Source organism: Myripristis murdjan, chromosome 10, assembly GCF_902150065.1.
Source record: "Myripristis murdjan chromosome 10, fMyrMur1.1, whole genome shotgun sequence".
Lineage (NCBI taxonomy): Eukaryota > Metazoa > Chordata > Actinopteri > Holocentriformes > Holocentridae > Myripristis > Myripristis murdjan.
The window spans coordinates 31,145,782-31,289,960 of record NC_043989.1 but is presented as its reverse complement, the minus strand read 5'-3'; the positions used below and the strand labels follow the sequence as shown (position 1 = coordinate 31,289,960).

Below are 144,179 nucleotides of genomic sequence, written 5' to 3'. Positions count from 1 at the left end.
TAACGGAACCTCCCCAGAAGTGCTACGCCCTGATTCACAGTGTGTTTAACCCGTCTTGTGCAGTACTAAAGTGGCATTATGGTCAGAGTTGCTTTGGAAAGTGAGAAACCTTCTTCTCTCAGCAAGGTTTGGTTGGGATTGCTAGTCCCTCACATGGCAGCCCATTCTCATTCCCAGGGCACCAAATAGTGCAACTTGGTCACGGCCTTCAATATCTGATACCGACACAAAAGAGACCTATTAGAAGTCAAAGGCACCCTTTGGTGTCAGTATGGGACACAGGGGATAGTGACATAGTATAAAGGGCAAGAAAGTCCACAAAGGGAGGTGGATGGAAGGCATGTAAGTCACGGACCTTCACACATGAGACCCAAGATGAATTCCTGTTTCAAGCAAGACCCTTCGTGTGTGGGTTTGTGGGTTTTACGCCTGACCCTAACCTTTCCCTAACCTTAACCAAGTGTTTTTGTTACCTAAACCTAACCATGTGACACTGACTCATGACAAAAGCAAGAAAGCCTGATGCGTCTCACCCTGACGCTGAAGGGCGCCTTTGGCGTCAGACACGGGGGTGTGACCAAGCTGTGGTATCTGATGACCTGGGAATGGGAATGTGTTGCATGTGGACAAAGAGCTAAGTTGTCTTAGCGTTTGAAATCACTTCTTTAAAACAACTAGGTGTAAAAACTCCCCCAAATCTCCCTTGATATGTCATCAAACCCTGAGCTGCTTGTCTCCCTGTCCTCCTTTGCACCCACCTTTCTCTCCTTCACTGCGGCTTTCAAAATGCTGTCCCTTCTGCGACTTTATGCTTCTCCTGATTTAAGCAAATCTGATAGAAAGCTGGAAAAGCTCTAGAAGTCTCCTTATCTCTGTCCTGCCATCTCCTCTCCAACCCCCTTTTGAAAGGCGTACCAAAGCCGATCTGAAGGGCCTCAAATTGATACTTAACTCTCCCTAAATCATAAAAGGCTCAGAATGATGAATTTTTAATCTCCACCACCCGCAGGCCAGAGCTGGTCCCAGCATAGGACGCACAACAAACATCTCTTTCTCGCTCATTCTCTGTCTCCCTCAAGGTCTCTCTGTCTCTCTCTCTCTGTCTCTCTCTCTCTCTCTCTCTCTCTCTCTCTCTCTCTCTCTCTCTCTCTCCCTCTCTCCTCCAGCTAATCTTTTCTCTGTCTTTGTGGGTCTTCCTTGTCTTAATCTACCATCCACTCCTCTCAGCAAGCATTTCAAGGAAAGTGATGTGCAGGAGGAGACGAAGATCAGTGCACAGTTAATGCAAACAAGAACAAAGCTTGCACACTATGAAAAGATTCATATTAAAACAGCTTTGGAAATGGTTTTGGGTTGATATAAGATGATATTCAAGTCCCGATCTCACAAAATGATGCAGAAAATCAGTGATGGACGACTGTGGACATTGTCACAACTCTTGGTTGCAGGATTTCATTGTTGGTACAGGTCGTCATATCAGCATCAGTTCAACTTCAGTTCAGTTTCACTCTTCTCACTTCCTATCCACATCAGTTTCATTCAATCTCTCTCTCCATCCTTCTCTAATCCCTCCATTGCTCTCCCTGTGTGTAATGACATCCAATCCCATGGCGTGCCTCCATGTGCTTGTGCTCTAATTGGTCTGTAGCATCTGTGCTGACACACACACACACACACACACACACACACACACACGCACACACACAAATACACACAGGTTTAATGGAGCGTCTCTGTTAGACAAAACAAGGGGGAGAACACACAACAGCTTGCCAGCAGGCCAGTGTTGTGATGTAATGTGTGTAATGTGCATAATATGTATAGTGCATGTGTGTGTGTGTGTGTGTGTGTGTGTATGTGTGGCAGGAAGGTGCCCTGTATGACACAGTGCCACGCCACAGCATCTGTGTGCAGCAGCAGCCTTTCCACTCGATGGTGCTTTACATTAGAAAAACATAGTAATGCAGGGTAACAAAACACGTCACACTCAGTCCCACAGCACAACACAACACACTGAACAATGACCACAGAGCACACGGGCCACAACCGCCTCGCTGACACACACCTGACAAAACACAACTGTTGATACTAAAGGGAGGGGCTGGAAAGAGGAACAGCACTGTGCATTTGTCACTTAATAGTCAGATTAGGTGGAAATAGATTAGATTAGATTAGATTAGATTAGATTAGATTAGATTAGAGTACTGTAGAATAGAGTACTGTAGAATAGAGTACTGTAGAGTAGAGTACTGTAGAGTAGACTACATTAGAGTAGATTAAAGTACAATAGATTAGGGTAGAGTAGAGTAAAATAGAGTACATTAGGTGAAGTTATAGATTAAACTGGGTTAGGTTTGGTTAGGTTAGGTTAGGTTAGGTTGGATTGAGTTAGATTACACTGGATTACATTGGATTAGATTGGGTTAGAGTACATTAGATTAGGTTAGAGTAGAGAGTTCAGTACAGTAGAGTAAAGTAGAGTAGACTAGGGTGCACTGGATTAGATTAGATTGGTTCAGATGATATTAGTTTAGATTGGGTTAGATTAGGTTTGGTTAGATTGGATTAGAATACACCTGATTAGAATTGATTACAGTAGAGTCCATTCGATTAGAATCCTTAGATTAGATTACATTAGATTAGATTAGAGTATGATAGATTAGAGTACAGTAGAGTACAATAGAGAGGATTATTAGATTAGATTAGATTAGATTAGATTAGATGAGAAAATGCATTAAAGGTAGCATGTTTAAACAGCAGTATGACATTGTCAGCATGGATGTAAGACCCAAATCCTGTGGGTCCGATGATTAATAGATCAGATTCAATTTCTTTAGATTAGATCAGATTAGATAATACAAGTTGAAACATCAGCGTAACATTGTCAGCACTATAGGTCTTAGTACTGTGGGCAAGGTAATTAATAGCTGATTAATAGATCAGATCAAATAAGATTAGACTAGATAATACATTCAATGTAATATATTCAATCAACCTAACAGTGTCAGCATTGTTATTCTTAAATCTGAGCACTACAGGCGAGATGATTAATAGCCTTTATTTCACACCTGTGGTATTTATAGTGCCAGCGTTTTTCAAAATTAAGACTCTATTTCCCATAAACCCTGTTGCTCTCTGCAGCCCTACCCATCTCTGAGGAGGATTAACATCTTGGAAGTGATTTGCATGGAAATACTGGGCCGCCGGAGCAGCAAATAGTCATAGGATACATCAAAGAAAAATAGGATATAAATAAGAATCGAGCAAATGGGGCTTGTGTAAGAACACACACGGATGACAGTTCTAGCACTCAAGAGGAATGGATGATGGAAAATGTGTAATAAAGTCCGGAATAATAACAGCAGTATTGATAGCAGCAAAAACAAGTTTGGAATTCTAAAATTAAAATAGAAAACAGCAATGCATTTGCAAGAAATACAGAGAGAGGAAGGGAAAGGCAATATGTGGAAGATTGCAGCACACACAGTATGGTGTGCAGATGTCAAGTACAGATGCTACAAGGCACTAATATTGCCCACACACTGAATGTTTGTTAATCATGGTGCAACTTCTTGCAACATCTTGGACCCGGATGACATTAGCTGTGATTGGTTTGAGTTCTGCAAGAACCCTGCACCTCATACCGGGTTTGTTAAACGGTGCAGCATCTTCACAACTGCAAATTGCATCTCCAGGGTGGAATGTATGCACAGCATTTTGTTTTGCGCATGGGTATTAAAAAGCATATGTGCTTGCGCTAGCTTTTACATCGACTATAAAAAGATCCTTTCTTGACTTCCCAGGGCCGCCGGCAAATTGACTTGTTCGCAAAGGATCAAGCACGGGAGAGAGACGAGGAGTTTGCATCATTCCTTTAATCTGAGTTTTAAGAGGGGGTTGGAGAGAGGGCGAGAGGAGGAGAGGAGCGCGGGAGAGGCAGAGAACGAGTGAACAAGAGCGAGCAACAAAGAGAGAAAATGACAGAGGAAAGGAAAAGGGGAGATAAAACAAGAAAATAGCGAAGGGGAAAAAGTACTCAACAGTTCAGCACTTCAGTGTGGAGAAGCACTCGCACAGAGCACCGAGTAAGAACAGCATCCTCTGTAAAACCTCCCTCAGACACACACACACACACACACACACACACACACAATAAACACACTAATGCTAGACACTACTCACTACCTCCATCTACTCAGCTAAAAAGAAATGTAATTTGCCCCCCTAGATATTGACTTGCAGTTGTTTATTTCTTTATTAGGCAGATGAAAGGACTCTGTGATTTGCTTGTGTGTTAATGTTTCTCTTTATGCAAATACTAAGGGGAAAAAAATGCATTCTCATATATTGTACACCACTATATTTTTAATAAAATAACATTATCCCTCAAAGAATACCACAACTGCCTCCTCCTTTTCTTTCCTTTCTCCATTCACCCACCCTTCGCTCCCTCTCCCTCCCCCCCCTCTGCCACCCAGACGTCACCACCCGGCCGTCTGACGGAGCCAGCCTTCACCCCAAGCAACGGCGTATTGATTTTTTCGTGAACTCCTAAGTTAAGAAACAGATGGGTCTCAAAGAGGACACTGACAGGCGTCACTGGTGATGACGATCAAGCCAGCGGCGTGACAGGGGCGACATCCGGCAGCATCCAGTGCTGCCCCAGCCGTAAACAAGAGGCCTCTTTAGTCTCGTATGTCTGTTCACACACCAGCAACAGCCACATGTCGTGAGGCATGGTGATGCACTATTCTGCAGGGCTGGAGAAAGGCCACACTAAAGTTTGGATGTTGAGGGAATGCTGCATTGTGGTCACAGAAGATAGACCTTATACCACTTATTTTCACTCATGGGACGATGCCAGTGACTTTTAATCTTTAGCGTTATATCTACAGAATGTCTACAATATGAGGATGAACTTTCAGAGACTTCAAATTTTCTTCACATCAGTATTCCATCATAATGAAGTCGTCCACATTAGTTTTCCTCAAAGCAGCAGCACTGTTGTGTTTTGATGGTTTGAAATTGGGCAGAGTGGAATGGTCTCTTAAATCAAAAATAGTCCCTAGGGAAACATTTGTTTCCCTAGGGACTAGGGACTAGGGACAAATTCCCTCTGTGCAATAATCCATATTCAGTACCATACTTATGTGCAATAACCTGTGCAATAATCCATATTCAATACCATACTTATGTGCAATAACATATAGTGCAATAACTCCGGTCCATGTTTGCACTTGTACATATATTTTTTCTTTCTTTTTATTCTATATATATTTATATTTATATTTATATTCCTTTCTTTATTTTTCTTGACTATTTGCTCTTTTTACTTTACACTTTGAGTGGGAGTTGTTATTGTAACAAAAAGTAATTTCCCCCTGGGGATCAATAAAGGATTCTGATTCTGATTCTGATTCTGATTTGCTTTATACAATTAAGAACATTACAAGGTCAAATTCAAATTCAAATTTAAAAACTGAAGAATTTGCTAAATGGTTTGTTGCAATGTAAAATGTGGCTAAATTGTGCTAAAATCACCGGTATGCTCCTTTAAGAGGATAACTGAAAAATGTTCACTCTTCATTTCATGAGAATTTACATGTAACATTGCTCTTAAAGGCAACAGAAAATCTGAATCCTATCCTATTACCAAAAAACTGCAGATTTTTGACAGGTGACCCAGGGAATATGATTTTTTTCTGCCTTGGAAAGATGAAGAAACTACTTATCCCTATGATTCCAGACTTTTCAGACACCCTGTGGAGACACACCGAATTAGACACACACTCCGAACTCTGTATGCCACTCTCTAAGCCTCTTGCGATTTGTCCAGTCAGTCAATCAGTCAATCAGCCTGTTTGACTGTCAGCCTGTCATGGCTCCGATCGTCGGCGGCTCGGTGAAGCAGAGCAGATAAAACCGAGTCCCTGCGGACGAGCAGAAAAACACTGCTGTCACTGCAATCATTCCAGCAGTGTGAACTTCACCGACCACAGCCTGGCCACGGGGGCACCCACCAGAGAGCGTGGGGAGGGGTTATAGGGGGGCATGGGAGGGGGGTCCTTGCTTTGAGAGGAAGTGCGTTATGCCCTGGGAGATGCCATTCTGGGAGCAGCTGGTGCCCTGGCAGGATTAGATACAGAGGAGAAGCCACGCTGACAGAGAAAGATGGAGGGCATCAAACACCCACACAGTCATCCCTCCACCTCCCCCCCCTCTCTCCCTCTCTCGATCTGTCTCTGTCTCCCTCTCTCAGGGTAAACAAGTCAATAAAAACTGTGCCAGAGATACCAGCAATGCCCGCTATGATGCCAAGCCGAAGGCCCTCCAACCATCTGATATTGACAAAACACCAAGCTAAAACTGAGGAGGAGATTTCATGGGGATGCTCAGCAGTTGGCTCTGTGTAAATGCACACCAAAGGGGAACATTTGTAGTGAGAGGAGTTGCATCAGTTTGAGAGAGGGCACATGCCATGTTTTTGTCTGTTTTTCGAGGCATTGTGATGTTTTTTTTTTTGTTTGTTTGTTTTTTTTTTCATTTTTCAGATGGAACGCTGTCTCGCAAACTTTCGAGAAATGAGACTTAACTCTTGAATACAGATCATACATTTGAGAACACAAATTAGCATCAGTTTTAAAGGACCATACCAATGCTTTTGAATATTAATTATTTATTACAATTCCCTACATTTTTAGCAAATCATGTAGGGGTACTAAAGAGTATATTATAGAATAGAATAGAATAGAATAGAATAGAATAGAATAGAATAGAATAGAATAGAGTATATTATCAAAATCCTTTGATTTTTAATATGAAATTTTTGGTTCAAACACCCACCCTATATTGTTCTGCTTCTGTGACTGACAAAGTTGTCACCATTCATAAACCACAGGACTGATAATTGGCTGTGTGAAGCAAACATTTCCTGAGGACTATTTTCCTTGGCAGAGAGACAGTTTCACTCTGCCCAGTTTCAACTCATCAGAACACAGCACTGCTGCTGCTGTTAGGAAAACTAATGTGGACGACTTTATTACAGTGATGGGATACTGGAGTGAAGAAAGTCTGAAGTCTCTGAAAGTTCATTTTCATATCGTAGTGGAATGAATGGAAACCAGTGGCTGGATAAAAGGGAGGAAAATGATACGGCAGTTGTAAAATATGACTGCCTGCTCCGGGAAAAGATTAAGTGAAACATGAAGTGTATACTCTTTGCAGACATTATGCAAAACAGGCAGAATCACTGGGCTGATCCTTTAACTTCGGTGATACCTGTTGGTGGTGCTTACCTGTTCCTCAGACAAATAGGTCCCTTTCCCTCAGAAAGAATAGCAATGCTGCAGCGACTGAAATGCCTCTAGATGCTGTCCTTTTTGTTGATTACCACAATTTCACAGTTCATGTGAAAGTCATCTAAAAACCAATTAAAACAGGTTCACGCTACATTCCTCCTCATTTCCACAGATCACAGGGAACTACTAGCAGAATTAAAAGGTAAGATCTGGTAATTACCTCCAAACCGGCCAAAATTTCAGATCTATTATGTGATTTCTCCACTGGGCTTATCGCAGCCTTATCAGACTGGAGGGTGATTATGGAGCAAAACCCTATGATGAAAAATGATGAAGAAATACCAAGTTGGAGCGTAAAATAACAGAAAATAACGGTGTTCTGTCCCCAGTAGTGAGACCGGAGTGATTGTGGATTCTGGATAACAACTCCCCAGGCGCCCTCCTCATGGCAGCAACAGACGGATAGAAAGATGAAAGGAAGGATGGATGTGTGGCGAAATGAAAGGGAGGGAGGCTAGATGAAAGAGACGAGGTCAAGTGTGAGAGACAGAGCGACAGGGTTTCATCATATCTTTTTTTTTTTCTCTTACAGGGGGATTAATGGCCCATCACTTAACCATCCTGATTAGCCTGCTTTACTTTGCTCATCTACAATGGGAGATAGCACTTCATGGGTGAGTCGGTACACATCTGGTGGCTGCGAGATGATGAAGGGATGGAAGAAAGCAAAAGAAGAGATGGGGGGATGAGATCACCGGCCCGCTGACAAAAGTGAGGGGAAGCTGTGTTCACTTCAAAAGAGTTGCCTTTGCTTTTTATGTTGTTACGGGTGGAAGGAGCCTAATGGTTTGAGAAGTGAAGTGGGACTGTAAGGTGATAAACTGATGATTGATTCGATGATTCATGCACTCTTGGTGTCCAGCCTAACCTGCTCAGACAAGGAGACAAAGGGTGCGTTGACATCAAGTATGTCCGGAGTGGCTTAGTTGACCTTTGAAGGGTTTAAGCCCCCTGTTTGATTCATTTGGCAAAGTGAAAATAATGCCATTTGAACTCAGTGACCAGTGACTATTTTATTTGGTCGATGCGATAACACACCAAGACACCTCACCCAGTGATTTGTTTTCAAAATATGTTTTTCGAGTAGATTTCTGACAATTTATGCTTGATTTTTCCTCCTCATAAAAACTGCAACATCAAATGTGGACTAGCTTGGGGCTCCCATTTGGAGAATGCCACACCTTGCCATAACCAATTAATGGCCACGTCAGGTGTCACACAACCAAAGTGCATTGCTGTTCTTTTCCCCCCCAGGCTTCATAATCATCTAACCAAAATAAATGAGCGTGAGCAGAAGTCATTTTGCTGTAAAGCACATGTCTCAGCTCATTATCTAAATGACAATAAAACATCAAATTTATTCCAGCTTCTCCCACATTATCACAGAGCAGACAGATTCTGTCCCCCTCTGGTACACGGCTGAACTTTCCAGTTTCCACAGCTAATGGTAATGTACCTGACCTTAAAGTGACACCTCACCCGTACTGCATGATATTTTTATCACCGTGTGCTGCCTTGAATCCCTGACAAAGAAAGTTTTACTCGCAAGCCTTCATGGTAAAATTATATTCCAAAAAGCATCTTTGCTCCAATGGAAAACAGACTCCATGCTTTCACAAAAGAAAAAGTAATTTCAAAAGTTCTGTGCTCATTACTTTCCAAAACACATGCATTTTCACATAAGTATTGTACACAGTCGAATGTGGTTACAATGTCCACTGCTCTCAGCGTATCCCTGGTAGCAGGGCATTATGCCAAGGACAATGCATGATAGAAACCTCATACCTTCACTACTTGTTGCTGCTATAGAGTAGATGATGTCATTTGATTTCAGAGATTCTTGCTGGATAAATGTGTATTTATGAGGGAAAAAGAACTTGAGCTAGTATAACTCTTCAACACTGTGTTCAACACCAGCCAGTATCCAGCTCTCAATGACAATAAGAGGAGGATAGCACCACTACTGTCCTATACAACAGCTAGGGGGAGTGAAATAATATCATATTTATCAAAATGGATGAACTATCCCTTTAATGCTGGCCAGGTGTTGCATGAAGACAAGTATAATTACATAGAACTATCCACTAATTAATGAATGAATTTACTTAATTAATAGCCTAATTTCCATCACTGGTTTGGTTTAATATATCATAATGATTATGGCGGGACATTAGGCAGCTCAAGCGCCTCTTGTTTTTGTTTAAGCATCATACGTTTATGTAAATGAGCTGTGAAATGAAAAGAGAAAGCCCAAGATGAAATGCAGGTATGGAGACAAAGAAGTCCCACGGTTCCTGCAATAACTCAGTAACTGTATTAGCAGCACATGAAAACCGTGCCACCAGCAGTCAAGTCCATGTTTTACAGGAGGTGCCAACGAGATTTTTTACAGCGCACGAGGCAGACGGCTGAGGGGACTTCCAAAAACTTCTCAAAGTCAGAGCAGACAGATTTAAAAAGATGCTTATGGGAAGTAATGAGGTTCCAATTTGTTGAGAAATGGCTTCTCTGATAAGAAAAAAAAAAAAAAGAATCATAACAATGACAGAGAGAGGAAGAGGAGATTAAGCGGCAAGAAAGGCACGGAGACAGAGGGAGAGATTTGGAGGCAGAATATTCAGAGCATCTGTTGTTGAAGCTGATGATAATGCCTCATTATTGTCGTCATTAGGGAAGTAGGGAATGACAGAGACAGACAGAGCGTGTATGAGAAACAGGGAATAAAGTGAGAAAAGAGAGCGCGAGTAAGAGATATAGGCTCAGGGATGCAGTGTGGAGTAAAGCACTTTACCTCAGTTTATGCTTAGGAAAAAAAGAGTTTACCACCTTTTGAGATAAAATGAAGTTATATTGATCCCTTAGGGGAAATTAGGTTGTTCCGTCGGCAAAAGTAATAAGATGCAGCAGCAAAAAAGAAGAATTTTAATATGAGCATGTAGTAGAATAAAAAGGGAGCAATAAAAAAAACAAACAGCTGAAACAATAAAAGCTGTAAAAACGCTAAAACAATAAAAACAGAAACGCAAAGATACATAATTCAGATAAGTGAGGGGTTATGCGAATGCACGATGCTGACAATTTCAACACTTGGGTCGATAGAGAATGTGCCGAAATATGTCCCGAGGGGCGTAAAAATAGACTTGAATTGAATTTGTGCAGAGTATTTAGGTGTTGTAAACATGATCAAATATGTAGGAATAGTAAATATAGATAGGTATATCACTCTTAACTGGCCTGGGTGTTATTTTCTGTTTTTCTTGTGTTTCTCGTAGTGTGATTTTTTTTGTTTTTTTTTTTCCTCCTGCTGCATGTAGCTCACGTCTCTCTGTAGCCCTGCCCTGCTTGTTTTCACCTGCACACCTGCACCTGCATTGTCTTGTTAGCCCTCCCCTCGTGTTGCAGCCAATCAGCTCCCTCCCTGCTCCCCAGTCTTGTCACCTGTGCCTTGTTTGCTTGTTAGTCAGTTTGTATTTAAGTCCTGTTCCAGTTCAGTCTTTGTGGGCTCATTGTGTTTGCCAGCCTGCCTCGTTTCCTCGCTTCCTGAGTTTGTGAGTTCCGTGCCTCGTGTTACCTCCTGCTGTCAGTCATTATTAAATATTCTGCACTTCAAGCAGCTTGCCTTCTGTCTCCTGCATTTTGGGTCCACCAGCCATGCTCACATGTGACAAATAGGCCTACATAAATCACTATTCACAGTAAAGTTCACAGTAATGATGTATAAATGCGAGGGTAGGGGGGAAAACTACATTAGATTTTTTGTTTATGTTGGTGGTGGTGTCTCTCTAAATTGAGGTCATAGTTTACCCTCTGTTTCATTCCCCATCATATCACTGTATAAATTAGCTGTGCGAGATAGCTAGATGGATTTATTCCCTCCCGTATGTGAGCTGGCAAAAGGCAAGTTTCTCCTATTGCACCAGTGTTTCACGGGGTCTTGAGGCGAGGAATTACATGGAAAACAAGCAATAAAAAATACATGTTGTCTTTGTCAACAGGAGTAGAAGTTGGTGCCTGTGTCTGTCTACCTGCCTCGATCTCCCTCTCATCTGTTTGCATCTCGGTTTCCATGCAACTGTCAGGTGAAATTTTGGGGAAACCTGTGAGCTTGTGGCTCCATTAGCCGGTTGAAGTGAAGGAATAGGTAATAGGTTTCAAGGCAAGATGGTAGTCACCACAATCCAATGGGACAAACATTGTCAGCCTCTCAAAAATCAGTACAAATGTCCTTTAACAGTAAGTCAAATGCATTTTAAAATTGTCACACAAGAAAAAAATGGCTGCAGGCTATACTTTTTAACAGGTTTTATTTATCATATATTATAAGATATCATTATAGCTCAGTTAAGTTTTTTTTTTTTTTTTCTTTCTTTCATTTAGGCAATTGTCCTGTTGAACTATGTTTAAGGCTAACAAGAAGCACAGCAAAGTGAGTTTGACCTCAGGAAAGCTAGCTGTGAGGTTGTGCTATGAGCAGGTAGCCTAGAAATGATGGGAATCAACAGAGGAGCATTTCTTTCTCCGTGTGGTTTCATGGTTTAAGCTGGTTCTCCATTATTGATCCAGTTTAGCCTATAATTTGTTCAGTTTGAATGCTGTGCACCCCAGCAAAACACTTCATTTGTGGATGGGCCGCTGCACTTTGACCATGTGTGGTATGTATTCTTCAGTCCAACTTGAAAACTTGCAATAAAACCTTTCCAATTGACCTGAAGGTGATAAATTGCACCATTTTCTATGCATTTTTTTTTTCTGGAAATGCGTTTTTTTCTATTTCTACATCATTATTAGTTTAAACTCCAATGGCTGGGGACTTTTTGATTTAAAAAATAAAAGCGCAGGGTATAAAGTGAGTTGTGGAAGCCAGAGCTCTCAGCACCTGGCCAGATTATTGTTGAGTCATTGGTACTGATCTACAGCACTATCGCCCCCCCCCTCCCTCCCCAGATATATCTTAGTCATTTCTGAGTCTGTGTTTTTATTGCACCTTCAAGCTGCAGAGTCGAGTGTTGAGTCGGGAGACGGAATGACTGGCAGCGAGCTGTGGAGTGAAAAACAGCCGTGCAGTCTGGGCGATAAGACGACCTGTGCCAGCCTGTCTCCACAACCATGCAACCTGATGGGGAAAGAGGAGAAAAAAACTCAGAAATCAATATGTCAGCTCTCTGCCCCTCACCATAATGGCTCCCAGAGGGCCGATAAGGAGCTTAGTGTTTCACAATGAGGGAGGAGGGTGTGGGAGAAAGGAGGGGGACAGTAGACAGTACTATGTGTGCATGTTTGTGTGTGTGTGTGTGTGTGTGTGTGTGTGTGTGTGTGTGTGTGTATGCCAGGTCCATCAATTCCCAGACATCAGTCCACCTGCACAGGACTGGGCAGAGACTGTGGAAGTCCAAATTCAGACTGGGAGCAAGCCGGGTGAGGCTCATCATTAGGGTTCCACCTATAGGAATTTTTGAAAGCCAATATCAGGAACGTTCAATATTTTTTAATGTGATTATTTTAATGACAAAAAAAATCCTTAAAATGCCAAGTAATAAGCGTTTTCCCCATTATTTTATTCTTGTTAGGGTTAAAGAGCCTTTGAACCATCCTTTGGACCATGGCACACAGTAAAACTCCAGTGTCGAGTAAAATGTCAATTGCAGGCAATTGAGGAATTCTACAATAAGTAAGTAACCAATCAAACTGCATTGCACTCATTACATCAGACATGAATGACAATTATTGGACCAGATCTGATCATTCATAAAAATCTCATATCAGTGCAATGTACACTTATGCTACTCTATATACTCTATATACAATTAAAGGCCCCATGGCATGAAAAATGCAGTTTTGGTTGTTTTTGCGTGATAGCGAAGGTCTCGGGGGCCACATAAATACTGTCCCATGCATTACACCTGTGATAAACAGAGAAATGCACACAGCCCATTTTTTGAAACTCCCCCTGCGTTCCAATACTCATACTATCATACTATTTAGTAGGGGAAAAAAAGATTTAGTATGTCCCAATACATAGTATGTCAGATGCAGTATGCCAAGAGTACCAGGATGTTCTACTACATCCGGTCAGATTTCGCAGTATGGATTTCAGCATGCTGCTCTGGCCACAATCCTTTGTGCAGCGGACATTACGTCGCACTGACTGAGTTGCGTGTACAAGCCACGCCCACATACGGACGACAACAAAATGCACATATCGCACAAAACTCGCTCAGTGACAGCAGAAGTGACAGGAAGACAGAAGATAAGAAATATGACAGAGGACAGTGCAGTATGAAACAGCAGTGGCATTTTGACAACAACATTCAAATTTGCCGCTACGGACGGCGGCGGAAGTGAGCGAGAGGGCCGGACTTCAGGGACGATGTATGTAGTGTGTCCCAATAGTATGCATATGCATGCATATTTCATACTAAACTACATACTTTGTAAGGGCAGCTGCAGTACGTACTAAAAGTAAAAAGTAGAAGTATGCGATTTGGAACGCAGGGCGCTTTTAAGACAAGCGGACAGTGCTTCCTCCTTTCTGTGATGTCACGCATAAGGAGACTCCACCCACTTAAACTAGCCAGCCCGCCTCTGCTTCCCAGGCAACAAGCTAACAAGTTAACCACATGTCCAAGAGACGTTGTTGCACCATAGACGGATGCAAGGAGACTCATGTTTGATTGCACACTCTTCCAAAAGAAACACACAGGACAGACCAGTAGCTGATGTTCATTTTTTCCCAGGTCCTGCAGGATTTTAGTCCAAATTTGCTTGTCTGTTTGGCTCATTTCAGCGCTGACTGTTTTATCAACCTGACACAACACACAACGCCGAAACTGTTGGTAAAGCACACTGCTGTCCCCACATCGTCTGGACCAACGTCAACTCCACAACTGGTAAGTGATGTTTTTTCTCTGCCTCATCAAGACGGTAACATTTTCGGAAATTGTAAAGTTTTTCATTAGTACCGTTGATAACGTTATAGCTGTTAACCTGCCCGTGATTGGCCCAACTATATGCCACTCAGAAAACAGTCAGCCAATCAGTGGAGAGTTGCTGATTCTCTCTTCTGATTGGCTAATCGAACCGTGCTGCCAGAGCTCCTGGAGAAAGGCAAGAGAGAGGAGCTGTGAAACTATATTTAGCAGACCACAGGTACTCAAAACCACAAATACATCTTGCTGGGGATATCAACAGTTAAAATAAAACCCTGGAAAAGTGGACAGCATGGGGCCTTTAAGGTGAAATAAATGCTGCAGCAGGCTGGAGACTGAGGAACGTACAGTCAGTGCTGTGTTATTGTTTGTTTGGTACGTTCAGTAAAGGGCAGAAGCTTATCTGGACCAAACAGTTTCTCCATTCTTAAGCACTGGCTTGAAAACAAGAGGGAATCCCAAAATGCTTCTGTAGCCTATATTCCTCAGCAAGTATTCACACTATCTGCATTTGCATAAACATTCAGATTGATTGCGGTAATATAATGCTGCAAAAAGTCAAGCAAATTCAGGCGTGTTTCCACAAGTGGGAGACTCCTGTGGGTGCCGACTGATGACATGTCTTACCACAGCTCTGTCAGAGGTCAAAGAGCAGGTCATGTAACAAAATCCTACTAGTGGGACGGCATAGCTAAACTATCGTTCATTTTGTGATAAAAGCACCAAATTTGGTACACTCATAGCTGAATATATGTTGAATGAATCTGGATATTGGGCCACTGCAAATTTTTATTCTGACAACTGTGGCAGCTATTTTCAATACTGGCCGCCAGTGGTTACTGGCATGGAATGCTTTGCCTACCCTACAGCTACTGTTTCATGTTTTCAGCACCACAAATATAATTTAGAGACATTTTAAAGTGGGAAAAAGCTTTATTATAATGTAACAAAACAGAATATAGCTACATACAACATAGCTACAGCTTTGCTACATACTTGCTATATTCCAAGCTAGCTACATGTTCCAAGCTAACTACCTAGCTTAACTACCTAGTTTTGCTAGCTTGAAAATTTACCTCTCCACTGTCTCCCACAATAATTCTTTTTCTCTTTAGCCTTTATCTATGATGTTCAAAATGTATACATCCAAAAACTAACATATTTTATTCATAATTATTACAGTTGAAATAAAATGTTTAGGCCTACCTTGATGGACTGTCCACTGCACTGCTTGTCGCAGGAAGCATATTATATGCTAGCTAGCTCGTTGGCTAGCTGGCTTGCAGTGGTGGCTGTGGTGGTGGGGGCAGAAAATGTTTGAGAAATTGAGTGTTTATAACTGTATTTTTTCTTAATTCTGAGTATTTACATTTTTAAAATATTTTAATGAACCATTTTAATATTTTCATTTATTTTAACAACTCAAATGCCTGCTACGGCCACTAGGAGGCGTTTTTGTGATGGCCCAATATCCAGATTTGTTTGAAATATATCCACCAACACATCTACCAAATTTTATGCTTTTATCACATAATGAACGATTGTTGTGATATATTGAGCTAAGCCGCCCCACTATACCTGCTTGTCCTGAGTATGATTTTTTTTTTTTTTTTGGCATCTTTAGGATTTCTTTCAACATTTGATGCTTCCATGAAGAGTTTTTTATACGATTCGGCAAAATGTACATTTAAAAGGTTGGTAAACTCTTTCATGGCTCTCTCTATTCTGACCAGAAATAGGGCAGCTCAGTGTGTCATCAAAGTGTGTAACAGCTATGTGCGTCCAGCAGAGGGAGCAGTGTCAGTGTCACATGTCGCCTCAGTCAACAGGATTTACTCTCAGGAATCCCGAGTTCAAGTCTGGGTCGAAGTAGCACTGGTGCCTAAAGCTAACCGCTGCTTCTTTGTTTCCTGTGTAAAGCCAACATTAGCTTGCTAACTTCAATAATGAGCTAGCTCGTTAGCTAACATTACCACACATGTGTTAACATAGCTAGCTAATGTAGTGTGACGTGGACCAGACCAATAGAAAAGTATAGGCCAAAAAAATGTAGGCCTGTCACAATATTACAGCTGTTGTTGTGAAATGAATATGTTTTGGGACTTTGATTCCTGTAGTTCAAATACCGACTGTAGAAAACTGGGAAGCTTTAACATCTGTAGTCAACTTTTTGCAGGCAGAAATATTCTTCATAGAACAAAATCACATCGGCCAACTGTTCTTGCTCACCCAGGTTGTTGTCAGTCCCAGATTTGCTATATAGGAGGTGAATGTACTTCCAGTGACTTGGTGTAACAAATAACACTATTCAAATGTTTCCATAATTCAGTGCTAATTTTCATTTCTGAAAGTTCAGGCATCTCAGCGTCTGGTTCATGTATGCTGTCTGATTGATGAGTTAATTGATGCATGTGGTGCTATTTATTTCATTAGTATAAGCAGTGGAATCTGTGGGCAGGGAGCCAATGCCCTCCAACTGGATTCTTGATTTAACTTGCTCTAATTGTGCAGGACATTTTTCTTGCCTAGAAAAATACTCTGATGCACACAAAATGATGTGTTTTTTTTTTTATCATTTTAGTTGGAATGAAAAGAATCAGGACTGAGCATGAGCAGCGATAGCCACCATGGCTGAAGAGACAGAGAAAGCAGCACCACCATCACAAACGTTTGATTGACAGGTGAACTCGGGAACGTGTGGTGCCAAAGCACCACAGCAACGAGGGCTTAGCACCAAAGTTTGAGACAAAATTTTGAAATATTAGGAACTCAAGGATTACCACTTTAAATCCTTTTCATGTAGAAAGTATGGCCAAGCTTGTCACAAAAGCATTCATATTCTCAAAAATTATGCTGGTTCTGGTAGGCTGAAGTGCAGATCACTTTGTTGCTGGGGTATAGTGTGCTTTTTGGTCTATTTTAGTGCAATATCAAATAACCTTTGAAGCACAATATTAGGTACATATAGAAGCATCAGTTCACATAATAACAATCCGCACTGTACAGTGAGCTTGTACAATGTGGTTATTTTTACAGCCATTTATTCTCAATGACACAGCTGCTGCAGAACCTCTGCAAAGCCATTTAGCTCTTTTTGAAACCACTCGTGGTTCTTCAAATAGCTGTGAAGAGCCATTTGGAGTGTACTCTTTGTTGAAAAATAATAATAATAATAACACCAATAATAGCCTCTAGTTTCTGCGGATATGTTCATACCTTAGATTTCATGTGTTACGCCACATATGAATTGGAGAGCATCTATTCTCTAACCCAGGAATGGCTGACCATGTACCACCGAGAACAAAGTGTTTACAGCTTTTCATTCAAAAAGGAAACAGAAAAGGAAACCTACAAAAAGAAATTTCCTGATTACTTTCTCCTTGCTAGTTCAACATGTTTTCTGGACTGAAAACCTGCAAACGCCTTGGCACATGGTTGCTCATTACTGTTTCAACTTCAGTGCTGTGCAAACTCTTCCATTGTAGGCATGTAGCTGCTGCCTGTGTCTTAAGTAGAGCAAACAAAGTTGCTGAAACCCTCACTAATTTAAGAGCTCAGAGTGAACTAATCAGGTATTGAGGCCATCTCTCATGCACATAATTTGAGGGTTGACAGCCAGGATCAGTTCTGCCTATTGCGAACACAAACAAATCCTCCACTCTTAAACCAAAGGGTTCTACATAGAAAATGAATCTTTGGGTTTGTACTATAGCAGAGCCATTTCCAGTGCTGTTAAGAATCACAAATGGTATGAATGTATTAAAAATCTCAAACCATCAGCACTCAAAGAACTTCACGAGAACCAGTCTTACATGTTTCCCACCGTAACAGTTCTTGAATTGGTTTTGTTCAGGATTCTTGAAACCAGGTGCTAACTAGCAAACTGACCAGAGCTTGTGCCACTGTGGAGTTGAACCATGGTCACAGAGGTGGCTGGGTCACCGGCCACTCACTCCAGCATTGCTGTGTCTGAATTCAGCCCCGTCTGCTGGTTTGCTGCTCTGTGACCCAGCACTCAATCGAGGAGTTCAAAGCACATATTACCTCGTCCAGCACCACTGTTCACTAGATCCTTTTAGGAGTCTCTGTACCTCCTTCTACCGTATTTTTTAACTTGTTGATAATTTGGTCCTGGGTCCTAATGAACTCAGCTTTCATCAAAACAAAAAAAATTTTGATTTACTTGACGATTTACTTATGCCAGTCCTCCCCTACACCTGTTCCTGACATTCAGGAGATGTCCCAGTTGAAAGCAACAACTTTTCTTTAGCAGACTACTGCACATGCTTCGATTTCTCTGTCGTCCCCATCTTTCCCTGTCAAATTAGACATGCCCAGTCTTGGTGTTCCCCATGCTTTCCCACTTCAGGTCCCACTATTTTTTGGGTCCAGGTAGGAACCAAATTTTCGGGTTCCAAATCAATTTTTTTTTTTTTTTTTGTCGAAATGCTTCAGATGGTTCAGAATTCAAAATTAGATTTGCAAACTAGAAGGCAACCTTTGCTTTGTCGATTGAAAAGATGTGATTGTTTATCATGATTTGTCAGTTTCAGATTCCAGATTGCATTGAGTCTTTATGGTTCCTTCTAAAATCCCTACCCAGACCCCTAAAGAATCCTAGTTGTCTGTGTGTAGCACAAACAAGACAAAGCATGTATGAAAAATGACATGCCAAACTTATAGCCATGTTGAGATACAGAATGCAAAGGTTCAGTATTTCAATATTATCCCCTTTCACTTAGATTATTTCATAAGCAAACATCTCAAGAAAGATAATTGCTTATATCTCATTTTGAAACAAAGTCTTTAAATAATGATGATCATGTAACTGGGTAATGGAAGCTGGATTACCTGTGATTCTCCTGTATGCTGAGCAGACATGGAGAAGCTCAGAGGTAATAATATGATCAATGCACTGAGTAACTGCTGTAATTGACTTTTTGCATAAAGTCTAGCTCACAGCAGAAGACCTTATACAGTGCATTTTTGTATAAAAGCTCTTAACTGTGACCAGGATTTTCATGTTCCACTTGCACAAGGTATTGCTTGACTAATTCTCAACAGACGCTGAGATGCTACTTTTTATTTTTTCAAGAAAATGAGGATATTTTGTTGAAATTAAGGTCAGTTTTAAGGAGGCTCTTCCAAATCCATGTAAAATGTCTGCACTTTTTTTCCTTTTTTTTTGTGGTGCTAACATTTCCTTTCTTTCTAGTTGAAATCTGAACTCCCTGTGAAAAAAAAAAATCACCAGAAATAAACAGTATAACTTGTTTGTGAATAGATTTCTCCATATTCCTTGAATCAGACACAGCCCTCGGGTTGAAACTGACTGTCCTAAATCTCTGCCTGTTTTTTGCTGAGGAAGGTGTTCGCAGCGATGTGAAGAAACGTCGGAAGAAATGTAAGGACTTGAGAGGAGTAGATGCTGTTCGGGCGCACAAACACACACAGGCTACACATACATGCACACAAACTCACCGTAATATTGAGATTCAGTACACCCAGAAAAACAAATCAGAGGTGCTTATGCTGGAGATGACAGGATTTACCATTTTCTTTTTCTTCTCTGATACATTAGGTGGATTCAGATTCCATTTCCAGAGCAATAAATAAATAAATAAGCAAAAATAATGATCATGAGATGCCAGAGCTACCTGTTCAATGAAGCACAGCCACCCAGACCTGGATTCCTTTACCCAAACCTTTTCATGGGCTCACATTTTTGTCCACTATCTCTCCTTCCCTCTGCACACAGCTTGTTTCCCAGCCAGTGTTTTCATAGTGTGTGCAAGTACTAATTAAGGTTTAACTGTAACCTGCTGTTAATGGGAATGGGTTTTCCTCAAGGTTTTGAATGTGTGTGGTTCTGACTGTGCTTTCCCCCGTGTTCATCATTAACGTAATAGACTTTTACAGCGGCAGCACAGAGCACAGTCTACAGAAGGGGCTTACCACAGATAGAGTTTGTTACCCCGTGGCCATTAGCTATTAAGGTCCCTCACACACACACGCACACACACGCACAACGAACATAGCCAAAGACATCAGGCAACAATAGAGACTTATCAGATAATTAGCTGAACACAAATAATGGTTAAAAACATAAAAGCCGGTCTAAAAAAAGAAGGAGGAGGAGAAGAAGAAGAAGAAGGCTGGAAGAATTTCAAATTCAAATTTCATCCCACCCACAAGTACTATTCTTATTCTTATCATTAATATTATTACATGCATGTAGAGCTGGCCAGCATGGACAAGGGACAAGCTCCTTGTGCAAAGTCTATGCAGACTTGCAGAGTTGCCAGGTTTGTGTGTTTTCTGCAAAAGCGTGTGATTTTTTTTAAAGACAGATGAAGAAGGAAACAGAACACATGGGGAATACCTGATACCTGAATACCTGATGTGATGTGATTACCTGGCAGCCCTCAGTCTGTACTCCAACTGCTGGCTACAGGTTAATGTTTGAAGGGTTGAAAACATTACCATTTTATGATTGAAGCATCACAGCATTAAAAAATAATGTTGCATTGGGCAGAACTAACATCAGTCACTTTTATATTAAAATGTAAGATGTTTACTAACTTACTAACTAGCTAAGTTGAGAATGTTTGAGAATGGGAATATTTTTATTGCAAAAGTCATTGTGTATCAACATGAACTTCCAAGCATTCGTATTTTTTTTTACATTTGTAGTGACATTTTCATAGCGGCATGTGATAAACAAACACAAACACAGAACTCAAAAAACAAAAACAAATAAGTAGTTGGCGGATATGAAATAAACATTACAGTGCTGTTAAAGAAAAAATAGTCTTGTTAGGGAGGGAAAAAAAAAAAAAAACAGAAACAAAGCTCAGATGAATATTCAGTAGAAATAAATCAACCCATACAAAACAGGAATGACTTTGTGACTCAATCACAGACCATCACTATTCCCTTTCAGACCTTCTATGTATACTGAATTCTGAGTGATGAGCCTAGAAAAGCCAAAGACCTTTTTCACAGCGGAGATTTAAATGAAATAGCAGGTAAACACAGGTGTTACTGTAAGAGCTCATTTTGACAAGTTAGTTACAGTAGTTAGGTCATACTGATAAGGTATTTAGCTTTAGTTGCTGTACTTTAATTACTAGTTGGATGGTATAGCCTAATTCATGTAATACAGCGGTCCCTCGTTTATCGCGGGAGTTACGTTCTAAAAATAACCCGCAGTAGGCGAAATCTGCGAAGTGGTCAGCTTTATTTTTTACAATTATTCTAGATGTTTTAAGGCTGTAAAACCCCTCACTACACACTTTATACACTTTTCTCAGACAGGCATTAACATTTTCTCACTTTTCTCTCTTGTTTAAACACTCTCAAAGTTCAAACCTTCGTAGAAAAAAAAAAAGCATGCAAAATTGCACTAAAAAAATCCGCGAAACTGCGAGGCCGCGAAAGGTGAACCGCGTTATAGCGAGGGACAACTGTATACAGTACTCATTGTGAGTACAGTATTTACTTTTGTTGAATGTCCAGTGATCAGTTTTATTGGTAAATTCTGTCCAGAGTAGCTACAGCCTCCAGGTGAAGAGGCAGACAGGAAGAGAGGCAGGAGAGTCAGACGGGATAGGGGCTGTTGTGCTGCCTGGTGCTTCATGCTGCTCACTGAACTTAGGAGAGGAGCTCAAGTGTTTGCCTGTTCATTCACATACAACTTTACACCCACAACACTCACATCACTAATGACATTAATTAAGCCTGCCTCTGTTCCATTTAAGTGTAGCAGAGTCTTTCCAGTAAAGCAGCATGAGCAACACCAGGACCCTGGATGTGTTAGACAAAAATGGAACAGAACCTTAATTAATGGAATGAGCAACGCAGCATTTACCCTGCTATTTCATCAAAATGGCTGCCGGGAAAAAGATCTCTAAGCTGCTCTCAGTTATTGACCTCAAGTAGGTCAGGTGATGTAACACACCGTGTTACATCTCCTGAACTCTTAACCTCAACTGGCAGGTAGGGCCCTGCCTCTGATTTAAAAAAAAAAAAAAAAAAAAACACACACATAATGTCAAAAGTATCTGTACTTATTCTTATTCTGTTTCTTCTCCTTGCACTTTTGTACCTGCCTTTAAATGATCCATGGTTGCAGGAGGCGAAGGCCCTGACCTTTGCGCTTCCTTACTTTTGGTTGCTTGTGATTTTGAGGATGTAGGAGCTGAAGCTTATTATCCTGCAGCATCCGTTGCCAACTCACTCCAGATAGGTGCATCAGCTGAATGTCTACAATGTAAAATTTTAAATGTAACCTCAAATCACATATTCTTTTACTCTGTGTCACTATGCTCTTCTTCATGTTCTTTATCATCACCCAAGATGTCAGCCACCCCGCCTTCCCTCCCCCTCCCGTTCTGGTAAAACAACAGAGACCCAGTCGATGGCGGTGACAGGTGACGCTTTGGATGAAAGTCCCCGACTCCAGCGGCTGTCACAGTGCTCAGCAGAGAACTGAGGGAACGAAAGAAAGAGGGGTTTTAGTTGGAGGGGAACGGAGGGAGGCGAGGAAGGAGTGGAGGTGGAGATGTGAACTGAAGTCGTGGAGTGTCGCCCCCGGGGCTCTGAGCCTCTAATTGACTGCAGTGGGTTGACGGAGGCTCTTTGTGACTGTCACTTCCAACACACACGCAGACACACACACACACACACACACACAACACATACACACACAGGTTTGTTTTTCTATACTTGTGAGGACCTTGTACAGACTGCATTCATGCCCTAAGCCGCTCATGTTGACCTCACAGATACATGCCTAACCTTAACCCTTATCCTCACCTACACCTACTCTCAACCTTAAAGGACCACACCAGTCATTTTGATTTTTGATTTTGATGTCCACAAACCATTTTGCAAATCATGCAGGTGTACTAAGATTTCACAACATGTAGTCAGAATCCCTCCGTTTCCAATTTGAATTTTTGGTTGAAATGTCCATTTCATAATCGTCTGCATCTGCAGCTAACAGAGTTGCCAAGCCACAGAACTGATGATTGGCTGTAAAAGAAAGGACTAAAGACTGTTCCGGGACTATTTTCTATTTTCTAGAGACCTTTTCACTGCGCCAAAAACATGCCAAACCAAACAGTGTCTCTGCTTGCAGGAAAGCTAATGTGGACGACTTTATTACCGTGATGGAGCGCTGGAGTCTGAAGTGTCTAAAAGCTCTAAAATACTGCTAAACATGCAAAATCACTGGTTATGATCCTTTAACGCATAAATTCCCAACTTTAAACTTAAACCTAAAGCTTAACAGATATTTAAATCAAGATGACCTGCATCAGTGAATCAGGCATGTTCAGTGTTGGGACCCATTACTCACAAAACTAATAAGTTACAATTACTTCTGTAAAAAAGTACTTTTGATTACTACTGCAGAAGAGTAATTCATTTACTGGGGAAAGTAATTTTTATGATTACTTTTTTTAAATCCTCTTATTAATGCACATATTTTTGCATTGCTGTTGCAGTGTGGACATTGCTGTCAAATTTCATCTATCATTGTTAGTGTTGGGCACGTTACTTTGAAAGTAAGTCATCATCATCATAGTTCAAAGTAGTGATGCAAGCTTGTCCAGGTGGGGAATTGAACCCCCGGTCTTCTGTATGGCAGGCAGAGATACTATCCGCTCTGCCGTCGGGGAACAAATATACTTCCTGTAATTTGTGCTCATTCTCCATGCATGTTGATAAGTTACGAAAAACTGCAAAGTCCGACCCGTTTGAAAATTGACACACCGCTTTTTCTCCACAAGAGGCACATTTTTTTGAATAGGATAATGAAATAATAATAATTATTAGTAGTAAGTAATGGCTAGTAACGGCGCATTTTATTGTCAGTAACGGTAACGGCGTTGTAACGGGGGAAACAGTAATTTCTTTGATTACTCGTTACTGATAAAAGTAATGCCGTTAGTAACGCCGTTTCTTTGTAACGCCGTTACTCCTATCAGTGGGCATGTTTGATGGTGAAACACCTTTCCTTTGACACAGATAACAACGTCCCTTCTTCACAATGAGCAGGCTGGCTGATTAGAGCACACATCCAATGGAAGTGTCTAGTGAACAGGAAATGTGTCACCTAGCAAAATACTGGAGTAATTACACTGCTGTGGCTTAGAGGAACATTTTGCACATTTTCAGCCCAAACTCTGTCATTCTGTTGTGGGGTGTAAACATGCAATTAAAAAACAAGGTTGGAAGCAGTTGCATACAAACAAACATTTAAGACAATGACAAAGACAATAACTTTATTTATATAGCACTTATGAAGAACAGGGTTTATAAAGTGCTTCACATCCATAGGACATGACAAGGCAAGAGCAACAGTCAGGGATTGAAAGAGTCAAACAACCAGAAATACTGTAAAATTCAAAAATACAAATACAATAATAACATATAACACGACAAGGTGAAATGTTAAGCGAATAAAAAGACCAAAAGGCTTGTAAACAATATACATGCAAATTAAGCAAAGCGTTCTGAGCTGTGCACTCTTCCTCAGGCAGCACTGACTGTCACAGAAACTCTTTGTATGCTTGGTAAATTATTGCTATGTGATATTTGTATGTCGTTTTCTATTTCTACCTTTTTTTCTTGGGAACTGTGCTTGCCGCGGGTCATTTTATCCCGATGAATATAAAAGATACACTACTATATATTGTTTTTCATGTCTGGTGATGCTGATGGTGTGGATGACTTGTTGTCTCCATCTACAGTGATTATATTAGAGTGTGTGTCCTGTTGAGGTATCCTGATGAAAATCTCTATGTAAGTATGTATGTATGTATGTACTGTGTATGCAAACAAGGAGGTATGGCCTATGTGAACATATAAATGGAAGTCATTAAGTCCTAAAGTATGGCATAATGATATAATGTCTGTAAGCACACAAGGAGGGTAAGTGCAATAATCATGTAAATAACTCAAGGACAATACTCATATAAATGAATGTCCATGAGACTAAAATTATTGTTGTGTGTCGAGAGCACATGGAAGCATGTTCCATAAGGAACAGAAGGCCACAGTGTAATTTGCACACAAAAAAGTGTGTTCCTCATTCAGTCCGCTGGGGGATAAGCCAGCTCAAAAATCCATTTGGCCTCTGATTGGAGTAGTGCCTGGCTGAAATCACCACCCCTGGTGTATACGTGTAAAACACACAAAAGATTTATCAATACCCTCAAGAGCTGTGAAAACAGGATTACGTCTGCCACAGGATGAAGAAAATCACATCGCAGAGGAGCTGCAGCACCTTGTGCAGGTCAATGCATCAGCCGAGAGAGGGCTGATGATGCCAAAGATGATGCCATCTTTGTTTCGCTCACAAGCGCTGGAAGGAAATGAGTCTGAAGACCAGTTGAGCACATCGATACCATGGAGCACATGGAAAAGAATAACTTTTTGAGTCACATTGTTAGCTCCCGATTCTTTTGTTGAAAGCCCAAGAACAGACCGGAGTCAGTCTTCAATTTTCTGATGCAATATTTATTATGGTCATATATAAAGCAAGGCAGCGCTGGTCTCAGTGTGACAGAGCTCCTGCAGGATCTCAGTCAGAAAGAGCCCTGATATCAGGAAATGATACACATTTATGTTCTTGAGCTTGGGCCTGCCCCGTACATAGGTTGGACTTAAACGCAACCGAGAATAATTGGCCAGTTACCCGGACATGGACAGGCCAACCACTGTCCATGCCTTGTCTCTAGAATATGTGATGCTATGTGTGTGGATGTTGACTGGGCGAGTATCTAATGCAACAGACCTAACTAACAAGATAGAGAAAGTACATCTGGCTCCTGCTGTGTCTGTCCTCTGCTTAGCAGCCAAGCTGCCCTGAACTATGTAATACATTGGATAATGCAAGAAACATTGAACTATACGGCCAATTGTAACAACATATTGTGGAGTCTCATATTTGTGGCTTGGGGCAGCATGGTGGGGCAGCATGGTGGTACAGCTCTAAGAGCCGTCCTGGGTTTGTTTCCCAGCCGGCCAACCAGGGTCCTCTCTATGTGGAGTTTGCGTGTACTCTCCATGTCTGTGTGGGTGTCCACTGGGAGCTCTGGTGTCCTCCCACAGTCCAAAGACATGTAAGTCAGGTCAGCTGGAGATGCTTAATTGTCCCAAGGTGTGAATGTGTCTGTCCTGTGATAGACTTGTGACCTGTCCTGCCTTCTACCCAATAAGCACTGGGATAGGCTCCAGCAACCCGTGAACCTAATTAGGACAAGTGGCTTGGAAAATGAATGAATGAATGAACTATTTGTGGCTGCTTATTTGAGCCCAAATACAGAACAGAGGCACAGCAGCCCACTGATGCCTGCTGGTGTAACTTCACACAGGCAGCAGCTTTGTCACTGTCAGGGCCCACTGGTCCACCTTTTTTACAGCAGCCATTTTGCTATGAGTTAGCAAGTAACAATGGTGTTACCAGGGTCCTGGCTCTGTTAAATCTCAACGGATCAACACCTTAATAAATGTTGATAGCAGCACCTGTGCTCACCTGCTATTTCATGTCAAAATGGCTCCATTGTGTCATAATTGATTCATAGATATAGCAACACTAATCCCAACTGTTTACCCTGACATCTCTCTCAGTTCGTGTTTTTTGGCCTCCTTTTTGTCTTGATTTTGACCTCAATATGCCCTAGTAATCAGTGAAGGCATTTTCCTGTTTTCATGCTTTGTGCGAGTGTGCCTCAAGTGCACCTACAGGCTCATTACTTTGTTGCAGGGTGGGAGTTGTTTGCCAGCAGACACACAGGAGCAATCACTTACGTCTCGAATGTGTATTTTTTTTTTTTTTTTTTTATCATCTACCAATGACTTCAAACATTCATGATGGCCCAAAATGAAATGACTGCATTTCACTCGATTGCAGTTGTGAGTCACAGAGGAAGGTGGTGTGCAATGCGCGCTGGGAGTTGTAGTGTTTTCTGCAGGTGCTGGTAGCTCACCTAGGAGAGCGCACAAATTCAAGGCTGAGTCCTGAGTGCAGCGGTCCAGGCCCTCTGCTGCATGTCATGTGTCCTGTCTCTCTCTACTGGGACAATCCAATAAAAACAGCAGAAATGACAAAAAATAATCTTTAAAAAAAAAGAGTCTGTTAAGCCTTCTTAGCTGATATGTGATGCTCATCAACAACAATGTCAGAACACAGCAGATATGGTGATTTGGTGCTATGGGACAGTAAACCATTGGTTGTTACAGTTTTAATTGCAAAGTTACATTTGAATCCTAAACTAGCACCTTTGTTGTGACGATGTCTCTTCCTCTTCTTTCCATTTTTCATCCTCATAAGAGCAGAACTCACACACACAGATGCCTGCACACTGATAGAGGTGCCTACAAAAACACGTCCATAGAAAATGTGTGGTTCCACAGGCATGCCCCCATGCACGCATACACAAACACAGACATACACACACACACACACGCACATTGCCATATCTATGCCAGCTTCCATGGTGGCTGTGTCTGGGATCTATTCCTAACGAAACACAGACTCTATCTTTCCTTCTTCCTGTCTCTCTGCCTCTCTCTCCCCCACCCACCCCCCGACCACCCCCATACACACACACACACACACACACACACACACACACACACACACACACACACACTCATCCACGCACACACACACAGCTACTGTAACTCTAGAAAAAGGGTGACAGATGTACCCACTAAGGTTTTCGAAGCCTTTTATCATGCCAAAGTTCCACTGGGGCTCATTCAGATGGACTGCTCTGACAAAAACATGTCGATAATGGCCGCACTGCTTATAGCTGGGACCGAGGGCCAGAGGGGACCGGGGGATATTCGGATGAATGGATGGATGAATAGATGGCTTGATGGAAAAATAGATGGGTGTATAAGTGGTGAGGGAGGACAGGAGGTGGTCATTGCAAAGATCCCCAGAGGTGTGGTCAGGACCAGATGGCATTCGTCCATGGATCTGTGACTGCACTGTGACAGCAGGAACACACACACACAAACACACACACACGTGCACATTTTTGGAGTTGGTCAGATTTAGTGAAACCCTGCCAGTTTAGGGCTGGACAAATCAGTTGGTGTGATTTTACAACCCACAACTGTGAGAGATCATAAATTCAAGAGTAATGCTTTATATTTATGTAGTTGTTGACTTGTGAATAAAGGTTGCTGGTTTGAAACCCTGGACGAGCTGGGAAAATGAGGGTGGGGGAAGTTGAAGACAAACATTTGCCCCTCCTATAAAGGAAAAATTCACCCAAACATGATATATTTTGCATCATTTATATCATGTTCCAACTCTGGCTTAGAGCTTAGCACCTTCATGCTGAATGTGTGTCAGTGCAGCCAAAACAGAAAAATGAGTCCACTGTCCACTGACAGCAAATGATTTGCTAACAAGAGTCAAAGAAAGTAATGCCAGCCGCTAACCTCCTGTCATCGCATTAAAAGAATAAACTGCTGGAAATCTTTAACATCATAAAATAAAGACTACAGAGAACACGAGACTGAAGTTGGACCTGTTTTCAAAAAAAAATCTGTGTTGGCTCGGGAATTTTGGGAATTTTCGTTTTTTTTTTTGTTTTTTTTTCTTGTCCTCAATTTGAATGAGGTTTTTTAAAAAGTTTCAATGGAAATTTAAGCTTTTAAGAAATTAAGAAATTTTATTTTTGTTGTTGTTAACTTAAGGTGAATGGGGCAAAAATAAACAATCATGTCACCACCACATGTCACCACCAGGGGAGCTGTGCTCCCCTTTGCTCCCCCTTATTTTGCACACAGGTTATGCCAATATTCATGACAGTTTGACTCCCGAAAATTCCCGAAAATTCCCTGGAAATTCATTATAATGTAACATGTTTGTATGCATATCTGCTTATAACAAACCAAAATGCTTATTATGTATATATGTATATGACCGGGTAAATGCCAGTGAATATAAATTCCCGAAAATTCCCGTTAATTCCCGTTAATTTCCAAAAATTCCCATGGAAATTTTCCAACTTTGAAAATTTTGCAACACTAGTTGTCTGCCATTTTGTTTTGACATCACATATGGGTATTTGGCAAATCAGAGCTTTCACATTTCCAAAAGTCCAAGTTGGAGTTCCGACTAAATGAAGAGCTCCATAACTATCACGTTAAAGCTGGCTGGTGTACTGCCTGGCTGAAATAAACGCTAGCAGTATGCTCTATAATGTTAGGTTCCAGGTGGAATGTAGGACAGCGTCTCAATATGTGGGACATGGGACAGAGGATCAAAATGGTGTCCAGTGCAACATAAAGCGCCTGGTCAGGCTATATGTTTGGTGTGTTCATTTATCCATGGGAATTAGAAAAAGACACCCACAGCTCAGCAAAGCCCACCCGAGGAATGCCAGGTACATCACCAATTGCCGTGTTTTAACAGTGTTAAAATGTTTTAGGGTCGATTTTTTTTTCCCTTAAGTGCTCCTCCTCTGCTCCACAGTGCCTCAGACACTTTCATTAAATATTCCTGATAAATAAATTACTGCACACCCTCACATAACCACATGTGCACACACATACACACACACACATACATACACTCAGAGAAACATGCACACACACTGTCAACATGCTGATTCCATTGCCCTCTGCACTGATTTCAGTCTCATCCATAATGCATCAGCTAAATGCTTAAGTTGAATTATTAGGATGTTTTATTCAGGAGGGGGCTGTGGCTGTCTCCTCTCTCCCCGCTAAGGACGGCTGGTCGGGGGGGCAAGGCGCCTAAGCAGTTGAGCACTGTGGAACATGATTTAGATTAATTAGTAATCGCGAATGTAAGGTGGTGCAGATGTAAGATTAATGCGGACAGGCTTAGGACAACTGCGCTTACAGGTGCCTCTTCTGATCTGGGTGAGCAGGGAAGATGCCAGGGACACCGTCCACTCCCAACAATACTGTCCTCAGAGGCTTTCATCCACTGGGACGTGAAATGAGGCTGGCATCAGGGTTAGACTGATATGTAGGGTGAATATTATTTTATTACAAGTCCACCTCTGATATGAGGGATATGACACAGTTTGATTTATCACACTTTTTTTTTTCTTACCATTGTTGTTGTTGTTGTTGTTGTTGTTGTTTTTGTGTTCCATGGTCTATTCCACTCTGAAAAATTTCAATTTGGGGGAAACATTGGATTTTTTTTTTTTTTTTTTTTTTTTTTTTTTGGAAAGGTTACAAAAACATCCAAAGGTATAGATATTGAATATACAACTTATTTATCTTCAATCAAAATTGGTACAGACCATCAGAACCAATATTGGTGAAACCCTACTGCTGTATTCATGTCTTTTATTTGAACAAAGTACAGATATACATGGGGAAAAGTCATTTTTGCACACGAAACTGATGATGTAATTAATTTTTGTTCAACATATTTTTGTCCTGAAAATTAAGCAAATGAGGCAGTATCTGAAGAAAGTGTGCTAATGTTTCCACATTGGGAGGCATTTTTCCTTTTAATATGCTGAATAATTCAATAACCAGCGCATTTCCATTTGTAGGCACGGTAAAATAAACATATTAAATCAAAATCACTAAATTGCCATCAGGCAGTTGCCCCCCTTGAAGATTTCTCAATTGTTGTGGAAAAAAAGACCAAAAATGTACATAACTGTCATAAAATAGAATAAAAAATAAGTACTGCTGAATGTCCTTGAGGTCACATTAGTAATCTAAAAAAACGCAATACTAAATGCAACAAAAAAAAAAAAAAAAAAAAAAAAAAAACACTAAAATGCATTGTAGAGCAAGTGCACTATAACACCCAGCTACTGAGGTGATTTAAATTAGCCCACTCTCCACCAACAAGGCAGATCACAAGATGGTATGTACATTGATTATCATCTATCAGGGAACCAGCAACAAATAAAGAAACATGCTTGTTTTGTCACACAGTAAAAGGAAATACATTATTTGAGGCCTGGTGCCAAACAGTACAAGCCAGATCTGGTGGTTCCCATGGACACCCAAGGAAAATATTTTTATACTATAATATTGATTTCATCCATACAATAGGCATGTACACAATTAATAGATCTCACTGTTGTCTCAGTGGAGCAGCTCATTGGCCAGCAGTGGCAAGCTGTGATTCCACTGGACAGCTGCCAAGAGTGAATACATGGAAGTGAATGAGTGTCATGCGGCGCAGTGCTGTTGGGGAGCTGCTCAGTAAAACAGTTCTGTGGATTTTTTTTTTTTTTTTTTTTAAATGAGTCTTCTTTTGGATGCAGCTTTTTAAAGTAAACCAGCACAACACCACCCAACCCCTACAGAGGAGCCCAGCCTGGGATCATTTATAGCTGCAATAGTGGGCAATCCTAGACATTCACAGCTCCAAATGACTCTCAGTAAACTGGAGCCAGCACACCTGTGCTTTACCATACCAATGGTATATAGACAAAAGAGCTCATGTTGCTGGGTGCAGCTTGCTTTGGACAGAGTGCTGTTCACGGACAATTACCTACCAGTGTCCATACCCACTACCACAGTTTAATCAAGAGGTCAAGAAATCCAGTCCAAATGACCACACAGGTTGTTTGTTCTAACCCTCTAATACAACCCAGAGGACTATCTCTAATATGTCCCAAAGGACTGTTTCCCGAGCGAGCTAGCCAGCAAGCTAACATACACTAAAATGAAACGAACACTGCTCTAGCTTGGATCTGAACTCGGGTCAGCTGAGTGAAGGCTGTGTTAATTGACCGCAACACCAGCCTCCTTACATGGACTTTTTCACTCCCTTAATACGACACCACAGCGTCATTATTTAGTTGTTTTACACCACCTATCTGCGACTTAGAACACTTGACACCTGTTTATACTTCATTCCATGTGACTTTGACAACTGTCACATGACCAGCAGATGGACTCACACGTGACCTGAACACCCCTCATGTGATATCAAGGTGTGAACGCCCTCAAAGTTTTCAATTCCTGGGACTCCCCACCAAGCCCACACCAGATTTGTTAGTTTGTTCAGTCATTAAAGTGATGGTGAAACATCTTCAAGATAAACTAGTCCAGTTGGATAAATGAGATGAATCTCCTCTGGCTCACATACTGGAAATGGGCCATGCTTCTCTGTTGCAGCCCTACACTTGATTAATTTCCTGCATAGAAATGCTGCCTTGTACGCCTTTAAAGCAACATACCTCCTTTGACTTCTACACTGTTGACTCATCTTTGTCTGCCTGGTGAATGCTTGAATTCCCATTTATACAGACACTGGTCTTCAAATGATAGAATATTCTAAGGTCATGCGTCAGTATGTTTGGGTTCAGCAGCAAAAAAAAAAAAAAAAAAAAAAAAAGCCAGCATAATACTAAATTATTGTCTTTGTGAACAGGCATGCTAACTTTCCATTGTGAACTCTGTGGGTTTTCAAACACGGGTATGAATACGTTAGAACTTTTTACAGGAGTGCAAGACATGTCCTTGGGGATCGGATTGTATTGAGATAGAGCCACCAGTCATGAAATTCAGGTAAACGCACACAAGAAGCATTTAAAACCCAGTCACTCAAACCACTGGTGGATCGAGTCACATTTGGCCACACTTACAATGAAAGACCTTGAAAGACTTTGCATGGTATTATGTGGGAACCTTGCGTCATCAGACCCCAGATTTTCATGAAATGCATTTGTAGATTTGTAGATTTTGTAGATTTATTTATTTTTTAAAAGAAATGGGACAGTACATGTTAATGCACATATAAATGTAAACACATGAGATTGTAGCCGTGCGGCTAATTTCCATCCCTAGTCCCATTGGCAGGTTGGTGTTGTACATAATGCTCATACACAACAGAATAAAAAGAAACAAAACAAAACAAAACATAGGATAATGAAGTCTACTGGAAATCACAGGTCTCCTGGATAAAATTCTGTGAGGTCAAGCGTTTAATAATAATTTGTCACTTTGCACAAACAGTGTATTTTGTGAACATTCCTCTGTTGTCTCAACGTTCTGATCCCCCATCTATTCTCATGTATTTTTTTAAAATCCTGAGCAAAACCTATAAAGCTTTCATATGATATTTTGGCATGTATAAGTAATACAACATATCATGTTTACTTTAAAGACAGTTGCCATTCCGCATATAAATATGCAATTCATTCCATTCATTTTCCTATTTTTTCAGTACATTACACTTACTGTTTATACTTAATATTTATACTGTATATAGGAGTGTTTATATTCTTTTTATCTTCTCTTTATTTTTAAATTATTTTTGTCTTTATTTTTATCTTTATTTCTATCTTTAAATTTATCTTATTTTATTGCACAGTGCTGAGTAGTTTCCACCACATTTCACTGCTGCTGTACACGTACATTCATGCATGTGACAAATAAAAATCTTGAATCTTGAACGTTGTTTAGATTATGCACAACTTGTAATTTAACAACATGATTAATAGATTAAAATGTGCTTTACACCTCCTCCTTGCCTCCTGGCTGCCCATGCCTGCTGAAAAAAGGGTGTATGATGTGGAACACTGTGATTTCCTTATAGACATCCAATCAAAAAACTTTGTGCATTTAGGGGGAGTCAGATGACAGTGATCACAGATCTAGACCTCCTAGAAATGTTATGGTCAATTGAAATGGATGGGTGATCTGAATGGGCTATAATAGGGGTGTCAACCATGTGCCATGGAGAGCCAAGAGGCTGAGGGTTTTCATTCCAACCAAAAACTCCACCAGGTGATTTCACTGATCAGCCTCTTGGCCCTCCATGGTACATGTTTGACACATGTGGGCAATAAGATCAAGACTTTTCAATTCAAAACCTTTCGATCCAAAACCTTCCTGTAAGGATTCTTCTGCTGTCTCAACCTGTCATGACAGAAGGAAGTTACAAATTGTGCCTCTAGAAGCAGAAGAAGAAGGACTTGCTTGCCAAAAAACAAATTAGAGCTGAAATTACAGAGTTTTATTCACACCGGATTTGTATTGTCAGAGGACCTCTGTCTTCTCCAATATACAGGTGGTAATTGGCACTTTTGTTTTTTCTTTACAAATTACCGTTATGGCACATTCACACAAGATTGCACAGTGTCAATCTTCTATCGCCTTAAAAATTTTCCTGTGAATAATGAGGTAATTTGGTATTGTTTCATGGGTTTTATGGGCACAATTACTGGGTTAATTTTTATTTTAAGCTACTTTAAATGTGTTTTTTTTTGCATGGTTTACAGGATTTGTAAGAGAAAAAAGTTTTCCCAAACATCATTACACTTTGATATGTACCTTTGACACAGTTCATGGGTTAATTGATGGATATACTTAAATCTTTCATATTTTATTTAGATTAAGGAGATAGGTATGTTTTCAGGGGTAGATTAATGTATAATTAATGCTATTTATGGGGATTCTGGTTTCATAGTGTCATATCAGTCCCATGCGAATAGTGCTAAAGAGCAAATTAAGAATATTTCCAATCCACATATAGAAACTACAGCAGTGCAAAAAGCAGGAATACACTGTCATTTCTGTGAAAGTAAGACATACTTTAAATATCCATTACATTAATTGCTCGATCCTTTGCCTGTAGTTTGGAATGACTCTGAGTTTGGAGGGTCTGAATTAGTAAGCTGCTTTGAAGGTTACTGCAGTATCATCATTTCTGCCAGTGTATGACAATACATCGATGCAGCCTATGATGTCATTACTTCACTCAAAGGGCCGTTGATGGCTCACAAAGTGGTTCATTTTCATATCCATAATGATTCCCTAATCACTTCTTTATATGCCCCAATGGACATATTTCCCAGCATATAATGATGATTTTATTATCCATTGTCATCATGTCACCAAAATATGGTCATCTCTGCTGTGTAATGGCCCATCTTCAGATAAGTGTGTATGCATGCACGCGCGCGCGTGTGTGTGTGTGTGTGTGCTTGTATGTGTGTGTGTCAGTGACAGAGTGAAATCCCTAAGGGGTCAGTATGTTAGGCTGCACTCATTTCCCATTGCACAATCTGGTACAATTAGCAAATTAGCATGGGGTCTGACCACACCTGAACACACACACAATCTGTTGCACCTATGATAACCTGGGAACACTCTCGTATGTGTGTGTGTGTGTGTGTGTGTGTGTGTGTGTAGAGCAGTCCAAGGTCCAACAGATGGTCAGATCAGCATTGCATATGTTCTGCCCCCGGTCTTCCAATAGGGACAATTAAAACACATGACTCTATTTACAACTTATTTACACCACACTCCATAGTGGCTACCTGGGGCATCGTATTTCCTCTTTAGCACATGTAATAGTCTGCTTGGTTTAGCATTTTTTAACAGCCATAATAATAACCTCTTCCATGGGTTATTGTCGCAAGAAATTGCATATTAAAGCAATATTGCACAAAAATTGAATAAATTATTGTACGTGTCAGGACCCATTCAGCCGTTTAGCTGTTCTTGCCTTGTTTGACTCTGTGCCAGGGCTACCATTTGTTCTGGGAAAGCAACACTTGCAGTACTGAGAACAAAGATTTATTAGGAAAACAGGGGCTTTTGGCATGTGGCCTTCCTCCAAAACACATACAAAGATAATAAAAAGTGATCCGGTCATAAATGTAAATTGCAAAGGTATAAATAGTACAAATTTGATAAACTGTAAAACAAAAGTGTCACCGGCAGTGTGCTTGATTTGCTGCTCAAAGCTCATAAGTCATTATACACACGCAACATGAGCACATTACAAATTGCTGCATTTGAAAAATATCATAAAACACCCTAATGCATCATGAATCTGGCATGAGCAGGTTATGGGCCTGCAATTAGTTACCACAGGGGCCTGCATATTTATTACAACACATCATAAACACATTGTAGCTACATCATAATGGCATCAGAAAATTACCCTTGCAATATTTCAGTGTTAAACGTCTACCTAGTTCTAGTTATGGCTCAAAATGTATTTTGCTCAATTGTTTTGCACAGAGGACATATTTATGCTCATCTTCTGAAACTACAGCCTGTCTTTCTTTATAGGTTGTGTATGTGTCAATAACCTATTTGTTGATGATGACATTGTCTCATATAGATTGATTTTACTTTTTTTTCACCCATATATGTATATATATTTTTTACATTTTGTGCGAAATGTTCTAAATTGTGAGCATGTAATAATAAATTAAAATCCATCACAAAATACTATGTGTGCATAATTTACTTTTTTTGCTCTCAATTTGTTATCTCAAGCTCTGTAATCAATGAGCATGTTTACATGCACACCATATTCCTGTATTATTCAGAATATCCGCAATATGCCGGTTGTGCACGAGTCATGTAAACACGCACCAAACCCGATTAAGGTCATATTCCGGTTGGAGAAAATTCCAAATAAGACCCCTGGCATATGCCTGTTTTAACTAGAATATTGTACCATGTAAACACCTTAATCGGAAAATGCCCCGTACCAGAATATTCAGTTACATCTGCGCATCTTTGTTGCTATGGTTACTGCAAGCGGGGAGAACGACAATGCAAACAGCAGCAAGAGCCAGGAGACGGCAGTCTGCCTTCAGCTAATGAAAGACTTAAATATCATGGAGGATATCGATGGGAGAAAACACAGAAAAAACGACAGCTTCTTCTTCTTCTTCTTCTGTATTTCCGGGCAGACCAGACACCTATAGGCATACTGCTGCCCCCCGCAGGTTGAGTGTTACATTAAATAAGAGCGTGGAATAGGTTGAAACACAGGAAGTAACATGTAAACGGAATATTCCAGTTGCTGCAGTGCATATAAACACCTTATTCGGAAAATTACCTTAACTAGAATATTGACCTGAATCGGAATATGGTGTGCATGTAAACGTAGTCAATGATATTGCACCCATGTCTCCATAATTTGTGCTCTTGTCTAAAGGCAACATGCTCACAATGCCAGAGACTGGAGTCCTACTGTTGCATGTGTGCCCTGGAAGGTTACTGCATCCAGGTTGCCCACAAATTGATAAGAAATTATGTTATTTAATATTAATTTTAATAATTACGATTTATAATACATTCAGAGTTTACTCCTATAAACTCTGTGGATCCATCCATAGACATGCAATCTGCCACTGCCTGTCAAATGGTTTACATTACATGGTTTACAAATCAGTCATTGTTATTCCCAAGGCATCAAAGAGTGACGTATATATAAAAGCGAGAAAGCCTGATCCACCTCCCCTTCAAGCAGAGAGGAGGGACTAATCAGTGAAACCACCTGGTGGAGGTTTTGGTTGGAATAAAAACATAACATAACATATCCCCATGTCCAAGTCCACGTTAATCAAAAAACCTTTATCCAGAACTTCACTGATGGCTGCTGTCAGCTTATCCATTTAATCTTGGGCACGTTTTCTTCAGATGTGGCTACAATCTAACCAAAATGAGAAAGAGCGCAGTCAGTAAAGGTAAATTCTGCACACAAATTAGGATTTTGTGATTTCAATTTAGTATTTCATGGGCACTATTTTGGCTTTAGTGGGCATGTTAAAAAAAAAAAAAAAAAAAAAAAAAAAATCCATTGACGGTCCAGAGCTCTGTTTTTTTGTATTTTCAGCTAAAAGAAAATACATTTTAGACAGTTGAAACAGTGAACCACCAACTAAGTTTTTATGTTTTTTTCTTGGCATGGTAAATATAGCATGGTAGAGATACAAACATCCCATACAACCACATGGTGTCTTGTTAATATGTATGCAAGATCTGTTTGGATGTGTTTACTATATAAATAAAGTTATTTGTAAAAATAACTAATGTGAGTGTTTTGATTCTCTTCCCTCTTGTGTCTCCACTCACGGAATAGATAGCAGCAGAGTTCAGTGCTAAAGCATACAAAACAACAGCTCTCAGACTGGATTTTGGGGACACAGGCTGTTCAGCATGGTGTGTGTGCTGTGCATCTAATTTGAGATGGGAAAGTTTGGGACACCCGTGGGCTCGAGAATAGCTGACTGCTCAACTAGCCCCGTTTCTTGTTCTTCTTTTTCTTTTATCTCTTCTAAACACAGCTCACCTTCCCACAGGCCCAGATCACTTCTGACTGCTGATGGAAATTAAATAAATGAATAACATTAATAAATACATGAGGACGCGAATAAAACTTCTGACCTCACACGTTTTAACACCCTGTGATGCCGATGCTTGACAGCAAAGGGTGACAGGAGATGAAACGGAAACATGGCTGCATAATCAACACGCCGCCGATCGCAAATTGTGCGTTCGTCTGTGTGCTGTTTCGTTTCCGCGTGTGTTTCTATGCGTGCGGGAACTTGTATATCTTCTGATAGAATCCTTTTGAATTCCCCCCCTATATGAATCATTTATCACAACATCACAACGTTGGTAATAAGCTTGCCTTGTTTTTGTCACTACCACCAGAAAAAAAAAAAAAAAAAAAGGCTTAGTTTGATTGCCGGGCCATAAAGTTTCAGCTTCCAAATTACTTCAGCTTCGTTCACTTTGCTTTTTTTTTTTTTTTTTTCTGTGCCAGGGCAAGAAGGAGGAATAAATGAATACGAAGAACACACTGTACACAATGCAAGGGTAGAGCTAATGGATTACTTCTGTTCTCCTTTCTGTGACTGAGTAGCTTTCTGTCTATTTTCTATGTTTTGAATATTTTTATTGTCCTTTTCAAGGGTGTATTAAGGACTGTTCACACCAAATCTGAATTTTTGGCATGAAAAAACACAAACTGTAAACTCCAAAATAACAAAATATGAAGTCCAAAATATCATGCAGCAAAGATCTGTAGCCGTAGTGTGTGCGGGGTGTGCTCGCTGACAGTTTTTAGGCCGGTCCCAGCTGTGCTGATATTCAGTCTGACTGCACTCCCTCTTGTGTGATATTGCTTAAATGACTCTAGCCTGCATGTTCTGGCTTCAAACAATTACACTGTACGGACGTAAAACACCACCCACACCCACATTTTTGGGTGAACTGCTCCCTAAAGTAACATACCAGTAAACTAGCACTAGACGACTCTGACTTGAATGCAATATTCTGGCACTGTCTGCCTCTTTCCATCCCCAGACGAGCAGTTGTTGACTGGATCCGGGCTCTGCTCCACTGGGGTAATGGAGGTGCTTTTGGAGGTAAAATGGGTTATGGACTGGGTGTGTGTGTGTGTGTGTGTGTGTGTGTGTGTTAACGGTCTGACCCATTAAGACAGGGGTCAGACAGTTTACATTCCTCTGCCTTTAGCACCAAACCTTCACTGACATCAGTACATGCTTAACATGTGACCTAGAGTTAGATAAACACACACGCACACACGCACACACACACACACACACGCAAATCCACAACAAACCCATACGTTGACATTTTTCTGATGTTTGCATACTTTCACATTTTTCACACTCGTTCACTCTCTCTTTGAATTGCATTGCGATTCTCACAACTTGGCTTGTATTTTGTGTGTGTGTGTGTGTGTGTGTGTGTGTGTGTGCTAATACAGTATGTCTTTGCATATATATGTGTGTGTCTCCCATGCAGCAGGCATTTATTTTAGGCTTGCCTGTTAATTCCAGCATTTTTCAAATGTGGAGAATTTTTCTTCCCTCCATGTTCCTTGGAGCTTTGGATTGAGCTCTTGGGAGGAGGGAGCAGTCATCCCCCTTTCTCTCTCTCTCTGTCTCTGTCTGTCTCTCTCTCTCTGTCTCTCTCTCTCTCTGTCTCTCTCTCGCTCTCTCACTCGCTCAGGCCCTTACGGGTTTGCTTTTGGTTTGTTGTGTCCCTCTGGTTGAAACCGAAAGCTGCGGGGTGACGGGTGGGTGGGTTGGTGTTTGGCTGGGTGGCTTTGGGGGGTGGGGGATATGTGTGTGAGTGGGTTGGGGGGGGACATGTTGAAATGATGCCTGCTCTGTCCTAGTTTTCAAATCGCTCCAAAAAACATGTTGATTCACACAACTTTTCTCCTTTTTCATGCGCAGCTTTTTCTCCCCTCGCTCACTCTTTCTTTCTCTTCTTCCCTAAGTCCCTTCCTGCCGTCTTCCCTTACCACCCCCCTCTCTCTCTCTCTCTCTCAACACCCCCAATAAACAGTGTCTCTTTCATGTGGGGTAAAATGGCGTGCCATACCGGGGTTTGACAGATTCCAGTCGTCACCACTGCTGCGATTCGAGCTTTGGCTTTTTTGAAGTCACTCAGAGATAAACACATTTTTGGCTGCAGGAGGGAGAGGAGGAGGAGGAGGTTGAGGAGGTGAAGGGAGAGAGAGATAGAGAGAAAAAAGAGAGGGAAATGGAAGGACAGAGAGAGAGAGAGAGAGAGCGTGGGAGGAAGAAAAGGACGGGAGGAATGAATGAAAGAGGGCGGCTGTGAAAATGAGGGAACAAAATAGACACCGTCATGTTCTGAAGTTTGTGCAAAGGGCTCCTCTGATCTGCTGCTTTTTCCATCTTAGAGAGACAGAGAGACAAAAAGAGAGACATTTTTGTCAACTGTATCACACCTGTTAACCTCTACGGAAAGCCCCACAAAGGAAAGCAGATGCATATCAGGTCATTTGTGAATGCGGCTGTGAATTCCCATGTCAACATGGATATTTTCTACAGTTTAAACAGATTTCTAAAGAGGCGTTTCCCCTAGAACTGTATTCTTATCATCATGGAAACCCCAGAAAGAGCATTTAGTCAATGGAGACTTTAAAAAGTCTCCACTGAAACCCAAGTTGAAAACGTTTTCAGAACCTGATTAAAAAGTCTCATGATAATCAGTTCAGGTTAAAGGGATAGTTGACAGATTTTGATATCATTTCATTTCCCCCCAGCTGTTACGTAGCGCAGTAGTGGTGCTATCTTCCCCTCATTGTTACTGCCATTACTCCTGCCATTGAGCTGGACTTCCCCCCAGCTAACACTCTGAAAAATAACCCCCTTAATCCACTCAAAGCAGGCTTAACGTCACTTTACAGGTGTAGCTCTCTGAAACTAAAAACAGTATGACTATTGGGTGTTTAAAACTGTACCTTTCCTGCTGTCAACATCTGGAAAGATCTGGTAACTTCTGTCCCGCATCACTCCTCATCAGAGCAGCAGCAGCCAGAGCCACCACAGAGAGAGAAGTAGATTGCGTGAGTTTGCTATTGTTTGTCTTCATTGGACACATGTGTGCATGTTGGAGGACAAAAATGACATTCATTCTCTGGAGTATTACAACATAGCTGTAATGTTGTGGCAAGCGTCTTCTTTTCCTCCGCTCCCCTCTATCACTTTTTTAAAGCAGTCATTCTTAATGCCATTTAGAGTTTTAGAAATTCTGCTACACATCATTAAACTCAAACTTTTTTTTTTTTTTTTTTTTTTTTGACAATTTGAGAGGATTAACGTGGTTATTTTTAGAATGCTGTCGGAGGGGAAGTCCACCTCAGTGGCAGGAGGCTAACAGATCTGGAGCATCCAGCCAGTATCCAGCACACACACACCACTTCTGTCCTACATAACAGCTAGGGGAGAGCGAAATAATATCAAATCTTTCAAAATGGGTGACCAATCCCTTTAATGGCTTCCCATAAACAACCAGTGGGTGAACAACACTATAGTAAATAATCAAATAAACTGTCTTCTATTGTATTTAATAAAACAACATCAATGGCATATATCAGTCCAGCTGGAATGTGCTCCCTGCTTTTCTTACTCAACAGCAGTAGTAGAAAAAAAGACCATTTTTGTAATTAGATTACAGTAATCCAATTCCATGTAATCAGTTCCTCGCATCCCTTGGCACAGCATTAGATGCTTACCACTGTGGCCTGTCAGAGTCACGACGCGTTTTAAGTTCAAGCCAGTGGGAGACAGAGGCTGCTGTTGTTTGGTCATAGTGTTGTTGATGGGCGAGAGACGGAGGGGAAAGGGCACAGAGACCCCAGGAGAGAGCGATAAAGAAAGGTTGGAAGATGAAAAAACATCATGCGATGGAAACAGAGAGAGAGAGGGAGGTAATGGAGACCTTTGAACAGCAGCACTCTGGGCCCTTGAAAGGTTTTTGGTGTCTCCAGAGTCCTCGGTGACACTCCACTCACAGACACACGCACACACATGCGCGCACACACACGCACACACACACACACCCAGGCGCACAGTTGTTCGCTTACTCATCCACACATATACACTATTACACACCAGCGAACAAACAGGCTTATTCCCATGCACACACATCATATCACAAAGAAACAGACCATCAGAGAAAGTATTTAGAGTGGAATCAGTTTAAACACTGAACCAAAAAAAGAAATATTCTAAACATTCTTTAAGCTTTTCAGTGGCAGACATTCACCTATATAAAAGCACACATTTTGTATTTTATGCCTTAGTTTTTTGATTTATCATTTCCCCATAAAGAGTCCATTTACACATGCATTGTGTGCGATGTGCACATTGGTAACAACCTCTTGTCTTATTATTCTAAAAATGTCATGCTTTTGCTTTTGAGTACAGACAAGTAAAAAGAGGTTCATTCAACAAGCTTTAACATTTAACTTGACTAGTTTGAAAACCTAGGTTACATTAGGCAGCATAACAGAGTATTGGGACACAAAAGGGAGTGAACTTAGCTGGAAAAGTGTGTATTGCTGACAGATCCAGCCTGAATAGCTTGTGTCAGTGTTCATGGAGATGTTTCCAGACTTCCCATGTGCCTGCAACTGGTCAGCTGCCCAGAAGAGGAGCGACAGCTGCACAAATACTGGCTCAAGAGTGGACATGCAACACAAAGAAACCCACCAGTGCAAGTTCAAGGCCCTTGCATTAAGTTCTTCTCAAAAAATGAATTTCATAATCTAACTTCTAAAGTTAAAAAAAAAAAAAAAGGAAAACAGGATAAAACTATAAAGTGAATAGTAAGGGAAGATATATGCTTAAAGGACCATACCAGTGATTCTGAATGCTGGATCCATTTACTATAAAATTTCCCCATATGTTTCATATTGCAACAAACCATTTTGCAAATCATGCAAAATGATTTGTTTCAACATATAATCAATGTCCTTTGATTTTCAAATTACAATTTGTGTTTGAAATACTTAAATAATACTTAACTTAAACTGTTGCTTTGGTAAAAGATTAGCAGGGACATGAAGTTATTGAGTGAAGTACATGAAGTACATTTTGTAGTTATTATGCTGAACATGCAAAATCAGTGGTATGGTCCTTTAACTATGTTCCAGAAGAGTGCACACATTCCCAGCAATTAGCGTGATTCATATCAAATCTAAAGCACAAACATCTTTGAAGTTGGGATTGCAGTCACAACCCTATCTCAAATCTTCTCTTGGTTTTGTCCTCTCATTTCTTCAAACGTCACCATGAAAAATATATATCTGCTTGCTTTGGGATAAGATTAGCAGAAATATGAAGTATGTACATTCTGTGGATATTACACTAAACATGCTGAATCACCGGTATGGTCTTTTTAATAGTGCCATACCCAGAGGCATATCAGTCTTTCGCTGTAAATCCACAAGGCAGATTTTTTTTTTTTTTTTTTTTAAAGGGTGGAGCCCATTACTCCGCGGAGCCCAAGTCCTGCTTGGTCCAGAAAGTGTCAGGGTGGCTATAAAACCATAGTTTTATAGTCAGTGGCAATGTACCAGTAGTTACGTAGCCAGTGGTGCAGGCTGCAGCCCTCACAGCCTCCCCCCTGTGCTGGGAGGGCGGTAGGCTGGAAGAGCTTCCCCAAGATCTCACTTATACAGGCAACAGGTTCAAAATCATGCTGCAGCTGCCTGGACTGTCTTCATATGATGTCATTTGTTCCAATATGGACAACTGCTGTTTGAGCTGAGGTGTGTGAGTCAGTAACAGTAGGGATGTATTCAGTGATGTCTGCCAATTTAAGAACTGACGAGCAGTAGGTAATGCAGTTAGAGATATCCATAAACCTGATTATGGAGTCGCCAAGCAGTAACAACTCTGTTTGTAATCCAGTGAGCCCCAAATCAGAGATGGTGAGATTCAGTAGCTACATGATGTCTTGCAGGCCAGGACAGTTGGGCCCGAGGTCTTGGAGAAGCAGCAGGGCCATCAGCTGGCTCAACTAATGGTGAAGAGCAGTTGGCCAATGAGAGTATATATTATCCTCCTCATTTTGGCTGAAAAGTGGAAGGGAGAGCGTTTTGCCTGTTCACCACAGTAGACCAGTGGACGGGCATGGCTGGGAAGTCTCCACATGCAGTCTGGAGAATGCTCAAGTTTTAGTCCAGTGGTTTTAAAAGTGGGGACTGGGAACCCCCAGGGGTTCTTGAAGAGCTTCCAGGTTGTCGTCACCAAAATGTGGAATAATAAACATGGCAAATTGGCCCAGGGTTGATTTAAGTGAAGACACCAAACTAAATCCAATCAAATGCAAAAAGCCCTGGCTGTTTGGATTTGATTGTTAAGTATTCCAATGGCTACATTTACATGAACACCATATTCCGATTCAGGTCAATATTCTGGTTAAGGTAATTTCCTGAATAAGGTGTTTATATGCGCTGCAGTAACTGGAATATTCCGTTTACATGTTACTTGGCATGTCCCCGTGTTTCGGCATATTCCACGCTCTTATTTAATGCAACACTCAACCTGCGGGGGCAGTAAGTCGATAGGCATCTGGTCTGCCGGAAATACAGAAGAAGAATTGGAAGCTGTCGCTAGTTCTGTTTTCTCCCATCGATATCCTCCAAGATATTTAAGTCTTTCATTAGCTGAAGGCAGTCTGCAGTCTCCTGGCTCTTGCTGCTGTTCGCCATGTCGTTCTCCCCGTTTGCAGTAACCATAGCAACAAAGATGCCCCAGGATGCATTGTGAATCAAGCATGCACAGACGTAACTGAATATTCCGATACAGGGCATTTTCCGATTAAGGTGTTTACATGGTACAATATTCTGGTTAAAACAGGCATATGCCAGGGGTCTTATTTGGAAAATTCTCCAACCGGAATATGACCTTAATCTGGTTCAGTACATGTTTACAAGACTTGTGCACAACCAGATATTCCGAATAATACAGGAATATGGTGTGTATGTAAATGTGGTCATGGTCATTGTCAGCCCCCCACCCCACCAAAAAAAAAAAAAAAAAAAAAAAAAAAAATTGTGTTAGCCGCAATGAATATGGCATGTCAAAGTTCACCAAGGCTGACCTTTTGTTCAGACCAAGGACACAAAATTATCAAATAATTACTTATCCGCAAACAGATACAAAACTTTTTTTCCCACCCTCGCAGGCATTTAAATTGTTATCAGTGGAAAACAAAAGACAAGAGTGACTGCCCCTTTAATGTTCAAAAACATTTTTTGACAACTGCCAACATAGAATGTTCCCTGCTGATGTAAAATGTTTGATTGGTGTGCCATGGGCTGTACACTGAAAAACTGGGGACTTTTTGTTATTTGATTAAAGGGTCTCGCTTAAATCAAGCCTTGGCAATACTGAATTGTACGTATGCGGTTATTTTAACATTATGTTTTAGTCTTACCACTTTGAGTGTAATTGTCACTGTTCTAATTTCTCAAACCAAATAACCGTTACATATCAGGGTCCTCAGCGCAAAGTCATTTCACATGTTTGGTCCCACGGTTTAATGAAAGTTAACTTGGACGTCCATAATATCAAAGCAGGGCAGGGCGACGGAGTCACACCGCCAACCTGAAGAGTAAAACACAGACATCACCCACTCCCACAGACAGAGAACAGGTTAACAACACAGAAAACAACACCGTCAACACTGAAAGTAGACAAGAAGGTGAGTGAGAGAGAAGCTAAAGTAAACTAAAGTTCTCTTTTCACAAAATTTCAAGAGCTAAGAATATCAGAATCTCAACAGCTGAACTTGCCATGAACTTAACAAGAGCTTTTGATTTGCGGTTCAGAACGTGTAAAAGCAGACGTCGTCATCAGTTTGGTCTGTTCTTACAGGAGAGTGTTGTACAAGTGGCTCATGGAGGGGAGCGGGTGATGCTGTTTGGGCCTTCAGGGGCCATGTTGTGTCTGTGTAGGTCTGTTTTATGTCTTCCTCCCTCCATCTCTCTCCCTCCCCACCGGCTCCTGGTCTCTCCTGGTATTTCTCTCTGATTTCCGTCTTTGCATCATCTGACATTGCAAACCCCTCTCAGACACTGGGATCGGTTTGGTCCTCCGCTTCACAGGGAGTGTTGGCAAGCACACACACATTTATAGACACACACACACACACACATACGCACACACACTGAGCCACCCCCAGGGCTTCAGTGCAAGTTGCCGCACTGCGAACAATTGCCAAGTTGCAAAGTTAGCAACTGAACTCCCATGAGCCACAATAAACCCCTGTGATCGCACCATTCTCTCTCTCTCCCTCTCGCTCTCACAGACACACACACACTGTACAGTTTTGACACTTCAGATGCCCTAAAGACAAGACAGACAAGGTGGTTAGTGGCCCTTGCATACCCCACCCAAGGGTACAGTCCACAATGTTTGTGGACGTATTTATGGCCAGTTGTTAACATACAGCTAGCTGTTGGAGCAGAGCGCCGACATGAAAGAACCACAAGGAGGAGGGTCTGGAGGGAAAAAAAGCAAAATGAAGTAACATTTCACCTTCGCTACTCAGTGGAAATTTCTGTCCCATTTCTTTCTCTCCCTGTGAGCGATTCTTTCTCCTGCTTTGTCTAAAATAGCTGGAGGAGCAGCCTTTACAGAGCCGCTGGTCTGCTCACTAGTATTCACTGCAATAACACTACCAGCCAGCAAAACATGTTTGTCTAGCTACCAGGAGAGTCATTCCAAGTCCCCAAGTTTGGTAAGAACTCAAGCTGTCACATCACATTCATTGATTGAATGTTTGTTGAATTTCACCGTTACAAGTGGACTTATAGGACTATAATTCTTTGTTTAGCATGTGACAATATTAATATGACATATACACTACTCACAAAAAGTTAGGGATATTCGGCTTTCAGGTGAAATTTCAGGATGAAGCTAAAATGCATTATAACCTTTACAGGTGAACTTAATGTGACCTTCTGTAAACTTTTGAATGCACATGTCCAACTGTTCAATGTTTCAGTACTTTTTGCACAAGTTGCTGTTCTCTAACAAGGAGTTTAACGGCAAAATTCACATCAGGTGTTTGATGCTCCAGCTCATCGAGGTCGTATCATTAGGGAACGGCTGCTGGAGACTGGGGTACCTCAGATGGAGTGGCCTGCACTTTCTCAGACCTGCATCCCATAGAAAACCTATGGGATCAGCTGAGTCACCGTGTAGAGGCTCGGAGCTCTGTACCCCAGAACCTCAATGTCCTGAGGGCCGCCCTTCAAGAAGAGTGGGATGCCATGCCTCAGCAGACAATAAGTCGACTTGTGAACAGCATGAGACGTCGTTGTCAAGCTGTAATTGATGCTCAAGGGCACATGACAAGTTATTGACACTGACATTTTTTGTTGTGGTATATCCACCACTGTTGTTGGCTTTTGTTTCAAGAAATTGTTTGAGATGAGGAAATCACCAGTGCGTGCTTCTACTTAAATGCCCTACTTTCATGATATAATATCACTGTAGCGTGAACTTTTTATATTGTCCATAAATTTCACCCAAAAGCCAAATATCCCTAACTTTTTGTGAGTAGTGTATATAGCCTATAACAGAGAGGCAGGTAGCTCGGAGAGGCTCTCACCTGCTGCTTTCCTGCAGCGGTCGGAGCCAGAGAGTTTGAGCCCAGCGTTTCTGTGGTGAGGCACATTCATTTGGAACAAACAGGTAAGGTGATGCGGTCACAGCTTGACAACGCTCTGTTATTCTAAAATATCAGACTGCAGAATGCCTTAATTGACCAATAAGAATCAAGTACTCATCATGGCCATGTCTATGTAAGCAGTGGGTTGAGCTGTAGTAGTCAGCTGAGGTCTGAAGAGCATGTAGAGCTAACTAGCGCTATGCTAGATTTTCAGCTGTTTGGCTGTTATCTGCTTCCGCAGTAACAGAATTTCTGCTCCAAAACAAGATGAAAGAGTCCAAAATATCTGGCTGTCCCACACAGCTCTGCTATGAGCGAGAGAGTAAGAGAGAGAGAGAGAGAGAGAGAGAAAGAGAGAGCGAGATTATCATCCTCTTCTGGGTGGAAAAGGGAAGGAGGAGAGGCTCCCCTACTCCTCTTCTCTATTGTCCTCCAGGCTACTGTGTCAATCCCTCTCTAATGAGGACTCTGAGTGTGTGTGTGTGTGTGTGTGTGTGTGTGTGTGTGTAGGAAAGGTCATGTCTCCCTCGAGGCCTCTGCAGTAATCAGGCTGTTTTCAACTGATGAAAAAAAAAAAAACAAAAAAACAGCAGTGTGAACCCCCCCCCCCCCCCCCCCCAAAAAAAAAGAAAAAAGAAAGAAAAGACAAGGAAGAAGTCCAGATTGTCTACCTTGAGGGACACATTTCGAGAATGGACTGTGACCCCAGGCCTCACCCCTGACTGACACCTGCTCAGCTCCCACCCAGCATTTAAAACCAACAGTGGCTCCCTGCTGCGGGCCCCAGGTAGGACGTGGAAAACAACTCCAGCATGTTCCTCTGGATCTGGTGAAAACAGTGTCCATTACAGTTCACCTCCATGGGTCAAGAGGTGTCTGACTTTCTGCCAGTCAGACGTAAAGAGTAAGACGTTAATTGCAATTAAAACCAATGAAAGTATTGATTTTTATCCCGTAAGTTATTATGCAACGACAACCCCTGAAAAAAAGTTTTTAAAAAGTTGATCAGGAGAAACCAAAGTCTCAAAACTTAATTTATGGCATCTTGGTCACTTCCAAACAAGTTCAGATGTACCATGGTGTCAAATGTCTGTAATTCAGTTTGATGAATATTAGGCCTCAGAAGTCATCATTCATCTTAAATTTGAATTTCCTAAAGACCTAAAGAAAACTGTTTAATAGCAGGGCATAAAATCACTAGGTACCAACCATATTCCTACCTAAAACTGATGCCGGCACTGGAAAAAATATATAGCACCAACCTTTATACTCACCTGCTTATTTGAATAAGGAAAAGGTATTAAAAAGCATTACATTCAACTCTCTCATAACCATAGACACCTTGTGTATGTTGCTCCATCCTCTGCTAAATCTTTGTTTTGAACCTCAAGACAGTCCAGCAGTCATTCCCACAGGAACAGCCAGAGCAACATGGTTTCAGTCGCTGTCAAGGGACCAGCATACCGGGCATTCCTCAACTCCACATGGCACGGAAACTCCACAGGAAGTGAAAGCAAATGATTCCCCCGAAGTCTCTCTGTACCTCAGATCTACAGAGCCATTCTCCTCTTTACCGAAAACTCTTTGTAGTTATGGCAACCAGCAGCCTGTCCCCTGTCTCCACTCTGAACTGTTGAGGTGTTTTCATTCTGCGCTGTGATTGAGTGTGTTGAACCAAAAGTGAACTTTGGTAGTGTTGGGTTGTACAGTTACCTGGGTGGTTTCACATGGTGGTGAAAAATCCAGATTCGTTGCTCTGTGCTCCCCTGGGCTGCTGTTCCACAATACAGGATTTCTATCTCTCCATTCACCTCAGTGACCCATGACCCAATGGACCATAGCCCCAAAAAATGTGTCTTTGGCCAACAAATATTCCACGTTAGAGGCCTGCTGTCGCCACTAAGTTTTATTCCCACACTGTGAGCCTTCACCGACGCAACGTTACATTCCCACAAACCAGTCCTGATTCCTATGTGCCTTTAGTTCAACATTCTACCAAAAAAGCAAGCAGTTCTCAGTACTCAGTGGCTAGCTACTGATATGCCGTTACGTCGTGGCTGTGTTTTCCCTCACCTGGTCAGGTGTAAAAGTGCGTGGAAAAGTCCCAGCATTTCAACAACCTTCTTCAGCCTTTCTTCCTGGCACAAGGTTACTGTGCATGTTTCCTGCAGACGCTACCTGCTGGATCTACTTTCCTATTCAAATGGGGAAACATTGAGAAAAGACTTTAATTTGCTCCAAAAAATGGGTACTGGTTGTTGTTTTGGCATGTGTGGATAAGCAGGACATGGGAGCATGAAGCAGCAAAGAAGATATTTCATCACTCATAACATCCAGTTAATTATATAACCCAACAAAGTTCAATTTTGCTTTAACGTGGGAAAACACACCTTAATTTAATTTATCCATCTTTTTAGAATTCATTATTGGCATGGCATTAAGTAGTCTGAAACTGTTTCAAATGCATTTTAATCTTGTGTGATATTTTTTTTAGTATTTTTTATCAAAACATCTACAGCACAAAGCACCATTGTCAGTACAAAGAGAAATCAAAGGCATGAAGCCTGTGAAAAACAGCTAGTGTTACAGCCAGCGTTACATTTATCATTGTAAAGAGAATGCAGTTTATCCTGTTGACCTGTAGGGGGAGGAAAATCACCAGTGCAGCTTTAATTGTGCCTGAAATTTTGGCATAGAAGCAGAACATGAGCACTATGACGGGAATTTCAAAGTTTGTTAAATTGGGATGTCAAACCTAGCATCTGAATATTTCTTTTATGTGGAAGTGTGTGTGTGTGTGTGTGTGTGTGTGTGTGTGGTGAGTGTGTATATTTGTGGATTTGTTCGTATGCATCAGAATATGCTTGCCTGAGTGTGGATATGTGTGTTGACATATTCCTACCATATATGCCTATTTGCACATGCACAGATGTGTGTCTCTACAGTGTGTGTGTGTGTGTGTGTGTGTGTGTGAGGTGGAGATGTGTGACGCTCTCAGATCTTGAATGTGTCAGCGGCAGAGGAAGGCACAAATCTTGATTGTGTGACAGGCTGTCAAAAACAACAAGTCATGTCTAAAATCCAGCAGATCAAATATCTCCTCTTCTAAAGTTGCAGTATACAGTATATATATTTATATGTCGCACTACTCCATCCACAACTTCCACCTAAGTGCTCAAAATGACAAAATATATACCACTATATGAAATGAGTGATCCCTGAGAAATATCTTAAATGCACACATATTTAGAGCACAATGTGTTGTAACCAAAACAACAAAATGTAACTATGTTGTATTTTCTTGATGGTTGCTTTCATGCTTACATCTCATTCACCTCATGTTGCATTTCCTACATGGCCAACAAATCAAATTAAAAGGTCAATATATATATATATATATATATATATATATATATATATATATATATATATGTATAATCAGGTCTATGCCCAAAAATGACAAACTTTCAGTGTTTGCAAGGGTGGAAAAGACCTTGAAGGAACAATAAAGCCTGAGATAATGAAATTATATTACAGGTTTTAAAAGGGGAGGACTGTCTGGAGGTCATGGTAGTGGAGTTGCTACTGGAAGGTTGGTGGTTCAAATCCCCAGGCCCAGAGAAGTAAACACTCTTTTCTCCCTCAACAACCAGTGTTGAAGTGCCACTGAGCCAGATGCTGAATCCCCAGCCTCTGCAGTCAAGCTGCTTGCTGGCAGAGGGCTGTGGCTGGACCAGGCAGCTCCCAGTGGGACTGTGGAGCTGTATGAAGCAGCACACTGCTGGGCGTGGAAAGCTCTGTTGACTTTTCAGCCTTCACTTCAAAGGCTGAAGACAGGTTATCTCAAGGTTCCTGTGCATCATGGAATATCTTGAAAACCTGTGAATTTATAGAGTAGTTTTCCAGTTCCAATGTTTTCCTCAGCTCACTTTTTTGCTTCCAATGCCCCATTTCAGCTCCATTCATACCCAGCTGTTGTGTTTTGGTGTTGCACGTATGGTAAGCCAAACAGGTCAAAAACATGTTAAAGTGATGCTGTGACCAACAGCTAGAGGCTGACAGGTCCTGATGGGTCCCAGGCTGGGTTCAGACAAAAATCTAGAAATTATATTGGGGGTTCGAGTTGGGTTCAGTCACGTCTGTGTTATTTTAGTGACAAACTAGTGTGAAAAAAATAAATATGATGGAGCTAACGTCTGTTCCGGGCAACTTCCTGTATAGTGCTGCAGTTTACACGATGATGCTGAGGGCAACATGTAGGCTATTTCAGGTGGTAAAAGTAAACTAGTGATGGAGGACATGGGTCAGGTTTGGATACAAAAAAGGAATACATGTCAGGTTTGGGTCAGCTTCAGACAAAAATATATATGGCCCGATCCACACTCCAGCACGAACACGTGTTGATGTGCAATTTAAGTTGTTAGTTTCACACGATGTTGAGCTCTTTATCCATTTTGAATCATTCCAAGGTGACCTTCTGTGTGTAACAGCTAGCATGCTCATAAATCATTGAACATGTCCTTGAAAAATCCTGGAAGATCAGTTTAGACGGGAAAGATTTTCAATACAATATAATTGCTTTTTGTACATAATTTGTATTTGCCAGATTTATTGTTTGCTGTGAATTAAATTGTATATTATATATATTGTATATGACAAGGCCTTGTGCCATCCAAACACACACTCACACACACACACAAACACACAGGAGGGTGACCCTCTCAGCATGTGAGGGTGACTAAGCAGGGTTGTGCCTGCAGGCTGAGTATCAGACAGCCCTGCCAGAGGCTGCATGTTGGCCTCATCCACCACAGCTTCTAACAGGCAAATATTGAAGAGAAACGTAATGACTCATCTCCAGAGATGACTTGTTTTCATGCACGGATGATCCTACTTTTATGGTTTAGAGTTTAGGGTTGACACCCTTGAAACCTGCGCAAACTGGCTTCTTTCAACAGCATGGGGGAAAAGGCGATTAGCAAGTTAGAAAAAAATCACCAGAACGTTATTTTTAAAAAGTGCAAAAAATAAATAAAATGAAATAAAACAAATCATTAAAAAATACCAGAAAATTAGCACAAAAAGTAACAGTAGCAGAAAATCAAAAAAAAAAAAAAAAAAACATATATTTATATTTTTTAAATTACAAGAGAACTGCTTTGATAATTAGTAAATGTATCTATTTAAATGCCAGATGAGTGGTGCTGCATTGATGTCAGATTCCTTGTGTTTAAATACTTGTGAAAGATCATAAGAATTTCACAGATGTCTCTCACAAGCTTTAACCCGTAGAAACGTGAGCAAATTCACATGGGGAAAAAAGGTGGGTTAAAATTCAGATTATCAAGAAATGAACTGAAAATAAGCAAGCCAATAGTAAGGAGTTACAAGATCAGAAAAGCAGCAAAAAAAAGAAGAAAATTACCAGAAAATCTGAATTTAAAAAATGGAAAAATGAAACTACAAGAACCCTATTTATAATTACAGTTGAACCTCGATTAGTTGAACCCCCTGGGGAACAAAGGCATTTCAGATAGCTGACATTTTGGATATTTGAAACTTGCTTTTTGGTGTTAATTTTTTGGGGGGTGAGGTTATATAATGAAATATGTTATTAACAAGTTTCCAAACACTTTTGTGGCACAAATAGCCTTCAATCACATAACAAATAGGCAGTTTGTAGTGAGAGTGGGGGTGTGCTTTTGTCTGGTTATTCTCTATAATCAGGGATTGGATAATTGAGGTATATATTTAAAAGGCATGAAAATTGGCCCAAAATTCCATCCCAAAATTAAAAATAAATAGAAAAGTGACTTTAGTGAGGAAGGTTTAAAAAAAAAGAAGAAAAAAAAGCCCACCTATTAGGCTCCTGGGTCTTAGAAAGTGAGGACGCCTGTCTCACCTCCATATCAAATTGGCTCCTATGACCTAGAATCATGTCACTGTTGGTTTTGACTATCTGTCAAACTCACCTGCACAGCATTATGGGTACATGTTGATGTCGACAAAACACATGGCGGCAGGCATTTCTTACCCTATGACAATAACTCTTGGCATCATCATTTCTTTCCAGTGTATTAGCAGTAAGCTGCTGCTGCTCAGTCAAAGGGAGAGGGGGATATTCTGTTAACTGGTTTATTCATGGTAACAGTGAGACTCAATCACAGGGTATTAAAAGTTTATGTAAACAGATTAACCTGAATAAGACTTTAACCAGAGTTGCTGTGTGCACGGAACTGTAGCCGCTCTCTGCACAGCCCTGCTCGGTTCCTAGATGTCATTTGTATTTGTTTTGCAAAACAAATGTTCAGTCTATCCCCACTGTGCCGCATGCATTCGCGGCACGAATTCATCCTCATTTCAACAGGACGGAGCCGGAACAACAAGGCGTTAAACAATAGTGGAAATTATTATGCACACTTTACCACCTAAAAGCAGTACAGGAGAAACTCATCAAATCATTTGATATTTCTCTTCTCATGAAAGTAAATTTGTGTAGCCATGGCAACTGCAGGAGGAAACTGAGACAATCATTTCAGAGACCGGGAGGGAATAAAACCTGCTTTGCTTTCAGCATATTGCGTGGGGAATTTGCTGTGTTACAATGAACAATGTGCAGATGTTTTTTCAACCTATATCAGTTTCATTGTGTGTGGGCTGCTGCTTGTAGAACAAGTGTGCTGCTCTGTGGCAATCTGACTTGAAAGCCCCACGAAAAACACCAGGCTCATTTTGTTTGGGCTGATTGGATTCCCCCAAAGACTCAAAGCACAGGCGCCGCCGCCGCCACCGCCGCGTTTGCCTCCTCACATCAGACAAGTTTGATCAAGTTTTCATGTGATCCGCAGATTTCAATATTTGCCCAATGACTGCTGCCGCCGCTGCCGCCCCCCCCCCTCCCGCGAGCCGCACTGCGCCGGCACAAAGCTCACTCTTGTCGAAATTTAATTGGTTCAAAAATCAAAGGAGGCACACAGAGAATGGGAAGAGTTGAAAGTTGGAAGAAGAAGAAGAAGAAAAAAAAGAAAAGCTTCGAGGACTTCTCCCGCCTGTGATCCTAGGCTTGTAATTGTTTTAGACTCGCAGCTGAGAAATCGGAGGAGGCGTCCTTCCTTCAATTATGTTTGTCGGAGAAATCAGTGAGGGTGGCAGATACAATTCCTTGGCACCTCTCTCTTACTTTATTTTCGTCTCCCACTCACACACACACGCACACACACACATCACACACTTTGTCTTTGTTAATGCATTCCGGCTCCTCAGGCTGTTGCTGAGCCTCCTTGTTTTAAGACTTTTAACGCCTCTCCACCCACTGTTCATTAGGCCTACTGGTGTACAGTGTCACTAATCTGCATTTTATGAATAATGAAGGCCTCCATAATACCCACCATGCTCTCACTGTACATTATAGCCATCTGTTATTATAACTAATGACTTACAACATGCAGCAGTCATGCCTACTGTAGGGATCACACCCAAACAACTCGCGCTCTCTCCGGCGCACAACAGTCATGCATGCGGCATTAGCTCACACATGACAGTGATTAGTGATGTTTGGACACCAATTCCCAGAAGGCACCGGGAGAACTGATGAGGCTGAACCAGGAAGAGGCGATGCATCATTGTGTCTCTGCCTACCCGGGGCTAAAGAGATGTCCTCCTAACATTAGAGGACAAGGAAATCATCGGAAAGTCTCATTTGCATATTAAACAAAAGTAGTCAGCAGGGATACGGGGGACATTTTGGAATCTCGTGGGTTTACTCTGCCATTTTTCTTTTGTGGCTTTTTCTTCTTTTTTTTTTTTTTGGTTGAAGTGCAATCAAAAGATGGATGTTGAGTGAGAAATCTCAAGAGCATGTGGGCTTGAGGGCAATCGACTGCACTCTCTATGATGATGCATGGGCTTTGAAAGTTTGCAAGTCTGTTCGAAAATAAGAAGAGGCCATTCATAACAGAAATAAAGTTGGACGCAGGCAAGAGGCTTGTAGTTTCTGGCAAGGATGGAAGTAACAAATGAGATGTGATTTTATTCATTTGAGGAGGCTTTTTTTTTTTTTCTTTGCTTGAACTTTTTTTGAGTGACTCCTCAAAGTCAGCCATTTTACTAAAATATGTTTTCACTTTACTTTGTTTTAAATCGCAGAAAATGAATGACTGGAGCCTTCAGCGTTGACGGGTCAGTCAGCCGAGAGTGGTCTCGGTTCACTTTGTTTATGTGCTCTGTTTTTTTGTTTGTTTTTTGTTTTTTTAATCCAAAAATTGTAATTTGAATTGTTTTAATCCTTTTAGCAATGAGAGAGCAGAAGTAGATATTTACATGTGCAATTATATTTCTGTTACAGTCAAACTCAAGCAAAGTAACAGCACTTTTACCTGGGGATATGTTGCTGCAGCCAAAGTTCATTCAGGAGGGAATGAACTTGGATGAAGATGATTAAGTTTGAATTGGGTGTGGGCGGCTCTCATTGCTCAGCCAGCTCATGCTAACTATCCAGTTCTTCTTCTGTTCATTTCAAAGGAACTGGGAATAAATTCACTTCTTGCGCTGCTGAGAATTTTTTTCCCCGTAGAAAGAGCTACGAGACACTGAGGGACAAATTTCCTAAGCCTTTTGTGCATCTTTTCCATCACATTCTGCTCTGGTGATGTGTGCGCTATTCATCAAACAGGTGCAACAGCCTGGAAACACAGTTTGCTTGTAATCTGAACGTGCACGTGCCATGCCACAGCAAAGTGCGTCTCTCTCCTATAGACAGGGAAATGACAAACGACAGGAGGCAACATGATAAGTGTGGTTGATTAGATATTCTGCTGGACAGTTTTTCCAAACAGGTGTAAAAACTGGTTGGTAAAAAGTAGCAGTATGATTTGGAGGACTCGTTGAATGAAACACATGAATACAATATCTGTCCATTTTATACACTACTCACAAAAAGTTAGGGATATTTGGCTTTCAGGTGAAATTTCAGGATGAACCTAAGATGCATTATAACCTTTACAGGTGAACTTAATGTGACCTTCTGTAAACTTTTGAATGCACATGTCCAACTGTTCAGTGTTTCAGTACTTTTTGCACAAGTTGCTGTTCTCTAACAAGGAGTTTAACAGCCAAATTCACATCAGGTGTTTGATGCTCCAGCTCACTGAGGTCGTATCATTAGGGAACGGCTGCTGGAGACTGGGGTACCTCAAATGGAGTGGCCTGCACTTTCTCAGACCTGCATCCCATAGAAAACCTATGGGATCAGCTGAGTCGCCGTGTAGAGGCTCGGAGCTCTGTACCCCAGAACCTCAATGTCCTGAGGGCCGCCCTTCAAGAAGAGTGGGATGCCATGCCTCAGCAGACAATAAGTCGACTTGTGAACAGCATGAGACGTCGTTATCAAGCTGTAATTGATGCTCAAGGGCACATGACAAGTTATTGAGACATTGACATTTTTTGTTGTGGTATACCCACCACTGTTGTTGGCTTTTGTTTCAAGAAATTGTTTGAGATGAGGAAATCACCAGTGTATGCTTCTACTTAAATGCCCTACTTTCATGATATAATATCACTGTAGCGTGAACATTTTACATTTTCCATAAATTTCACCCAAAAGCCAAATATCCCTAACTTTTTGTGAGTAGTGTAGGTTAACAGCAAACAAAGAAGAGCTTGCCTTCCCTCACTCTAACCATGGAGGTCAGTGTGTTATGGCTGATCTTGTAGTTTTCAATTATAATGGAAAACAAAGAGAAACCAATCACTAGACACTGCAAGAGATCATCAACATTTTGGAAGATTTAGGACAACTGTTACCTCTGAGCTGATAGTTTGGTGACCCATAACTAAACAATTTATAAGGCATGCACCAATACTGATATCTGTATTGGTAATTCCTGGATCAGATATCAGACTGAGGTTACATAGCCACCTACTGATATGCAATAGACACACACACACACACAATACTGCCAGAAGTATTTCTATAATATTTCTGTAGTTAATCTATTGCTACTGCTTCCACAACTGCCTGTTTGGCAGGCTGTAGTCAGTGAACACAGAGGTTTTCTTCTTCCTCTGCCGTGCCTTCCTGGATGTATTGTGATGATTGCAGTATAGTGCCACAGTGGCAAACCCAATCCAATCCGATTCTGATAGCCAGGTATCAGGTATCAGATTCTGAAACCCAGGTATCAGAATTGGATTGGTACATCCCTACAATTTATTACACTAACCAGATAATAATATGTTGTTAGTATCAGCTGTTACTCCACATTGCCCTCACATGTTTAGCATGAATAAGTGGTTTTTGGAACTTTTGGTCACAAATGATATAGAAAGATGGTGTTTGGCATAGTTTGGGGTTTAGTGAAGTGGCACGTGTTGCTTGAACCATGTGATCCGCTTCAAAGCCATGGCAAATGTGACAGAGATGCCGAAGCTGCTGTATGGGTGTCTTTGCTGTGCTGGACTGGGCTAAGCAGGAGCCAGGAGGGTATTTGGCCCTTTGAATGGGAGATTTGGGACTGATCCACAGAGGAAGAGCTGGATTGTTGGGATCATCCACCCTCAGGCTGGGGGAAGATCCCTGCTGAGCTCCCTGAAACTCTGCCTCAGCACACACACCGACACACACAGAGATTGACAAATGTAGACATGCGCACAAATTGAACCACACTGCATTATGTAGACAACTATCATTGGACTGAAACAGCTTAGAACACAGAGCAAATTGTAGCACAATGTCATGTAGGACCTTTAAAGGAATATTTAACCTAAATACTTAAATTTCATCATGTGCTTGGCCTGAGTTGGTCCGAATGTCTGTCTTTGATCAGATGCCTCATGGAGCTTCTTCAGACTGTGGCTGTTTCTGTTAGGATGGAGTTGATCAGAGACGCTGCACAACAGCAGCAAACAGGATATGAAAACATCTGTTTCAGTCTTTCAAACTCTTTGTGCAGTGTCATTCAAGTCTCAACTCCACATTTGTGTGTTCACACTTCCTGTTTAGTCAGTCAGTGTAGCCAATGAGTGAACTGGCCTCCTGGCCAGAGCAGCGAACAAAAAGCACTCAAAACCTTCTCAGGCTGTGGTGCTGGATGTAGAGCCCCTCATTTATCCGCAAGAAGAGAAAGAAAATACTCTCACATTGTATATTTGAAATGTCTTGAGAAAGGTCAGAAGAGCAAAATGCTGGCAAGAGAAGAAATAAAAATGCAATCTCTTCTTAAACAGGACTCCTGGCCAGTGAACAAGTCAGAGGTGGGTCTTCAGTTTGTGCAGGCCAGTGTCACCCATGTGAACTCACATTGTGGTCACATTTGGTTTATTTAACAAAAGTACTGATTTAGGACATACTGAACATGAGAATGGAGCTTCAATTTGGCTGCTGTTTGTCGAAGTGGATGATCAACTCCATTCTAACAGAAATGGCTACAAGTTTTGGAACCTTCATTCTCCATGAAGCATGCGATCAAAAACTAATCCTTGGACATTCAGTGTATCTGGCAATGTAGTTAGAAAAGCCTGGACTATGTACAGACTAGGGTTCCACTTATCTGGCCCAAGCAGCAGTCACTTGACCGCGGTTTAAAAAGCTGAGATATTTCACATCTAAAATTGTAAATATCCATGTTTTTTTCCACAAACCTATCTTATAAAAGACATGGTTGCTAGATTATCAAAATCACACTGGGGAAAAAAAGAAAAAAAAATAAGCATCTTTTCCCTCACTAACCCATGTAAATGACACCTGGTTGACTTTTAGACCCTATAAGAGCTAATGTCTGCAACTCATGGTACAATGTCTTGTTTGTTCATCCATAGATGTGCGTTTACTCTTCATAAACCACTCATTCACAGAATAAACATGTTTCAGTTCATCATGTTCTCAGCACCAAAAAGGTCAATTGCAACAGATGGCAGACACCTGCATTATAAGCAGTCCTGCCCAAAAGTAAGTGGCATTATCATCAACAACAGCACAGTCAATCAGTGACTGTAATTATGAATCCATTGTTTGTTAGTAGGATATCCCAAAGAGTTAGCAATCGATTTGCACGAAACTTGACGTTGGCCATGGGGCAAGGAAGAACTGATATACTTTTGGTAAATATCCAGAGTGGAACTGGCATGTCTAGGCAACTGCATAGTGTTGGCAGAGGCATGCGATCTACTGAGTGCTTGAGTGCTTTCTAATTAAATTTTTGACTATTTTCATGCCCCCCACCCCCCTCGGAAAAAAAAAGAAAAAAACAGGGAATCCAAGAATTCAGTGTTTTCCGTAAATGTTATTCTTGTCAGGATGTTACAGCCTGTGAAACAGCCTTGAGACAACTGTGGGACACATGGGACAAGGTGGGTTAGCAGCTCACTTCAAATAGATACAGACAAAAGGGCAAAGTCAGCTATGCAGATGGAAAAACACCAAGAAATGTGTAAATCATAGAACGAGCGCACACTGATCCCAGCCCAAGTGAAACCTGCACAGAGGGTGGTAGAGTCAAATAGAGATGACTGGAGTGTACTGGGAGATGTGGGGGTCCAGCACCGTGTGCAGTGAAGACAGCCAGGCCAGGCCAGTGCCGCTCCAGCAATTGTAAATACATTAGTTTAGATTAGTTTTCCTACTCCACAACCTATCAGCTGTGTCAACTTTTGAATTGCCAGGAGAGATGAAGTGTATGTGTGTGTCACTGTGAATCTTGCTTATCCGCTATGTGTGTGTGTGTGTGTGTGTGTGTGTGCGTCTGTCTGTCTGTCTGTATGTGTGTTTGTGTGTACTTTCTATTCCATAATGGCCTCGTCGGCTGCAGGGGCCTTGCTATAATAACATACATCAAACCTGACATGGAATCCATGCAAACAAATCACCGCCGTGTGCATCGGAGGGATAACCTCCGCCTGTTCAAATACACAGACACACATACACACACAGGGTGTGGGGACAGTGCTATCTCATTCGGAGCGGGGGGCCAATAGATCATGGGGGGCATGCCGCTAACCCCAGTAACCTCCATCTTTATTATCAACAGCATCATGGCAGCGCCGCAGGGGGAGGATGCAGCAATACTGATAGAGGAAACACACACACAAATACATGCACACACAGCCTGGCAAACATCGAACAAGATCCAACACAAGCATATGCATCCACACACATGCACACACACTCCCAGAAACCTTATAAGGTTAGGCATCCTAGGCTGTACTTAATCATTTGGAGGCCATTTCTATTCCCCCGGTGTCCGGGCGGCATTCTCCCGTTAAACAGGATAGATGTTCCAGTCATAAATCAATAGCCAAATATCAGCTTTGTGGGAGGAAGGGCAGGGAGAGACCATTCACTCCCTGATACACACACACACACACACACACACACACACACACACACACACACACACACACACACACACACACTCACAACTGCAGCCCCTGAGATCTTTCTCACCTTGCACTGCCAACTGTAGCTTTTATTAGGAGGGAGATGAAGTTCTTCTGCTGGGCTACACTTGCTCAATGTCAGAGCCGGCGATGTAAAAATTTGGGACTGCAGGAGCGTGTGCATTAAGAGTAAAAGCCCGTCTCTATTCACACAGGTCAAAAACAAGGTGTTTTAATGGAGGCCAAACACTCATGCACACCTGCCTGTGGGAGTTTACTTCCGTGCCTTCAAAGGCACCAGTGGAAAAAAAAAAAAATTGATTCTGACCTAGCATTAAGATTAGACTTTTCTCCAATACTCTGTTGCCTCAGTCCATTTCCTCCTGTCTTGAATCTCAGCTCTTGCTGCAGAATTTCCAACATGGAGTACATGAACATGTGAATTTCGGCTCTGCACGGTCTGGATTGAAGGAGGTGGCCAGGACAGTGCTTTCAAAACTTTATTGCAATTCAGACGCATAAAAAATAGGCGGGCACAGTGAGAACAGTGACCGTACAGATACCATCTGCTAACATGTCCTGCCGTGATTTGCAGGTTCTCCTGGTGGCTCTGTTGGCTCAGTCTGACTTCCCACCATGTCTGCATTAGTTGTAGTAGTAACCTCTCTGAAGTGTTTGTGGACGTGTTTGGCTAGCCAGTAGAAAATGAATTTCAAGCTTCCTAGTTGCTGATAGCCTAACTCAACTTGTGTCATTTTATAACTTTGTGTCATTACATTGATTGAATGAGGTTATGCATTTTGTTTGTTGGATTTAATTGTTAGAGGTAGGCTTATGGAGCTTTCCACTGACTGTTTCATTCCATTGCAACTGACATGGACGTCTGCAAGAAGATAAAGCAGCTTTGATCTGCCTGCTGACAGCAAATGTGAGCTACACTGCAAAAATGCAAAATCTTACCAAAATTATTTGTCTTATTTCAAGTCAAAAATGTCTTATTTCTAGTCAAAATATCTCATTACACTTAAAATAAGACATGATGACCTCAGAAGTAAATTGTTTTTAGACAATTTGCTTGTTTCATTGGCAAAATTTGCCAGTGGAAAAAGTGAAAATTCACTTGAAATAAGTGAAAATTAGCTAGAAACAAGAAACAAATTTTGCCAATGAAACAAGCAAATTTTCACTTGTTTCAAGCAAATTTTCACTTGAAACAAGAGACAGTTGTCTAAAAACAAGTTACTTCTGAGGTGATCATGTCTTATTTTAAGTGTAATGAGATATTTTGACTAGTAATAAGACATTTTTGACTTGAAATAAGACAAATAATCTTGGTAAGATTTTGAGTTTTTGCAGTGTACAGTTTGTCATTTGCACCGCTAGGGCTAGGTCCCTTCATCAAATGAAAAGAATACACTGCTATAAATCTATACCACTGTAAAATAAAGACTGCAGAGTATGCTAGATTCAAGTTGATCGTGTTTTCAAATTAAAGTCCAGTCATAGAAAAAGTTTGCTCATTGCTGACCTTGCTGACCGCCACTGTGTTGTGATCTCATGTGTGGGATATTCTGGCACAATCGGAGTTTTCGAATCCTCTCTGTGAATCCGACTTAACTGGCATTCCTTTGCACTTTTCCAGGTATGAAGCATTAGACCCGTGCAGCTGTGGTTTCTAACTATCCAATAAAGCAAAGGGGACCAAGATGACATTTTAAAATAAATAAACGCTGCTTAATTAACAGCCTCCTCGCTGCCGAGTGTGGCTCCATTCTTGAGCAGACAACGTTAGGCGGGCAGCCGGAGGTGGTGTGAGGTGCGGATCAACCTTTGTTGTCCTGAATCCAAATCACAGCACATCTGACCACCACGTCTTCCAAACCACAGCTTGGCTCTCCTCCTCCTCCTAGCCTCTTTCTCCCTCTCCAAATCAGAGTTTTATTACCAAGACAAGGCTACTTTTGTTGCCAAAGCACTCATGAATATTATGAATATAGGAGTAATTCCCTCTCATATAATCTTGCTGTGTTATACATCATCAATCTGTGATGTTCAGTGCATTCCAGGAAGTTATTTTGTGATGAAGTGTTGTAATTTACTTCGTTGTTGTACCCAGCTTCCCTCAGTCTGCCTCATTTACTTCTGCCTCAGTTAATGATTTCCTACCTATCCCAGCATGCCTTTCAACAACCCCTGGAGAAGGTGTGTGTGTGTGTGTGTGTGTGTGTGTGTGTGTGTTTGTGTGTGTGTAGATGGAGAGAGCATGGCAATAGTTATTTTTGAATGAAAGCTATTTCCAGTGGAGAAACAGCGAGAGTGAAAGAAGAAGAAGAAATAGAGGGGGTGCTGGTTGTTCAAATTAGAAAACAAAAAACAAAAAAAAACAAACAAAAAAAACACCAGAGTGCTGTGTATTTTCATAGATGAATAATGTTCTGCTATTGAAGTCCATCGCAGCCACACTGGAAATATATTGACATGATGCCACAGTGGCACTTCCTTTCTGCCAGACGAAGTGAGTAGCGGGGTATTTGAATGTCATGGTTGGTATTTATGGTTTAAAACATCAGTGTTTCACGATTCAAACATCACAGCATCAAAAAATGTCTTTGCTGCAGAAAGCTAATATCAGTCATTGTTGTTCATTGTTGCAACTGAAAAAATGCCATAAAAAAAGAGGACAAGGATGGGCATTGTGTCTTTTTTTTAAGAAGAACCAAAGTGTAAGTGAGGTCTTAGCCAAGTTAAGACTGTTCTGTAATCATAGCTGAACCAACAGATGCCATCATTGATACTGATAACTTATGTTTGGCAAACCAATGCAGGCACACAACTAGTGTTGCAAAATTCCCGGAATTTTCAAAGTTGGAAAATTTCCATGGGAATTTTCGGAAATTAACGGGAATTAACGGGAATTTTCGGGATATTTATATTCACTGCATTCACCCGGTCATATACATATATACATAATAAACATTTTGGTTTTTTATAAGCAGATGTGCATGCAAACATGTTACATTATAATGAATTTCCAGGGAATTTTCAGGAATTTTCCCCAGCTGAGTCAAACTGTTGTGAATATTGGCATAACCAGTGTGCGAAATAAGGGGGAGCAAAAGCGAGCACAGCTCCCCTGGTGGTGACATGTGGTGGTGACATGATTGTTTATTTTTGCCCCATTCACCTTAAGTTAACAACAACAAAAATGAAATTTCTTCATTTCTTAAAAGCTTAAATTTCCATGGAAACTTTTTAAAAAACCTCATTCAAATTGATGACAAGAAAAAAAAAAAAAAAAAAAAATCCCAAAATTCCCGAGCTGAATTTTTCCGGGAATTTTCGGAAAAATTGAAAAAAAAAAAAGTGACAGCAAAAATCTTCTGGAAATTACCAATATTCCAGAGTGAAAATTCCCACGGGAATTTTCAGAAACTTTCCGGGAAATTTACCGGAAATTTTCCACCCCTTTGCAACACTACACACAGCACATTTACATTTGCTGTGCTTTGTTTCCAGGAGGCAGATAGTGAGTGTGAGGCTGACCAGGAGGCCAGTGAGGGTGAGTTTAGCTGCAGAGAACTGGACATGAGGGATGAGCCAAACCAGCCTGACCCAAAACACACTGAAGTACAGACACTGTCAAATAGGGCGCTATAGCATCTATTTAAAATCAGAGCAAGAGCAGCCAGAGAGTTTGAGCAAGTTATAGAAGCCCTAATATAAAGTGAATAACATGTTTCGCAGCATCAAGCTCTCTATGCGTGTATGTGCATGTGTGTACACAGGGAATGAGAAAGACAGTAAGTACCCGTTGTCTGACAAACCCTTAAAAATGGCCCTATTAATGTTAAAACCACACCAACCCCTGGGCATACATGTGTTCACTGAAGAAAACACATAATAACAAATTCAATAATCTACCTCCATCTCTGTGGTGGCAACTGCTCCCCCGGTGCAAAGTGATACAGGAAATGCAGAAGTTACTGGATCTGTCTGGTTGTTGATAACAGGAACAATACGGTTTTAAACAGCAATTTGAGCAAAACTATCAATTGCGTGTACTCAGTGGTTGTTTATTTTAGGAAAATGATATTGTAAAGCGATGTTAAACCTTCTTTCAGTGGACAGAGGCAGTTATTTTTGGAGCATTTGGAGCATCCAGCCAGTATCCAGCACTCAGTAACAATGAGAGGAAGAGAGCACCACTACTGTCCTACACAACAGCTGGAGGGAAATGAAATAATATCACATGTTTCTAAATGGGTTAACCACCCCTTTACAGGTATATTTTTCATTAAGAAATTAATTTCAAAAATTCAATCAAAGCAAATGTATAGATTTACGAATACATTTGAACAGAACATGACTCCAAATCCCCCATCAGTGATGCAGCCCCCCTCTGGGACAATCAGTGGTAAACACACCACCCTAGTTTGACCTGTAATTGTATTTTGCTGCAGTATTACATCTGGCAGGTCAGTATTCATCTTTGCTATTCTTTGTCCAATATCTACTGTGTGATTCACCTCGCCTAACACAATTTTCTTGTTGTATAGTATAACATCCTGATCCTGTCATCCACGTCTTGCAAATACAACATCTTTACTTTACCTGTGTGCGTTTGAAAGCCCACGATGCACACAACTGTGAGCAATACTTTGGTAGGGAGACATTTGGGTGAGTGTAAAAGGAAATGCATATCTCGTGTTTAATCAAATTTTATTTGCTATGTGAGAGATGTTGCTCTCTCCCTCTCTCTCTCTCTCTTTCTCTCTCTCTCTCTCATCTATCCCCACTTCGTCCTCTGTCTCTCCCTCACTGCACTCCCTCCTCTTCCTCACCTCAGTCCCTCGTATCCCCTCTTCTCCTCAGCATCAAAGGACCAACACTATGGCAACAGAGAGTCCCTTTGTGGGACTCAGGCAGCCAATGGAAATGCTGGTCAGAGGGTCTTCTTAGAAAAAAGTGGCACTTTTGCCAGGCAACAAGCAGCTACAGTGGCTGTGTGTGTAGCAGGCTCAAAGCACCTGAAGCAGGCCGTCTAATTGTTAAGTGGTCGGCGCTCAGTGCTGATGTGAAGCAGGAAGCTGAGCAGAAACACACAGGATCATTTAGATTGGGTAAATAAAAGCAGAACATCAAAGTCTTGGTATTTTTAGTATTTCAGCTGAAGCTGCTGATATTATGTTTTGATATTCACTGTCAACAAATCTGACATTTTCATGTCTATTCCTCAAACTCACAAATAAAACTCTGCACTGAGAGCCAGACCAATTGAAATCTTTTTGATTATTATTATAATTTTTTTGTTCTTCTTCATTGTTCTTCTTCATTATTATTACTAACATTATTATTATTATTAGTAGTAGTAGTAGTAGTAGTAGTAGTAGTAGTAGTAGTAGTAGTAGTGGTAGTAGTAGTAGTATCATTATCATCATCATCATCATCAGACATGGGCAACCGGCGGCCTGCTGACCTTTATTTTGTGGCTCCCCTGTAAGGTTGCCACCCATCCTGTAAAATACAGAATTGTCCTGTTTTTTTATACTTAAATATTGCATCCCATTTTGAATCAATACAGAATGCGGTTTGTTCCGTATTTCCGAGTTGCCTTGAATGCAGCATCATTTCACCCGCATTCAGCCTCTTACGGCTAGTACCCGCCTATCCATAGTGCTCATTAGTTTGGTTGTTAGTTTTAGGCATGAGGAGTGAGAGCTGGTCAGTGATAGGGTGAGAGCAGACTGCCCCGCCCCATGCTCCGCCCCCATGCTCCGCCCCATGCTCCACTGAAACAAAAACGTATGCAGAAGTACAGGCCTGAGTGGGAGGATAAAGAATACTTGGCTCGACTGTCAGTGAAAATTGAATATCAAGCAAACTGCAAATACAGCATGTTGGTGAGTGTTTTCTGTGGCACAGTAACAATAACAATAACACCATCACTGTTATTGTTATTACAGTTATTATTAATAATATTATTATTGGGCTTGGTTACTATGCTCTCGGGCACGGGTCAGGTTTGGACAAAAATTTGTGGCGTCCACACTCTGGTGTGCACACCACTAAAATCTGAGATTCAGACAGACCCTGAGTCAGCTGGATTTGCCACATCACAAATCTGACAGCCAATCAGCCGTCAGCTGACAGGGGGCGCTGCTTTGCATATCATTAGCAGCAGCTCCACCGGTGGCGGTCCTGGATTGCTGGTCCTGTTTTGATTTCAAAAAACACCAGACCAACTGGAAATGGCTGCTTCACACGTGAAAAAAATCTTTTTTTTACATGGTTAGATGATGAAATACGGCACAATGTTCAGGCCTGTTGCGGGACAGCACTTCCTGGTTGTGTGAACAGAGCTCTGGTTGCGAGCTGGTGTGCCAGCAGACGGAGGGTGGGCAGAGACTATGTGCATACTCATAGATCTGTACATTTTTAATGAGGTCAGGTTAAGAGTTATGTTTAAGGCACTATGGGTAGTTTTTTTCATGGGAAAAAAAACTGCTAATTGTGTAGTTCTGATGATACTGAAGGGTTTTAGGGGCTGGAGGGGCTGTTTTCTTATGTCACTACAAAGAAAATAATTTGACATAAAATGATTTGAGGCCATTCATTCTCCATGACATCACATATTAAAACTCATCTCATCTCAGTATCTTCTGTCTCTCCTTTGTTATAATATCACTGCTGCTGGGTGCTGAAAAATCAGGGGTGGGGTTGCAGACAGAAACACACACACACACACACACACACACACACACACACACACATCTATCTAGAACCTCAGAGATGTGTTAAGAGAAAAACATGCAGATTGACTTTGCATGTATATTTGTGTGTGTGTGTGTGTGTGTGTGTGTGTGTGTGTGTGTGTGTGTGTGTGTGTGCAGCAATCATTAAGGCAGCCTCCCTGGAGCTGGGCTGTGGTCAGTTTGAATTAGTGCCTGTGTCCTGTCAGGCTTACTGTGTGTGTGCCCATGTTTCATTCACTCCTATGTGAAGTATTGCTCACTAGTCCTGACTCGCACACACACACTGCTATGTCAGTCAGTCAGTCAGTGTGTGTGTGTGTGTGTGTAGGTGTCATCAGCCTGTATAACAGCAACACACCTCAGGCCTGTTTGCCTCATATCTCACGTGCGTCTGCATATTTAAATGCAGGAACAAACATCTTAAAAGTTTCTTATAACATGGATTCATACCACCCATCTTTCTTCAGATATAGGTGGGTGCATGCTCTCTCTCTCTCTCTCTTTCTCTCTCACACACACACACACACACTAACACACACGCTCTTGTCACATCTATTTGGGCCATGAGTAAGCCTGTGGGTAGAACCTACTTACCTGGGGGGTCTTACTGCTTTTTTGTTGTTGTTTTTTTTTTTTTAAATGGGGATGACCCTGGAACCTCAAGGACCCGCACCCCTTCTCTTCCACCCACAGACACACACACAAACACACACTCGCAGTCAAGGAAACATGCCCCATTAGTCACACATTGCCGGAAGAATCAACCCCTTGCTCTTTTGGTGTTGACTCACATCTCTCCCTCAATAGAAACCTTTCACTCTCTCTCACACACACACACAATCATTCTTTCGCATTTTGACCTTTTCACCCTTTAACTAACTTCCTGCCAAAGGTGAACTTTGGCCCCGCCCTAAGGCATTCCGAGCCAATGAATACCTCACTGTTAGCCTCTTCCTCCCTCTCGCACTTCCTGGTTTCCAGGTGACTCCTCCCCTTGAAGCCACACTAGATGCACGCACACACTCAAACACACACACACACACATACACATATGCATGCACACTCTAACAAAGCAGTGTCTTACTTTCACTGAATGCAGAGCGTGTTGCATCTTCTTCTAAAAAGCAGCTTTGTCTCTTGATATCATGGGCATCATGTGGGTTTTTCAAAATGTGGCTCTTATTATGCATTTACCTTGCAGAAGCCACATTGGATGATGCAGTTTTTTATCAAGAAAATGGAATGCTCTCCGGTGCAAAATCATACATATTCAACATTTACCTCTAAAACAGCAAATATGCATGTATAGAAATGGGAAACTAGGAGAAGCAGCCTTGTTTTTAGCTTGACTGCGATACATTCTTGAATTATCCAGTAGGTGTTCAAAAGGATAAACAAAAGATGCTGGAATTTTCTGAACTCACCAATGACAATGTCTCACAAATAAAGTGAAAAAAAAAATTAACAGCATTCAACTTGAACGGTTTTCACACATATCATAAACTAACAAACTGACTGTAAGGATTATGTTATTCATGTTTGTACTTTTTTGTTTTAATTGTATTATATTGCTCTTATGATGATATTCATTGTGGTTTTAGTGATCATATTTATCATGGTTTTGAAAGTTGTATTGTGGTTTATGAAAGTTATTTTGTATTTTACCTTACCATAAATGAGTGGTTTTTCTACGTAAACCTAACCTTTGCCAAACCTTAACCAAGTAATTTTGGTGGCTTAAGTATCAAAACTGGCTAAAATGCTGCCCAAAATGAAACATGTGTTGATTAGAAACACATCTGTGATCTGTCAGAAACAAACAGAATCCACGCCACAATACGTTTCCCTCAAATGTAATTAAGAATGCAGTTCAGCTGCGGTTCAGTTGAGTAATTTTTAGGACACTGTGTTGTCTGTATCGTATCTTTCTGTATTTTCTTTTGCCTGATTGTGTTCTCTTGTGTTTTATCTGGACTCAACACCATTGTACATCTGGAGTGTTCCTCAATGGTTCTTTTGGGCCAAAACACAGTAAATATCTATTTACATATGAGCTTAAACAGCCAGTGATGGCAGATTAGACAGTGATGGTTACATGACATTATATGTGTGGTGATAGAGAGATGGAGCGGTAGTGGGAGAGGAATAAGGAGGAAAAAATGACAAAGATAAACTGACATGTGAATATCTCTCTCAATCAATCTTTCTCCGTCTCTCCCCCTCTCTCTCTCTCTCTCTCTGCCTTTTTGTTTTTTTGTATGTAGTTGAAAAGAATCGGTCCCTCAAAAATTTAGTAACCTTGCCTTGCCGGAAGCATGATGATCATTCCTGTCAGTTTTAAAAGCTCCACAGCTGAATCTATAATACATTCTTTTGACGACACACTGGTGGAGTCAGACAATGCAATACACTCCGTACAACACATTTGAACCAGTGCAGGTCATAATTTCACACCGAGTTTGAGAGATTCACTTGTTGAAGTCAGGTTCCTTCAGTTCATAGTTGATTTAGTGAGGCCTATGCATAACGTTCCCATGCATAAGTGTCAGTTTTTAAGCACAACGTCCAGTCTTCTCTCATTTAAACAGGATTTCATAACACTTCATTTCTAGACTCTAAAATTTTAGAGCAACTAAAAAAAATCTGTCTTCTCTAAACCATGAGAAGAACCTTTTACTTCTGAAAGAAATAGCTTTTGTTTAGTATTCCTCTTTTTATACATTTATTTTTATTTAGTGTTGTTTACAGATACAGGGGTGTCTAACTGACAGTTTAGTGTTATAGTCAAGCTTTTGAACACCATTCTGTGGTTGAAGCTTTCAATAAACACAGGAAAGATCCAGGAGTGTTATGCTGCACTGTAGCGCTCCCATGTGGCCACTGGGGGAACTGCACCCCATGGTGAGACAGAAAACAGCGGTGAAAGATGGTGTGTGTGTGTCTGTGTGTATGTGTGTATCTTTGTGTGTGGGTGTGGGTTTGGGTGTGTGTGTGTACTAGGCACTAAATCAAAAGGTCAGGCAGTCCCAGGGATGACACTGCATACTGAGCATGAGGAAGAGAAAACAGTAAGACAAAACAATGAAAAAAGCAGGGGAGAAGAAAAGAGAAGAGAAAAGGAGAAAAATCAACTATGCAAACACAATGCGAATGAATGAATGTGATGGAAAAAAAAAAAAAAACACAATATTGACTCAGAGAGTCATGAAGCGTGCACATCATATCTGCCAGTCAGGCTGACTGAGGAAGGCCAGTGGAGTTTGGGGGGCTGACAGAAGGCTAACAAGCTGCAAATTGAAGGGGGTAAATATAATTATCGGTACTAATTCCCTATGTGATTTTGAAAATGCAATCACTGTCTCGCGCAGGAGGTGGACGGACATGGAAAGCTGACATATTTCAGCACTACAACAGTCTGTTGACAGCGCTCAGCCTCTCTGCTGCTCAAATAAATGCCACTACTCAGTTTCCACAGATTGTCCTCACTTCATGGTAGAGAGAAGAAATACCTGTTTGCTGCTATATTTTCACATTTGGGGATTTATCCACATAGGTACACAAATGGAACCTAGAATCTAGGTTCTTCAGGGTGGTTTTTCTGGTTCCACAAATAACTTTTCAGACCATGGTTCTTTAAAAAAAAATTCTTTAATTCATTGAAAGGTGCCTCAAAGACCCATGAAACACTGATTTTAGGAAAAGCAAAGGTTCTTGAAAGAAGAGAGACGAGAAAGGCTGAATGGACATGGTTGTTAATTCTAATGTCTTAAAGGAAAAAGGTGCCAGTCGGAACGTAAAATAGGTCTTCATAGTAGTACTTTAAGAGAACCATTTCTGATTCCACAAAGAACCTTTCACACTATGTTTCTTTGACAAACCGTTACTCTAAGTTGCTGCTCAAGGGAATCAAAGAACTTTCCGAGAATTTTCAAAGAACTTTTTTCAAGGTTCCAAGAACTTCAACCAAAAATAAAACAAAATGAAAATAAAATCTTGATAGCCCCATTTGCTTCAATGAAGAACCCTTTTCATTTTTTTCCAGTAAGTAACCATCCACTAGATATAGCGGTTCTTTAGTAGTGATGTGCATAGTGATGGTTCTTGATGGAACCACACAGTATTTTAAAGAATCTCATTAGAACCAGAGCTAAATAAATGGTAGCAGCTGTTAGCAAAAATAGGTATAGGCTATTGGTAAGCATGCTGTGAGCTTGTTAGCATGTTGGTACGTGATTCTTACAGTTTTTGTAAGGAGAATCTACAATGATTTCCTGCTGTCTCTGTTTCCCAGTCCAGAGCAGTGTAGCCTCTTGTGTCATCATCACCTAAACCACACCTGTAGACCCTCAAAGGACTCTGATTGGTCCGATCAACCACACCTGACCAAATGTTTCAGCTGAAGAGTGGCCAGACTGGTTTCATCAGTCAAACTAATTTAATATTGGCAAGACCAGCTGGCTGAGTCGGGCTAGGCCAATCCCCCAGGTAGACGGGTGATTTGGGTCTCAAAGAGTCTCAGAGAACCAAAGATCAAAATATCTTGATTTTTTTTTTTTTTTTTTTTTTTTTCATTTAACCCATCACATCCCTGTTGCAAGTCTGCATTCAGGATACAACTGATGTCTTGCTCAAGACCAATGAGCTTGGTAAAAATGGAACCACAGCCGTCCTTGCAGCTCTGCATACTGAATCCCTGTATACTTGTTTTTAATATAAAACGGCTCAGCAGCTATGAGACATTACAATATATTGGGCCTTGGCCAAAAACAGAGCTGCCTCCATCTTAGTTCATTATTTTTCTCACCATGGAGAGATGAAAAAATAACATTTTTCAGGACCTCTTTGAGCATATATGATGATATGATACCAGTCATTTTGAACATGGAGCTTCCTGAACTGGGCCAATGGTAAAACACATTTTTTTTTTAGCATTGTAAGCATTATGCCACAACAAATTTCTACCTGCTGCACTCAAAAAGTGGACAATAAAATTGAATTAAATTGAAATGAAATGAAATCAAGTGTTTCTCATTTTCTTGGATCGAACATGAAAGAATGTCTTGGACCTTTTGCCACATTAGGACTATATTTTTTGTCATATTTTCATATTTAGGGATATCTTTACTCAGGAAGGGAAGTATCTGTGTATTTAACTGACAAATCCATTGTTGATAGATGCTTCTTAAACAGTCTGTCTTAGAGCTTGGCAGTCTGGACATGAAGTAAATTAGTGCAGTTCAGTATCAATATAATTTAATACAATATCAATAAAATCAGGTCTGGAAAAAAAAAAAATTCACACCAAATCCAAAGTCCAAATCCATGAAGTGTTGTCATCATATGGTACAAAGAATACATACAATGATTGGTGAAAACACTGATTGGTGCAAAGGAGCATGGATATGTATTTAAAAAAAAAAAAAAAAAAAAAAAAAAGGTGTTCATTTCTATGGTGAGATAAACAACTAATTCTTTTTAGTGCTGACGAGAGTTTGCTCTGGCTGTTTCATTCCAGTGTGTGATTTACTGCAGGTTTCTTTAACAGTCTTTGCAAGGTATTTAAGCTCAAATGGAGCTCTGTAGGACCTGGAACGCTGATCTTCATATTGTAGTATTGTTGTAGCTTCTGATGCAACTCTGTAGGACACTGAGGAGACAAAGCCTCGGAGCGGCTGAAATGGGGATTTCTTCTCTGGCTTCACCTCTTGGCAGGTCAGGGCTTTGTGAAGGTATGTGTGGGTGTCATTTGACGTGATTGTCAGATTTAACTGCTCTTTATTCCACTTTGAATGAGAGGGAGTACTGGCTGACTTCCACTCTGCATGGTTTGTTGCTGCTGTCTTTCTTTGGATGCTTCCTCAAAATGCTCTTCCAGCTCTTAGCATCTCTCTCTCTCTCTCTCTCTCTCTCTCTCTCTCCCTCTCTCTCTCTCTCTCTCTCTCTCTCTCTCTCTCTCTCTCTCTCTCTCCCTCCAGGCCTGTAGCCAGGACTCAGGCAATGTGTTCACTCACATGTGTGTGAGAGACGTAGCCTTTGGTACTAAGCCAACTTCTGGCATTTGCTCCGTATGTGTGTGTGTAAGTGTGTGTGCATGTTATCTCTTAGCTACCAGCATGAATGTTCCTTGTGCTGATACTGTGTGGTGAGAGAACACACATACACTCGCATGATGCAAACACACAGGGGTAACAATTTCATCTCTTCCAATCCTCAGGTAGATTGGCCTTTTTTTTTTTTTCTCCACCATGCACCTGGAACTGAAATCCTCCAGTGTGTTAATTATCTCATTCGAGTTGCTTACAGGTAAAATAAAAAGGTCACACCGCTTGACACTGAGTCACAAAAGAACATCAAAGCGTTTATTTCAAGATCCCTTTCCCGCACACTATTTATGGGTTTATTTATTTAATTAATTACTTTTCAAAAATCGAGCCACGGTTGCAGAAATAGTGGTGTAATACTCTTCTTTTGCTGGGTTTTTAATCGAGGACTGTGCCGTGACGCTGTGAGTGGTCGTGTGAGGAAGGAGCCAAGCGCTGGAAGTGGAAAAACATCTCAAACTTTTAGCAAAAAAGAGGCTGCAGGGGATGAGATGCTTAGCTGAGTCATTTTGTCTGTTTAGTGGAAACCTGAAAATACAACCACAAGCTGCACTGAGGCACATACAGAGACTTTTAACCGCTGATACCATTACTGATTATTTAGTATTGAAGCCGATATTTTGTGCTGAAATTTTCTATCCTTAAATGAATGGTAAACTAAAATATGCTATCCTTCATTAAAATGTTTTTTATTGCCACCACGGGAGTAGAAAAAATCACAGAACTGCGAGAGTCTGAAGTCCTAGCAGTGTTAACCCTATAAAGCCATTCATATCATATATGATACACATTTTCAATTCCGTTTTTCATTTTCAGTTTAATCAATACTTGACCAAAATACTGTTGTATACCTTTGAACACTTCCCCTGTTCACCCTGGACCATACCATTGGCACTTCAAGTACATATCATATATCATACACCAGAAAGGTCGTGTAATAATATATATATATATATATATATATATATATATATATATATATATATATATATATATATATATATATTGTTATAGGATTAAATAAAGGGTTCAGTTTCAAAAAATTGGAATTTTCTGCCCGTTCTTTCATAGTTCAGGCTTTATAGGGTTAATTTCTCCTGAGTCAAAGGATTAGGTGCCACTGCAGCTCAAACCTCAAGTGTAAACTCCTCCAGCCCAGTTTGACTGACTCTCAAACTGCACCTGTCCTCCTCTAGCCTCAACACACACTGCACCAGCCGCCTGCTCACCTTAACTGTTAGCTCTTTAGCTCAGCATGTCGACTCTGTGCTGTTTGGATGGAAATCCATCCACCGTTTAACTTAAGATTTCACCGAGCTAAGTTTGTGTCAGAGGAGACGAGGGCCAGCAAAGTGCTTCAATCTGATATGCATACGGTCTTCGCAGAGCCAGACATTATCAGTTCACCTGGTGAGGAACTAAAGGCCACCAGCCCTGCGGGGATGGATTAGTGTACACCAGTGCCTCTCAGACTTGCTTCAGTAATGTAGCCCCTGGGAAATATTGTTTCTGTATCTGTATAAAGAGGGTCAGTCGGGCTCCATCAGTGTGAAACAACAACCTGATGCTGAGGAGACTTGGTTCTTCCTGGTTTTTTTCTTCTTTTTCTCTTCTTCCACCTTGTTTTCAGCTGTATCGCTGCTACGATTCAACCACTAATCCATTTTCTGGATTTTGGGTTTTGTCTTTTTGTCCTCGCTCGACGACGACCGCGGCTGCAGATTTAAACCACAAACACACACATCTGACACCTTCAGGAAACCTGGAGGGAGAACTTCATGTAAACCTTTATCAAAACATCAAACAAACTTACATTTACATTTTTTAACTTATTACAGCATAGTCTAATTATTTTAGGAATTATGTATGACTCATATTTTTTAAATTACCATTTTTTAAAAATCGTATGTACCCCTGCAGTACTCCAGTGTACCCTTAGGGGTTCACCCCATTTGAGAAGCACTACTATAGAAAACACAGCTTCTAAAACCCCATTTGGTTACAATTGCTGACTTTAAGGAGCTCTAAAATTGTGATGTAAGATGAAGATACTACTAAAGAGTAGTACTAAATAAGAAAATTCACATTTTTAATTGGGGTTTACCATCTCGTGCCAAAAAACTGAATAAATAAAAATCCATAAAACATGCAAGTGTTAAGTGTTTCCCCCAGAATTTTCTTCTTGGCAGGCAGGAAATGTGTCTGCAACAGAAGCAGAACTGTGCGCTCAACCCCAGGACCAGAATAACAGCAAGAAGATGCGGGAGCTGCGTTTTCAGCCACCCTGAGTCCCGTGTGCCTGCTCGTTTGTCTGTTCTCATGTGTCTGAAGTGAGAAGCAGCACACATGTACAACATATCACAGCTAAATATCTACCTGGCTAACAACAGCCTCTCCCCGTGCTTTGACCTTAACATATTTTCCTCGCCGTTGTGAAGGGTTTGGTGTATCTGTGGAGCGCAAAGCAACTATTTTTAAAATTGGCTGCACACAGGACACAAAACTCACATAGCATCTGAAAAATCATGTCGTTTTTATCCTCCACAGACTCAGAAAAGGTCATGCATGCTTTTTATTTCATCTGGCTGGACTGCTGCAGCCCCCTCTGTTCCTGCCTCCGTCAAAAGTCACTCTCATTTCTCCAGCTCGCTCCGAACGCAGCTGCTGGGATTTCACTGCAGGTTTTTTTTTTTTTCATTTCTCTTTAGAACCTCTTTCATTTCACCTTTTTTTTTAATTACGTCCTCTAACTTTCCTTTCCTCGTATGATTTTGCTGTACCTTGTTTTAATGCTCTTTGTAAGGCACCTTGTAAACTTTGCTTTCAGAGAAGTGCCACATAAATAGTCTTTTATTGCAGCTATTGCTATTTTAATGTTACCAGGTGCTAACGTATTGGCCATTCTTTTGTCCTTTGTTAGTATTTTGTTACCCTGAATCAAGTTAGGTTTTCAAGGCATGACTTGATTATGTTTTGTTTCAGTAGCAAACGCTTTGCCGTGTATTACCTGGCTAAAGCTAGATTTATGGCATACCACACGAAGCTCCTTGAACAGGATTTGAGCCGTAATCTGTCAGGAAGGATTAATAGAAATGAAGTTACACAGTTAGAGCTCCTGGCTGACTGCAGAATGTGCTGTGAATTACCTCATCACACTGTTATTTCAAATGAGTTCCACTGTGTGTGTACTACAGCACACTTTTCCATTAACAACACAAAAACAACAGAGTGACTCTTATAGCTGCTATAACTACATGTGAAACTATAACTATATGTGAAATTTCAAAATGCTGAAAAGTGGTAAAATATGAATAACTTACTGGACTAACTATTCAGAGGCCTTAGCCCTAACACACTGATTATCCAAGTGCTACAGGTTCATCGGTTTATGTGAGATTACCTGCTTTTCTTCCCTCCCTCACCACAACCTGTGCTGGGGGCTACAGGCTATAATAATTAAATAGTAATAATAATACTGTTAATAATAATGAAATTTGAATATATCAGATTATGTCTGAATACAGCAGTATAAAGGGCCAGATAACAGCTCACTGAAAAACTGATAAATCACTTCAGTATGTGTCTATTCATCCTAATTGTCATGCAGGTACTGATGGCAATTCTGCAGATGCTTTTTGTAAAGAAAAAAAAAATCAGCAGCCAAATATGAATCAGAATATGTGATGAAAATCGCCTATCTGTTTGTTTTGATTGCCGACCAAAGAGCATTTGAACTCAAGTCGGGTGCAGGAGTCTATTCATGGCTCATGCATCCAGCACCAGACTGGACCCTGCAGCTGCCCTCTCACTGACTGGACACACTGAAGGTTTGAAGATGATATGTCTACAATAAATGTGTTCATCCTCTGCTTTGGAATCAATTCAGTCTGATCTGACTGATTGCAATAGGCTGGCATTTATTACAGTGGGATTTCAGGTGATGTGGCACACCATTTTGCGGCTAGATGGGAGGTCTTCATGTCTTAGGCAACAGCGACTGTAAACAGCTGATTGGGTTTGCAAACATAGATCTTTGATGACTCAACAGAAAACAGAATGGACGGTTTAACAAGATTTCAGATCTGTTTTAATGTGAGACTGATCATGTTGACAAAGACACAAGATTGATTTTGTGTTTAATTTCATCTTGTGAGTTAGATCACTGTAGTGTCTGTTAAAGACACTGTCTTAATGTAAACACAACTTGTTTCTCTAGCATATTTAGTGGATGCTAACATCTGTTTCCAGTAGCTGCATGTTATGAAACTAAACTGAACTTTGGTGTAGTGTTGGGTTGTCTAGTCCCCTGGCTGTGATATGAGTCCACATGGTGGTGAAATCTCCTCATCAGTTGCTCTGTGCTCTCCTGGGCTGCTAATGAACAAAACTGTGTTAATCTCTCCATTTAGTTTCATACCTTGGCAAAACAACTTTTTGCAAACAACAGTTTTTGAAAGGTACTTTCAAAAACAATTTTAATTGTTTCTGAAAAAAGCTGGCACCAGGACTTGTTTATGTTAGTTTGTACACTAAGTGTTATTATTGGAGCTGCTCTGCTGCACCATGGAAACGAATGAAGAGTAGATATACAACCAAACACTCGACCAAAGTTCAGTTTTGCTTTAACATCAGTTGCATTGCAAGATTGGCCTGCTTGCTAGTTAGGAAGCTACAAAAGTCAAAATCCAAATGCTTGTGGCGGTAGGCTATGGTTAAAATAAAGACAATATCTATTGTCACAGTAACTTAAATTTGGAACCCAATGCCAACAATCCACTTTTACCTGCATGCACACCACTTTATTTTGCAGATGTCTGTCTTTTTGTGGCCCATGTCTAGTCACTATTTGTGCACAGCCGAATGTGCAGTGGGCTGCTTTTGTGGAGCCAAATGTGGCTGCAAGGAGATTTGTGATGGCAGCTGCAAAGCGTCTCTAAAATAGGAGTTTATTTATCTATTTATTTATTTGGCATCTCTGCTTTATTTGATAGTGACTGTAGAGACATGAAAGACAGGGCAGAGAGGGCGGGTGACATGCAGCAAATGGCGTCCAGAATCAAACCCCGGCCCCTGCGGTAAGGACCCAGCCTTGACATGTGGGACACGCTCCACCAGGTGACCCAGCGGAGTAACTTCTACGTGAATGCGAAGAGGTTGACATAAAGTGGTGTGAATATGAGGTGTAGTCAAAGGTCAGTTAAGAATAAGCCGAACCGCTCGCGCCAGTCTGAATGAACATTAAATGAATACTTAATGGCTGTTGTTCAATCAGGCCGACCCCACACAGACCTGAGCACTCGAGCAATGAGGTGTTCTTCATTTACCGTCGCCGAGGCTGACAACCCTATTAGTCTCCTGCCGGCTGGTGAAGGCTTATACGCCTGCGGTGCGGGGCAAAGCTAGCTTTGTGACTAACCATCAACAGCATGACAAAGGCTTATGCTAGTTGAGTTTAAGCCAGCTTTTTTATGGCTCACCGCTAAAGTAAAAGCTCCCAGGCATTCTGTCTCCATCCTGCCATCCTCTCATCAGCAGTAAAAGCCCTCCATTTACAGGACAGGGAGCTGAGAGGGAATGCAGTGTGTGCCACGGGGCAGCGGTTACACAGACAGATTACCTGCAAATCCCACCCAGGGGGAATGGAGCGCAGCCACATCAGCAGTCAGCACATCTCTCTCTCTCTCTCTCTCACACTCACACTCACACACACACACACCTCTTCCTGCGACACTATAAGCACACCAGGCTGCGCCGCACCAAGCCACTTCATTCTTGATGCAGGAGGTAAGAGGATGGTGTTGGTGCTGGTGTCTGAATGGCTAATATGAAATGTGTGAGGGGGCTACCAGGGGGCCAGAGAGCCCAGATAAGGTCAGGGAGGTGATGGGAAGTCATAATAAGTGATTGTGTCAAATGGCAGAGGCTCCTTCAGGGCATAGCACCTAATGTCATGGTTGGAGCATCTGCATGCGCCGACCTGCCTCAAAAAGGGACACAGTAATGAGGTGGCCTAGAAAAGCCTGCATATCAGAAAATGGGTTCCAATAATTGAACTCTGAGAGAAACTGATTGATTTAACTTCTCTTCTTGAACAGCCTCAAGCACAGGAGTGTTACTGGAAAAATAAGTGACTGGCTCCTCTGTTTTTTTTAAAGTATTAGCATTAAAGTGATAGTTCAGATTCTTACTTATAGAGTTGAAAACGGCACGATTTCCAGTGGCGACACAAAGTTGAAAAATAGTTTTGAAGGATGCACAACAATACATTTGTTGTACGTTGGTTTTCTGCTATGGCGCTGCCGCTGTATCACCACACCGTGGCGCTGTAGTCCCTGTAGGGTGATACAGTTGGCAGTGCTACGGCAGGAAACGCTTCATGTTGGAAGCCAGGTATGTTTGTGTTGCCATGCCATTCAGTCCTGGTGAAGCTCCCACTCTTGTTATAGGGAAGGAGCTAACACCCACCCTCCAAAAGCCCAATGATGGGCTTTTATTTTGAAATAGTATTCAAAAATTATTCTGAAAACCAACTAAAAAAAAAAAAAAAATCCCTTTTATTTCTTTTTTTCTTAAATTCTTATTGGGGGGTTAAGGTTTTTTTTTTTTTTTTTTTTTTTTTTTAAAGAAGAAACTTAACATACATTACATTTTTTCAAAAAAAAAAAAAATCCCACTTTAATATGGGCATTTTGATCAGAGAGTTGAATTACACATTTAAAAATACAAGACTACCAGTGGGTTTCAGACCAAACAGTATTACAGTTGCATAGATCAACAAAACCACTATATGGGTAGTCTGAACTATCACTTTAGCCTAAGTTATTAATATATCAGTTGTGTGAATATGTATGTGTTAGTGTGTGCAACACAACATTTCTGTGTTAACATGTTTGTCCACCATGAAATGATTATTTTCAAATTATTTTCAATTTCAAAACTTGCTTTTTAGGCAAGTAAACAACGGTAAGGTGGCATTTTGCTCATCAGTAAATATAAGTGAATGAGTGAATGAGTGAATGAGCGTGATCATCTGCTGTAAGAGGGTGACCAGGTGGTTGGTTAAGGATCCAGCATAAATCATTACTATGTTCACAGAAAATGATGACCTTTAGAATGAAAATACTTTTCACCACTTTCTTTTATCAAGTGTGAATTGCTTACCACTCAGAAATACATTTACAAGTGACATTTGGATGAATATTTCACTTTCAAGTCTTATACAAAAAGCACCATCTACTGTTTTGAAAATAAAAAAAGGTACAAGTTTGACTTAATTAGATTAAGTTCAGCACAGTACAAGAATGTGACTTTAAGCAACCAAACAAGGGCCCCAGTGTTGGTGGAGTGTTATTCAGCAGGGATGACCTCCAGGAGGATCTGCAGGAATTTGTTGCAGGAATCTGAGGACAGAGAGAAAGCCACACAGTAAAGTCATCTCCAATGTGATCTCTGCTGTGAAAGGGCTTCCGATGATGTGAAAGAATGGGAATGAGAAACATTTTACTTTCTAAATTCCCCAAATTCAGGAGGTAAAGTGAGGGCATTTGCAAGGCCGAAACAGCCTGGTATCAAGCAAAGTTGCTTATCTGCTTTTACAATGGCTTACCTAAAAGTGAGGTGCCACTGCAGTAGCAGAAATGTGCAAGATTTCCGTCTTACAAGCATTGCAAAATTAAAATGCTTTGCTAGGGATACTGTTGTTACCTGAGGGTTTGCCTGGAACAACATCACCCTCTTCCCATAATTAACTTGAAATACTCATGCAAGGGAAATGCCACAACTTCAAAAGTACAACAAACGAGACAAGCGTTAGTACAGCCAGGCAGGCAGGGGGATTCGAACCCCCAACAGCTATGGACCAGCAATATTATTATATTTGATAGCCTTAAATTAGCTACGTAAGGAAATTAGATAATGCCTGTCAGTTTCTTTAAAGGGATAGTTCATCCATTTTGGGGCTGTGTGGCTGAAGACGTAGCACGGTCATCTGGTAATCAGAAGGTTTGATCCCTGGCTCCGCCAGAGAGTGTGTTGAAGTGTCCCTGAGCAAGACACTGAACCCCTAACTGCTACAGCTTGGTACCTTGCATGGGGGAATAATATCACTTTTTTTTTTTTTTTTTTTTTTTTTTAGAAATGGATGAACTGTCCCTTTAACACATCATTGTTGGTGTGAATGATTAAATGAGTCACTTTTTAATTTTTAAGGATTATTTTCTAGGTAAGATAAAGACTTTAGGTTTTATATGACCTTGTATCCACCAGTACTCCATCTAACTTCGTTTCTGAGGATGTATGTAACTATCCTGATTGTGTTGTTGGGCGCAGTGTGAGGTACCTATTGCCTTCTGTATCCACTTTGGTCTGCGGTCAAAGACTATGAAGATGTAGTAGGCCGGGATGCCAGTGAGGGAAATGGCAAAACCAATCCCTGTGTTGACTGGATCCGAGTACAGAGACATGAAGACCATGAGGAAACATGTGAGGCAAAACACCGCCGGGATGATGAGGGGCACCTGTGGAGAAAGAACCAGGACCACAGAGTCATGATAAATCACATCCGGTGTTGTTGTTCAGGGAAGTCCCATTTAGACCACAGTCTCATTTTCAAGGGAGACCTGCATGCATTGCATCAATAAAACAACCAAACAACTTCAAATGCAATGAATAAAACCCTTTTCCCAGTTAAGAGATATTGTTCAAAATGACCAAGATCCAGAAAATATATCCAGAAAGTTTGGCTTATTCCTTTATCCTTTATCCAGTTAAAGGATATTTTTTAAAAACAACTGCGATCTAAAAGGTGTACTGTAAAAAGGTTAGTTAAAACTAGTCTGAAGTCTTTTTAGACAACAGGAGGTTTAACGTTCCATATGAGCCACAGAGACATAATGTGGCAACAAGTCATGCCTGTGTATTCAGATAGCTCTGGTCACATCTGTCTCATAAGACTTCAATATGGATTTGCATTTAAGTATCAAATATGCATCAAATCAGAGATGATTATTCCATTTTGGTAATAAAATTGCCTCAATATGGCAAAAAGCATTTTGTTTTGTATTGATAAACTGCAACTGTAACACATGAATTTAAGGGTTAATGCCCTAAGTGCCCCAAGCCATGTCCCAACCTCATTAAACTCCAGTTGCAAAGTGACTTTTTGACATGCTGCAGACTGTCATGACCTCCCAGGTTTTTTTTTTTTTTTTTTTTTTTTTTTTTTGCACGCACCCATGTGAAAGGATTCTGACATGTTTGTATGGAAATTAGTTGAAACATTAGAATATTGCCATGAGCACTACTTTGTTTTTGTTTCCAAACAGCAAGAAATATGGAAATATGGTCAATAGTACATTTTCTTTTCTGGAGTAGAATTTTTCCTTTCTCAGTGGTTGGAGTTCTTTGACATACTGTAGCTGTGGATGGACTATAATCACTTAACAGCAGTTTATTTTGTTTAGCATAACAAATAGGGATTGACAACATTTCCTAAATTGATCATTGGGGAAAATCAATTAAATGAAATAAAAATCAATTATCGATTAATCATTCTATTTCATATTTATAAAAACGGAACCCCAGCTGACTCTGGTGGGACTGTTGGGAGTGATGATATTGGCTGAGTTGTCGTGGACACATGCCATAACTCAGCCTTCTAATCCCCACCGCTCTACAGCTTCATTCATCTTCTCAGTGAGAAGGTCGGCTGCATGCCGGCCTGGCAGACGTGGAGCGAGCAGGACCGCTCAGTTCATCTGCCAGTCATCATGCATGTAGTGGCTGGTGATAGTGAGGTAGCTGTGTGCTGTTAAGGCGGTCCAGCAGTCTGTAGTCAGAGCTGCCCTGTCAGCTGTGGATAGCTTTTTAGCAGCTCTGCCTTTAGCTCTTTGTAGCAGGTTTCTACAAGCCTCATGCTGCTGCATCGTGACAGAATTTGATATGCCGGTTCAATGAAATGAATCGGATCTCGAAAACCTTTGCCTTCAACTTGCCTTACTTGTGGCCAGCATATCCGTCTCAATCAATTTGCAGATCCTTTGGGTCATTTTTTCTCTCCGTTGTGCATCACAGCTCCTCTGTGGTAGCACTGATGTGATGGTGGGTTGAGAGGCGGATTCCTCAACCAGGGTCGGCTGTACATTGTTCAAGTGGTTCATCATTTTCCCACACCGCGCTCTTTTCATGTTTACCTTCGATTTCTGTACGAGGCAAAGTATTGGGTTTTCTCCTTGTCTCCTCAAATAGTTAAATTGCGCCATCTGGTGGGTAACATGTTTGCTGCCACGCATTGTAATTCATTGCACTGCTTCAAGACACACACTACACAACCTCTACTTGATATCAGCGTTAGATTGATCACATTCCGCACGATCGACCAAATTCTTAACGACCAATTACCTATCATCCATGAATCATGCCCATCCTTAATTAAACGAGTTGCCTAAAAAGATTGAAAAATAGGACACTGTGGGATAGATGGAAGATGAGACCTATGCTGTATTCAGCGTAGCCTCTGCAGTGTGCGAAGACACTGACCTTGAAAGGCCGGGGCAGATCGGGCTGCGTGTATCGGAGGTATATCAATCCCAGCACCGCCACGCCGATGAACAGCCAACGCAGGAAGCTCATGAAGTTTAACAGGCTGTAGATGTCTGCCACAAACAGCTGGAGCATGGTCATAGGGTACTGCAAGCACACATAAACACACACAGACAAAATGTGAAAAGACGGTCCATGTTAATGTTGTCATCGTGGTCAAGACTGCAGTGGTTGCGGTGGCTTGTGCAGATATTTATTATGTTAAGGCTGTTATTAGCAGCAGTATTTTTAGATTGAAGATGCCAGTATTTGATATTTGTGCAGATATTCAATAGCCTGTAATAGGGCCGTTAATTATATATTCAGGGTTTTTGGCCTTTGTACAATAGCAATGACTCTTAAAAAGCATTTAGACCATTATGGGACACTAAAACTTGCCATTGAAAGCTAGGCTAATATAATACAGGAATTCTCTGGTCAGATTTTTAATATAAGAGTAATAATGATAAAAACATATTGTCCAACTGTGGTCAGGGAGGGACCTCCACACTCACAGGAGAATGCCAGATTTTCAATTAAAGGTCAGTATCCTCCTGATATATCAGTCTAACCCTAAATATTATACTGTAGATGATGCCTGTCTTGTGGCTTGTGTGTTTGCTGTTGTCCAACACAGGAACATAGGCTATCAAGTGAAAATATACAAATGATTAAATCTAAAAATAATAATAATAATAAATTTGCAACCTGAAAATGGATGCAAAGTGGGAAAAGCACAAAATTATTGTATTAAACACAAGGAGATGTGAAGAAATATGAAAGTAAACTTGAATTTTCAGTACAAATTCAGGCCATGTGAGTACAGTGTTAGCAGTTTAGCTACATACTGCCTATACAGGAATGAAATTCACCTGAGACAATCAATTCAGTGTACAGATGTAGATAACATATTATACAGGGTTGCCATCTTTTTCTCTAATTTGTGTTCATTGGGTAGTGTTTCGGTGTGGACGCCAGATATTACACATATTTGTCATAGTGTAGGAAGATGTGACCCTGGGAGCCGTGAAGAGCGGGCTTTCATAACAATCTTTAAATTTGAATTTAAATTTGAAATTAGTTTTAAGCTGGTGCTTGTCTGTCTCTTTGTCTGTTTTTTACAGGAATAAAATTGGACTGAGAGCTTCCCTTGCTGTTGTTGATGTGACGACTATTTTCTTGCTGACTATTTTTGTCACCACAGTCAAGCCACCAGTTGTTTTTCAGACAAAGACAAAAAAAAAAAAAAAACAGGACAAAGTCCTTTTTGAAAATGGAAAACGCACCACAGAGTCTCATCAGTCTTGATTTTATCCAATGTATCCCCTCGCTTTGCTGGGGAAGAAACTTCTGCACAGCCAACTGGCTGCTGCTACACTGAGCTGATATGTTATCTAATGCTGCTTCTATTTGCACTCAGACAGAGAAGTTGCATTCACTGAAACTTGGACATCGGAGTTTCACTTAATGAATTTGACCAGATTGCTATCAGATGTGGGATAACCACGGGGTGGCCAGTGAGATTTCAGGAGATGTTGCTGTTGTTTCAGCAAAATCCAAAACATGACAACATGATATCACAGAAATACTCAGAGATGATGTTATTTGAAAAATATTAACTTACCAATAACTTTATTTTAGAGCCAAGTCCCTTTTACTGGCAGGTTATATCTACATGTTTTGACAAATAAGGCCAGTGTCAGTTGAAAGATGTTTTTGTTGTTACCACAGATGCTGTTTTTTTTTTTTTTTTCATCATCATTTGCAATCAGTCAATTTAGATGTTATTCATTAGCCTCATTTTTAATCGGGTAATATTCATACTTAACTGATTTAAATAAACAATTTGATAGTATTTCCCATCTTTGTTGTGCAGCAGTTTTGTCCAAAACTAATTAAAGGCAGGTCTGTCTCAAAAATAGGCTGGATGGATTCAGTGACAGAAGCAAATTAAAGGCCCGGCTGTTAATTGAGGTTTTAAGGTATTTACTGCACGTTTCGGTCTTTGACCAGCCAGAAGGAGCTACTATTCTATTGAAAACTGTTTTGACACACATATAATTCTCGCTCACATTCGCAATGCCAAATGTTTGCATGCAATGTGTGACTAAGAGAGAGTAGTGGCTAGTATCTATTTTGTCTCATATTTCAGCAGCATGGACAGAGCGGAGGTCTGATTATCATTAGTCATTTGTTTAACCATCACAGAAAATAAAGAAATGCATTGAAGTACATGCAAATTTCTAGCAGGTAACCAAGGGTTGTGCAAATTTGAAAAAAATAAGCAAATTTATTTTAGTTATTTTAGTTTAGTATTAGAGCTCGACCACGCAGGCTGATTTCAGTAACATGTCTTCAGTAACACAGTTGAACTCATTTGTTTCGAGAAAAACACATCAAATCACAAACATCATTTGTACTGTTGGCTGGCAGCCTCTTATCCAAAGCAGCTGGGGAAAAAAAGTTTTCCATAACCCACTGTGGAAAATCATGGAGGAACAAACAAGCTCACCCACTGACTCTCATATTCACTGACGGACCAATCAGAGGCCTGTTGTCTTCTCATTATGAGTGCAACGTCAGTGCAGATTGTGTGCATAAACCTGATTCCAGCGTGATTCTTGCCATGTCTAATTAGCGCCTATGCTTGGTGCTACAAGCAGCATATGTGCAGCGCTCGCTACTGATCCAGGAATAGTGGTGGTTGTGACTATTTTGTTGATGCAACAATTATTGGCTAACTAAGCATACAACTTGGCCATCTCACTAACACAACAGAATCAAGCAGATGTGGTTAACTTTGATGCAGTTTTGGACTGGGAACTGATTGTCAGTATTGTTTTACATCATGTTAGCTCGTTAGCTGCCTGGAATATCTGTTTTTTAAAATGTTACCGTGCTGCTGTTTCTACTGTAGCAGAAGCTTGCATTAGTCATGGCCAGTACTGAACCTTTTTCTCAGCAGCCGTATTGACATAGAATAGCAATTAAGCACATTGACATGACATTAACTAAGGTGGTGTTAAACTGCAGCAGAGTCTGTCCAGTGAAGCAGCATGAACAGCCGCAGGACCCTGGCTCCGTTCGACCTGGACAGAACCGAACCTTCGCAAAGAAGCAAGATGGCTCAAGTGGCTCCAGCTGTTCCACTTTTCCATATTTTTTGAAGTGTAAAACATTAACAGCTGTCACGTTAATCAGAGTTTTCACGGCTGCATGTAAAACGGGAGTATTAGTGGAATATTAATTTTCATTAACCATGTGCTTAGAAGGAATGTTGTCTTTTTCAGAATAAGAGCATCTAAACATAGTCACTGATGGCCATTTGTGATGCAACTGCAAAGCTGTTGTTTGTTGACGTTGTTGTCTTTCCTGGTCAGTGTTAAAGGTGAAGTTGCTTGTTGGCATTATTGAATATTGTTGCCATTGTTAACTGTTGTTGCTGTTCTTGGTTGTCACCTGTGAAATCAGTTCTTTTGGATTTTAATTAAATTTTGCTGATAGTAATTACCAGCTCATTAGTGTTCTTGTTATTTCCCAGTGTTGCTGTTTTTGTTGTTGCTGCGGGAAACTGACCAGTGCGAGGACAGCAGGCAGCGGAGTGTGTCTGCGGATGTGGATCATAGACAAAACCTCGGGGAGATGTCCTTCACGCGATGCCACGAAGAACATCCTGGTACAGACACACATACACACACACACACACACACACACACACAGAAATATGCATGCCAATGACAATGAAAATTGATTGACTGACACACTGATGGATTGTATGACTCAAACAACCTCATTTTCAAACGTCATCTAACATGAAAGTCCTGTATTAACAGATGATCTGTAGCCCTGATAGAAGGCTGAACTTTGCTCCAGTGATGTTATGCAGTGCACACAACATGGTTTAGACTGGGATCTCTGGTGTCACTACATGTTTTTTATAGCCACAATAAAACACAGTGCATAACATGAAGGCTGACACACTATAATGCATTTAGCATTGACCTCGACATTCTTCAGTGAGTATGTATGACCTTGGTGCCATGTTTTCAGCCATCAAACCATCAACACACCTCTGTGACTTGTAATTCCTTGAATGTAAAAACATAGTAATAGTGAATGTGTAAAAAAAAAAAAAATAAATAAATAAATCTAACAGAGAAGGTATTTTATCATTGTTTCCGCGGAGGAATGGAGGCGTGAGATCAGGGTCAGCGGTGACGAAGAAGCTCTACCTTGAGATGGCAAAGAGGCAGCCGTTCATGGAGCCGTAGCACGACATGGCCACAAATACCGGCACCACCGTGGAGAACTTCCCCATCAGCTTCTCGGCAAACGTCTGTAAAAATGTGGGCGGGTGGATGAAAACAAAATGAATGTGGAGTTTCAAAGGGAGAAGAGAAGGGAGTGGAAAAGGAAGAGAGAGCATTCTTTGCATTGCTTTAGAAGTGCATTAAGTGAGTTTTACAGTTCCATAGCAAACAAATGACCATAATATAAGCTATATAAGCTTATATAAGCCATAATATAAGGAAATTTCTGAATTTCAAAACTCACTTTCCAACCTGTACCCTGTCTTCTATGTACTCTCAGTAATTGTATGTGCATTGTAGTTTCAGGAAGTGGATACTTTCAGAAGGTATCCAGCATTCAGTAACAATGAGAGGAAGATAGCACCACTATTATCCTACACAACAGCTGGGGGGAGTGAAATCGTATCAAATTTTTCAAAATGGGTGAACTAGCCCTTTAAGCCGCTTCTAATTCCTCCCCATTACAGTTTCACAATAAGTCTATTTTTGCATGTTGTGCTGTCATGGTTAGCGTGTGACTATAATGCACTCAGAGTGTGTTTTAAATGTGCTCATAATGTCCACCTTAAGTGAAGTTTCACTCATTCTTTTAGACAGTTTTAGGATTCAAATCAAGTTTGAGATGTTTTGTCCAGGTTCTCTGTCAGCTTCAGACAGCAGCACATTAGGATGAGCTGAGTGCAACTCTCCCCTCCCATCACATCCTTATAAGAACAGATAAATGCTCTTAACACCTTCCTTAAAGCACTTCTATCACTCATCGTGTACAGTGCAATAAAGCTAACTCCATTAGAAAAAGCTGTTATCTGATCAGGGGTCTTTTTAGTGAATGAGTCTTGTGAAGCCTTGGGCTTACAGTACCGCTGATAGCAGTCCTCAGTCTAATAAGACAAGGTGGCTGTTATTAGGGAATGTGTGTGATGTGATTAGCATTAAGAGGGCTGGGCTGGGAGAATCAGATTAACAGTTGCTGGGAAGCTGAGATGTCAGAGACTATCCACTAATGATGGCACGTTAAGTGCAGGAAGGCAGCGGTGACGCCACATCAAGCATAAACATCAGTAACAAATGAGAGGTGAGACCTCAGCTGGATCGTTTCAAGTAGCAGACCGTTTCCCAGCGCTCAGGCTTGCCAGTGCCAGCTCCAAATATTGAAGAAGTCAAGATTCTTGAAAATTAGAGGTCTGTTTTGGTGGTTAGGGCTAGACAAAAATAAATAAATAAATACAAAGCAAGAGTAGAAATAACAAAATACACTCATTACTGTAATTTTAGCTTTTGTGTACATGTACTTGTAAAATTTTACTTAAAGGCATAATTCACCATTTTTGAAAAGTCTGATATTATTTCACTGTCCCTCCACGCTGCTATGTAGGACAGTAGGGGTTTCTACATGTGAAAATAAACTTGGGCACACAAAGTCATGTGAAATTAGCATTTTCACATGTGATTGGCTTCTGAAGGAAAATTTCAACATGTGAAAACAACATGAAACCACATGTGGTTTTGTAACACGTGTGTCTTTTTCACATGTGAAATAATAACGTGGTTTGAGACTACATGTGGAAAAACAATTTGAAAATCACATGTGAAAAAATTTATTCACATGTGGTTGCAGATTACATGTGTTCCAAAACCACATGTGGTTTATTTTGCATGTGATTTTTTCTTAAGGGCAGGCATATAACCATGAATTATTACTATGTAAAACAAACATTTTTTGTTGTTGTTCCAGTTGTTTCTGCTAGATACAGCTGATTTTACTAAGTATCTTATTATTCTTACTGTGTATTTGCCCAGTAAGTGTCCAGTCTTTCCCTGGTAAATATTAGATTTGATCTGATTTGTAGTTGTACTGCTCAAAGAAAATTCCAGCACAACACATTAATTCTGTGTAAGTATATTATTTTACCACTCTCTCCAGCCCTGCTGAAAAGTTGAGCAAGTTGGGGAGGACTTGGAGGAACACAAATAAAAAGCCTGCCCCAGCCTCCCTGTGGTGCACCACATGGTGGAAACCAGGCTAATAGTTCACACATCCGTGTTATGTTAGTTACCACGGCAACTGCCTCCGAGGCCAGGAGCTCCTCCGGCGACATGACGGCGTAATACGCTACGTTGGACAGCACATAGCAGGAAGTCACAATCACCATGGAGATACAGATAGCCAGCGGCACGGTCCTGAGGGCAGGGGTGATAACAGCAGAGAGGCAGGGCACTGTCATTAACTTCAGCTGCTCCCTCACCTCCACCTCCTCCCATCTCTGCCCTCCACCTCCGCCCCTCTCCCGCTCTGCACCTTCCTCCTAGAAACTCAGAGGTCACTCACTCTCAAACCACCGCAGCAACAGGTTTCATAATCCAAGCAATCCAAAGGCGAGGATATTCACTTTGTGAGGACTACTTTGGGAACGTACCAACCAGGTTGACAAATGAACTCTTTACTCCATTTTGGACGCCCAAATTTTAACAGCATCTCAGATTTTTCACCACTTTCTAATCACCGATTTATGTGACTCATGCTCCTTAAATGCTTGTAAAATATGTGAAATATATCATTTCAATCATTTTAAATATAGCAATGTTGTCACTTAATTCTTTTTGCTCATTCTCACATAATTTTTTGCTAAAATTTTGGTTATTTTTTGGCTATTTTTCTCCTGATTTTTCATAGCTTTTCATAGCTTCATAGCTTTACTGCTTTTCTTCATCATCCTTTCCCCACCTTTCATTAAATCTTTTCTTCAAAGTTTCTAGTTTGTTTTCACATTGTTCTTCCTCCTTTCATTTAACCTGCCACATGTCCGCTGCATTAAAGACAAAAAAAAAAAAAAATCTACCCACCACTGCAAATGTTTATCCACAAGGATTGGATAAACATAATAATAATTGTAGTTCTTGAAATTGATCAGAAAATTACTCCTTTATCAAAAATTGGGATTGAAATTTATGACAACAAATAATTAAGAATAGCTTAAAAATATCATTTGATTCTATTCATGAAATTAACTTGAATAACATAAGTATTTTTCAGGCTAAATTAGTTGTTGGACTTTTAGGCATTTATTTTGGTATTTCCAACTTAAACAATTACTAAAGGGATACTCTGAAATTTTATTAAGATAATATAACTTCTTGTTTTTGTGATTTTCAAGGCCACTGCAGTTTCCCCAGAAGGTATGTGCACTGTTAATCAAACATGACATAAGATGACTTGCCACAGGTAAACATGCATTCAGCTTCTGTATGATGGCCGGAGTGACAGACGCAGGGGGGCTTGAGTGATCACAGTGCAGCAGGAACACTTTATAACTGATTAAACCACCAAGCATCAGCAGACAAACACTAACTGTCTCCTTCATTACATTCACAGCAAAGACTGAGAGCACCAGTGTGGTTTTCTCTTTGGGTGACACCTACTTCCATCTGTGTGTGAGAGACATGTTGCTGGTTCCTATTGGGAAAATTCCACTTTAAACACACTCTCATAAAATTAGTGAAATGAGCACAAGCTGTGATACTGAGTGTTGTGCTCCTCCACCATGAATTATGAGTGAATTATATTATAACAGCCACATGGTTGTCACATGAACAGGTTAGCTAATGGTTGTTTTTAAAGGACCATACCAGTTATTCTGTATGTTTTTGCATTTTATCTACAAAATGTATTTACTGCACATGCGTTGATGAAAATAGTAGGACAAATTGCTACTCCAGTAGAAGTACTGTTCCTCTGCTGGTATGTGACTGCAGTAGAAGTAGAAGTACTGTTCCTCTGGTGATATTAGACTGCAGTAGAAGTAGAAGTACTGTTCCTCTGTTGGTATGTGACTGCAGTAGAAGTAGAAGTAGTGCAGTAAAAATGTCCTGCAGTAGAAGTCCAAAGTGTCTCATTCCAAATGTCCTGGCAGTAAAAGTGACTGAGCTCCTTTTTCCGAACAGTAACTGTGTTAGCTGGGATCTTTTCCATGCAGTTAGAAAAGGAGGAGAAAACACGCTGCACACTGCATGCTTTTAAAGGGGCATTACACTCAACTGACACATGTGGAATAAGCCAACTCAGACCACCTTACTCATATTTTTTTCTACTGTTTTTCCACATTTTGCGCAATGAGTCTATCAACCACCTGCAGTGTTTCATGATGCAGTTTTTTATTATGAAATTTGGGAATGACAAAAAGTAGAACTAACAAAGGAGAAGCAGGTTCCTCTTCTCATCTTTGCTGATTGAGCTTTTATCTGTCACTGATCATTTGTTCCCTGTAATGGATGTGATCTAAAATCCAGTGAAGTACAACACTCAAGCAAAAATGGACTGAAGTGAATGTTAAATTACTGACTGTAAAAGTGCAAGCACACAAAAAAGCCACTCAACTACACTAACATGAGTAGGGGTGATTAGTTACTTCCGCCTGTGTTCACATCTGCTAATCTTTTCCAAAAGCAAGCAGTCGTATTTAAGAATATTTTTCCTGTCTTTTGTCCAGCCATTGGTTTCCATTCATTCCACTATGATATGTAAATGAACTTTCAGAGACTTCAAACTTTCTTCACTCCAGTATTCCATCGCTGTAATAAAGTCCTCCACATTAGTTTTCCTAAAAGGAGCAGCACTGCTGTGTTTTGATGACTTGAAATTGGGCGGAGTGAAACATTTCGGTGGTTTATTGATGGTGAGGACTTTGTTAGCCACAGAAGCAGAACAAATTAAGGAGGCTGTTTCAAACAAAAATTCCAATTTAGAAATTGTGAGATTTTGATTACATGTTGTGAAATCTTTAGTTGTAGTTTAGTTGTTGCAATGTAAAATGAGGGTAAATTGTAGTAATTGAGCCAAACAATCAAAATCACTGGTATGGTGCTGTAAGAATTTTAGGATGATCATCATATTGTCACTAAAGGACATTAAGAAAGTTCCATGGCCCCATTCCTAAAAGCAGCAGCACTGCTGTGTTTTGATGACTTGACATTGGGTGGAGTGAAACTGTCCTTACATGGGAAAATAGTCTCCAGGGAAACATTTGCTTTACAAAACCAATTATCAGTTCCGTGGTTTATGAATGGAGACTTTGTTAGCCTCTGAACATATGAGGTGGGTATTTTAACCAAATATTCAACCTAAAATGGTTTGTCACAATGAAAACAACAGCCTGCTGGTATGGTCCTTTAAGCCTTGTTGAGGAACCATTTCTATACCAGGAGCATATTATTTTCATTTAAAGGCATGTTTTTTTTTTGTTTGTTTGTTTTTTGTTTTTTTGAAACTCTGTGAGTCGTGGCTGATGCTTTAGCCAATAGCCAGTACCCATAGTAACATGGGTGTATCTCTGTAGCACTAAACCAGGAGGTGATCATATGCATGCACCTTGCCCTCTGGGCAACTCACCTCTCAGGGTTGTCCACCTCTTCTGTCACAAAGTTCAGATAGAACCTGGAAAAGGAGATTTTCTGAAATTATCCTCAAGTGACTAAGAAATGGTGAATAAACTATGTTATTTGGAAAGATCTGAAAATGATAAGAAACAAACTGACTTTAAAGTCTTTATAGTCACAAGGAAATGAAAATTAACTTTTTCACAAGAGGAACTACTGGCCAAGAACAATTTTAACCAGTAAAAATATTAGATTTTGGAACAAACACATTTCTCCATCAAATAAAATAGCTATTTTTCCCCTAAGTGATCACACATTGGTTCACACTTTTGAAAGACGACTTTCCATGTTAATCCCCACCACAACATCCTGTTTCTACAGGAAATACATCAAATTAAGGAAGCAAGATGCTCTCAACATTTCTATTATTATTATTTTTTGTTAGTTTTACTATATTATTTCATTGTGGCTTTAAGACTAGTCCTGTGTGTGTGTGTGTGTGTGTGTGTGTGTGTGTGTGTGTGTGTGTGTGTGTGTGTGTGTGTGTGTGTGTGTGTGTGCGTGTGTGTGAAGACCATACCTACCACCCAGCATATGCATACATCCCTGAGTAAAAGGCCAGAGGGAGACCACTCAGCTTAATACTGCCCAAGTCAAAGGCATTGTCAAAATTCCTGGTTTCACCTGCACACGCACACACACACACACACACACACACATACATATACAAAGACACCAATTACCTTCTTATTGAGTTTTTCAAGCCCCATAATTTGTGGTGAGGAGGCCTCGTAGCAGTAGAGGAATGGTCTGTGCAAAGCTTTCTTACACAAGACATCATAATAACCATAAAGGTAGTCACAGCCATAAAACAGATGAATGAGGCTGCACACATCCCACAGCTTAGAATTTCATTAAGGCCAAGATTTTTGAAAGAAATCAAGTGAATTTCCCCAGGTTTCAAAGGGTTAACACACTTAATTCACACAGACACATTTGTTAACAAAAACTGCTAATGCAAACAGAATCCAACAGCACAATGACATTCTACTACGCTGTTGAAGGCCATTAAATCCACAATATGAGAGCAAAAGTGAGATCCAGCCGACACAACCTTGAGGGGCTTTTGAACTCATTGGTCCAGCTTCTAAATAGGCCAGTTCTCTTTACACTCTACACAAATGAATGCACTACTAGTTAGGCCTATTCCTGCAGCTATAATGCATTAGGAAATAATAAATCCATACTGAGTCCTCTCCACAAAGAAAGTAGTCCTTCAGAACTAATAAGAGGTGTATTTTTAAAGACTATATCAGTTAAATTCAAAAGGAAGAAGTACAGCAATGAACATGTCAGAGTCGGTCACTGATGTGTTCTCTCTTAAAGAATAAGCAACACTTGCAGAAAACCTTTGCTGCACTGCCCTCTAGGGGTTGAAACTTTCAGGCATGTAGTACCTCTGGAGCCACAACTCATTAAAAATCATTTTTTAAAAATGACAGTCTGAGTGAAACGCGCTGCAACATAGCAAAGACATTACTTCAAATGTGTTGCTCAAACAAATAAACCTTATTTTATTTGTAGAAGGAAAAAATACATCAAACCCAATGAAGTTCTGGGGCCAAGGCCAGCAAAGTGGCTCTTACTTTTTTCCAGCAATGGTGGTGGAAATTGCCCCCAAGTCAACTGTCTGCTTGTATGGACAAGACGTAACCGTTAGCGAAGCTGTTCATGTGGCAATCTGGCTTTTGGAATATAATTCACTCACAAATAATCATAGCATGTGCTCATTTACCTGTATACATGAGACTGGACAAAGATGTTCAAGAATTTACCCAATACTAAAGAATAACACCAGAGGTAGGGTCCCTCCAAACCAGGGCATAACCACACGTTCTTTGGGTGGGTCGTGTCCCCTCAATATTGAGAAAATACAATCTGCAGGGGTAAAGACAACCCCCCCCAACCCCAATCCCCTCCCCCCTTGGTCCTTTGTTCCCAGTTGCCAGGAAGTTCAGTTCTGGAGGTATGGTCCCATTGGACTCTCCATTAAAAGTGAATGGCAGAAATGTGAAATTTTCCTGTCACGCAAAAATCATTGGAGGACGCTTCACTTAGGAACCTATTTAGGAGCATGTTTCAGGCCATTCTGAGACTCCTGAAACGCATAACTACATACTGAAAAAAATTACATATTTACATAAACACTGGGTATGCATGCAAATCTTTCCCTTTTTTCCTTCCCTGCAAGCTATCATATTTGCCACCAATGAAAAAAGTATAATTGAGAGGGGTAGAGAGGCAGCCTTCTTGGAGAAATCACTATATAGACCATGTAGACTATTCCTTCAAATCTCTCTCTCTCTCTCTCTCTCTCTCTCTCTCTCTCTCTCTCTCTCTCTCTCTCTACATAGATACATAGGTACATAGGTAGATACAAATACATATATACATACATATATGTATATATATATAGAGAGAGAGATCATATAGCTCCCCCCAGTGTCTATACCAGGGTTACGCCTTTGCCTCCAAAAGAGAATAATGTGTGGTAAACCCAGTTACTAACAAAATATGCCAGCTTGTTTTGTTTTGTCTCCTCAGGGCAATCAGTGTAATTTTGAAAACGGCACAACACGGTGATGAGCTGTGTCATTCCCCAAGGTTTTGTGCTATTTGAGATATTAGCATGATTGATGTGGATGGACAAATGAAAGAACAAAGACAAAGACAAAGATGGAGACCGATTTCCTAATGTGGGACAATCCAGTTCAAAGACAGTTGTGAAATCTCTCATCTGAGTCAGTTCTCAGCCAATAAGGAAGGAGGGTTTGTCCACTGTGAGAGGCCGTGCACCCAGAGAACTCATTGTTTCTTGGTCTTTGTTCATCAAGCCTTTAAAGGTAGAGGGGTTGCCCTCAGGCTTTTCTGCTTCAAAAGGGGCCAAATGGTGACTTTCCTTTCTCTGTTCTACAGGGATGCTGTTAGCAAGAGGTAAAACAATATAAGAAAGAAAGAAAGAAAACCAAAACAATGTCAGCTTCTTGGTTGATAGCGGAGGAAAGCTGTTGAGCTGAACTTTGAAATTCAGTTTATATTCATTGAAACGTCTGTGATGGGGTTCACAGCGGGTTCATACTTTGTTCACCAACTGTAAGTCAACTTTATTTAGATTTTAAAGACGAAATGCTTTGCTACAACATGCTTCACAAGGTTAAAAGACAACGATAACAGCTAAAACAGACAAAAAGACCAGTCACATCACAAAAAGCAGGTCGAACTCGTCAGTCGCAGGGAAAGGCCGCAGAGGTCAATGTGAGTCTCTGGTTGGATTCTGCTAACCTGCAAACACTTTACTTTAACAGAGGTTATTCTATAGTCCAGGGAGAGAGAGAGCACGATCACCCTTTAGTTTTAGCCGTGACGGTGGAACAGTCCCTGATTAGAGGACCCTGCGGGACCTTTCTACTATAATGACTTATTTTTGAAGCTCTCAGATGGCTATCATCATTCAGAGCAGAAAGACCCGCAGGGCGTCAACCACATCGAGACTGCTCACAGCATGCATGCTGAAACTTATTCTGATTTCATATTTTAGCCTTTTCCATATCGAGTCAGTTGTAAAAGAGAAATCTCACGCCTTCATTTCTATCAACAAAAGATAGTGATAACTGGTGGGAACATCAGCAGTTTGGACTGCTGAGAGGTATGTTTCAGCTATAGAATTTGTAACAAGGTTGTTACATTGTTACAACGGGCACCACTTTGCTCATAAATCAGCATAATTACAGGCCATTAGCCAAGCTTTCATTGTGTGGAAAAGACAAGATAATTACAGACAAGAGCAAAATGATTATTCATTATATTCGTTTGTTGTCTTTACCCACTTATTCTTTTTCAGAGTCATGGGGGCTGGAGCCTATTCAAGCACTGGATGGAAGGCAGAAAGCCCCCTGAACAGGGCAGCACATTATTAGACAAAGAAACACGCTAAATAAGTAAAATGCATCTTTACCAACCTAATATTTGTTTTCATAATTACCAGAGGGATAAACTCAAACAAGCTCTTTGTTTGTCTGTGGGAGTAAGCAGTTTCAGTGCGTTTTGACCTGGATATATTTTACAGTTTGCATTTTTGAGACTGATCTGCAGAATGTGGCCTTTTAAGGACACTTGAATGAAGATGATAGCTGCAGGCAATACAGGGATGCCATTTCATAAATGTGTGTATCCACTTACAGCTTCTGGCACTGACGGATTTATGTCTGTAAGTGTTGTTACTGTAGCTTTATTCAAAGTGCAGATCGAGAGAGGCAAGGATAACTTTGAGCTGGACTGATGAATGTCCTATGTAAATGAATGACATATGTTGTATGTTGATATGAATGGTCATAGTTCACCACAACAACACACTTGGCTGGTGTTACATGCAACAAACAGGCAGATTTTGAAGTGAGGTCCATTGGTAATGTGAAGCCAACGACTCCATGGTCCATAATTCAGGGCCCCCAAACCCCTGGTGGCAGGACATTGGGAAACGCTTTGGCTATTATTTACTGTGAGCAGCTGTGTATTATGGCATCGTAAGGCTTACGTCAAACCACAAAGGTTACATTAACAGAACATGTTGTTGACAAGGGCCATGTTAATTGTTGCTGCTGAGTGCACTGGTGAAGTCTGGGAATGTTCCTGTGAACAAACAAATATCACCCCAGTAGGCTAAAAAACAGACATCATCTGGGGTTTTGCACGGTATGCAGGGCTCTGGTACAGCACTGACTGAGGCTGTAGCAGCAAGGATGGTGAAGATGAAGGCGCCTTACCTTTAAAGAGCTCGAGCATCCCAGGCACGATGATGATGGCGATGGCCAGGAGCTTGCAGAAGGTGAGGACGATCTGAATCCTGGCTGTCCAGGTCACACTTAAGCTGTTCAGGACCATGACTGAAGCTATGTGAACACAGAGTCTCAGTGACTATATGTTTCAGGCAAACGTCCAATCATTTTTTTTTCTTCTCTGCAAATCCATCTGAGTACTTTTGACTTATCCTGCTGACGGATCAACAGACAGATGGATGGGAACAGTCACCCTCTGCTGAAGGTCTCACCTCTTTGGCAGTGGTAACTGGCCAAAGTCATGGTGTCTGACAGGAAGTTGTGGCTATTTTCTTAACTAATTAGCCAGCCAGCTAGCTTCATCAGGATTTGTACTGTCCCACCATATCACCATAACTGTAATTATGAGCTTCCCGCTTCATGTCTGCACTTGAAATGTCAGGATTTGCTTTCATTTTGTCGCATGACTTCATCAAGACTGAAAATCTAGAATCTAGACAAGCATGGAGCTCATCATGAAAGTGTCTCCAGGGATAATACTGTTACAGGTCCCTAGACAGTCTATATAAGCTTCTCTACACTTCTGTGGCCTACACATTTGTTCAGCTCACTTAAACAACACACTAGCTGTTAATGTAAATCTATCTCCACACCAGTTTCAACAAATGTGAAACACAATGTCAAGTCATCAGCATGACTTGTCAAGTCACACTTCCAATCTCTCTGATATAATGCAAAATTAATCGGAACTCAAATGCAACAGTCTCACCGTGAGCAGAGCAGGTGGATCTGTTATTCCACTGACTCAGAGGATTTAAGCAGGTAAGCAGGTTGTCTAATATTTGGCCAGTACAGTATTACCAAACAAGCCCAGATTCATGCCCTCATTTTAACCAGAGCAAACCAGTGGCTGAACTATCTCTAACCAGTTTAAAAATACTGGTCTAAAACAGTTGTTGGTTGAGAACTTGTTGCAGCAAACCCAGTACCTCTAACTTGATAGTGCTGCCTGTTTTTGAGAATAACTCTATCACTTACACATCTGATTGATTTCCTATTTAAGTATCACCTTTTTAGCTAGCTTACCATTCAGTTAACCATGGCTGTTAAAATCGATAAATCTGATGTAGTAGCTGGTGTTACTAGCTGGCAGGTGCACACTAACACATCGGCTTGCAGGCTTGGTCACACAGAATTTTAGGTTAGGTAGCTGGCTGGCTACTCTGCAAATTTTGACTTAAAAAAAAATAAAATAAAAAAAAACAAAGAAGCCAATCATCCAGATTGTTAAAGTGACACTGATGTAACCGTACTCCATACATACTGATGCCAACAGCCGTGGCCAGTTTGACAGCCATGACAGGGATTCCACAGGGCATGAACAGAGGCTCCAAGATGTAGTGACCGAAGGCCAGAGCGATCACCGCCATCCCTGCAGGCCTGGAGGACAGACACACAGAGAAGAAAGATTTAAAGATACATGTGGTTTATTTTTTCGTTTATCATACAGTTATGATGACGGATTATGACGGATCTGCAGAATACACATAAACACCACTGATGCACATACAGTCTCTCTCTCTCTCTCACACACACACATACACATACACACGCATAGAGAGAGAGAGAGAGAAGCAAAAGAAGGAAGCTTATTTCTAAAATGAAATCCATTACCAGACCAAAAAAAAATAAAAAAATACATTTAGTGGTACAGTCAGGCCTGATTGATAGCCAAAGTAATCAAGCAGCTGGCCCTAATTATTCTATTAAGCATGCTGAATTAACTTGGGGAGGGAGTGGGATTACTTTTATAAGCACCTAAAGACTGAAATTTGCACACATGATTACCTACTGTGTCCTAAACAAAGCACCAAAATTCTTCTGTGCTTTTTTCTTCCTCTGAGGCTGCCCACACCGCCTCAACCATCTTGACCAGTGCAATGTAAAAATGTGCAAAAATATGAGAAATCATATCAATTAAATACTTTATATATTATATATATATATATATATATATATATATATATATATATATATTATATTTATATATATTATATATAAATATTTTCAAAGCATTATGGATGCATCCATTTGCCTGCGTTTGTTTGCCTGTATGTTTGCATATGTGTGTGCCTTTATAACTTTTTCCCGCATCAAACATGTGTAAAACATGAAAGAAATTACACAAAAATTTAATTTTATAAAATAACTAATCCATAACATTTACTGTAAACAGGAAAGTACAATACAGATAATTTTCTTCAGTTGTTCGGAAAAGACATTATCGACAGCTTATAAACACACAATACAATGCATTTCATTATTAAAAATTTTGAAATAAAAGTGCCTAATAAGTGAGTGATGATTTTAAAAAATAAATAAATAAATAAATACTTCAAACTTACATATGGTACACTGTTCTTGGATTTTGCAGCTGTTGTCTAAAACCCACATTGCCAAAAATTTTGTGAAAGACACAGCTACAAAATCTGTTTTTTTATTTGTTTACTTGTTTGTTTGTTTGTTTTTTTAACATTTATTTATCCAGGGCCTGTTTGCTGAACCCTGATTTTCCCAGCAGATCCAGGGATGCAACCTGGCAGAGCTTCAACCTGTCGTAACCCCACTCTGATTGATTTCAGCTCTCATATATCTCCATGTAAGTTCTATTGACTCAGGTATTAGTCTGTTATTCAGTAGATATGAGTGTGTGTGTGTGTGTGTGTGTGTGTAATATCTGATGGCCAGCGTCCTAGACAAACTCCAGGCATAATCACATCCTCTGGTGGAGCAGAGTGGGGTGGTATTCTAGGGGCTTGGCGCCGATAAGAATCAAATAAGGTTGGCTGGTACCGAGGGCTCATCTAAGGCTCATCAGTATTTCCCCCTTCATTTCCCACAGCAGCCACTGAGCTGCTGCAGCTGGGGAAATCTCTCTTTGTCTCACTCATTCTTGTTTTCTCTCTCGCCCTCTCTCTCACTGTGTCTCTGTTCATTTCCCATGGTTTCCATTGAGTCCTGGTAGCCTGAGGCAAGCACAGAATTGGGCAGCTGAGGATAGCCACTAGACTGTTTATACTACTTTGCCTCTGCTGTGTACACACAGCTGTCAGACTCACCGAGCGCTTTCTCACTTCGCTCATCTAAACTAAACTCGCTGTGCAACTTCAGAAGGTCGAAGCGAGCGAGTCCCTTTGTATTTCGCTGTTTTGGTGCTCTGCCTTACCCAGCTGTGATGGGCCAATTCCCAAGTCAGTCGCTCATTTGAACAGAACTTTGAAGTGATCAAATCAAATTGGAATTGTATTGAAGTGTATCTGTTTAGTTTTCCCACTTTTGGACTGCACTACGTACATCTGTAAGTGAGCCCACAAAATTAAAATCTATCCTTGCACAAACACAAAAAATATGTGAATTTGGCATTGATATACATTCAAGCCTCAACTATAATACTGACAATGTTAGAAAAAAAAAAATGATTTCTCAAAATTTACTATTTGAATATGACAATGAAATGCACACAGGGTTCATGAATGATTGGAATCTGGCTACTCAAAAACTTTCCAATTGCCCAAAAATGTGCTGCATGACCAACAATGACAACAGAGAGAGAGAAATATTCATGTCAGTCACACTTATACTGGGTGAACACTACTGAAAAAACTTCATGAAGGTCTGTTATCCTCATTGGTGCTGGCAGCCTTGGAACCAGAAGAATTTGTGAGCTCATGCTCTTTGCTCTGGCACATCGGTGTGGCCCACGTGCTGTTCAGACAGATTTCCAGCTGACCTGGCCCAGGTTGAGCCAATCACAACCATCTATCTAATATTGGGCTGGTTTGATAGGATGACCGATGTCCTTGAGGCTCAACAGTTGCTCAGTGCTACATCAAAACATTTTGCTGCTCTGATTGGTTGTGGATCTATCCAGTTGAATCCCTGTTTATCTAATACGGGTTGTGTTGATATGATGACAGGCGTGTTGTTTAGGCTCAACAGTCACTGAGTGCTACGTCACACATTGCTCTGATTGGTTGTAGGTCTATCCAGTTAAGTACAGAGGCTTTTTGGTCTGCGACTGTTGATACCAAAAATGAACTGAGAGGTTCCAGAATAATTTGCATTTGTGAATTGGTCTGGCAATGCCAGGCTATGCCATAGCCGAAGCATCATAAACATTACGGTTTACTACAGCGTCTACCAGATGTTTGTTCAGCTGATTGGAATTCACATGGAATAGATGTCACCTAAACTAAGTACTTCTCAAACTTTTTTGTTAATTAATTTATCGTTCTGAATGTTGAATTAACATCTTCTGACTCAATGAACTATTTAGTCACATTATCAGACTGAACAGCACAGATGTGAGTGATTAATCTGTTCAGCCGGCAGCTCATTTGCTAGGGTATAAGTTAGTAGTTTACTTTTAGTTATGGAATGAGCGAATCCTTCAGCTGTTTCTCTGGCAGTACCCACTGGGGTCAAAAATATGAACTAGAATGTTGAGTCACTCACAATTGTGTGAGTGTATCCTCCAGCTTAGTCTAGGCCAAAGTTGTTTTTGTCTGTTTTTTTAAGACTTAGCAGTAGAGTGAACATTTCATTCATTGTCCCGATGAATCAGTGTTAAACTATGTCAATTCCAAGCCAAAAGAAACTAATAGAGTGAATGGCACTAATTAGCCTGAATTACAGGGAAATTTGTAGAAAATAATACACAAGATGTTTAGATATTTTCTGTTTGATGCAATGCGGCAGCCATAAACATTTTTTTAAATTATTTTTAAATCAGGAAAAACTGGAGCATGGCGTTAATAATAAGGTAAATGTAAGGTCAAGAGGTTACTCAATTAAATCAGTGAATCAAAATGTGATTTGCAATATCAAACTGAACTAAATCATCCAAAAGTGAGAGGAGGGACATTTTGCCATAACAAAATTCCGCAAGCATTCACAAACAATATGAAGAAATTGAAACCATGTTGCAGGAGTTGAAAGTAAATCTCTCTGCCCATCCACTTTTCACTATTTCATTGTCTGCTTCCTGTTTCTAGTTTCCTCCATGTAATCCTTTCCTGTTAAAAAACACAGATTGCTCTCACTTTTTTGTGCACAGAGTATACATTTACATTTCAAGACACAATGCTCATTTCATGAAATGGTGGTCGACCAGGCTGGCGTTACCTTATAGCAATCACGTCAACCCATAGTCTTATGAAGGCCATCTGAGGTCCAAAGGCTTCCAGGATGTAGGTGTAATGTCCACCAGATTTCTTAATACAAGTCCCCAGCTCAGCATATGACAGGGCTCCTAGAACAACACAGGTTATGGATAGACTTCAGCTTAGAGACAAAAGCCTTTCAGTCAAAGTTATTAGATACAGCAGTTAGACAGGGGATCTTAAAGGAATATTTCACCCAGTGTATAATTTTGTATCAAGTACTCGTGCGCTGCCTTGTACCTCCGATGAAGGGAGTTACTCATAAGACTTCATGGTAAACTTGTATTCCAAAGTCACCAGCCATCTCTGATCCAACTGAAAAAAGTGGTGCTGTAATTTTTCTATTTCACTACAGCTGTGTATGCAAGTGCCTTTGACTGGACAAGCAGCTGAGACGAGCACACTTTTGCACGCATGCTTCACATGACAGGGTTTTGATAGCGGTTTGATGTTGTAAAATTGTAAAATTGTGGCCCAGATTTTTTTCCATTGGCTCAGAGATGGCTGCCATTTTTGGATTACTAACATACCATGAAGGCTTGCGACTAAAACTTTCTCCGTCAGAGGTGGAAGACAGCACTTGGTGAATACTTGATACAAAAATGATGCATTATGGGTGAAGTATTCCTTTAAACTGCCTCAGCCAGCAGCAAGAGCTCAGGCAGATCTGTAAAAACCTTGAGAGGTACCTAGAGAGGTATTAGTTCAATTAGAAGCACTGGGCACAGGACCAAAACAAAGTAGGGAAGGGGTTAAAAATGGGTGTTTAAGGATAAAGTGCTTGGACCTTTCATTACACTGCAAAAGCAAAAGGCTTTAAGATGTGCACTACAGTAACATGCATTATAATATACAGATGTGCACACAATAATGAAAAGCTGTTTAAGCCTGACCTAAACTAATCCCTATTTTGGGGGAAATGAAAAATACCAAAAGGTTTCAGGCAAAAAGAGCAAAGTTAAAGCACTGAAAGCCAGCGGAGTCCTGCAAGTAGGCTAGATCTTACAGCGTTTGCAGGAGTCACAGAAAAGTGGCTGATCTTGGTCTATGTAAGCAAAGAACCAATCTCATTTGTTCTCAACAACACATCACTTTTCAAATGAACCTTAAAGGTATTTGGGCTAAATGACTGGGCTGACACTGTACATTGCCTGTGCCGTCCCACAAATAATGTTTCAGGAACTGACAAACCCCGTGGACTTTTTTTCCTCTTGGCCATTGTTTAGCTTCCTCTCAAATATCATGACATGTTTTGTATAGAGACAATGTCAGTCATCAGTTACAAAAAGCACTGTAACAGTGTCATTGCATAATACACTGATGACACACACTGTTCAGGATAAAGGGTGTATTTTCATACTATACAGGAGCTGTTATCAACACAGTGACAACAAGCAGGGAAATGTGATTAAGATTTGTTTTTATCAAACCTGATAGTAAGACTGTTTGTTTTGAATCAATGAACATGTCACCTTTCAGTAACTTTAATGTTTTAGTACTGTTGTAATTACCTTGCCCACTCGATCCAGCTATTTTAAATTTCACTGTGTCAAGGCTCCGTGCCAGGAAAAACTCTGGCTTGAAGAAACTGGAAACCTGTCAAGTGAGTCTGGCAGGATTTAGTTGAATTTAAGTTTTTCTAAGTGAAATTTCAAAAACATCACAAGGATAATTCAGTCATGCTTTTATCAACTGAGGAATATCCTAGAGGTTCGATCTGTTCCTAGCTTTAAAGACACTAAAACTGTGATACACACCTTTATTTGCTCACGCCCACACTACTGTAATGCTCTATTTACCGGTCTTAATCAAAAAGGTTAGACCAGTCACAGACTGTGGCAAACATAGTTGCCAGGCTTTTAACTGGGCCTAAAAGACAAGATCACGTTACCCCTATCTTAGCGTCCTGCTGTCTGCCGTCTGCCAGTGCATTTTAGGACTGACTTCAAGATTTTACTGATAACTTTGAAAGCACTTCATAGTTTGGCTCCTAGTTGCATCTTAGTGTTTGTAACCTGGTAGGAGCTGGTGCGTAGACTGAGATCCTCATGCAGGAACCTCTTTTCAGAGTCTGGGCTGAAGAATACCAGCACCAATATAATTGAATTCCAGCATGAGGACACGGACGCAAATGCGGGACACACAAGTTTCCATAGAAACTACATTTTGGTGTCTGCTTATGCTGAGTATCTCACACATGCGCACTAGAAATGGAAATGGTGACACTTCCTGGTCGGTCTGCGAACATTTTCTTCTATGCCCAATGTCTGGGCTTTCTTTAGTGCAAAACTGTCCAAATGTGGGTAACGCCAGGCCAAATCACACAACCTTTCCTCAGATGATTCCATTTTGGTTTCTATCACATTCATGGTCGGTGCATACAGTCCATGCAGACACAAAATCTTCAAAGTGAAGCGGACCTCCGTGGAAAACAGCATATGTGGAAAATGATGTCAAATCCAGCAAATCAAGTCAAACCCTTTATGCATTTACAAATATTTATTCTTAAGCAACACTGCAACTACACTGGGAAACTAAAATGTGAGCCCAGGTGTAGAGACAGGCCTGTATAACTTGGGTGCAGTGGAAGTACATTGTCATTTTGTGATTACCGCGAACTGATAGTGGAATGAGTCAGCATGACAATGCAAGCATTTACATCTCACTACAATGTCCACAAAGTATTCTACCTTTTAATTTCACACTGCAAAAGATCAATGTTAAGGCATTTTCTCACATAATCTTGTTTTCCTTAAAGCAAAACTTGGGTGGGGTGTTGGGTTGTACAGTCCCCAGCACATAACATGAGGCCACGTGGTGGTGAAATATCCTCATTAGTTGCTCCATTCTCCTTTGGGCAGGTAAGAAATACAATACCGCATTTCCGTCTCTCCATTCACTTCCAAAATGTGGCAAAACAGGTCCCAAAATAACCCTTATAGTGCATAAATGCAAATAAAGCAGCTTACAATCATATTAATTATCTAACAAATATCAATAGCCTCATTTCCATGTAATTAAAATGATTTGCCAATGTACTGTCAGGTCATTTCTTCCTGGCACAACGCAGAGCTATGCAAAAGTTTCCTGCCAGATCTACCTTCTGATTCAAATAGGAAAATAACAGACAAAGAGTTGTTTCATTTCCTGAAATTAAAAAAAAAAAAAAAAAAAAAAAAAGGCCATCAGGACATTTTTTGTTTATTTGTTTGTTTTTTGTTTTTGGCATAATCAGCTTATTTTGGGAGCTGTTTGCTGCACTATGGGGGTGAATGGACAGGCGGAAATACAGTGTTGTGGATTAGCAGCCCAGGGGAGCACCTGAGGATATTTAGTGTCCATGTGGACTCGTCTGACACCAGGGAACTACACAGCCCGGCACTCTGCCAAAGTGCAGTTTTGTCTGTAGTCAGTTCTGACAATGAGGCGAGATCATTTCATTTATTTCTAACACAACTGATCCACTGTCAGCTGTTCTTGAAATGAATGATGATACCTTGAAATAAGGTTTGTCACCCCTTGTAACCTAATTTGAATTCAAGAAACTTCTCAAATCAAGTTTATTTGCATGTGTTATACATGTATCACTTTTCTATTTCTTAACCATAAAGACTTCTTTTGTTTCATTCAAAATGTAAAGGCTTCATGCTAGCTCAACTGATTTGTTAAGTTGGATATATTTTGCTGTGTACAACACATCAAGCTTCACTGCTACTTAAGCCTGCACTCTCATCTTTCTGTACACTTTCCACACAAGAAGAGATGCTGTAAAAAAAAAAAAAAAAAAAAAACTTCTCTTGCTCCATCTTCTATTTTTGTCAGTTTTCATCATGATTTAGCTCAGCAGTGACAATAAAAGGGTTTGTGAATTCAGGCTCCACCAGCAGCCTCCTCCCTGCCATTCTGTCTCATTTCCTGTTGCTGTCATTTCCATCAGCCTCTATCATTGCAGCTACCATCAAAAGGAGGGCACATTGTCTTGGCGTGTGCTGAATACATCTGTTATCAGACTCACCGAAGAGCGACAGCACGCCGCAAGCAATCCACACCACCAGCGACATTCCCACGCTGCCCGTGTGCTTCAGGATTCCCTTGGGAGAAATGAAGATCCCGGCTCCAATGATGGTCCCAATGATGATGGAGATCCCACGGAGCAAGGTCACCTTCTTCCGCAGTTCCACCTTCCCCTTTGGACCGTCACCATCATGTTTCCCGTTAGGCTCCAACTGAGTCCCATTCTGGGAAAGTTTTTGTCCATTTGCCACAACTTTATCTCCATGAGTGGATACAGACCTTCTGGTCATTTTTTTTTTTTTTTTTTTTTTTTTTTTTTTTTAATGCTGCCTAATACACACAAACACACTGTTTTGGATGATCAGTCTCAGGCATACACACACTTGAAGATTTGTCCCTCTGGTCTAGCCTAACTCAGCAAATGTGACTGGCACAGGCTGACTTACAAAACTTCACTGGGAGTCAAACCAAACCCCAGGGAGAGAAGACCTCTTAAATTCAGACTCTCTCTCTCTCTCTCTCTCTCTCTCTCCCTCTGGCCTCCCCTTTTCTTTCTGTCTGCCTGTCTTCCTTATTTTCATTCATGCCCCACTCACTAATCTCTCACTAAACCCGCCCGAGTGCCTGTTGCTCTCCTCTGTAACTCTTTCACACATGATCTCACGCCTTTTTCCTTCTGTGCCGTGCTTCCTTTTCCTATCTCACTCTCTGTCTACTCTCATTTTTCTGTCTCTCATTCCCTCCCTCTGCCTTGCTCTAGTCTTGTAATTAAACGTCCGTTTCCAGTGGTTTACTGTGATGACGTGTGTTTGCGCCTTCAGCAAACTAATGACTGCATTGGTGTTTCTGCGTGGAGTGTTTCACTTCCCTAACCTGTTTTCAAGCCCAGACTGTCAGCTCACTTACTTCCAGGTGTGGCCCATGTGGCCACCTGTTTCCCTCCCAGTGTATTTTCCTGACACTAACACCAACATCAATAGGATTTAAAGAGAACTGCAGGACTTCAGGGCAGAGGAGGAAAGGAAGCTAGAGAAGGTGCTCAGGGTGGGCATTTAAGAATAATGTGCATTGACCTTTCAATATAGTGCAGAAACAAAAGGTTTTAAGATGTAAATTACAATAATGTACACCTCAGTGCACAAATGTGCACAGTGCTGCTTGCCCAGTGCTTTGTGTAGCGGTGTTATTTGGAAGCAACTTTAACTTTAATTCAGTCTGTGTCTCTGTTTTTGTTCCAGGAAAATGATGGCTCCCATTTGGACATTTTATCACAATAAAAAGGCTGTTTAGCCTTTATTCCATAAATGTATATTTGCCAGAAAGAGAATATTACACTTACATGGATTTCAGGCATAAGAGAGCAAGCACAGTCACTGACCTCAATTTTCTACAAGTATCGCTCAACCTCTCAGGTCAGACCATGTTGTGCCAGTGACACATAAGCTGCTATTTAAACAATCACCTCGCAACCAGCATGGCCATATTTCTGAATGGTGTGACCATGACTATGCAAAAAGACACCGGTGTATTGGTGTCACACTGATAGTGTGTACCGACCTCAAACAGGAACAGAAACATGGAGAAATGCCAGAGTTGAAAATCTATCTGTTTTTTTCTCTTTTTTTTTTTCTCCTGAAAACACCCTACCCCCACTCTCAGTTTACACTAAATGTGTCACATGGCATAAATGGTAAGCAAGCAAGTTTTTTAATGTAGCCCATTTCAGATATGAAATAATTCCAAGTGCTTTATGAAGTATGGTTAAACAGAAAACATGTAAAATAACATGTAAAATAAAAATGAACCGCTAAAACAAAACAAATAAAAGCATAAGAGACGTGAAATAAGATTTTACAAAAAGTAAAAGTGCAGTGTGCATTTGCTGCCATTTCCTTGGGTGTTGTAGTTGTAGGCCACAGAAAACAAACACCTTTACAGCCTACTTTTGAAAGCAGATCGAGAAGTGGAGCATCTAATAACTTCTGGGATTTGGTTCCACAGCCAGTGTAATGATCTAAGCATGAGCTGTAAAATGTTTCATTCTCTAAGAAGGCTGGAAGCAGTGTTATACATTTCCATGTGATTCTCAGTTTCAGCTGAATACACTTCTTTCCGCTTTCTAGAGAAACATTTTCTGGATAGTCCCTGACCACAGCTGACTTTTGGAGCCGCAGCACTGAGTTGTCACTCTGCTTGCTGATATGACTCATTCAACAGCAAACACTTGATCCATTTCCCCCTTGTGAGAGAATGATCCTGCTTGTACAAACACCGAAATGTGATTGTAAAGTAAATAAGAGGGCAACTACAGCTGCCGTTCTCTGTGGCGGAAAAAGTAGAGGCAAAGTTTGCTTGGCCTGCATCGTTGTTTTCTCTGGTTCATTTAGGTTCACACTCACCACCTGCAAGAGAACCAGGGCCTGAGAGCCACTTGTGAACTCACAGGGATTAACACGTAGATTGGACAGTGTTGGTGACTTATGGATTCAAGTCCATGATGGATTTACTTTCATTTTCCAGATAGAAAGAGAAACTGATTTATTTGATGGGAAGAGATAGAATGTCATCGGTCATAGTCAAATCACTGCTAAAGATTTTGTTTTCATGTGAGGGGAAGCATAAACTGTCAAACAGGCATATGGTATGACAGGTAGGAAGAGCTATATTTTATTATTCATGTTGATAGAGACTAGTCAGAACATGCAGAGAAAAACATCACATTTTAAAAAATGTTTTCATAATTGCCTTTGCATACTTGGCTAATCACACTAAATTCTTAGTCAAACTATTGGCAATAGTCACATTATTGTGCACATGTCAAAATCAAACTACATACATCTGAAACTGAAAACATTTCTGGAGAAGTCCCTGTGACAAACAGCCACGACAAATCAAATCAAACTGTACAATCCATGGTTTCATAAAAGCACATTAAAGGCTCAATCCCTCCTGGATACTCCAGCACTGTTACAGTCTGTGTTGTCAATCTGTGATGCTCCATGTATTCCACAACTTGAAAATCTACTCACTTTGCTGGCCGTGCCTAAACCAGCTTCATCTGCTGCTGCATGAGTTCACTTGTTGCAGCTGTGGGTTTTACACACAGGCAGACAGAGCAATAATGCAAGCAAAAAAAAGTGAGAAAATGTGATTGTCATCCACCTTTGTTTTGTTGCATTGCATTCTGGTCTACTGAGGCCACTGTCAGTACAGAAACCAGAAGGTCCTACGTCTGCCTTTTCTATGATGAATTTCTCCCTGAGAAATTCCCTTTCTACCTGTAAGTTTGAGGAACTGACACCAAACTCTGATAAAAAGCCCCCACACCCCCCACACCCCCCACACCCCCAGCTGTTGTGTAGGACAGTAGTGGTGCTCTCTTCCTCTCATTGTTTCTGAGTGCTGGATACTGGCTGGATGCTCCAAATGCTGTTAGCCTCCTGCTATTGAGCTGGACTTCCCCCCAGCTAACTGTCCCTCTAAAACACTCCCAAATCCCCCACCACAGTTTCCATAATACATCTCTTTAAAGATAGCTGATACCTTTTATGGCGCGTTCAGACCAAATGCAAAGCAAATCTTTGCCTTGAGGACTCATACAAATACACGTTTTTCATTCTAGTTGAAAATTTTCAGATCACGCAAATATGTAAATGACACAAGTTTTGTGAAATTCACGTGTTTGCTTCATTCATGACAGCATCATTTGCATCCCCCAGCTCAAATTCACATCTGTTTCACATCTCAATTGTCACATCACAATTCACATCTTTGCACTGACTTTGCGTGTGAAAAACTTGTTTTGCGTTTGGTCACACACAGCACACAGATCTGCTCTCCACCTCCACTGCCTCAATGTGACATCACGTCATTAACATTGGACTAATTATCATTGGGATGCCGTTGCACCATATGGAATTGTTTAACCTGCTGCTTGGACACAGGGCCAGACCCACACATCCATTGACTATTAAAGATGGAATGATGCATCAGGATGGTGAACGCTTCATGCTGCACCCATATTGGCAGTATTTACAAGAGTGCTTATGCTTTGGAAGCCACCCAAGCATCTTTGGAAGTGGTCCATTTTTAAAGCAAAGATGTTCAATTGCAAAGTATTCTGAAAAAAAGATAACAGAGGGGGCTGATACTATACCATCATAGAACCCATGTGGGTGCAGCACGGTAATTATGCAAGGGCAAAACTCCAGTAGCAATCCAACATCCCTGTTGGGTAAGAACAGACACACCAAATTTGAGATAGAGACATTGGATGGAGTTCAAGGCCAATGAAAACATTCTTTTCTATGAGTGTACACTGGAGTTTCCAAGCCAACCACACACAGAGAGAGTACTGTGCTCATAACACATCACAATGCTCAGATTTTCAAAAAGAGGACGTGGCACACCAGAGGGAACCTGATGCAACACCTCTAGATTCTTGCAAAGACTGAAGACGTGATTGATGCATAAAATGCCACAGTGTAATTATCTGTCACACTTCCAAAACTTCCCTCTCTCTCTTACACACACACACGCTAACAGAGAAGCTGCAATGATAAGAGTGAGGAATGGTTCTGCAAACACTTTCCTCCCTGCAAGTTGTTCACTCATATTATACCTTGAGTTTTCCTTTGATATATTTCTGACTGATCTCTTATCACAGATTTTTGCAGCAGCAACCTTTCACAGAGTCAGCTGGTCTGTCTTATCTCACAGCAGCATGTTTCGGTACTACAGATGCATAAATGAGTGAAATCAAAGACTACGCCATTCATTCCAAACTGGAATATGCCCCCTCCCCTCCTTCCCCATTTGGAACTGTGTCCTGTGGTGAGCTGGGTTTAAGGTACGATGTCTCAGGCATCACCCATGAAAGTTTGCACCTGTACCTTTCTGTCTAACATTGTTTCATTGTCCTTCATGTCTTCCTTTCATGTCTTAATTACATGTCTGTAGCTTTAACTGTAGAGATACATCACTGTGGGAAACATAATCTTGTCCTGAATTTGCTCCCTACCACCTCCACAGCCCTACCCGGCAATCATTTTGAAGCTGAAGAGATGCTGATTACATGGCTGCTACCTGCATTGTTTAGTGAAATCAGGACCTGAATGTCTTTCTGATTTCATCTCAAAAGAGTTTCCGAAGCTGTTCAGTGGACTTTTTTTTTTTACTGCGCCATGACAACATATTCTGCAAATGATGTGCTCGTTTAGGTTGGTATTGAACTTAGCCACCTAATGCGAGAACGTCCTTCACCCGTCCAAATCACAGTCTGGGCAGGAATCTGTTGTGGTTATTCTTCCTCTCTGTTTAATACAGTTCAACTTCTGGTTTGAAAAATTCACTATAATTAAATTTTATCATTACTATCATTACTGTTGACTTAGTGTCAGTGGAGTGTCAATTCAGCAGCAGCAGGTGAAATTATTTTCAAAGCATTCGATGAAAGCTTGGCACTGCGTAAGTCACCACTTGGCAGTAGCTATAACCACAGCATAACATCAGTGTTTGTGTGTGTGAGTGTGTGTGTGTGTGTGTGTGTGTGTCTCGCAGCCCATCGTCAGAGTATAACCGCTGCTGGTGACAAACAATAGAAAGGGAAGGAAAGAGGCAAAAAAAGACGAGATAAAGAAGGTTTTCTGTCTTTTGTTCTCTCTGTGTGGGATGAAAAATCTCTTTGCAGATTTGATACGCTCCCCCTTCCAGCAAAATACTCTTGTCAGGACAAGTGTTTAAAGGCAGAAGAGAGAGCGAGAGCAACAAAAAATAGAGAAAGAGAGTGAAAGAGAGTGAGGAAGAGAGAGAGAGGCAGAGAGACATAGAGACTTCTATTCTTTTTCGGACGGAACCCACCCCCACCTCCAAGCTGAATAAGAGCGCAAACCGAGCCAAGGACAAACAGTCACCTCTCACAGAGCCTTTCAACTATTTCAATAGGTGCCCCCCACCCTACCCCCAGCTGCTCCAGTGATTCCAGGCTGACATTTCTGCATGAGGGCCCCGCCACATCACACTTTACAGCATTTCCCAAGATTGACTGTACATGTGGATCGGCCTGCTAGTGCTGACATGCTGGAGGGCTTTGCCCAGTGGACGAAGAACAAGACAGTGTTGTTGGTTAGAACAAACTCTAAAAGATGTCTTGGAGTCATCTTTGATTGTGATCTTATTTTTAAGCAGCACATCAACAGTATCTGTTAGGCAGCACAAGCATGCTAGCCTACACCACTGATGACCCAGTGCAGTTAAGATGTGGAAGAGGTTTACTGTAAAGGTTAAATTCCTGATGCAATGACCTCACATGACTTCTACTTCCTGTAAAACAGAATATCTTAAATAGTGGCATATCCTGTCTCCCCTGATTCTCTCCTGAATAGATCTTTGCTTGTGATGTATAAAAATCTCATACGTACGTCGCTTTGGATAAAAGCCACTGCCCTATTTGTGCTTTTAGTCAATTTAGGAAGGTGACCTTAGAGTCTGTGTTTGGATGTTAAGAAATGAATCTCTTGCCATAACTAAGTTATGCAACCTTTCCTCTTTATCATAATTTGGAACCACATCCATTTAAAAATGACATTGTACTTGATTGCAAACATGGATTTAGACTCTTAGATCACCTTTTCCACCTTTGTGTTTTTTTGGCTATTAATGAGCTCATTATGTTAATTACTCAAAATGCTCTACATGTAACTTTTAGCATCTGAGTTGAATTTCATCCACTAAACCTATTTAGAAACCTATTTAGAACTATATTATCACTGTAGGAATGGTAATCTATTTATGACCACGTTGAAAGTTAGGGGTAGGAGCAACCGTTCAGAAAGCAGAGCCACATGCAGTGCCAGCTAAGGGTAAAATAAATTTGACTGTTTAACATCTTATACAAAGATAACTTGATGGAAAATATTAGGATGTGCATAACTCATCGTTTAAAGACATATATGACGGAGGTGCATGGTCTGTGCAGAGGTGCTCTGAAGGCAAACTGCAGAGGCTGTGGTGCCCATCTCTGTTTCATGATCAAAAGAAATTGATTTAAGAGGTTCCACATATAACACAGAACCCAAATCCTACAAAAATAGGATGAAATAATAACCCACCAGCCCACCCAAAAAAACATTTAGCAGAGGGTATGATGCGTCAGTAAATCCATGCCTTCCTCCTTCCATGCTCATAGTGGCAGTCATTTGATTTCCGTTGGTTTGACTCATGTTTGCCTGAGTTAATGTTTAACACTGAAGCACGTCTGTCATTTCATGTGATAGATGAATCTGCTTTAACCACCAACAACTTTGAATGGCATCAGTCTGGAGTGTACGTTGTATGACTAATTGAAACAGTTACAGAGTCACTATGATTTCACAGTATGGCGCAATAGTGTGTTTTACTCAACCAGCCAGCCATCCAGTAAAGGTGCAGAGCAGTGTGTGGTTATGGTATATTTTGTGCCAAGTTTAGATGCATTACTCCCTCAGGCTGGTATGGCAACAGCCAAGACCGTTAAAATGCACAATGAGTTTGATTCAGCTGACAGAGAACAAATCCTCCTGCCTATAGGACCACAGAGGTCATTAGTTCCAATCGCCAAGTTTTTCAGTAGGTGCCTCCTTACCCCCCCAACCTCCCCCACCCAAGCCCCAACCTCTCCTGTGAATCCATGCAGACATTCCTGCATGAAGGCCATGGCAAATCACACTTCACAGCATTCCCCCAGATTGACTGCATGACTGGGCTGGCCTGCTAGTGCTGACATGCTGGAGGAAGAAGGAGTCATGGATGGAGCCATTTTTGACAGTGATCTGTAAAACAGCACATTACCACCTTCATAACTTTTCTATTGTTCATGAGATGCTCGATGTTTCTGACTGTGAGAAACTTTTACACACCTTTGTGTCATCAAGGCGAGATTACTATAATTCTCAGCAAGTCCTTCAACCCATATGACATTATACACTACTCACAAAAAGTTAGGGATATTCGGCTTTTGGGTGAAATTTCAGGATGAACCTAAAATGCATTATAACCTTTACAGGTGAACTTAATGTGACCTTCTGTAAACTTTTGAATGCACATGTCCAACTGTTCAATGTTTCAGTACTTTTTGCACAAGTTGCTGTTCTCTAACAAGGAGCTTAACGGCAAAATTCACATCAGGTGTTTGATGCTCCAGCTCATCGAGGTCGTATCATTAGGGAATGGCTGCTGGAGACTGGGGTACCTCAAATGGAGTGGCCTGCACTTTCTCAGACCTGAATCCCATAGAAAACCTATGGGATCAGCTGAGTCGCCGTGTAGAGGCTCGGAGCTCTGTACCCCAGAACCTCAATGTCCTGAGGGCCGCCCTTCAAGAAGAGTGGGATGCCATGCCTCAGCAGACAATAAGTCGACTTGTGAACAGCATGAGACGTCGCTGTCAAGCTGTAATTGATGCTCAAGGGCACATGACAAGTTATTGACACTGACATTTTTTGTTGTGGTATATCCACCACTGTTGTTGGCTTTTGTTTCAAGAAATTGTTTGAGATGAGGAAATCACCAGTGTATGCTTCTACTTAAATGCCCTACTTTCATGATATAATATCACTGTAGCGTGAACTTTTTACATTTTCCATAAATTTCACCCAAAAGCCAAATATCCCTAACTTTTTGTGAGTAGTGCAGGTCACTCATTCCTCCCCTGTGATATGACCCACAGGAGCATCTCTAATACAACCCCAACCACTTACACCAGTCCAGTGGTTGTGACTGGTGCCAGGAGTCAAACATATAACCATTTGGCTTGCAGACTCACATTCAACATCAAAACCCAGTGGATAAGTTGCTACAAAGGCATCCAGGTCAAGCATCTCATTGGCAACATTTACATTCACATCAGAAATGTGATTATAATGCTATTAAGGCAATAATGCAATCAAAGCACAGTCCATGTAAACACCTCACTCTCATTATATTAATGAGATTATGCTGTTAGTTGAAGTAAGCATAATCGACTGCTGGAAACCACTGAAGGCTGCAGAGCTAGCAAGAAACAGCAGCGGCTCTAACCCATACCCCCTCACCCTCAGCATTGTTCCTGTAAATTAAGAAGGACGGCTGTTGTGTGGATTAAGAGGTGCTTTTGTTGGGATTAGACAGTCAAGGTTGCGGTGAGGATGATAATGTTGATAGAAGCAATGATGCAATATCACCCCTTTTGAGTCCCTATATACACCTTTATTCAAGAAAAAAAAAAAGAAGACATCTCTTTCATTTGATCTTGTCCAGAATGGCACCTACCTGCATTATCCACCTTAATTCCCTTCCACTGCTGCTCAGTAACAATTTAAGCAACCTCTTCTTCAATAAAAACTGATTAAAAATAGCTGCTGGATATAGCAAATGTGTTTTTTGAAGTGATTTCACCAGACCGAATGAATCTTGGGTGAATTTTTGGGTGGCTGCCGCAGAAAAGCATAGGTAGAAAGCAAAGAAAAGAGCCAGCAGAGCGAATGGACGGTCAGTGATTTGATGAGGTCACAAATCACTGCAAAGCATCAAAGCAGGAGAGAATAAAAGTGAACAAAAAGACCAAACCCTCTGCTAAGACAACCAGGGAGGGGTCACAGAGAAGACAATCAACACAAACCTCAACTGCATCTCAGACCTGAATGTGCGTGTGTGTGTGTGTGTGTGTGTGTGTAGCTCAACAGTTGTTATGATAGCAGGCATTTAGATGGTATGTGCGATAACGCAGTGGCAGTGATAACAATGTCAGAACTGGTTAAACAGAGCCACAGCACACACTCACACACACACACACACACACACACACACACTTCCTATAGCTCTTTGTAGCCATTTTCTCCACCACAGTGAATCATGATGCCTTTGTTATACCACTTTTTGCAAAGGTACTGACATTTTGGTGGTATTTTCTATTCTTCACCTATAAATCACACATGAAAATGAAATGTTATTGTCAAAATTTCAGTTTGATTTGCAATCATATGGCATCTGTAAGACACTTTGTTCAGGAACATTTGCCTCCCTCTGTTGCATACTACTTGAAATCATCCAAAAAAATCACCCAAAATCATCCTAAAATCCAAATGTGAATGAAAACAAGAAAAAAATAACTCATAGTGCAACTGACTGTAACAGCAATAGCTGTTGTATTTGTTGTGCTTGTTTTCTTGCGTGCCTCAGCTGCTTGATAAATTAATGAGACAATGCCTCAAGTGCTAAACTTAATTAGCAAAAGAGAAAATAATGAGCTAAACCGTGGACAACAACCAATTAAACATACAATCACAACATTACTGATTAAATTTTTCCAATGTAAGCTATTCCCCACACAGCCCGTAATCTGGTTTCTCCTCTCAGGGCAGGAAACTCATGGTTTTGTACATGATGGGTTCGACTGATATGGCTTTCTGTATAAAGCAGCCAGTGGCCAGTATTTTTTGCTGATTCTACAGTGGGAGTAACATCTCAAAAATCCCAACATCACCTCAAATTATTTCTGTGGTCAATGACAAAAAAAAACAAAACAAAACATCACTTTGTTGCATTATGACTCTATGACACAGATAATAGTTTTGCTCAAATTACTGTGTGACTGTATTTTTCCAGAAAGATCCAGTAACTTCTTTCCTTCTTGTATTACACTGTACCAGAGGAGCAGTAGCCACCACAGAGACACAAGCAGATTGTTTACGATTGCAATGGTTTATTTTCTTCATTGAACACACATACCATGCATGCCAGCTAAAGAACTTAGACTGCCTATGAATATAGTTCTACCATTGATAATGTTTTTGTTGTTGTTGTTGTTGTTGTTGTTGTTTTATTCCATTTCTTGGCATAAAAAATATTTTTAGAATGTTAGCTTTCCTGAGTTTTGATGTTCTTTAAGCTGTCTTTTATGGGCTTATACTGGTTTATTAGTTATATTTCATTTTTATATATATAACCTGATGAGTTTATGACTTGTTTTATTTATGACATGTTTTATTTCTTATGTTTTATTTTATTTTATGCTGCCTTTTTGAAGCACTTTGATTTTGAAAACTAAAAATTCTATAAATAAAAATTCTTCTTCTTCTTCTTCTTCTTCTTCTTATTATTATTATTATTATCATTGCATAAATGCAACATGTGCTCAGGACAAAAGACTTGACCTTAAGTGTGTGAGCCTTCATCATATCAGAGGTGCATGACACTGTTGATATGCAACACACAGAAAAGACCAATACTGGGACCATAGATCGGTCTATTCCACTTCCACACTCCCCCTGACAGACCCTCCGTGAACACAGCACAGGCTGCTACAGTAGGCCATGTATTTTTAATGCAATAATCAGCATGGATTCATAATCTAATAACCCGCTGGTTCAGCAAAGTGGGGGAGGGAGAAAGAAAGAAAAAGAGAGAAAATGCGAGAAGGTTGTTGAGTTTGCAACTTGTTGGCTGCCAGCTTCGGGCTCCTTTTGATTAGTTGCTGTTTTGTATTATTCGCTATTAATTCGGCGTTCTGTGCCGGTCTGTGGTTAGTCCTGAGGTGAGGCCTGCTGGCATCACCAGCGTTTCACCTATTTGTGGAGCGGGTCTATGAAATATAGATCACTACTGTGGGCTTCACAGAGACGCCTGGCTTGTGGGGCTACATGGGCGAGCAGGGAAGAAAGACAATGGCTGAGATCTGCAGTGAAGTACACAGCCAACACTGTCTCACACAGTCAAGAGAAACAACAAACTCTGAGATTATGAGTTCTGCACATAAGTAATGAGCAGATTATGAAATGATAATGTGGCTTTTTTTTTTCTTTTCACACAAAATATAATATTGTGACCTCCAAAATCATCTTAACCCCCTCTTGTGTTGCTACAGTTGTATAGTGCTCTGCAGAAGAAACAGAAATCTTACTTTTATTAAATTCTTACTCTTGGGTATAACACTAATTGCCGCTACATTGGCTGCTTCAATTTTTAATTTAATTCTATTCATTTTAATGGCTTTCCTTTAGGAAATAATGAACCTTTCTTTTTCATTTTTTTTGTAAATTTTCCCATTAAAGAGCACTGTACGGCACACTGGCACACACATTTCAAACATAAACATGAATAAGAACAGAGTCATGGGTCAGTGTGGTTTAAGTACGTGTCATCATTCATTATTTTAACATGGCTATCCCGTGTGTGCATGTTTGTGTGTGTGTGTGTGTGTGTTTGTTTGTGTGTGTGTGTGTGTGTGTGTGTGTGTGTGTGTGTGTGTGTGTGTGTGTGCAGTTTGCTGATTATTAAGGAAACTGATGCCCAGGTCTGTCTATCTGGCTCTCTGTCTGGCCAGTAGGCTCACAAGCCCGACTCAGAAAACCAACAGCAGACTGGGCCCATTATGCCGCTGCACGCCCCCAGACTGGGATGCATTACAAGGAGATTATGAACCCATTAGAGGCATAAAAAAAACTTTCCTCACAATGTAGTGATCAGACCGTCATCTAAAAATTATATTCAGTCTTAACAACCACAACATCAGTGAGATTAACTGTATAGCTAAAGGACAATACCAGTGATTTTGCGTATTTAGTATAATATCTACAAAACATATATACATCACGTTTCTGCTAATCTTATCCCAAAGCAAGCTGCTGTAATTTTAATTTTTCCTAACTTATATCCAACCATTGGTTTCCATTCATTCCACTACGATATGAAAATGAACTTTCAGAGACTTCAAACTTTCCTCACTCCGGTATTTCGTCACTGTAATAAAGTGTTCCACATTAGTTTTATTAAAAGCAGCAGCACTGCTGTGTTTTGATGACGTGAAATTGACTTGAAACAGTCTTGAAACAGGGAAAATAGTCCCTGGGAAAATGCTGGCCTGACACAGAGAATTTATGGTTTATGAAAGCTGAAGACTTTCTTAGTTGCAGAAGTGTTTCAACTAAAAATTCACACTTGAAATCTTTAGTACACCTGTATGTATGATTTGCAAAATGGTTTGTTGCAATGTAAAATGTGGGGCTAAACATTCATAATCACTGTAATGGTCCTTCATACCATAAAGTACTACCTATGAAGGTATTTCTGTACAGTATAGGATCACCAAATTGTTTCCTTTGTCTCTAATCGGACATGGCTGGCTCCACCATGGAGATCAACTAAGTGACTGTGGGCATATACATATATAAAACCACTTGGAAGCAAAATAGCCTACCTTAAAAATATTGTTGTGGTGCATGTTAATTCAGTGATAAATAATGGTAAAAATTTAAAAAAAAAAAAAAAACTTCTTCACACATGCATTGAGGCTACACTGCCTTAGCCATTCATGTAGTTAACTCAGTGCAGAGAAAATCTTGAAGCTTTCTATTGAACTTGGAATTAGGACAAATTCAACTTCTTACCTGGAAAAGTGCAAAGGAACACCAGTTATGGTGAAACCCTAAGTTGGAAGTTACGGAGAAGATGTTTAGCTCTTAGTTTGTGAAAACATTCATACCAATGCCCATACCCATATATAACTTGTCAACAAAATGGCTGACAACAAAGTCAGCCATGAAGAAACTCTCTCTGACTGGATTTGAAACCACATCCAACTTCAACCTAGTCTTCTCTGCAGTCTTTGTTTTACAATGGTAAAGATGGTTAAGTTTTCTGTCTTTTCTGCCAGTGGACAGTTTTTCCATCTTCATGCAGGCGTCCAGGTTGGTTGGTTTGGCCATGTGAGAAGGACATCAGAACATCCGACAGTCAAGTCAAAGCTCCATGTGTATACGCGTTTTCGTTCAATCAGGGTGGAAGGCAGTCCTAATAAATTTTTCTTGTTTGCTGTGAAACAACAGCATAGCTGAGGATGGCAGCGTGCTAAATGCAGCCTGGCCTGGCCTGGTCGTGCTGTGGCCTCCCACCGGCCTCTGTTGTTGATGGGGCATCAGCAGTGCTGGAAACACTTCCAACGCTCCCTGCAACTGGACTCACAGTGCGATGACAGCGGCTCTCCTGAGCTTTGCCCCACTGCCCCAGTCTGCAGTCCCCTGCCACCGGCCTTCCTCCCCCCACTGCCTGAGGACGATGACCTGATGCTGCTAGAGGACAGCAAACATGACAACCTCTTGTCTGTGTACACCTAAATAGCACCCTTTGTCTATACCTCTGTCTCCATTCACTGCAAGGCAAGGACCAGGCTCAGACACCATGTGTAAGAAGCACCCATCCTAAGAATTGTATAATTAGGTAATTTAATTTGTTATTTTACTGTATATTTTGCTTTTTTTTTTTTTTTCGAAATTAATTGATGTTTGTCAACTTGGTCTGATTTGTTCATTTAATTTGATAATTTGCCCATCTAGTCAGTGCCTATTGCACGCCCGACTAGCAAGGAAGGGCCCCTTCTCTCTGTGGATTTCTTCCCTTTTTTTCCCAATTATCTTTGGGTTTTTTGAGTTTTTTCTTACCCACTGCAAAGGTTCCAGTCACGGGGTGTCATCCTGTTTTTTGAGCCTGTAAAGCCCTTTGAGACTTTAAACAGTGATTTGGTGCTGTAAAACTTTTGAATGCTCACTAGGCAGATTGGGACTGATTTGTTCCCTGCTTGGGAGCAGAAGTGGATTAATTTACCACAAGGGAAACTGCTCACTGTTTACTGTATTCCCTCTGATGCCTCCAGACAATCTAACCATGGTGGTCAATGCTTTCAGACACATTATTCTGAACCCCACTAGAGTTCTGGGCGAGATATGCCCACATGCTCAAGGTTAGGGTTCTGGTCCCCTGACAGTCATTCTGGTGGCCCAAGATCACATAATGACTTTAGAGAAAACCACAATCCAATGTGCCTGTATGCCTAAATGTTAGTAGACTATGTGTTGCTTCAAAATTAGACTAAATTTTTGCGACGAAAAAAACTGGCATGGCCATTTTCAGAGGGTTCTTTGACCTCTGAGCTCCAGATCTCTAAATGAAAACAGGTTCTATGGGCACCTACATTGTCCCCTTTGCAGACATGCCCCCTTTATGCTAATCCCATGCTGTTTGGGGCAAAAACAAGGCAGTTTTTACATGCAGTACAAAAGTGTTACTGTCACATATGTGCTGTGAAGAACAATGAAGAGGAACTTTAACTGATGGTCTGTACAGACAGATCTTAATAATCACCAAGTGATCTGAGCCGCCGTTTGCCAAGAGATGATAACCGTGTATATGGCCGCCAGAGTTTGTGTTATTGGACATCACCTGGCAGCCCTTCATTGCAGTTGTGTGCACAGACATCATAAGAACAGGTGCTGCCAAGCTATAAAAAGCAAACCTGGGGCTTCAATTAAATTCAGTTAAATCTAATGATTTATGTGGCTTGACACAATATGCTTTTTCACTCAAGCATTTATACTTTACACCTTCAGCTGTGCTTTTATGGACTTTTTTTTTTTTTTTTTTTTTTTTTTTAAAGAATGCAGTTGCTGCTCCAATAGTGGTTTATGAATGAATCATTAATGCTATACTTATATTCTGGCTGTGACTACTGACAGCCCAGATGATAACAACAGTCATGTACCTTCCTATTGCCCATGAACTTGAAAATGTTAACGACCTCATCTCTACCCACTGGAATGTTCCACTCTGTTGAAAAATGCAACAAGTCAGACATCCGTTCTTCACTGCAGAGATTTTGAACTTATCAGCTTGTTAGAACTTATGGACTGTTTCAATGTGACTGTTGATATGGGGATTGCGGCATTGATTTTAAGGAGATAGTAGATGGAAAAACAGTATACTCCTCATTTTCCTTGTGACAGTTTAGCCTCACTGTTGGATGAGAGAGCAGAATGCATGAAAGACTTTCAACTCTGTAAATAACTTGTCCTCGTCAAGTCCATAAAACTTGCAAGCTGTGCTCACGGCTGGAATAACAGCTCCAGCATCTGCTCCCCATGACCAATTGGAAGGCGCTGTCTGAAGCCAGTGAAGATGGTGCCAGCTGTGCTTTTTTTACTTTCCTTTGAATCGCCTGGTCATCTCTTGGGTAGCTCTGTCTAAAAAAGTAAATTCTTTCCTGAATTCTTCCCAACTCTTAAGATTGGAGTCAGTGGCACAATATGATAATGATGGGCCACAGTGAGAATGTTTTTGTTGAGTTCTTCCACCAACACTTTCTCCATCAGATACAGATTCCTTGATAGCGCACACTCATCACACTCTTATCAGTCCTTCATGTACTTGACATCAAGTTGATGAATGATTGGGACTTCTATATCAGTCCCTGGTGTCTCCCTAATGTATCCGTCTCTTTTAATGTGGATCAGAATGGTCTGAATAACCAGATCCAATTTTTCCTTTTCAAAACACCATCAGATAATTCTGATTAGCCCACAAAGACCACATGATCCGGATTTCCAAATCTGGAATAGGAATGCTTTAAATAGCTGTCTATGTGGCCATCTACTGGACAGTTAATTTGGTAAAAGACAGACAGAGAAATCATCTGCCATTTATCTGTCTACAAACTTATGAAGTGCTATTAATCTTTGGTGACACAATAGCAATATGTGCTTTTCCTTTTCTTTTTCTTTTTTTAACAATTTGAGAAATGCTGTTTTACTAAAGCACGTTTCCCTGCCCTTCCACTTCCTCTGTGGCTGCTGTGTGGAGGTGGCAGGGCAGGGCCTGTGGTAATGTCTTTATTATCTCAAAGCAACATGTAAACATTAAGAATAATAAAATCAACTATTCTTTTTAGTTCAACTATATTATGAAAATCATGTTGGGGACAGAGAGGACAAGGTCCAGAAGTGAGGGTGACATGTACCCCCCATCCCCAACTATAATTATACCAAACGGATTTGCTAAGCATTGCACGGCTTCACGGAAATGCTCAACAGGATGTGTAAGGAAAAAGTTACAACACAAAGGGACTGAAGGACTAAAGGCTAGATCTCTCCACAAAAAGCCAAGTGCTGTAGCTTTGTGCACACTATTGCTCTGTTGTGTTATTATGAGTGTTATTACACCACACACTAATTATAATCACAATGCGCTCACAATGTGCTTTTAATGCAGCTAAGATGCCTTATGAGCACCACTTCAAGTAAAGTGTCACGGAGGAAGCACACAGAGTAAATGAAAAAGACAGCTGGTAGAAGAGACAGAAGGATAGAGGGAGAGAAAGAAGGAGTGATCGGCCATAGAGAAGAGTGAGACAGCGCTGGGAGTCCTCAGAGTAACAGAGGAGCACTGGGCTAATCCTGTGGAAGGCTGACTGACATGGCTTTCTTGATTCCACTTTAATTGAAGCCACCACTTTTATTTATTTAATATCTCTCACTGGCTGTCTCCTTGTTCTTTCTCTGTTATCCAAATGGGACCAGTGGGTCGGCACGTGGCTTAAACGCGGAGGATGGAGGGCCTGGCTATAACAAGTCAGGTACTGTTAAATAAAAAGGTGGATAAACTATGGCATCTAGCTGGTGATCATATGACAGCTAATTGTATTGCAAAAGTGTTGATGGATCATTTATCCCATTTAAAATACCCTCCCTGAGTAATAACAACAACAACAGCAATAATAATGATGATGATAAAAAAAATCAGTGTGATCTATATTGTGATTTTATGAAGCTTTATGTCAACCATGTTCTGGGTTGGTGAACCAGTTTAGGTGGGTTTATCCTCTTCATCCCTGCATACAAGGCCTGGCCAGTATAAAATTTTCTGGAAAGAGATGTAAAATTAGAGTAAATCAGAAAAGAATGCTGTGATATGTATTTGCCAGTGAGAAAATATAACCAAAGTGAATGGGAGAAATGAAACTTTTGCAAACTAGGTTTTTCTGTCACTGGAGTTTCATGCTTTCATAAGTGTCTTGAATTCCCACACCAGTTTGAGAAGTCTTTGCTTAGATTTTGGCGTAACAACATTCAAATAAATAAATGAGAAACTAATTTTGCAGCACAAGAAAATGTGCAAAAACTTCATATTTCTTGCAGCCACAGCATATATGGCTTCATCCCGTCTCCTCTTCCTCCGCCTCCTTCTTTTTCTATTCAGCCTTCACTCTGTTTGTTCCCTGTCTGTCCTCCTACACTCTTTCTTTCTGATGCAATGACCCATCTAGGATTGATAATCCATGCAAGAATTAATAATCAGAGGACAGACAGAGAAGGAGAGGCAGAGAGTGTAGATATTTAAGTGACAGAACAAAGCGAGTCTCCACGGACAGAGAAAGAGAGAGAGAGAGAGAGAGAGAGAGAGAGAGAGAGAGGGCAGATATTAAAGTGAAAGAGCAGAAAGATGGAGAGAGCAGATAATAAAGTGATATATACCAATGTGGCTCTCCAGATACACACCGTTACTCAGTCTGAGGATGAAGGGGATTAGATGAGACCTGACCTGAGAACAGCTTTTACGACTCCTCCTTTATTGGAACCTGCTATCAAACCCATAACAGATAACAGACAGACTGAGCGACAGACAGGTCGACAAAAATGACAGGAGGTGGCAGCACAGAGGTTAGAGTGGCTCACAAGTAAAGGACAGTTGGTTCAAACAGTAGCGGTTTTAGGCACGGGCGAAGCGGGCAGCCGCCCGGGGCGACATTTTTTCATGTCACGTGGGGGGCGGCACGAGCGCAAAAAAAAAAAAATCAGCGCTGCAAAGCAATTTTCTATTACTGTATTCATCCGAATATAAGACGATATTTTCTCCATTGAAAATGCCCTGAAAAAACGGCCTCGTCTAATATTGGGGGTCTAAGACTTGCATATGTAAACCAGTAGGTAGGCTCGCCTGATGCCGCGATTACCGGTGAATGGCCGCATTGCGCCGTCAAATCAACCATGTTTTCTGTGTAATTGTCCGTTGTGCTGCTGCAGCCGTGTATGAACAAAAGTTGATTTATAATAAAAGGTATATACGGCAGTATGTGTGCGCCGCTCACCTGTCAGATCTGGCAGACCTGACCGGGTGGGCACGGCACCGGTTGGCATGAGGCCAGTGCCGCGGCCGGCCCGCCTGGTGGCGGCTGGTGGCTTTTTTATTCAAACAAGATTTTGTCCATATAAAAAGTATTTTTCCAAAAAAAAAAAAAAAGGTATTTGTACAGGTGCTGGCGCCCCTGCTGTGCACAGCATGGCCGGCTCTGGGAGGGGCGCCTCTAGCGGCGAAGGGCGCAAGGCAGTAATTTCGCCCAGGGTGGCAACATGGGCAGAACCGCCACTGGGTTCAAATCCCTGAACTGGCTGGTAAAAAATGTGAGTAACTGTCTCATGAAGTAACTCACTCACTAACTAGTGTCCAAGTGCCCATGAGCAAGGCACTGAACACCTCAGCATCTCCGCTGGAGTAGCACAGCGGCTGACTTGATGAAGATGTTACTGGAATTTTCCCTGGATAGGACAAAACAGCTGACAGGCTATATAGATAACCACATATTTCAGACAGTCCACAGCTAGCAGACCGTGCTTATTTGGAGGTTGCCTGGTATTATTTTAACATGCTGATGCATCAAGTCCAAAAATCTGTTGGGTTTTCATTAGGTCCTTGTTGAACTGCAGTATGTGCAGTTAGCTGCAGAGAGCAGGCGGTGTCTGTAGGAGTGTTTTCTTGTAATATTTTAATGTACTGATGTGCCTAAGAGACTGTAGGATTTTCATTAGGTCCTTGTTGAACTGCAATGTGTATTCATAGCAGTTGCATTGGAAGAGAGATTTTTCAGACACAAAGACAGACTGACGCTCGTAGGCAGTGGCTATGCGGAGGTTTTCTTGTAAAGTTTCCACATGTGCTGATGTGTGTAAGAGACTGTAGGATGTTCATTAGGTCCTTATTGAACTGCAATGACTGTTTTCACTGCAGTTACGTTGGAAGAGTGACTTTTCAGACAGACAGACACACTGCAGCTAGCAGGCGGTGGCTATGGAAAGGTGTTCTCATAGTGTTTTAACATGCTCATGTGTCCAAGGGACTGCAGTACTTTCATTAGGTCATTGAACTGTAATGTCTGTTTTCACAACAGTTTCATTGGAAATGTAATATTTGAGACAGAAAGTCTGCAGCTAGCAGACTATGGCTATGGGGAGGTTTTGTCATAGTATTTTAACGTGCTCATGTGTCTAAGGGACTAGCATTTTCATTAGGCCCTTGTTGAACTGCAGTGTCTGTTTTCACTGTAGTTGCATTGGAAGAGAGATTTTTCAGACACAAAAACAGACTGCAGCTAGCAGGTGGTGGCTATGCGGAGGTTTTCTGGCACAATTTTAACTTACTGATACATCTCATCTAAAATTCTGTAGGATTAGGTCCGGCAATATCTGTTGTCACTACAGTTGCATCGGAATTGTAACATTTTTCAGGCAGAGGTTTTCTTGTAGTATTTTACCATACTGATGTATTTAAGAGACTGTAGGATTTTCGTTAGGACGTTATTGATCTACAGATTGATGGATGATTGATTGTTCAGTTTCACACAGTTTCTGCTCTCAGCAGAAGCAGAGGACAATAATAAATGAATGCTACCACAGAATGCCACTAATTAAAGTTTTGCAAAGCCTTTCCAGTAATTAATGTCATTAGTGACACCTACGATTGCGGGTGTTTACCCTGCAATATCATGACGAAATACCTGCTGTGAAAAAGGTCTATTATAATTGCTAAGGTTCTTGTTGAAAAGGGGGTATGATTGAAATATGATTTTTTTAAAAACTTGTTGTCTTTAGGCTATGTTCACACAACATCTGAAGGTGACCCAATTCAGATTCTCTCTCAGATCTGAACCTTTTGCCTCAACTGTTCACATTCATCTCAGTATGTGACTTGTATCAGACATCATTGTGGACAGATCTGACCCATGTGGAAATTTGCAAACATGCTGCTCAAAAACATAAAATGTCATTTGCACAACAGTCCATCATCACAAGTGAAGACATAGTGGTGCAGACATTCATTTCTTGAATAGTTTGCTGTGGTAATAGTGGCATGGTGGAATGTCATCAGCTGTCTTTTTCTCCCTGCTGTTGTTGCTGCAATCCTCCATGTTTTGTTTTGACCACCACTGCAGTGCTGACAATGACTGTATAATGACACTCTAACAGTGATGTGAGCATCAGGTTGATCAGGTTAGAGGCAGAATTGGTTAATTTTAACTTCGCCAATGTAAATTCTTGGTTTGGAGCACATAATTCCAATTAATCAGAAAGAACTTGAATGCCCATAGCATGACCCTATTCATTTCTACAGTACAAGAAGTTATATGTCTAAAGCACTGAATGATAAGACTGTTTCTTTTGTATGACAGAAAATATCTCTGGAGAAGATGCATGTGTTTTCATTGTTCTGAGCTTGTGTCATATTAAATTACAGGATCAGAAATCAGATGTTGTTATGCCCAAAATAAAGCTGGGCTGGTTGGGTAAGTTAATGTAAGGACAATGCGGTGTAGTGATATCAGCTGATTACAGGTATTAAACGGTCATAAAACTACAGCTGGGCAATGTTGGGCTAAATGCTGCAATCTAGTCAGGGGTGCCACCAGGGATTTTGGACCCCATGAAAAGAAATCTTATTGGGCCCTTGTATAGCCGACCTTTTTATTTCAGGCCTTTCGAGGGCCCCCTCCCCCATTGTGGCCCTGGGTAATCAGTCCCACTTTTCCCCCACTACGACACCCCTGAATCTAGTTGACACATAACTCATTCACAAGGCAACTGCAGCATTCTTAATGAATGACTTGACGGAGTGGAAGGGGACTAATTAGCCAACTCGGCAGCAAATCTGCCCATTCGCACTGATCTTGTTATATACAGTGGAACATGAAATCCTAAGACAAGATTAAGCCATGATATCAGTTTCCCTGCAGCTCTTAATTTTTTTGTCTGTGTGGGTATTGTTGGCCTGGTTCAGGTGCTGTGGCTTTCTTAATAGCTCGGCGTCTCTCTCCAGACACTGGCAGGTGATGCAGCATGTTGATTGACTCAGCCTCCTTATCAGCAGGGCCTCTGGTCTCCTGCCCTGTGCAGTATGTCCAGCTCAGTGTGTCAGCCTCCCAGGGCAGATCACAGTTTAACTGCTGTCACATCCTTGTAGTCTCATCAGATTGTGTTGTAGTCTTTTTCCGGCACCGGGCTATGGATTGGACACAGCATTGTCAAGGTGCTAATGATCTTTTTGAAACATCTACAGGTTATCCATATGTAGACCTCTCTGTTAGGAAATAATGACCCTACTGATATAACAAGCTGTTTGTTTGCATACTTTTTTTTAACCTGCCACCACTTAGGGCAGGTTTTCTCTGTCCACACAATGTTCTCAATGTTTTTTACCCCTTACTGGTTTGCATCACTCTACTAAAGACTGAACAAGCAAAATAATGCAAAAGGTCAGTGCCTTTCAAGCACAAGTACAGTCAGAATCACAAGTCTGTTTTCAGGTTAAAAACATTATTCAAGAGTGGCCAGGATGGATTTTATAGTATGAAACTATGAATTCTACAGGTTGTTTCTATTGCTTCATGCATTCTACTCTTTGATGACTGCCAATCCAGATGTTGTTTAGAGCACTGTTTCTCAAATGGGGGTACACGTATCCCTGGGGGTACGAGGAGGAACTCCAGGGGGTACATGAGGTTTTAAAAAATATATTTTAAAAAATAGCATCCATGCAAGGTTCCTTAAAAATCATTATTTAGGCTAATAAATATTCATTAAAATATAAATGGAAGTTCATAAACGGGATTTTATATTCAATATTCAATTCCATCATCCTGAAAAACCCCGAGACCCGAGAGTCAGGAAGAGGAGCTATCAAATCAGGGATTCCATAGAGGCCAATTAAAGCACTATGAAACAATGATGATGTTCACATATTTTTTATATATTTAACTTGGAACAAACAGAATAATCTCAAAAAAATCTTTTACTTTTACCAATTTCTTCAACTATGACTAAGAAAACTGCTGGTGAACCTATGTTAGTCATCATCGTAAATCGATCCACAGCCGTTTTTGCTACCTTAGAAAGATATCCATACTAATAAGGTTGTATTTCATATTGTACTATGCAAAATCACAAATAAAGTAGAATGTTTTCAAGATAAATAAGATAATTCCTTCTGAGCTACCAAAGTCCTTGGGTGTCAGACAGGCTTTTCTTTCTCTCAGAGAAGATTCCTCCTCACTCAGAGCATGACTCAATGTGTCAAAGAACCAAAGGATTTCAATAAGCCAAGATGAGCCTCCCTCAAAATGTCAAGATAATGAGAAATTCAAATAAACTCAGCAAAGGAAAAAGTCAATACTCTGTTTGAGGATGTGAAAAGGGAGAAGAGGAGAGAGTCACAGATGTATTAACACCAAGGTCATTTATTACGCCCATGGCTCCGAATCCATCGTGCCAACATTCAGAGGGACACTGGAAATCTAATTTTCTACGCATCTCATATATGGAGGAAATAGCGTGCTCACTTATGATTGTCTGTTCTTTTCTTCCCCCTTTTTCCTTCTTTCTTTGCTTGTCTCAGTAATTGCCTAGCGGTCTGGTGTGGAGTGTATTAGGACATCATCTGGAGTTGTTGAGCTTTCTTATTTACTGTAGCTATTCTCTTAACAGGCAGTGTGTGCTGGTGGTGGAGAGGGGCATTTATATGCATGCGTGTCTAGAATAGTGGATTGTGTTATTTGTGTGCATGCGTGTGTGCATACTGATCTATTGTAGGGTTAAAAAGATATCGTTTTTTTTTTTTTTTAAATCAAAGTAAAACACTGATATACATAGACATAGATATAGATATAGATATAGATATAGATAGGTAGACACATATACAGTGCCATCAGAAAGTATTCACACCCATTCAATTTTCCACATTTTGTTACGTTACAGACTTATTTTAAAACCAATTTGAGTATAGTTTTCTTTTTTATCTACACAAAATAGCCCATAATGACAAAGTGAAAACATGTTTCCAGACATTTTTGTAAATTTATTAAAAATGTAAACATTTAAACATACTGTTTAAATGTTTACATAGGTACATAAGTATTCACATCCTTTGCTATGACACTCAAAATTGAGCTCAGGTGCATCCAGTTTCCACTGATCATCCTTGAGATGCTTCTACAACTTGATTGGAGTCCACCTGTGGTAAATTCAGTTGACTAAACATGATTTGGAATGGCAAACACCTGTCTATATAAGGTCTCACAGTTGACAGTGCATATCAGGGCAGAAACCAAGCAATGAAGTCAAAGGAATTGTATGTAGACCTCTGAGACCAGATTGTGTCAAGGCACAAATCTGGGGAGGAATACAAAAAAAAATTCGGCAGCACTGAAGGTCCAACCAAACTGAGTAATCAGGGAAGAAGGGCCTTGGTCAGAGAGGTGACCAAGAGCCCAATGTCACTAAGCTGGAGCTCCAGCATTCCTTTGTGGAGACAGGACAGCCATCCAGTAGGTCAACCATTGCTAACGCACTCCACCAATCAGACCTTTATGGTAGAGTGGCCAGACGGAAGCCACTGCTCACTAAAAGGCACATGACAACCTGCCTGAAGTTTGCCAAAAAGCACCTTAAGGATTCTCAGACCAGGAGAAACAAACAACATTCTACGGTCTGATGAAACCAAAATAGAACTTTTTGGCCTGAAGTCTGAGCGTCATGTCTGGAGAAAAACAGGCACTGCTCATCGCCTGGCTAACACCATCCCTACTGTGAAGCAAGGTGGTGGCAGCATCATGCTGTGGGGATGTTTTTCTGCAGCAGGAACTGGGTGACCAGTCTGCATAGAGGGAAAGATGACAGCAGCCAAACATAGAGAGATTCTTCAAGAAAACCTGCTCCAGAGTGCTCTGGAACTCAGATTCAAACCTAAACCTCAAACCTAAAAATGTCTGTCAGGCGCTGCCCATCCAACCTGACTGAGCTTGAGAGGATCTGCAGAGAAGAATGGGAGAAAATGCCCAAAAACAGGTGTGCCAAGCTTGTAGAGACAAACCCAAGAAGACTTGAGGCTGTGATTGCTGCCAAAGGTGCTTCAACAAAACATTAAGCCAGGGGTGTAAATACTTATGTACCTATTATGTTTAAATGTTTACATTTTTAATAAATTTACAAAAATGTCTGAAAACATGTTTTCACTTTGTCATTATGGGCTATTTTGTGTAGATTTTTAAAGAGAAAACTATACTAAAAAAGGGTTTTCGAATAAGTTTGTAACACAACAAAATGTGGAAAAAGTGAAGGGGTGTGAATACTTTCTGATGGCACTGTATATCAGGGCTGCCTTGAGTTGACAATGCTGGTATTCAATGGCTTTAAATTTAATAATTTTCAAATTTGAAAACTGAAATTGTTGTTATTCTTGACATGGTGGAACTTTCCACTGAAAGTAATAAGAATGACGCACATTCATGAATACCTGTGTGGAATTTGAAAAAAGCACTCAGTGTAGCACGGACTTCTATCAAGGTCACAATCGGATGATACGGACCTGTTTGCACTCAACCCTTCAGCAATAACGTTGTCACAGGACACGCCCCTTTAGGCCAATCAGCATGCAAAAACTGGTTATGATGACGGATGATGGTGGGTGATGATGATGTGGTTGGAAATTACTGGACCGTTCCATTGACAGTCGGATATTCTGACTTCCAAGCTGGAACTTCCCATGTCCATGCTGAATGTGTTCCATCGCAGCTGATGAGGACATCCACAAGCAGACAGAAAAACTTTGATCTGTCCACTTACAGCAAATGACTAACTAACGAGAGTCAGTGACAATAGCCAATGTTAACTGCTAATGTTAGTCAGGCTAGCTAAAGTACAGGTAATCTTCACCGCTACTACTAGGTCTGCTCAGCAAATTAGAGAACACTCTGATCAAGGTCCAATACGACTCAAACCTTAGCCAATAATGTGTGATACTATGCAAGAGCAGTGTGTGGGATCCTAGGTAATAAACATGTAATGAAACACACAAACAATCAGACAGTGCTGACTGGCCAATATCTGATTTTTAATAAAAGGCCAATATTTGCATGATACATTGATACAGTGTTTTGTGTGGAAACCTGCCATTAACCTACACTGTGTTGTAACTGGATAGTCAATACATTCAGTCCAGGTTTAGAAGTGTTCAGGATGCACTGAGAGCTCCAGTCACCCGGAGCAAACGACAGGTTTTCAGAGGCACATTCGGCCTCATTAACAACAAATGCAATGCATCTCCAGTCCATATATAATAACTATTTAAATTTTACACCCAAGTGGCAGCGAGAGATAACTGTTTGAATTTTGAATGCTTGAAAGACTTAATCACCCAGGGATCCTGTGAAGTGACAATTTTGTGCTCTAGACTGATGAGATGGCTGTATTTACACATGAAAAAAAAATGCCTATTGCAACTTTAAATGAAATAAAACAAATCAAGCAGATGGCAGGCAGCTCATATTGTCATGGATGCTCTTGGATGGAAAGCAAGTGAGATGAGGTGTTTACTGTTGATTTTAAAGGTGCAATAATTCAGCTTTTATGGCCCCAAAGCACAAGATGAACATGATATATCTGCAGGGGGCTGAGAGGGTTTTTGATCGATACCAGTGACTCAACGATTTCTTGGCCAGGTGCTGAGATTTCTTACTTTTAAAACTCACGATCCGCCTTGCCTTTCAATGCACTCCCAATCCCATTAATCTCATAACCATTTAAATTTAAAGTACAGTTACAAATCTATAAATTTATATATGAAATGGAATCCTTCATCTACACCTACCTCATCAAAACATCATGCTGTACTGATATATGGTTTATTCTATAATCTATTTTTCATTCATAGATTTAGTGTCATGTTTGTTCTTCCAGCTTTTAAGCAAAGTTTGTGAAGAGACATATTATTCCCAGTTTTTTAATCAAAATACTTGATGCCTGTCCTTTTATCTACTACTAAAATTTCTATCTTATTTCTACACCAACACTGGCTGGGACAACCAATCCAGTCAAACTCTATGAATATCAAACACTGATTTAAAAAATGTTGAGAAAAGAAATACATTCTCAAGTTGCACACTAAAAGAAGAAAATGAGGCTAGATCAATGAATAACAATTGCTTATTAAAGACCTAACCCAAAAATGGATCAAAATGAAAGCATGCAATTCAAGTCTTACTGCTTCTCATCAATACAGCAGAGTTAGGGTTTTCAGGATTTTTTTTTTTTTTTTTTTTCAACGCTGCTTTGACAGATGTTCAAACACACAGTGACAAACCAGAGATGTCTTTGGGAAGCATTTTGAAAGCTATTTGCAACTTTTGGGCATGTGTATAATTGCCTGTTGCTGTCATGGAGTTGTGTGGAAACACCTGAGCTGGGAGAGGAAGCCTCAGTGGGTATGGATGTATTCACATTTCAGCGTGCTGCATAAATCTCCATCCCAATGTAACTCGCCGCACCTTCTCCATGCACAGGAGGAAGGGAGGGAATAAAAATAGCCTTGGGTACAAGGTTTGCATCTAGTGGCACATTCTCACACACACTGGCACACATTGGCACACAGCGGCACACAGGTTTTGGGGAGACACACTCTCCAGTGTCCTTGGCCAATCACTACATCAATTAGATAAACAGAAGCCTCGTTGGATGGAAGTGTGCACAATGTAAAGCGGCTGTGAGCAGTCCCACTGAACATATGGTAGGTCTATGTGTTATACACTGTATGCATGCATATGGGCATGCATACATCATTAGTTTCTTGTGAAAACCACAAAAGTTACCAGTAAAAACTTCATCAGTTTTCATCAGTTCATGTGATTTGTTATAAGTAACTTTTTAAAGAGATAGTTTGCCCATTTTGAAAAATGCAATATTATCTCATATTACCCCTTACCTCTAAAATTGACACTATTTGCATTCAACTATAAAAACATGATCACTAAACTGAGGGACAGGAAAGGACAGGGTTAAGGTTATAAAAATGTCAGCTAATGCTCGCTAATATTAGGTAGTTAACGTTAACTAGTCAAAAACAAACACTGCTCTCGGCTGAGTGAAAATCATGTTGACTGACCCATCCACCACCTCACCCGCCTGCTTATACGGACTTATTTGTCACTCCCGTAACACTGCACTATAGTGTCATTATTTACTGGACCACTAGAGGTCGCTTAACTGTAAAATGTAACTACAGGTGATAATCGCCGTGTGAGGTCGTTTTTGGCCCCGAGGACAGTCATTCATAAACTGGTACAAATCGCTTACAGTGGCCCATAGGAGACAGTATTTCTATTTATGTGTGCATGTAAATAAAGTGAAATGAAATAAATAAAAGGGAAGTTCTAATTATTAGGGGCTTTTTGTCCCATGTTTTAGAAATTCACAGACATTTCATAAACACTTAAAGGCATTTTGGCCCCAAACCCTCAGTTTTGTCTAACCTTGGTGTGGGATGTATTTGTTTCCCCATATCTTTATATATTAGGTTTATCTGTTTTTTCACCGTTATGTCTGGGTTGCAATTTGATGGAACAGTTCCATTATTGAATATGCTTGGCTCATGTTCCTGACTCAGCGGAAGACAGCGCTCCTAGACAGTTGTATATCGTGAGCTGGTGTCATTTCAGTGCCGGGTGTTGTAAAAGAGGCAGAGCCATGCTGTTCACGCAGGATACTGTGCCGACGGATGTTCCAATACTACAGCTGCCTAGATTATCGAGCCGGTAATCAGACTTGAAAGACGCAGAAATTATGGAGTCCAACCTGCCATCACTCTCAGCTGACCCCTGGCTTACCTCCAGCACACTGACACACACACACACACACATACAGACAAGCACTTACTTACATTCAGAAGCACACACATGCATGCCTGTTATATGAAAACACACACACTGGGACAGAAACATCTATACATAACAGCATACACCCAAACACACAATTGCACACACACACATACCTACATCAGGTATGTGTGTGTGTGTGTGTGTGTGTGTGTGTGTGAAACATCATAGTTCTTTTGTGAATAAAATTGGGAAGTTTTGCCAGTTCCAGTAGTGTGTGGGATGACCTACTGTCTGCGTTTGGTCTGTTTTTGTTCCCACAGCCACACTTTTGTGATGATGTGAAACTACAGGCTGTACAGTAAGAAGTGGAAATAGCCACCATGACGTTACCCTTTGGTTTGTGGACTCGAGTTTTAAAGCCTTTAGTTTGACATTTGGGTTTTTTGCAGCCAGAAGTGGCCATATTTGGCAAAATCACTTCAAACAGGGGTCTACTGCTGAAAATGTTTGAAAACCTCTGGATTAATTCATTCATCAACTCTGTTTGCCTTGTTTTGGATAAAGACAGAAAGAAAAGGGATTTTTCAAGAAGGGTCGTGGAAGAGGAGGAAACCCTCTGCTGTACCCTGACACACAGCCGGACCGGCTGTCCCAGCTCAGGCCCTGAAGTCTTGCGGCCCTGATCGGCTGCAGTATCCACGGTCCCATGCTCGGCCAGGTGTGTCTCCCTGCTGCTCCCATGATAAGAGAGGGCCACCTGGAGAGTCCAGCCACACCGCTCAGCCACACACACCAAACACAAGATTTTGTGCAGCAGTGAAACGTAACAACCAGGAAAGATGTTCAAGAGTGACCACTCAGATTTGTCATCAAAAATCTCATCAGTCTGTTTGATCTGCCTCTGATGTGATGGATATGATGCAGACTGACTGATCACAGATGGTGGAACTGATTGGTTTTCTATGGGAAAGACATAATTATGACTATATTTCAATGGAGTGTTTTGGTTTCCCATTTCATTTAATAAAAAAAATATATTTTATTCCACAAGAAGACAGATACAGACAACAAAGACAAAAGTAAAAGAGAAACAAAAACAAAAGCAAGTAAAGAAAGTAAAAAAAATTCAATAACGACAGCATTCTCATTTAGATTTAAATTTTAAATGTATATTTCTTATAATTATATTTTGTATTATATGTATTATATTTCACTTTTTTTTTACTCATTTTCTATAATGTTTTACTAATTTTCTATTAATTTTTTTAAGTAATTTTTTTGGTATGATTCTGCTAATTTTCTTATAACTTTTTACTCATTCTTTGCTAAATTTCAGGTCATTTTTTGGTATATTGCTTTTGACCCTTTTCCCATGTTTTTGAATGAAGCATGTCTTTTCTATGGGCAGCACATACTGTAACCATGTTATTATATTTTATTGGGGAGTTTTAGTGTCCACTTTAATCTAAAATATATATTTGTAACTGTCTTGTATTTTTTTTTTTTTTTTAAAGGGGGGTGGGGGGGGGGGGGGGGGATTAAAGAATTTTCTGTATTTTACAACTGCGAAATATTAGGTCATTTCTTGCTAATTTCTAGTTAATTTTTTTCCCCATGTTTTTGAAAGAAATATGGCTTTTCTGTGGGTACAAGAAAAGCCATGCTACAATCATTATATTATATTTCAACTGTTAGTTTTAGTGTCTCATTTAATGTAAAATATGTATTTATAATAATTATAGATTTTTTAAATTAAATTCTCAAATTTTCTGGCATCATTTTTGTCATTTTTACTAATTCTTTGGTTTGTTTCTTGTCATTTTCTTATAACTTTTTACTAATTTATTGCTAAATTCCAGGTCATTTTTTGTAATTCCTTTTTCTCCAATGTTGCTTTAAAGATATCAAACAAATAGCAAGAACATACATTTTTTGAAAGAACCAGAAAAGAAACTTTTGGAAATATTATGATTTCATTAGCCAATTATGAAATTTGGAATATTCCAATCTAAAGATACTGACTTTCAAAATAAATTGGCAGCTCCATCAGCACCGGCCTTCAACAGCCTGTCAGACACTGAAGGCACTTTGCTGCCTTCACAGGAGAAACTGGACTACAGCTGCTGTGAAAGTTTGTTTCATTAGTTGTTGTTGTCGGTGCTTTAGCTCATTATTTTCTCTTTTGCTAATTTAAGTGTAGCAGTTGTGGTTTTGTCTTATCAATTCATCAAGTAGCTGCAGCACACAGGAGAAGAGCCACAACAGAAGCGCAGCTGATGCTGTTGCAACCAGTCACCCTATAAATTATATGTCTTGAGTCAGGGCTTTTGGGATGATTTGTGACAAATCTTAGGCCTGGCTGTCTGCAGTCAAAAGCTTGCAAAGGCTGGGAAAGAAATGAGACAACATTTTGTTGTTATTTTTATTGGAAGGAAGTATTAAATGGTCAAATATAAAGACTTTGGAAAAAAATATCAGCTATCAGTTGCGTCAGTCCAAAAATATTGATATCAGCCTTCAAAAACCCATGTCTGTCGAACCCTGGTTTCTAGAGAGAGACATTAATGTGTGATGGAGAAAGAGAGAGTTGGAAAGAGAAAGCGGGAGTGAAAGAGAGAGTGTTTGCCAGCGAGTTAGATAGAGAGAAGGACGAGCCATGAATAAAACATCCCCTCCAGATTGACTGTCAGACAGAGGGGAGAGTGGTTTCCATATAGAGCCTCTACATGCCTGCCAGTGTGGAAGCCAAAAGCTTCATTCACATGCACGGCCCTCATCCTCTTATAGCCATCTATTATAGCTCACAGCACATCCATTTACTCCCATGTCAGAGCTTGCTGCCTCACACAAACAGACAGGCACATTTGTATACCTAAATAATTACTAAGCCTACATACCCACGCTGTTAACTTCCACAAGGCTGCTGCTATCTCTGCTGTCAATCAGTAGACTGACATGTGCTAAAGAGAAAGAGTGCACCATGTTTTTAAGTTCAGCTGTCATCTAAAGTGTAACAAGTGAGTGCAAAATGTCTCTTTAAACCACATGAAAATGGATCCGTTTATGAATCTTTTGCATTGATAATGACGGAACTTGTCACTTTTTCATTTTTATCAGGGAACAAATGGAAATTTTGCAAGTTCAGTTCCTCTTTTGCTGCTCTCCATCTGTGAATTTAATACAAGTGATTCAGCCCACAGCCAGTTCACGAGAGCTTTTATGTTTCCTGCTCTCAGCACTCGGGTGTCTTTCCTGGGAAACAGTCCTCTGGCACCGCAGAGGCAATGTGTCAACCACTGCCAGTGTGTTTGAGACAAACAGCAGAGGAGCTGGGCAGCTGGCAGAGGTGGGACCAAGCCACAAATAAGTCTCAAGTCATGGCAGGCAAGTCCCAAGTCATACGGCACTCTTTCCCAATCTTAATTGAACAGTTGTTATTTTATTCTGCCTTCTCTCTAAATGCAAGTTATTGGACATGATTCATTAAAAATGGTCCATTCTGTAACATTTCTACAGTAACTGTGACACAGTTGTGTCTAGGGAAAAAGGACTGTGAATTGAAGCTTATTTGGGTCCAGTATCATAATTTACACACTGAAAATTGTGACAATGCATTATTTTCTTGCAGAAGTCCTATAAATTAAAATACCAGTGATAATAACATTATTAATACTCTAATAAAGTACAGCCTCATCTCTCTCCACCTCTGCCTGTGCAGCTCACTGCCTCACACTGTAACATGAAATGTGACTCAGGAGTAGGAGCTGACTGACACTTCACTTGTTTCACCTGTCATCTTTATCTTAAAAAAAAAAAAAAAAAAAAAAAAAAAGCTTCATTGTGACTTGGAAAACTGACTGGGTGTATGTTTGGGAACTCAATCATGTTATGTGTGATTTAGGAGACAAATTTATGAAGTTGTTTTGGTGCCTAAGAATTTTGGTGTGGTGAACAGACCTCCATCCTCTTGTCCAAGTCGGCCTGGAGCTCTTCTTCTTCTTTGGTACTACCTTTCTGAGTGCATGGTGCTGACGTTAGTATAGCACCACAGTTGATGCTGGCACAGTGGACTTCACACCCTTTCTCCTCTTACTAATCTATATTAACTGTCGATCAATTTGGGAATGAAAAAGGTCCTGAAATGCATTTATTTTATTCCAAAGAACGGCAGGGCCTTCTTCTTGTGCGAGAACTTGTCTTTCACTTTCTCCTCTCCCACCTGACTTTCCCCTTCTCTCTGTTCACATGTACACACATTCCTCTCCCTGCTCTCCCTAACCTACACACAGTTAACATGGTAACATTGTTAGGCTACTGCTGGCCATTCATCATTACCAGATACCTAACACAATGTTGGATGCTGATTGTTGATTGGTTTGATAAGGGTTAGGCTATCAGCTGACTAGCCATGGGTCAGTGTGGAGGGTTAGGGATCTGGGATATAAAGAGGTGATTTGCCAGTGTCAGTATGTCTGTTACAAGAAATCAAGTGTAACTCTCTTAGCTCTCCTGATACCACTAAGAAGGCAGAGGTTAATTGCATAGTTTTTAATCTTTGGCTTTGGTGAAGGTAGGCTGTCAAATCCCATTCAAAAAGCTCAAGTCCAAGCAAAATCATGAGTCATTGTTGTTAAAGTCTAAGTCGTGCAGCAAGTCTCTCTTGATTTTTTCAACTCCAGTATGAAGTCATCAAATTTGTGAGTCCAAGTCATGTTACTCGAGCTCTCACCTATGGTAGCTGGCATGAGCAACAGTAGGCAGCATGGCTGAACAGACAAAGAAATGGGCTCCTCCTACAGAAAATGACAGCAAATCCAAGGAAAAAGACATCCCACTTTGATTGACAGGTGACCTCTGGGAAGTGCAGAAAACACAGTGATAAGCGCTTCACTGTAAAGATGGAGACAAAACCATAAAACCCAGAATCTTGATGACTACCACTTTATAAATTTCAATATGAGATGTTATGTTCATTCCATTTGTGAGTGGGAGCTCCCCTCGAGGCTTGTCTTCATTGGATTTTTGGCTGCATTCAGCCCTGTTCTGTCTAATGGGCCCAAATTCTTTTTCTGCCTGTCTTCACTTTTTCCACTTTCAAAAGGAGTTCAGGGCCACTTGCCCTCACGTCAATACTCTCAGCCTCCAAGTTTGGTGGGCGTTTTGAGCACAGAGTGCATGTGGGACTCAATTTAGTACATCACAATGCTTTTGGGAAAGCAGGTAGTTAGAAGTTACTTTGCAAAGCCAGTCATACAGTCTGTGCCCAGTACTGAGGATGTTTATTGATTGTTCTGACTTTAGTCAAGATTTGTCAGATGATAGCCCAGACAACCCAAAAAGCACTTTACTGTTCTAGTTCTCCAAATAGTAGCCAGAACTTATTGTCAAACTTTGTCGTAACTTGTTGTTTTGGAGCTGAGACTAATGAATGACACGGAATGTTTTATGATGTGACTCCTCACTTACAGCAAACACATTTGAATAAGTAAAGCTAGGGGCACACTGGATGGCTGTCAGACACACATTGGGCTCTATTTTCCCGGCGCAGCGCAGGGTGGCGCAGTGAGGCGCACCCCGCGCAAAGCTATTTTCGACCAGCGCAACCCGTGGGGCGCACAGTTTCTTATTTTCCCAGACCGAGGTTCGCCGAGATGGGAGTGGCGGCGCAGCAGGGGGAGGTGCCGACAGATTCAACCTGGCGCAGTGACATTTTCGTGCCAAAAGGCTTCGCCGAGGTGCGCCAAAAGCTCGCCTCCTGAAACCACCTCTACTTTCGGCGCAATGCGCAGCGGGGCCGGCGCAGTGGAATTTTGGCTGGCAGGCGGGCAGTGCGCATACGTCTCCAAAACCTCACAGATTGTCAGGCACAGTAACAATGCAATAAATAAACACAAAAAAACACAATTCAATGCTATAATCTCAATCAGCACATAAATGTATCTCCATATCGACTGTCCTGTCACAATTGATGTCAGATCAAAGGAGATTGGCACCGTTTGGCAGCGTAATGGAAACCCAACCTGATCACCTGTCAGTCAAACAATGTATCCAGTACCGTGATGTCTTTTTTCCAGTCATGGTGTCTGGCACTGCTTGTGTTAACTACACAGTTCTTCTTCCATATATATTTAAATATTCCACACTGGGTTTCCGTTATCCGGTAATCAAAGTTGCCTGGGGGAGAACAAGGTCACAAGACTGATGCGCATTGCAAGTTGTGGAGAGACACTTGAGACTTTCGATTTTAATTCAGCTGCTGAATTTAGTTTTTATTGCATCTATTTGATTTCAAGTTGGCAGCACGCAGAGTTATTAAAATGGTATGAGCCAGTTTTTTTGTTTGCAAATTGTAGTTGCATTTGTTTGCAATTGTATGCAATGTTCATGTTAAAAGAGCACAGGCTTGTGCAATATTTATTTATTTATTTATTTTAGACGTTAAGCACTTGAGTCAATTGACGGCACTAAATTTATTTGATATAGCCTACTTTTCAATAAAAATATTACGATATAAATTGACATGCCTTGATGTCATTCTTATGTAGCCTGCATATAATTTTAAGCTCAATAAATTCAGATAATATTTGACCGGAATTTCAAACATTTGTCCGGTAAATTGAAAACCTGCCGGTCACATTGTCCGGTGCCAATTTTTTTTCTAGGGGAAACCCTGATTCCACACATATAGAAAATGTAAAATGCATCGGTTCCTTGCCAGACTCTGGGCGTTTAGAACAGCAAATGTAAAAGCTTTCATGAACCGAATTTTGTTTTAATCTCTAGTGTGTTGTTGCATCAGTAAGTGACGGGAGTCAAAAGTT

General features: G+C 40.8%; 1 protein-coding gene across 1 annotated transcript; it reads right to left on the bottom strand.

Annotated features, from left to right (window-relative positions):
• Window positions 1-81,565: 81,565 nt before the first annotated feature.
• Window positions 81,566-108,945, bottom strand: slc7a11 (solute carrier family 7 member 11). The gene is made up of 12 exons (XM_030061889.1): window positions 108,610-108,945; window positions 104,557-104,683; window positions 100,697-100,812; window positions 99,361-99,486; window positions 95,122-95,221; window positions 94,551-94,595; window positions 91,222-91,345; window positions 89,087-89,190; window positions 88,431-88,527; window positions 84,813-84,962; window positions 82,615-82,792; window positions 81,566-81,676 (listed from the first exon to the last, which is right to left on the bottom strand). The coding sequence occupies exons 1-12, from the start codon at window positions 108,896-108,898 to the stop codon at window positions 81,624-81,626; spliced, it is 1,509 nt and encodes a 502-aa protein (XP_029917749.1). The 5' UTR covers window positions 108,899-108,945; the 3' UTR covers window positions 81,566-81,623.
• Between the last annotated feature and the right edge of the window lie 35,234 nt (window positions 108,946-144,179).

Coding starts and splice junctions, on each gene's coding strand:
- slc7a11 (XM_030061889.1), bottom strand. CDS start 108,898: ATGACCAGAAGGTCTGTATCCACTCATGGAGATAAAGTTGTGGCAAAT. Junction 104,684..108,609: donor CGGCGTGCTGTCGCTCTTCG/GTGAGTCTGATA, acceptor GTGTTGTTCTAG/GAGCCCTGTCATATGCTGAG. Junction 100,813..104,556: donor GTTGACGTGATTGCTATAAG/GTAACGCCAGCC, acceptor TCTGTCCTCCAG/GCCTGCAGGGATGGCGGTGA.